Below are 133,800 nucleotides of genomic sequence, written 5' to 3' on the forward strand. Positions count from 1 at the left end.
ATGTGGCACAAGGATCTTTGAAAATATTTTATCCTAAAATATCCATGTGACACTCGGAATCATTTAAGATTGAGATTTAATTCTCTAATTATTTAAATACTTAGATGTTTGACTGTAATTAATAATTGAAACAATTATAATGTGTGTAAATGGAATGCATCAAATGTTGAAATAAAATGATGAAATAAAGATTTTTTTTAATTATTTAAATTTTTTATTTAACTTTATTGAATAGACATCCATTACATTATAACTCATGTTTCGTACATTTTCATTATGGCTAGCTAAGCCACCACATTTTGACACGGATTAGACAATAGAGTGAACGTGCCTACACTGTAAAAAAAAATAGTTGAGCCAACTTAAAATTTTAAGGCAACAAACTTCAGCAGATTTTTGAGTTTTCTCAACTCAAAAATTTGAGAATCTCCCACAAAAACAAGTTGAGCAAACTCAAAAATCTGCTGAAGCTGGTAAAAAATGTGTTTTTGAGTTCGCTCAACTTTTTTTTACAGTGTAGTCATTTCTGGACTGCTTACTGCTGCTTGGACCAGAATAACAGATGTTCAGTCTCAAGAGGAGACATTGGAACCAATGACAATAATTCCAATTATGAACTTATTATGGAAATAAAATACTTAAAGGTCTTGCAATTTTCCAGTTTTTTATTTTTCATTTACTTCAGATGTGCTTTAGTAGTTTAGCAGATTTAGTCACGCATGACAAAAAGTTATTAAAACATAATGTTTTAAAATATACTTTAGAGTAAAACCTTTAATTTGACATTATTACAAAGTGCACTTTTTAAAAGTGTACTTAAGTGTGTTAAGAGACACACCCAATAAAGTGTATTGGTTTTATTTAATTAATAATATATTCTCTCCAGTATAGTTTTTTATAAATATACTTTTAAGATTTCAAGTACACTACAAGTGCACATTCAGTACAATTAAGTGCACTTCTTTTTCACAAGGATATGTCTATGACACTGGCTAAAATGTTTTTGCTACGGTTTGTCGCAGTGTGTTGCAGGGTTGCCCTTTGTCAAAAATGTGTATACATCCAAAAAGGCTATATTTAGGTTTAAGTTTTGAAAAACAAATTACACCCATTTTGTTGCCATGGTTAACATATACCTTTTCTTGCACTATAAGAAGGAAAATAGTTAGCCACAGACCCACAGAAACCCTTCAAAACCTGTCAGTAACATATGGATAAAGAGCCCACACCCAAAAAGTCCCAAAAGTCAAGTGGAAACCATTTATGTGTGAAATTACCTCTTCCTCTGCGCTGCTGTCATAATGTATGCGTTATCTGAGGCGTGCTTGCGTTGTGCTCTGCTAGTGAACTCATGAACGCGCTTGCAGGAAGTGTCACGGAGGAGAAAAAAAAGTTGAATAAAGTCGATATTTTGTTTTTTTTGTGTGCACAAAAAGTGTTCTCGTCGCATCATAAAATTCAGATTGCACGTCTGATGGCAGATGGACTGTGTTGCTTCGTAGACAGATCAACACGGAAAGAAAGACAGACTGTGAGGTGTGGACAGATATCACGTACTGTTGGAATGGGAAGACGCTGCGCCAATTTGTAAAGGTTAATAAAGACTACAATGGACTTAAAATAAACTTTATGATATAAACACTCTGACTACTTACTATGAGCACAATCTGCATGAGAGTTGAGGTAATGGCCAATATCAGCAGTCGTAGAATGTAAAAGGCATAGAATTTTGTATGAGTACACTCATACAATGTCATATGAATTTGCTGACTTGGTAAATTGTATGAATTATTACTACTTCAACATGAGACTTTTCTGGGGGTTCTTGCTGATGGGACCGTGGGATATGTAAAGCAAAGTTTAAGAAATATCACATGCTGTGCAAAATGTAACTGTAGTAATGTTCAGTCAGGGTGCTCAGACCAACACAGACGTACCATTGGAAGTGTTTGCCTTTGAAGCTTTTGGTCTTCTCCGTAAACGCACAGTATGGCCAAATTCAAATCCCATGACAGGCCTTCCTTTGGTCTTCCCTTTCAGCTGAAACTAAGAGAAATATACACATGATGAGACAGTGTGTTAAAATTATCTGTGACCAAAATATTTGGAGCTTCGATTTCAAGTTCTCTGTTAATTCTAGCAGCTTTCTGACAGAATTGGTCAGAATTTGATTCTGAGTTTTAAAAATAGGCCATGATGAACCACAGAAAGAGAGAGAGCAAAACTATGTGTAAATGAATCATGGATTACAGCTTGGAAAAATAGGAACAGAAAAGCTGTGAGAGAGAGAGAGAGAGAGAGAGAACTACAAGAGATGGCTTCTTAAAAGAGCTGTTGGATTACAGGTTGTTGTGGAGTATGTGATCTGACAAGACAGAAAAAAATATTGAATTTATAATCACTTCACAAAAAGCATTGTGGTTACTGTGCTTTACAAATAGTATACAGTAAAAACACAGTTACTGTGGCAAAAGCATGGTAATTGTTGTTGTTTCTGTGCTTTAACTACAAATACCACATTAAAAATACAGTCACTGTGGTAAACCATGGTAAGTGCTGTGTTATACTGTGCTTTCAATACAAAGAGTAGACAGTAAACAGTAACTATGGTAAAATGACAAGTGCTGTGGTTACCATACGTACAAATAACACAGTAAAACTACATTTAAGGTGAAGCGTGGTATATGTTGTGGTTACTGTGCATCCTTTACGAATATTACCCACATGAATACTATAGTAATTTATAGTAAATACTATAGTGTTTTTGAACCACTATAGTAAAGTGTATTATATTGTATATATTATACACTGTAAAAAGTGATAAGTTGACTTAACTTAAAAAAATTGAGGAAACCTGTTGCCTTAAAATTTTTAAGTAAATGATAATTAAAAGAATAAGTTAAGTGAACTGTCAAGTTTTTTTTAATTATTATTTCCTTAATAATTTTAAGGCACCTTTAGTTTTTACTAAAGTAAACTGTGGTGTATTGTAGTATAATATACCCTATAGTTGTAGAACACTTAGTACAGTATTGGATAAAGTAATTTGTTTACATTACTGTAATTGTTATATTACCACAGAAATCATAGAATTACCACAACAAATTATTTAAAGTACTTTACTATAGTCTGGCTCAAAAACAGTATAGTATTTAGTATAAATTACTATAGTATTTTTTTCATGTAGGCATGGCTACAAATTAAACCAAAAAAAAAAACATGGTTGCTATAGTTAAACCATGGTAACCACAAATTAACCATGGTTTTGCTACACTAACCATAGTTTAACCATGGTATTTGTAATAAAACTGTTATTATACAAATGGTAATAAACACGCCCAAAAAAACAAAACAAAACAAACATTACTACTTTACTACAATAAAACCATGGTTAATTTTCGTAAGGGATTGACTACACATGACATGGTCGAGCGACAGTTACTATGGTAAAAAAAAAAAAATATGGCAAATGTGTGGACTGTTTAAATGATCCCTTTCCCACGACAGGCAAATATCAAATTAATAATTTCATTCATAAATACGATCGACTATTTTACCAGACGGCTGGAAACCTTGCCTGTATGCGTTTTGAAGTCATCTAAACCCATCTTTTAACGCACTATATCGCTGGTCTTTGGTCCGTGTGGAGTTGTTGGCGTTGTTGACGTCATTGCGTAATCGTGGCGCAGAATTGTGTCACAACATCATATCTCAGCAAAAATATATATTTTATATATGTTAATTTAGATTTGTTTTGCCGTTTACATTTTATTCTTTATCATTAGTTGAGTATCTAGATGTTTACTTACTGCACAGAAGGTGTTATGTTTCTTACATTCTTGCATAATTGAAATGTGGTCCATATTTTGCAAATTGAAGATCACCAACAAGATTTCCTGGACTGTATTATATATATGCAGTCAGGTTAACTGAGGTCAGTGGAGGAAACTAGAAAAAGAAATGATAGAAGAACTGTCCAATCAATGTATACCACAAAGATATACTGTTTAAATTGTGACAGGAATTGCACCAGGTATTACCTAAACAATAGAGTGAAAGTGCCTAGTCATTTCTGGATTGCATACTGCTGCTTAGACCAGAATAACAAATGTCAGATCTGAAAAGGGTTTATTGGAGAGAATAAGAACATTCCTCCCGAAGAAAAAAACTGTGAAGGATTTAGAGAGTTAAAAAAGCTTTATAACATCACATCACATCTTTTAAGTTATTTGATAGCTCTATAAAACCCCAAGCAAACCCCCATAAAATCAATTATAAAGGAAATCAATTTTCCAATTTTTTTTTTTTTTCAAAATAACTGGTGTCTGAAAGAGAAAGTTTATTACGTGTTGTGTGTGTGTGTGTGTGTTTTATTTTTCAATAAAACTTTATAATTATCAGCTGAATCATTAAAAAAAAAATCCTTAAAAACTCCAGTTTTATATGCAATTCTTCTGAGTTTTAGATATTGAGTAATCAAAGCAATTATAATGTGCATAAATGAAGTGCATCATATTACACTAATACACTAATATGTTTGGCCTTTTAACCTCTTCATTAAACAGAAATTCATAAGATTTAAGTAATGTTGTGCACAATTCCACAATGGCTAACTGCTAAGCCACAACTCTGACACAGATTGTCACCCAAACTTTTAGATTATTTTAATATTGTAAAGTGTTTAGAAACTTGTTTTACCCAGTCACTGTGAGTTTAATGTAACATTAATGTATTTACACTGAAATCACGATTACTGGAAACATTGCACAAACTCAAAATCTGATGTCAATGTTCCCAGGCAGGTGACAGAAAACAAACTGGCAAATTTAAACCTTTTAAATTTCATAAATGCAGTAAGAAACAAAAATGCACAACAGAGAGAAATAGTAAACACACTTCTGTGGAATTATTTGCATTTGTTCCATTTAGAAAATTATAGATGTTATTAGAGTGTAAAACAAAATTAGGCACAATTTCAACGGAAACCAGAGAGTATGAGTTTACATAGTTTACTTAGTGTCCTATTCAGCCAGTGGGCTTGTTTAACTTTTACTGAATGAGATCCATCAAGGTAAACAAAGCGTGAATTGTGAGATAAAAACATTTGTTTTGACTTCAGTGATCAATGAGCTAAATGGACAATCCCGACATTTCATAAGGTCATTTCCCAGTAAAGAGCCAATATGAAACTCTTCACCAAGTTAAAATGTCAGCTTTCTGTGTGTACCAAAATGAAACCTTCTTCATTTCCTTATGCATTGTGTTCACTGAGATATTAAATTAATCATTTGATACAATGCACGTTTTTACATTGTACTTATGTTTGAAAATACCGTCGTCCTGTAATTACATCTGTAATAAATTTCTGTAGTGACATCTAGAGTTACACTGTTGACCCTATCTCTACCCCTTAAACCTAACGATACCACCAAACCTGACCCTAACCTTATACCTGCACCCATGTCAATAGCAGCAGAAGTGTTTTGCAATTCAACATGAACAAAATAGATACATAAATGAATGATACATTAAATGAAAAAAAAAAAAAAGCCATTGCTGGAAACATTGTATCACATACTAAAAAGCTGAATGTTGATTTTCGTGGTTAGGTGACAGAAAACAACATGCACATTGACGATGGCAAATTTGATACACCATCAAATTTAAACTTTTTTTTTTTTCTCCAGAAATCCAGAAAAATACAATAACACACAATAGAGAGAAATGTTATGCACTTTCTACATTTGTGTGTTTTCACTCTTCTAAGAAAATGACCAGTAGTTGGTAGATCTTACTGGAGTCCTTAAACAAATTTTGGCACAATTTCAACTAAGATAAAGTGATACAGGAAGAACAGGAAGAGTTTACTTAGTCACCTGTGCTATCAAAACTTAAGCTTGGAAAACACCTTAAGAGGAATCTTTTCCTCATTCAAGTAAGCAAGATCTATAGGACTAGAAAATTGTCACCATGTGGACTGATTTGAGTGCAGTAAGTCATTCTGGCAAAAAAAAAAAAGACCATGATCATTCACCCAAAAAAAAAAGGAAAGTGGATTTGGGTAAATAGGGCCACAATAGTTTGTGATATTCTGTGTCCTGTAACAAATGTAATATATTGTTTACTTTAAATGTTTATTTTCATAATCAAACACACTTGTTAAGTGGATTTAAGGAAATTAGTTTAAATATGTATTGTAGCTATAGGGAGATACGTTGTGGATCAAGTTTGTGTGCGTCATTATTTTAAAAGTGTTCATATGTTGAATGACACTGGGAGGTTAGAAATACTCGCCCATCTCACTACAACACCAGTGTTTCCTTGCCTTTGGTGTCGGTATGTACTGTAATATTTATAGAGCTGCCTTTGGTTTTTTACATTTTATTCTTTATTATTTGTTGAGTAATTAATATATTTATTTACTGCATGGAAGATATCATAACAGTTTCTTACATTCTCACATTGTTTTTTGAATAGGTTAATAGCGTGATATTGGAATTTGAGGTAAGTGTTTATGTTATTCATATATTATAAAATAAATATTTGAATATATATATATATATATATATACAGTGGGGAAAAAGTATTTAGTCAGCCACCAATTGTGCAAGTTCTCTCACCTAAAAAGATGAGAGAGGCCTGTAATTTTCATCATAGGTATACCTCAACTATGAGAGACAAAATGAGGGGAAAAAATCCAGAAAATCACATTGTAGGATTTTTAAAGAATTAATTGGTAAATTCCTCTGTAAAATAAGTATTTGGTCACCTACAAACAAGCAAGATTTCTGGCTCTCACAGACCTGTAACTTCTTCTTTAAGAGGCTCCTCTGTCCTCCACTCGTTACCTGTATTAATGGCATCTGTTTGAACTCGTTATCAGTATAAAAGACACCTGTCCACAACCTCAAACAGTCCAACTCCAAACTCCACCATGGCCAAGACCAAAGAGCTGTCAAAGGACACCAGAAACAAAATTGTAGACCTGCACCAGGCTGGGAAGACTGAATCTGCAATAGGTAAGCAGCTTGGTGTGAAGAAATCAACTGTGGGAGCAATTATTAGAAAATGGAAGACATACAAGACCACTGATAATCTCCCTCGATCTGGGGCTCCACGCAAGATCTCGCCCCGTGGGGTCAAAATGATCACAAGAACTGTGAGCAAAAATCCCAGAACCACACGGGGGACCTAGTGAATGACCTGCAGAGAGCTGGGACCAAAGTAACAAAGGCTACCATCAGTAACACACTGCACCGCCAGACGTGTCCCCCTGCTTAATCCAGCACATGTCCGGCCCGTCTGAAGTTTGCTAGAGAGCATTTGGATGATCCAGAAGAGGATTGGGAGAATGTCATATGGTCAGATGAAACCAAAATATAACTTTTTGGTAAAAACTCAACTTGTCGTGTTTGGAGGAGAAAGAATGCTGAGTTGCATCCAAAGAACACCATACCTACTGTGAAGCATGGGGGTGGAAACATCATGCTTTGGGGCTGTTTTTCTGCAAAGGGACCAGGACGACTGACCCGTGTAAACGAAAGAATGAATGGGGCCATGTATCATGAGATTTTGAGTGAAAACCTCCTTCCATCAGCAAGGGCATTGAAGATTAAACATGGCTGGGACTTTCAGCATGACAATGATCCCAAACACACCGCCCGGGCAACGAAGGATTTCAAGGTCCTGGAGTGGCCTAGCCAGTCTCCAGATCTCAACCCCATCGAAAATCTTGAAAGTCTGTGTTGCCCAGCGACAGCCCCAAAACATTACTGCTCTAGAGGAGATCTGCATGGAGGAATGGGCCAAAATACCAGCAACAGTGTGTGAAAACCTTGTGAAGACTTACAGAAAACGTTTGACCTCTGTCATTGCCAACAAAGGGTATATAACAAAGTATTGAGATGAAATTTTGTTATTGACCAAATACTTATTTTCCACCATAATTTGCAAATAAATTCTTTAAAAATCCTACAATGTGATTTTCTGGATTTTTTTTCTCATTTTGTCTCTCATAGTTGAGGTATACCTATGATGAAAATTACAGGCCTCTCTCATCATTTTAAGTGGGAGAACTTGCACAATTGGTGGCTGACTAAATACTTTTTTGCCCCACTGTGTATATATATATATATATATATATATATACATATATAAGCTGTTATAGCAATTACAAAAATAAAAAGTGGTCACATGTGCTTGTTGATCTTGCAGAGAACTTGATCCATCATCATCTCTCATCCTCTTCATCATGCTGCTGCTGATGCTGTCTCTTCTCTCCGGTGGTTCGGCCAGAGTTGTGCAGAATTTTGAGAGTGGCTGTGGTCAATTTTTTGCAAATGGAAAATCACCTACAAGATTTCCTGATCCACAATACAGGCAGATCTGCCAAACTCTAAATAATGTTGATTATTATGCCACATTCTATGACACTCACAACAAGATCCCTGTGTACTCAGCCTACAGGTTTCAAGGGTTAATGGGCTGCACAAGACGAAACACGTGGTACATTGAACCTCAAGTAAGTGAAATATTACTTTACCAAAATAATTGTTACACATTGTACACTCTACATTAATACAAATTTTCAGCTAAATAGTACATTGTGACATGCATAGCAAACTAGGATATTATTTTATTATCAACTACAGAAAATGAGAATACCCCCTGATAATACTATAACAATAGTGGAGTGCTTTATAATGACAAGAAGTGTCTGTAGTGTAGTTAATTGCATCTGTGGAGTGCTGTAAGTCACATTGACATTTAAAACTTGACAAGAAACATTCTAAAAAAAAAAGACACTGCTTAATTCAGAAAATCACACACATAAACAGTTCATTTGATGAACAGAGAATTAAACACAGAGGAATGGATAAATGTTTACTAAAGAGAGATTGCTAGCATGTGTGTTGTGTGAAACATACAGGAAAAACTGAGTGATAAATGGATGTACATTTGTTTTGTTTTGTTTTTCTCCTTCTCTTATATCCAGTATATCTCAAGTGTATCTTTTCTCTTATGTTTAATATAATATTGCAGATTGATGATAATAATGGAGGACCAAACATGGAATTTTTCGACGGCTCTAAATATACATATACGTGGAGACCGTCAAGCTCTCAGTAAAGATTATGAGAACTCTGGCTATGACAGAGGTCATCTGGCACCAGTCTACCTGGCAAACTCAAAGAGCTGTGCTGAAGCCACCTTCACTCTCACCAATGCTGCTCCACAAAACAGTCATTTTAACAGGGTTATATGGTGGAATGAGGAAAGATCGATAGCACAATATCTGGAATTGACATGCAATTTAAAATATATTTACATTGTGACTGGGGTGGTACCAGGCACTAATTGCATAAACAGTAGAGTGAACTTGCCTAGTCATTTCTGGACTGCATACTGCTGCTTAGACCAGAATAACAAATGTTCAGACTCAGGAGGAGTTATTGGAACCAATGTAAATGACCCCATTATTTGCAAAATGAGTGTGGCTAATTTAGAGGCGGAGTTAAGAAAACTTTATGGAAGAGCATTTCAAGTGTTTCAATAATAAGAACAAAAGCAGACATGGGTTGCTTCAAAATAAAGCCACACTGAGCAATTACACTTTGCAAACATTTTTGAGGGGAGCCTATTTTGAGTGATGTTTTATTATAATTTCATTACAATTAATCACACTAATATTTCCTGTCGGAATTATAAAACAATAACAATTTCTAATACTTATAATACTCCAAACCTTGTGCTGAATGTCATAGCTGACTTGGTGGCAGACTTGTTTCAATTTTAAGTTGTTTCAACATTTGTTTCAATAAAAAGTTTGCACACATTTTTAGGGAATCTTTATTAAATTATATGTTGCATTTCTTAATCAATTAGAATGACAATTGTCTGTAAAATTATGAAAATGATTACTTTGTAAATATTATCATTATAATGTCTCAACTGTAAAACTATTAACCTCTAATAAAAATCATTAATACCACAAACCTCGTACTATACTTGCAAAAAAATATATATGTGCATTTGCACTTGATTACATATCCAGATTTTGTTATCTTATATGGTATCTGACACTATCGGACAACACTGTAAAAATAAAACTAAAAATGTTCTGGTAATTTTCTGCCAGGACATCATCCTTACAGACATTTACATTAACCCTAAAACACAATTCAACAAAGTGCAATGGCTGTAAGTAAGTAAGTAAATAAATAAATGAAATGTATTCCTTTTTCTTTTACAGAGAATCATATAAATTGCACCTAGCTGTCTGTGATGATTACAGGGGCTTTATATTTTAACCCACATCAACGGAGGAAAACAAACAAATAAGTGAGAATTATGAGTTTAGTTTAGTAAATCTGTAAAGATTTGATTATAATTGATTTTCTATGTTTGAACAGGTCTTGACTCTGAACTAGTCCTGGACATAGCTAGCCCAATTACTAAACAACCTGCAAACTTCAACAAAACCTACAAACATAAGCGTTCTCAAAATGACAACCTCCAAACTTTTTCTTTCCTTTTCACTCTTTTATTGACAGAAACGGTGTAAAAACGACAGTAAATGACAGAATGATGAGGGGGAAATGCTCCACAACTCATTCTCAACACAAGCACTGCAGCTTCCCAGGCTGCGACAATAGATGCTTTATTTGGCAAAGTTTGTAAAGATCCGTGGCATCAAATCTTTAGACACTTGGGGAACATTCACAAGTGTGTTTTTCCATTACACTGCTCTTTGTTTTTCTGTGTAAACTCCCTAGACAGATGTGTTTGACCTTTTAAAAACTGCGCTTTTCCTCATTCCACTGTCTGTGTCTTGCATTTGATCAAACAAAAACGTCTCTGTATGAACGGCAGATTTACCTGGCCATCACATCAAAAAGCAAACAGTCGGCTATATTGTTGATTTTAGTATATTGTTGATTGTGTCAGTCAAACATCACCATGTCTCAATGGGTGCTTTTTGGCCAGAATAAGACGTTTTGCGAATAATGAAACTATTCATTGCCTAACCTTAGTTTAAACAGGTGAAAGACGAGGGTAATAATCTAAAACAAGACACCAACACAACTATATTGACCAGTCATAATCTAGAACTACAAAGCATTTACAGTAAATTACAAATGGTGGCCATACATTTAAACATGACAGGAACAGTCATATATCAATTTAATTTACAAGGCGATGGTAATTCAGACAGTCTTGAATAACACATTTCATGTGAGCCAACATCCCTGATGAACAAATCAGCATATGTAGCTGCTCACCAAGATATGTTGTGTTTTGGATGCTGGTCCCCGCAATGAAATTCTAATATGCTGGTGTCCCAAACTGGGATTCTTCACTTTCTTAAACAGCAGACTTTCCTTGCATAAACCAGACTGGACCAGTATGCAAACTCTGGTCTAAGCTGGTGTTTTCAGCAGGGATAGTCTCTGGAAATGTTCTTTATTCTTACATTAACAACTACATTAACAAAACTGTGTACATGTGAGAGAGAGACACTCAGTGGCCAGGGATATAGCCCTGTAATGTGAGTGTGTTGTTGAGTTTCAGCGTGAGAGTCGAATGTGCCTGTGAGGTCAGGCTGTATGTTGAGTAAGACACTGCAGAGCCGAGCATCAGTCCCGCCATATATGATACAGTCATGGTGTTCCCTGTAAAAAAATATTGGAAAAAGAAATCGTGGAGAAAAATCACAATAAATTTTCAATATATCAATTGCTTCTTTTAGACAAAAATTAGATTAAATGGTAAGCAAAAGGAGAATTTTGATAGTCTACTACTTATCCAATTATTCTCATTAGAAATAATCCAATAATGAAAAGCTTCCAGAGATTTCAATATCAACTCAAATAGCCCAAAAACCCAAAACAACAACAAATAATTTGAGCTATGCCCTCCACATGAATTTTATCCCACTGAATTTTTCAGTACAGGGACTCAGGGAACTGCAAAAAAAAAAAGAATATATATATATATATATACAGTGCCTTGCGAAAGTATTCATACCCCTTCATTTTTTTCACGGTTTGTTATGTTGCTGCCTTATGTTAAACTGCTTTAAATGACTTTTTTTCCCACATCAATCTTCACTCCATACACCATACTGACAAAGCAAAAACAGAATTGTCACAACTTCGTAAATTTATTAAAAATAAAAAACTGAAATAAGTACATTGCATAAGTATTCATACCCTGAACTAAATATTTAGCTGAAGCACCTTTACAATCTCAAGTCTTTTTTTGTTTGACGCGACAAGCTTTGCTCATCAGCATTTGGCAATTATCTTCCATTCTTCTCCTCACCTCTTCACGTCTCAAGCTCTGTCAGGTTGGATGGGGGCAGATGCACATTTTCAGGTTTCTCCAGAAATATTTGACTGGGTTTAATCCCAGGCTGTGTCTGGGCCACTCAAGGACATTCACAGAGTTGTCTATAAGCCACTCTTGATGTGTGCTTAGGGTCACTGTCCTGTTGGAAGATGAACCACAGTCTGAGGTTCTGAATGCTCCGGACAGGGTTTTCATTAAAGCTATCTCAATATTTTGGTGCATTGAGCTTTTCTTCTACTCTGACGAGTCCCTCAGTCCCTGCCTCTGAAAAACAGCCCCACAGCATGAGGCTGCTACCAGCACACTTTACTTTTGGTACTCTGCAGGTGAATAACAGAGCTGCTTTCCTTCAAACATGATGCTTAGAATTGAGGTTCATCAGATCAGAGAATGCCGTTTCTCAGAGTCTGAGGGTCCTTTAGGTGCTTTTTTGCGAATTCCAAGTGTGTTTTCATGTGTCTTCACTGAGGAGAGGATTGAGTTTGGCCACATCGCCATGAAGCCCAGATCGGTGGAGTGTTGCAGTGATGTTTGTCCTTCTGTAGGTTTCTCTCATCAGTATATATGATCATCGAGCTCAACCACTCTAACCAAAGCCCTTCTCCATCAGTTGCTCAGTTTGGCCAGGAGTCCAGCTCTAGGAAGAGTCCTGGTTGTTTCAAACTTCTTCCATTAAGGGTAACAGAGACTACATTATTCTGTGAACCTTCAATGAAGCAGAATTTTTTTTCTGAACTCTTCCCCAGATGTGTGGCTTGACGCAAACCTGTTTCTGATCTCTACAGGCAGTTCTTTTGACCTCAGGGCTTGGTTTTTGCTCTGATATGCATTATCAGCTGTTAGACCTTTTATTAAGATGTGTGTGCCTTTCCAAATCATACCCATTCAATTGAATTAGCCACAGATTAACTTTACTTGAAGTGTAGTAACATCTACAAGCAATATGAATGCTCCCGAGCTAAATTTCAACTGTCCCAGTTTTTTATTTTTAATAAATTTGCAAAGATGTTAAAAACCTGTTTTTTGCTTTACAATTATGGTGTACGGAGAAACCGTACGTACGTGTATGTGGGGAAAAAAAGTCATTTAAAGCAGTTTAACATAAGGCAGCAACAAAACAAAACGTGAAAAGAATTAAGGGGTATAAATACTTTCATAAGGCACTGTATATATATATATATATATATATATATATATATATATTATATACATACACAGGGCCGTCTGCGCTTGAGGGGGCCCCGCAGCGAACGGACCAAGGGGGACCCCCACCCCACCCCCAGAGGTGTATCAAGCTGAACACCTCTGGTGTGACTTTAATGCAGATCTTGAGCCAAAACTCTTTACCAAACACCAATGACTTGTACATATGGGTACAGTCATTTTAGACACTTCCAAAACTGTGGCAACAAAGATGGAAACATAATTCATGTATTTAAAAATTGTATTTCCATCTCTGTTGCAACAGTTTTGGAAGTGTCTAAAATAACTGTGCCCATATGTACAAGTCATTGGTGTTTGGTAAAGAGTTTTTGGCTCAAGATCTGCATTTAAAGTCACACCAGAGGTGTTCAGCTTGGATTAGGACTTGGCTTTCTGCAGTCAAGTTCTTCCACACTGACTACATCAATCATTTCTTTTTTAACCTTGCCTTATACACAGAGGCATTGTCATGTTAGAATAGAAAAGGGTCTTGTCCAAACTGTTGCTTTAAAATTAGAAGCACACAATTCCCTAGAATATCATTATATGCTTAAACATTAAGATTTGTACTCATGGAAATGACCAAAGTAGTCAAACCTGTTCATTAGAAGGGGGTGACCCAATACTTTTGGCAATATAGTGTATATAAAAACAATCAAATAAAAAAAAGTGTAGGTGTCTATTTTAGATCAAAGTTATGTGTAACTGCCCTCTAGCGGTTGAAAAGTAAAACTGTCAGTTTCTTGCAGAGAATGGGCTCCAGCTCTGCTCTTCTAAGCCATACACGTCTACCTGTAGCTACAGGTGATCATCTTAGAATTTCACTAATCACGTTAAAACTCTCCCCTATGCAAATAAATATATAGATAAATAACAGAAAAGATGGATATCCGAATAATATGATACTACTACCACACTGTATGACACGTGAACCAGTAGCCAGACCTTATCTTTGTTTTTGCGGATATGACGTAAACGCGAATAACAAAGAAATGCAATTTCCCAGGAAATCAGTCCAGACAGCTCTAAAATATACAGCATCACTGTAGGCTTACTGTAGAGAATTGGGGTAAGATGAAAACATCTTTTTATGTACCCAAATTCTGTAGTAAATAATTTCTAAATACTTACACGGTGTAGCTTTAGTCTGTTTAAAAACATTTGATATATTATGTATTAGCATACGTTCTGTGCAAGCTATTGAAAGAAAAATGTGTCAATTACATGCTTTACATTGCATATCACACATTTATTTAGTTGTTTTGGTAATGAGGGACTTAAAATAAGGGGAAATATCTTAAACCCCATACAGCTTATTTACATTTGAAACAGTGTTGACTTTTGTGGTGATTGTGACAGAAAACATAGGCACAATTACTACAAAAAAACAAACAAACAAAAGAAAAACCCTACAAGGCTCACCAGAGCATTTGTTGAACTCATAACAGGTTAAATATGAAAAGAGGACCTTTGGGAAATTGACTTTAAATTAGAATTTCTGACAGTGTTACCAAAATATTAGGTATTTATTTCTGATCTGATAAGCTAAAAAAAGCATCAAAATGATTTGGCTTTCCTGTAGCCGTAATGACAGGGTTTCCTGTAGCTCAAATAGTAGAGCATGGTGCTAGCAATGCCAAGATCATGGGTTCGATTCCCAGGGAAAGCAAGAGCTGATAAAATGTAAAAACTGTAACTTGAATGCAATGTAAGTCGCTTTGGATAAAATTGTCTGATAAATGTAAATGTAAAATGATTTGTGTTTGTATTAAGAATTACATTCAGCATTAAATCTCCTGAGTAACAAATGTTTTGTCTAGATAATAACTTGTGTGTCAGCCATACTCACCTGCTATTTCTCGCTGCTGAAGTGGCACCTTGCCGGCCGCGTGTATCATTGGTACAGAGCCAAGGTATCCGTTGCTGATTCCCAGCATCAAGGACAGGCAGCAGGGCCAGGCTGGGTGCGCCAGCAGGGGGCGCTGCACGGGTGACACGCACATCACAAACAGGGGCAGGAAGAGAACACGCAAACACGAACAAACCAGCAGCTGCACACTACCCCACTCATACGGACACGCTGCCAAGATCTAAAGAGAGAAATAAAGAGCTTTGAACATTTGCCATTTTTAAATCATAATATATGCTTTATATATTTGATTTCACCTTGCCCACAAAGTCTGCCATGTTGAACAGAGCCATGGTGAGAATAGGCAGCCATTCTCCCAGTGTATCGTTGCGTAACTCTGACTCCAAACCAGGGAACAGACACAGGGTGATGAAATATGTCACCAAAATTGAGAGCATATAGGGCCAGATCACCCGGGCAACAGCACATCTTCGACCCAGCAGCTCTGCAAGAAAGTCATCATATGTTATGTCAAAAACACTTAAAATGTCCTAAAATTACCTGTTGATTGAACTTAAAGCAACAGTTCACCAAAAATGAAAATTTGCTTACCTTTTGGCCAGCCAAGATGTAAATGATTTTGTTTCTTCATCAGAACAGATTTGGAGAAATGTAGCATTGCATCACTTGCTCACCAATGGATGTGAATGGGTGCCGTCAGAATGAGAGTCCAAACAGCTGATTAAAACATCACAATAATCCACACAACTCCAGTCCATCAATTAATGTCTTAAGTGAAAAGCTGCATATTTGTAAGAAACAAGTAGATTATTGAGGTATTAACTTTGAACCGTCGCCTCTGAAAATATTTAGTCCATAATTGATAATAATCATAACTTATAATCATTGCTTGTAAACTGTGCTTGATCTGTGCATTTTTCTCTCCTGATTCTTTTCACTGGAGACAGCAGTATTATAGAGGACTCAAAGTTAAAAATGCCTTAATGATTGATTTGTTTCTTACAAACATGCAGCTTTTCACAGTATGTTAATTGATGGACTGGAGTTGTGTGGATTACTTGTGGATTATTGTGATGTTTTTATCAGCTCTTTGGACTCTCATTCTGACGGCACCCATTCACTGCAGAGGATCCATTGATCCAAGTGATATAATGCTAAATTTCTCCAAATTTTCTGATGAAAAAAACAAACTCATATACATCTTGGATGACCACAGGGTGAGTAAATTCTCAGTATATATTTTTTTATTTTTGTGTGAACTATAACTTTATTTTGTAGTATGTTCACTGAAGGGCTACAGGCGTTTGTGATTAAACCTATAGCTCACCCTTCACGCTCATCCAACTCCTTTTGGTGTCTGGTTTGGGCACATCAAATCTGACGTATATTCCGTCTCCATGGGAACCGCTACCCAGATTAACTGCATCAGATTCGTCAACTGTGCTTGACGCCACTCCATCCTAATTTGTGGAAAAGCCATGAGTCAATGTCAATTTTATCTTTGAGCAAATCATCCTAAACAATGGCTGTCTCAAAATCTGTTTGAGCTGTCTACTGCTTACAACAAATTACATTTGGGGGAAATTAAACATTTTATATTGATATGGAACCATTTTCTACCAAAATGTTTTAGAAATTAATAAAAAATATTAATAATAAACATTTGCCTTGGCTACCCTTGATAAAAAGTACACTTCAGCATATTTTTTTAAAACAGTACTTATTATGGAAATAAAATACTTAAAGGTCTTGCAATTTTCCAGTTTTTTATTTTTCATTTACTTCAGATGTGCTTTAGTAGTTTAGCAGATTTAGTCACGCATGACAAAAAGTTATTAAAACATAATGTTTTAAAATATACTTTAGAGTAAAACTTTAATTTGACATTATTACAAAGTGTACTTTTTAAAAGTGTACTTATGTGTGTTAAGAAACATACCCAATAAAATGTATTGGTTTTATTTAATTAATAATATATTCTCTCCAAGTATAGTTTTTTATAAATATACTTTTAAGATTTCAAGTACACTACAAGTGCACATTCAGTACAATTAAGTGCACTTCTTTTTCACAAGGATATGTCTATGATACTGGCTAAAATGTTTTTGCTACGGTTTGTCACAGTGTGTTGTGTCAGAAATGTGTATACATCCAAAAAGGCTATATTTAGGTAGGAAGCTTATTAAGTTTTGAAAAACAAATTACACCCATGGTTAACATATACCTTTTCTTGCACTATAAGAAGGAAAATAGTTAGCCACAGACCCACAGAAACCTTTCAAAACCTGTCAGTAACATATGGATAAAGAACCCACACCCAAAAAGTCCCATAAGTCAAGTGGAAACCATTTGTGTGAAATTACCTCTTCCTCTGCGCTGCTGTCATAATGTATCTGATAGCCACTGTGCTTTTTTGTCATAACATTATTAATCTGTCCTTTGAGCCAGCTGTGGCGAGCTCTGTCGGTGTGATAACGGACAAAATCTGTCCGTCGAACCACCACGTGCAACAGAAAACAGAGCGTCTCTATTGAGACAGAGAACAGGAAGAAGATGATGGTGTTGTTCTTCTCGTCTTCCACCAGCAGCTTTGTAAAAATGCGACTCAGAGAGACAATAACTCCTGCAGTGCCTGAAACAACCATAATCAACAGAAAAACAACATCAACTGTAATACAGACAAACATTGATTATGATGAATAAAAATTGGGTCAATTCATATTTTGGAGAAAAAAAAAATTCATATTACCATAATCCAAAAAATAAAAAATCTAAATTCTCATTACCGTAATGTAAAAATGCTATTTAAATTATATCTGTCTATCATTTATTAATAAAATTTAATAATAAAATAGTATTTTTAAAGAATCTGTATTTGTTGTACTGCCTTTAATTTTCACCCAAAAATTTAAATTTGCCCTCTATTCATAATATTGCTTTCTCCAGTGAAAAAATAGTGTCATCTGAATCAGGAGAGAAATATGCAACAATCAAGCACTGTTTAGAAGTGAAACAATCCAAAGCAGAATATGTTGGTGGATTTTGATGTGAAAAGACAACAGGGGATGGACTTTTCCACTGAAGAATGCGTTATTATGGATTATGATATTTTGGTCAGAAGTGACAGTTTAACGTTAAAATGCCTTGATGGATTTGTTTCTTACAAAAACACAGCTTTTGGATTCACAAGACATTAATTGATGGACTGGAGTGGTGTGGATTAACTTGTGATGTTTTTATCAGCTGTCTGGACTCTCATTCTGACGGCACCCATTCACTGCAAAGGATCCATTGATCCAAGTGATGTAATGCTAAATTTCTCAAAATTTTCTGATGAAGAAACAAACTCGTATACATCTTGGAAGGCCTTAGGATGAATCAGTTCTCAGTAAATTTTCATTTTTGTGTGAACTATAACTTTATTTTGTGGATACTTGTGGATTATTGTGATGTTTTTATCAGCTGTTTGTTCTCTCATTCTGACGGCACCCATTCACTGCAGAGGATCCATTGGTGAGCAAGTGATATAATGCAACATTTCTCCAAATCTGTTCTGAAGAAGAAATAAACTCATTTACATCTTAGAAGTTCTGTGGATAAGCACATTTTTAGCAAACTTTAATTTTTGAGTGAACTATTCCTTTAATTACTATATTAAAGGTGCAGTAGGACATCTTGGAAAATTCCAAGTTTAGCCTGAAAGCACTAAAAGCGAACGTCCCACCCTCCCTGCAAATCGCTGTCCAAAGCCACACCTCCTGAACGAGCATTTTGATTGGACGACCATTTCTTGGTCCTACGCCTTCCACAGAATATATACATACAGATAAATACATTCAGACCACTTAAAGGGATACTCCAACCCAAAATGAAAATTTTGTCATTAATCACTTACCCCCATGTCGTTCCAAACCCGTAAAAGCTTCATTCGTCTTCGAATGTAGGACTTGTACATTCTTGTAGGAAGTGTCATGCAGGAGCAAAAAAAGTTGAATAAAGTCGATATTTAGTTTTTTTTGCGCACAAAAAGTGTTCTAGTCGCATCATAAAATTCAGGTTGCACGTCTGATGGCAGATGGACTATTTTGATGACATCTTTCATACTTTTATGGACCTTGACAGTTCAATTTACTATGCAGTCAATGGGACAGTCACAAGCCTCCCGGTTTTCATCTAAAATATCTTAAATCCGAAGACGAATGAAGCTTTTACGGGTTTGGAACGACATGGGGTTAAGTGATTAATGACAAAATTTTCATTTTGGGGTGGAGTATCCCTTAACTTAATGATTGCTATTGGGATGTGAAAAGACTTTAAACCAGCATAACAAAAAAAATTTCTGAAGACAATCACCTATTGCACTTTTAATTACTATAAATTACTGAGAATCTTCCTTGATAACGATATGAATTTAAAAAGATGCATTACGGTAATGAGGGGGTACACTAATGTGAAGTAAATATTACATTTATTCTAATATAATGGCTATAATTTCAGTCATGTGGTGATGGAAGTTTGGCTCACTCTCTCCAGTCATCACGCCCTGTGTGTACCTCTTGGGCAGCATCCCAGTGTAACCATAGAAACTGGACTGCTGCACTGTAAAGGTCAAAAGGACAATATTTACACATCCTAAAAGCACAATGTAGGCCAATGAAAAAAGCATGATTGCTTGTATATATTCACCTGTGCATCCAAATGCAACAATGGCAATTGCAGCCAGAGTAAGGGCATAGGACTGCTGAGTGTCAAACAGCTCCAGCCAGACATCAAATACACTCATAAACACCAAAGGTCCCAATGCAAATAGATATCCTATTTATGCAACACAGGATATTTAGTGATTTTGCAATTGAAAAACAAGAATATGTGTGCGTATACACAGAAAATGGTGTGAAAGAGCTTGTGAATTTTATTATTATTTTGAGCTGGTTTTTGCATGTTCTCACCCACACAGATGCGAGTGTTTAAGCTCAGTCTCTCCACGAGTGCGTTGTTCACAATGACAGCACTGAGAGCCACCAGAATATATGTCAAACTCATGTCGAACACAATAGAGGTGCCTGACAATGGAAGAGAAGTATTTTGACTGGGCAATGCATAGTTGTCACTTATCCACCTACAGCTCTGTGAATTTAATTTAGTCTTTCCTGTGATGTGCGACAGGTTGGTTGCATCACACCTGTGAATTTGCGGTGAAGGTAGTCCACATCGGTGATGAAACTATTGTATGGCAGCAGAAAGCCGACACCAGCCAACAGCATGGCAAAGTAGATGCCATGGTAGCGATCATCAGGAATGGATTCCTCTGAGTCTGAAAATAAGACATGAGCTTATATGAATAGCAACCAGAATAACAGAGCAGCTAAGGCCTGTTATCTATAAATAAAAATCAACTCTTTTGTGTTGTGCATGATGGTGTTTTACGCTAATGCAGTGTTTCCCAAAATAGGATTTGCAAACCCCAGGGGGTTTGCAAGGAAACTGCATGGGGTTTGTGACTTGACAAAAAAGCAAATAATGCGAAAAATAAAATAAAAATTGATTATTTTAAAATTCAAACAATTGAAATAAAAGTTGCCAAAAAAGATTAAATATTTTTTATTGTTTATTATAAATATTACAAACCAGCACCAGAGAACCATGAATGTATGTGCTGTTGAATAATTGAAATATCAGAGGGAACTTTAAGTACATATTTGATGTCAAAGGGGTTCGGCTGACAAAAATGTTGGGAATCCCTGGGAATTTAATTGAATTTGGGGAAATTCAAGCATCATATCCACATCCATATCAATGATAACCTCATGCATGCATCATATACATCAACATATACGCACTCACCACATTTTGTAAGTGCAATTTAATGCATTATTACGTATGTGCAATTTTTTTTATGGCCCTGATTAGTATATTCGGTTTTTGCTTGATATTAACTGTGTTGTACATATCTGTAACTCACCCTGAGCACTGTGAGGTTTTATCCTACCCGTCTTCTCGTCTGGCAGCTGACTAAAGCTGAAATTCGTGATCACAGACTTCTCTCTACCCTGCCGATTCCTGCTCCACTCCTCGGAGTACATATCTGGGAAAAAATGTCAGAATTCACACATGGGAAAATTCATGCAGTCAAGAGGCAGATGAATTCATTGGGGTTGTCATGTATCATGTGCCATGTATGTAATATAACTAATAATAACAAACATAAATAATCACATAATAAATTTGTGTGCTAGTACAGAGAGGACTTACAAACGTTTTTCTCTATCAGATAATTAATTCATATTTCATGTTGCACATTATAATGTACAGATATCGAAATTCACTTGAATATTGACATACACCTAACCTGAGAAAAATTAACTGGAGTAAAATGTGTGACAACTTGCCCCGGTATCTCCACAATGCATATGCTGTGCAGGAAAATTCATTTCTTTTGTTTTATGCAACCAAGCATTGCAGTGGTTCTGTATTTGTTCCTACAACTGTTTTCCTTTGAAGCATCTGGGCACGAATGTGTTGTTTCTCTCCTTTCTCACCAGTTGACTTTGTACGCGCGCGGTTTAAATTTTACGGCATGATATGAAACACACCGAGTCAGTTTAGTCTCTAGGAGGTGATAAACGCGAGATTAACATTGACACGTCGAGGTCACCTGACAGATCCACCAAAGCTATTTTTAGAAATATGGAGCCTCAACGTCAAGCCTGTAGTGTAATTTTTACGGCGGGAAAATAAAATTGAGATACTATATCACATTGCTGTTGGAAAGACGGATCATTTGTCTTGTGGTTATTTGGCATGTCTCTATACATATTCGCAATTAAATGCAATCGACACGTACAGTATGATAATAACTGAACATCAATCAGAGCTGTCGCGCGCTCTCGTGAAAGCATAACAGGTCTCTTACCTGATGTGCCAATGTCATTCACTTCCTCACACGTGAATAATCTTTAATTACGATCCAGGGTCTCGTTTTCAAGCGATGTTATTTGAGGATGCTCGTTTTCTGCTCCTTCATTCCCTCTCGAGGCTCCCCGCCCTCCTGCGCAAGTCACGGAATCATCACGCGCGTAACAATTGATTACCGGGACTAGTTGCCACACTCTCTAAGCATGGGCTTCATTTCTATATTAACACATACTTTACAATCTTGGCCACAAAACATTATTGAACATTTCCACATTGCCCAGGAAAATAATATATATATATATGTGTGTGTTTTTATTCACAATTCAGTCCACACTGCATGTTTTCACAATGTATGGGGTAAGTTGTCACAATACAAACCTGCTCTTTATCATTGATTCGAGATGAATTTAATTAATTAATTAATTAACTAATTTAAAATGCATTTATTTGAAAGGTTACATTCTTAAAAATAACGGTTCTTTATTGTTATTTCCATGAAGAACCTATCAACCATGACAACTTTCCATTGTGCAAAAGGTTCTTAGTGGAAAAGGTTTCTTTAAGAGGTTTTCTACAGATGCCGCAGACCCCACATATGATCATCTTTGGGACCTCCATAAAATGTATAATGTATAAAGATCTAATTTATACTGAGGTATATTACAATTGTATAAATATTATAATATATTATATTGGAAAATATTGGTTTTATTTTATTTTTTCACTATAGTACTGTATTGTTGGATATATTTATTTACTTGTTTATTAGTTTATTTAAATTATACATACATACCTACATACACACACACACACACACACATATATATATATATATATATATATATATATACAGTATCTCACAGAAGTGAGTACACCCCTCACATTTTTGTAAATATTTTATTATATCTTTTCATGTGACAACACTGAAGAAATGACACTTTGCTACAATGTAAAGTAGTGAGTGTACAGCTTGTATAACAGTGTAAATTTGCTGTCCCCTCAAAATAACTCAACACACAGCCATTAATGTCTAAACCGCTGGCCACAAAAGTGAGTACACCCCTAAGTGAAAATGTCCAAATTGGGCCCAATTAGCCATTTTCTCTCCCCGGTGTCATGTGACTTGTTAGTGTTACAAGGTCTCAGGTGTGAATGGGGAGCAGGTGTGTTAAATTTGGTGTTATCGCTCTCACTCTCTCATACTGGTCACTGGAAGTTCAACATGGCACCTCATGGCAAAGAACTCTCTGAGGATCTGAAAAAAATAATTGTTTCTCTACATAAAGATGGCGTCGGCTATAAGAAGATTGCCAAGACCCTGAAACTGAGCTGCAGCACGGTGGCCAAGACCATACAGCGGTTTAACAGGACAGGTTCCAGAACAGGCCTCGCCATGGTCGACCAAAGAAGGTTGTGTTTGGGAAATAGACGTATGAGTGCTGCCAGCATTGCTGCAGAGGTTGAAGGGGTGGGGGGTCAGCCTGTCAGTGCTCAGACCATACTCCGCACACTGCATCAAATTGGTCTGCATGGCTGTCGTCCCAGAAGGAAGCCTCTTCTAAAGATGATGCACAAGAAAGCCCGCAAACAGTTTGCTGAAGATGAGCAGACTAAGGACATGGATTACTGGAACCATGTCCTGTGGTCTGATGAGACCAAGATAAACTTATTTGGTTCAGATGGTGTCAAGTGTGTGTGGCGGCAACCAGGTGAGGAGTACAAAGACAAGTGTGTCTTGCCTACAGTCAAGCATGGTGGTGGGAGTGTCATGGTCTGGGGCTGCATGAGTGCTGCCGGCACTGGGGAGCTACAGTTCATTGAAGGAACCATAAATGCCAACATGTACTGTGACATACTGAAGCAGAGCATGATCCCCTCCCTTCTATTCCAACATGATAACGACCCCAAACACACCTCCAACATCCACCAGCTCTGTGATGTCGTCATGGAGGAGTGGAAGAAGACTCCAGTAGCAACCTGTGAAGCTCTGGTGAACATGCCCAAGAAGGTTAAGGCAGTGCTGCAAAATAATCGTGGCCACACAAAATATTCACTTAGGGGTGTACCCACTTTTGTGGCCAGCGGTTTAGACATTAATGGCTGTGTGTTGAGTTATTTTGAGAGGACAGAAAATTTACACTGTTATACAAGCTGTACACTCACTACTTTACATTGAAAGTGTCATTTCTTCAGTGTTGTCACATGAAAAGATATAATAAAATATTTATAAAAATGTGAAGGGTGTACTCACTTCTGTGAGATACTGTATATATATATACAGTAGGTCTATATATATAAATGCATACATATACACACTCACACTACAGCAATCTTTGATCTTGTTATTATTATTATATATATATTTTTTTAATTAATTAATTAAACTTTATTTTTGTTTGTTTTCTGTAATCTTTCCATGGACCCCCTAGCACTCTTTTGCGGCCCCGTCAAGGTCCCCGAAGCCCAGTTTTGAAAACCCCTGATTTAGGTTATTAAAATTTTCTTCACTCTATGAAAAAATGGTTCCTTTAAGAACTGTTCACTGAATTGTTCTTTGGGGAACCAAAAACACTTCTTCTATGGCATCACTTTGATCTTGTGAAATCTTTATTTTTAAGAGTGAACTAGGTTTGAAATTCACATGCAAAACCACACTGCTAGAGAAAACACATTTGTGTAAATGGACTTTTGACAACTGAAGTTACTGAGATCCATGTGGCAAGCACTATTTAATGCAAATCATGACTGTAAAATAATTTCAGCTAACCATATGCAGGTTACCCACCACCAACTTGATACGGTGCATTTGCATTTCAAAGAAATTGTGTTAAACGGTTTTCTTTCCTTCAAAAAGTAACATTTCTCTTCTTTTGTCGTTTGAAGTTCTGTTTTCACATTCTGATTTCTTGCTCCGGGGCAGACCTCGGGAGATTTTGGAAGAAATGCAAAGCTGAACCCTTAAATTATCTATTACCCTCATTTAGGTCATATATTTATCATTCCAGTTAAAAAAATAATAATAATAAAATCAACAATAATGGTCAAAAGAAGCAGAATTTAAAAAGGAGATTAAAAATGTAAGAAGGCAAACACATATGCAGACATAAAAGCAATTTTGGATGCATTGAAAGATACTTTTAGAAACACGATTGTCTGTGAAAACAAGTGGGATTGTGTCTTTTATTCCTACATGCTCAACATGAAAGAACCACATACATAAAGTGTCATCTCCATGGAAACATTGTGTGTGAGATCTCTCAGGAGATGCTGAGGAAACAAAACCCTTCATCCTCATCTTCTCTGCAGTATGTGGGTGGGTGCGCTCAGCAGTCTTAGGGGGCTACACACAGTTAGCAATCCTGCATTGCAGTCTGTCATTGAAGATAAAGAGAGAGAAAACTACTGACACGATACACACATACACACAGCTCAGTATCTCACTATTACATTAGTCTTGTTTTGAAATGTACTTACATAAGCAGCAGTGGGGAAAGCCAGAGAAGTTAACCAGAAGTGAATTTAAATGTCATGAATAATCATTTCACATACTGCAGCAAAATGTCTCCATTTATACATGTCTCTGTACTTAAAATCCAAAATGTATATTTTTAAGAAATTGTACATGCAGATTATACTTATATAAACTGTGTACTTAAACAGAGTACACTTTCAAGACTTGTAATAATGTGACTTTTTTTTTTTTTACTTGGAAGTACATTTTTATCATTATGTTGTTGTTTTTTAACATTTGTTGTGCCTTAAAGGACTACACTTAATTTGATGTTGAATAACATAAAGCACATTTTAATTGGTTATAATTTTAACTGTAGGGTTATTTTATATTTCATTTTAGGTTAATATAGTTTAAATAAATGATTACATTTTATGTTCATCATTACAAATATGTTTAAATACATAACATACAAATTTCAATAGAAATTATGTTTAACATACATTTTAATTTATAAATTATAGGCCTTTAATTGATCATTTATATTAATTTATATATCAGAAATTATAAAGACATACTTAAGTGGGTCAGAAAAGCATTCTTACATTCAAATAATTGCATTTAATATAAATTTAAACTGCAGTATTTCATTCAACTGCAAATGTATTAAGTGTCCAAAATTAGATTATATTCTTGTAATTGTTTTTCTTATTCTTTATTATTTGTGTGAGAAGTATATGTTTTACAAGTTTAAAAGAACATCAGACAGCTATTCTTTTTAAATACTTTGTACACTCTCAGAAATAAAGGTACAAAAGCTGTCACTGGGGCGGTACCTTTTCAAAAGGTACACTTTTGTACCTATTAGGTTAAAATATGTACACTTTAAGTAATATGTACCTTTAAGGTACCAAAATGGACCCCTTAGGTACAAACATGTACCTTTTGAAAAGGTACCGCCCCAGTGACAGCTTTTGTACCTTTATTTAAGAGTGTATGTGGGGAGAAAGATTTATCAATTTTTTAATGAATTTTACATTTGAGGAATTAAATTTAGGGGATTTTTGAGATTATAAAGAATGAAAATACAGAGCAAAGATCTAAATGTGCCTTGATCGTCATGAGTTTTATTTTTACGGCAATTAACCTATCTTTTCACAAATATCTCACTCAAGATGATAAAAAGGGTCCAATATTGATACAGGAACATTGTGGGAATACAAATTTGTTTACCGGAATAGTCTCAGACACTATATGGCCTGAAATTATAGTGAAATTAGCCTATTTGTTTTACCTTCAGATTTGCCAATATAGGCAAGCTTTATTTTATTATTTTTATTAAAATGTGCAAACCGGCCTCACAATAACGCTTATAGAAACAAATTTATTTCGGAAGAGTGGGATTTTTCTTGCAAAGCTACATGTGTATCTAAAATCGCTTGTCATTATTGTCAAGTGAAGTTTATTCCAAAACATAATTTCAATGCTAGTCACTAGATGGCAGTTCTATGATAGCGGTGACATTGCTGCAGTTTCCTATCAGTCCTACTAATCAATCCCGCTCATCTTCATTTTTTTTATTTATTTCGTTAGATAAAATTGAGAATTGTTTAATTAAATTGTAAGATTAGATCAAAATTAGTCTTATTATAAAAGCTTATATATTATATTATATTAATAGAGTAAATAAATAACTCGATCATAAGATTATCTATTAGTAATGTCTTCCGGTAAGGCATCAATGGCGACTTCCAGTAGAAGCATCATGTGAGAAAGTCTAGCAACTGTTTCTACCGCATTTTATGTTTTGAAAGCGTGATATAAATTAACTAATTAGTTTTTAATTCAAGATTGATGGCCAAAATGTTGCGTTCTGCACTTCTGAGGGGTATTTTCACACGAAAATCCAGTGTTAATGCTATAAAGTGCGCTGCCGCATCCTCAAATGCGCGCAGATCAGCTGTCTGTCCTTCTGAGCTGCATCAAGGACCCTTGAGATTCTTTAGCGGATCAGCTACTTTAACAACTTCAAGATGGACTGACAGCAACAATACCAAGCCAAACGCGTCTGAGCATGTGCACGAGGAGGAAGATACAAGTGTTGTGTTTGGTGATTATTCCAGAAAGTTTTCCTCCAGACGAGCCTTCCGCAAAACATCCCCAGAGCAGCAGCTGGACCTGAAATACAGAGATGCGGATGAGGACGATGCGCCGCTGGTGGAAAAGTTCAAGTCCAAAACAGGTCGGAAAAATACGACATACTGGTATTTCCTCCAGTGCAAACGGCTCATCAAAGAGGACAAAGTACGTTGTCAAAAATATCTGTTTTAATAACAGTTAGCTTTACTGTGGCAGTACAATGATGCAGTGATGGGATTTATATCCCTTATATCAGTGCACTTATTGTATTCAATGTACTTCAGTCTTAAAAGTATATTAAAACTGTATTTGCAGAGTATTAATTAAAAGGCCACTTAAATGCACTTCAAGAGAGACAACACTTTTATCACAGTTTCTTAAAACTAAAGTACACTTAAAAAATTCGCGTCACATTGCAGTAGTGCCAAATTACCAGTTTTCACTTAAAGTATATTTAAAATCATTGTTTAATAATCTTTCGTTGAGATTTAAAGTACGCTTATTTTGCTGACTAACATACTGATGTTATGATTTAACTGTAGTGTGTTGTTCAATGTTACATTTAAAGTTACTATATTTTACTAAACCACAACTTTGTCATTACAAATGTATAATTGCAAATACATTAAAATACATAATTTACAAGTTTCAATACAAATTAATTTAAAATATATTTTAGTTTGCTATAAGTGCCTGTCATTACATTTGGCAGTACACTTTAACCATATTTCAAAGATAATGCAAGTAATTATGTAATAACATGAACATATGTGACCCTGGATGACAAAACCAGTCTTAAGTGTCAATTTTTTGAGATTGAGATTTATACATCATCTGAAAGCTGAATAAATAAGCTTTCCATTGATGTATGGTTTGTTAGGATCGGACAATATTTGGCCGAGATACAACTATTTGAAAATCTGGAATCTGAGGTTGCAAAAAAATCTAAATATTGAGAAAATCGCCTTTAAAATTGTCCAAATGAAGTTCTTAGCAATGCATATTACTAATCAAAAATGAAGTTTTGATATATTTACGGTAGGAAATTTACAAAATATCTTCATGGAACATGATCTTTACTTAATATCCTAATGATTTTTGGCATAAAAGAAAAATGGATAATTTTGACCCATACAATGTATTTTTGGCTATTGCTACAAATATACCCCAGCGACTTAAGACTGGTTTTGTGCTCCAGGGTCACATATGTAATTAAGTCCTACTTAAGTGGGTTGAAAAAAAAGCACGTTAATCTAATTACATTTAATATAAATTTAAACTAGAATACATTTTCACTTAATTAAAAAAATAAAATAAATATATATATATATATATATATAAATATATATATTTAGTTTACACTTAAGTATATACTGTACACACTTAAGTATGCACTTCTTAAAAGAATATTATTTTAGTAATAAGTACTCTATTGTGCTATTACCATTTTTTTTTTGTATACAAGTGCCATATAAATGCAAGTGTATATCAAAATATGTATCTCTGTTCCATATAAACCAATACATATTTTAATTAATTAAGTGATTTTTTTTGTGTGCGTGTAGCTGGCCGAGGCATTGGTTCTCTTTGAGGCTGATATGCTCAAAGGTGAGCGGTTACAACCTGAGGAGTACAATTACACTGTGCTCATCGGCGGATGTGGACGTGTCGGCTACCTAAAGAAAGCCTTCCAGCTCTACAATAATGTAAGATGACAATGCATTTTCACATGCCATTATTTATATTAGGTTCTGCTGGTAATGATGCATGAATGACACACTTGATCTTTGTATAACCCTGCTTGAATATTATCACTCAGATGAAGAAGCGAGGAATCGAGCCATCCGATGCTACATACACCGCGCTGTTCAACGCTTGTGCGGAGTCACCATGGAAACAGTCAGGGCTGGAACAGGCATTGAAGCTCAAGCAAGAGCTTCTCAAGAAGAACATCCCTCTCAGTGCCATTTCCCAGCATGCTTTTCTCAAAACAGTAGCTTTTGCTGGAGATCTGAAGTCGTGCTTTCACATTCTGCGGGTATTACTAATTTTGACATTATAGCTAATGTCAAAATACCCAGTGATGTGATGATTTATTGTATTTTTATGCTTTTTGCATTAACACCACAGTAACATCATTTGGTTTGTGTGTAAATGCATGTATAGGAGATGCTTCAAAATGGACAACCCATCACACAAGAGACATTTCATTATCTGCTGATGAGCTGTGTGAAGGACAAGCAGCATGGATTCAGACTGGCTTTACAGGTACACCTACTGACTAGAAACACATATTAATAGTGATGCACCAACATCAATTTAAAAAGTTCATTTAGCCAAAAACTGAAACCTAAAATAAAGTTTTGGTTAATAAAATTTGGACTCTTTATGTTGTGTTTCTAATGTGCTAAAATAAACCAGTCATAGTGAATTTCTTTGAAAGTCAACAAACTGCCTGTTGATATTTCATCTGAACAAATTTCACATATTGCTACACTTGCATCATTTTTGGTGACGTGCTAAGTAATATAGATATAAATTTCAGCAATTGAAAAAATTAGTTTTATTTGTTGATAATATTTGAAATAATATTTTTGAAATATTATTTCATTTTCAGCCAAAATATTTTCAGTTGCCAAAATGTATATCCATATTACTCACACGCAACATCTTTCTTACTTATTAGCAAAGTTCTTAAAGGGATCGTTAACCCAAAAATGAAACAATCTGCATGCATGTTTGAGTTTGCTTTTTTAACAAATGTAAATCTGTTCTCAAGACTTGATTCATATGAATTCATTTAATAATGCCTTGATGACTTTTTTGGATCTTTTAAATTTGGGTTACCTGGACTTTCAATGGAAGGACAGGAACCTCTCAGCTTTCATCAAGAAAAATATCTTAATTTTGTTTAGAAGATTAACATTATGGTTCTTATTTGTTTGAAATGACACGAGGGTGAGGGAATGGTGACAAATTTTCATTTTTGGGTGAACAATCCCTTGAAATATTTCTTTTATTGTCATTTGTTCTGTAGGTGTGGCACCAGATGCTTAGGATTGGAATAAAACCAGACACTCAGAATTACAACATACTCCTGCGGGTGGCACGGGATTGTGGGATAGGTGATCCTGGTTTGGCTTCTGAGCTACTACTGAAGAGAACAGAGGAAGTGACCCCAAAACTCACAAGTGGAAGGAAAAGCCGTATGACAAAAGTCAAAGAGGAGATGTCATGTCAGCCCTTAGATATGGATGCATTTGAGAGTGAGCTGTTTGTGGACACACACACACAGAGCCATGGACAAGCCAAAGAGACTGATTTCTGCAAAATAGACGCATCTCAAAATGAGACTCAAATGCTGCCTGTATCACCAAGTGGCCCTCTGACCTATCAGTCACAAAGTTCCCGTCTCCCAAACCTTCTGGACCCCAGCACTTGCCACTCAGGTGTGGTTGCCTTGGGACCTGTGAACAGTGCTTCGGATAGACTTGCTCTAATTGGAAACCTTGAAGGTTTTTTGGAAAAAATGGCCAAAGATGGACTGGAGCCCAGCATCAAAACCATCACATTATTGGCTGATGTCATGGAACCCAGCAGCCAATCAGTGCAGAGTTTGATTAATGTGGCCAAAAAGAGTGCTGTCACGCTGGATGAGACATTTTTTAACATTATGATCAGAAGGATGGCCAAAGCTAGAGACTTGGACGGGGCTAAGGTTAGAAATGCATTTAATCATCGGTTCATAAAGTTCCAGTAAGCTCCAGTTCCAGTTTGATTCCCAGGGAATCTCTGTGGACTGGACTTTCATTAGCCCTAATTAAATGAGCATAACTACACCACACACTAAAATTCATTATCATACTGATAAAGAAAGATCTGCATTAAGTATTGGTGATCACTAATAATGACAACAAAGAATGGGCAGATGAGCAGAGGCGCCATCATAGAGAAAAAGTGATTGTCTCAGTTAACATAGGACATGGGATCAGCGGATGTTAAACAGTTTAAGTGGTGAAAGCATCTGTCAAATGCATAAATAAATACAATTACATAAAGTGCCTGCCAAATGCATAAATGCAAATATGTAAAAATAATAACTGATTTCTTTCTTTTTAGGCTGTAAAAGCCCTTATGGTTAACAAAGGGCTGGTTGCAAATGCACAGACGTTCTGTAGTATTGCTCTGGCTTGCCGTAGACAAAAAGATGCAATACAGCTGCTTACTGAAATGGAGGTATGAAAACCAACCCTTTTATTATTCATTTTCACTATTAATATACTTACGGTTTCTTCTTATTACAATTATCAACTATTTCCAACTTTCTTCTAAATATTTGAAGGTGCTTTTTTTTTTTTTTACATCAATTCTTTTTTTTTTTTTCAGTCTTGTGGACTTGTGCCGAACACTCATGTTTACAGTGCCCTGATCAGCCAGGCAGTTAAGCGTTTGGACTATGCTTATCTGCAAGAACTACTTCAGCACATGCACAAACTGCAAGTGCCGCCCAATGACGTCATCATCAGACAGCTGGAGTTTGCAGCTCAGTATCCTTCTTCCTATGACAAGGTTAGAAACTGAAAATATGAGACAATCTCATATCAAGATTCAAGATTTGTATTTGTCACATACACAGTTATATACAGAATATAAAGTGAAATATAAAAGTGTAAGTATAAATAATAGATAAAATAGTAAGGTAAAAAGAAATAACGGAAGAAAAGTGAAATGTAATGAATTAATAAAATAACCTAAGAAATTTTAATTAAATTATAAGAAGTTTTGAGTGTAATTTAAATGATTATTTATTCACTTAATTTAAAAGCACATCTAGGTTCAGTAAAATCAAATGCATGTACTCTGTGAGTGTTTTTCATGTTATTGCGCTATGAGCAGGATTGTAATGGACTACTATGGATTAATTATGCCTTTTATCTTTCTTTCTTCAGTTAAAATCACGAAACATCTACCTGGACAAGATTGACGGCTTCCGTGGTTTTTACAAACAATGGCTGGAGTTCATGCCCGGCCAGGAAACACCACACCCCTGGGAAAAATATCAATCCCCAAAACCAGAAACAGAAAAAGATGGAGTCACCTCACAACATCAAGCTTCTGAATAAATCAAATTCCTGTATTTTGTAATGTTAAATTTGTGTGACACGGTTACTCGAGCTTAACTGTGACTTTCTGAGGCATATTTTGCATATGTCTTGTAACAAATGCTTTATATATATATATGTATGTATATTAAATGTTTGTATTTATTTTTGTGTCGTCTCATTCTTTAAGAAATAAAATTCCAAAATTACCAATTGATACAATGACACAAACCTTTATTTATGCTACACAAATCTGCGAATTAGCAAGATATTTCAGTTGGGTTTGCTTCCTACCTTTGAAAGGAAAAAAGGAAACATTAGACATCAGGTCGCTGTTGTTGTATTTTATCTGAATTACAATAAACAGCTGTAGAAGTAGTTATTAGAATGATATAAGACTAAATAATTACTTTAAAACTGCAAATCTAGGTAATTTCCGTCTGAACAGTATTTTCCATCAAACATGATTATAAAGCAGTTTGTTTATTTATTAAACTGCTAACAGAATGTGTAACATGTATGTCCCCTGGGAATGTTTGACCCTCAGAAAAGACTGAATTAAAGGTTATTTTTAAAAATACACCACCTGGTGGGCTTCCACAATTAGGAAGAATACAGGTGCAACTGTTCTTTAATTGTGGCCAATAGGTGTGGTGAAACTTACAAGAAATTGGAGTTGCATGATCACTGGTCAAGAGCTGATAAGAATGATGTATAAAAATTGAGACCTGATCACCAGAGACAGATCAGAAGAAACGGCTGTCATCTTGACTTTGTTGATTCGCTCAATAAAGTCTGGAACTCTGCCTCTTCATTCACAAGACAGAAAAGACTTTTCTCGCTACACTGTGTGACCCTGCATGTTTCACTTCAGCGGTTCTGTGAAAGAAATCAAAGCACAAGCTTGCCCTTAACACTTTGTAGTACAATTAAAAATGACTAATGTGATGTTTTGACATATATTTTTAAAAATAGACTAGTTGGCAGTTCTCCATCCTTACAAAGACAGCAAGTGAAATAACTGTAGCAAGTGTTTGAAGATGAGCCAGAAAGAACATCTGTAACTGACATGATTGGTTATGAACTGTGTAAGAGCGGAAGCTGCGACTGGGTTTATCAGAAGTTCAGCTGCTATCTCGGCTCTGCAGTCATCTGGAACTCTGTGACTTGAGTGATTTTTCCATGGCAGCCACCATTAAAGAGAAAACAAATAGTTTGGTAAATAATGTTGTGGAGAGAAGTCTTCCTTGTCTCCAGAATGCAGTATTCTGAAAGTCAAAATAAGACATTATTGAACAAAGCCGAGATGACAGTTGTCCCATCTGAATCTCCTCAGTTCAAACCTCCATGCATTTTTGTTATCAGTTGTTGACCAATTATCATATAGCTAAATTTTTCCAAGTTTCACCTTTCCTGCTTTCCACAAATAAATATCACTTTTTTCTAATAGTGGAGATTTGCTAGTTGACGTGTTTATGAAAATAGCCTTTTATTTAAACCTGGTGTATATATATTTAATATAACCACACAGCGGTTTAGATTTCTTTTGCTTCCACATCCTCATCACCCATCTGTTCTAGAGTGCAAATCATCTTTAAATCACAGTCACTGTAACATTGGCTCCAAGGCCTTCAAAAATGCTTCTGGCTTTAATAATAACCCAAACTACTTCTACATTTGTTTATTACACTTTGAACAAAAATATCCCAACACTTTTACAATTGTTTATTATTGCATGTTAGACAAAAACATTCCATCAATAATTGTGACAGATAAATGGCGGATGATTTTTTAAGAAATTGGGAAGCACCCAACTTTACGCTCATTGGTTATACAGGTTAAAGAAATGTATAAAAAGGGAGTTGCAAGTGTGATTGTTAAATGTGCTGCAGGTGTCTCGGCTTTGTTGTTTTGACCAATAAACTTGTTGACTTGAGAAATTCTTTTTAAAAAGAGAGAAGATTTTCTTCTACAACAGGAAAAGGATTTTCTCTGAACTGAGATGTGAAAATTTTCACTATAGTTGATGTGCATTTTGGTTGGATATATAGTATTGAATAGGTCTAAAAAAATTCTTAATTAAATTAAACATTAAATAAATTACTTTTTTGTAATGGTAGATATCTGCAGAGAGTCATTACATTTATTTTTATTTTTTTTATAAATACATTCCAAGATACTGTAGATATCACAGAAAGATAAATATTTTACTTAATCAGTGCTACTGGCTAATTGTTAAATTTTGCATAAAATGAAATGAATTATAATTGAACTCGGGAACAGCAGACAGTGTTGACACATTGGGTGGATTTGAATTTTATTGTGTGTGTCAAAACTGGTTTGGGCGGGGTGGATAAACTTTGGTCCAATTTGAGATCAGTTTTTGCGGTTTTCAAACATTTTTAGGCTAATTATTAATTACAAAACTAATCCCAAGTGTGCAGGATCAGATTTTAAACTTGAATAGTTTTAGAAATACAATTTAGCACCGGAAATAAGAAAAATTAGTTTGCACTAAAACAACTTCTGTAAGCTAATATATCACTGGACATGTACCGGACATGTATGTGTCTCCCTATATTGCGTGAAGATATTACATGTAATCCTTTATCCAAAAGCTGTTGTAGAAAATCTTCTCTCTTTGTCCAAAAAAATGGGCTCTAGTCAGGAAGTTCCAGATGCCAAAATCAGATTTTTATTGGGCGAGACAGCTAATCCACGATGCACAACATCTGACTACACTTCTCACACTTATATACAGTTCTTAACCAATGATCTTGTAGCAAGTGTGCTTTCCTGTTTTTTTGGAATCTCCCCATTATTCCCGGCAGTTATTTTGGTGTTTTATATATGTACCAGTCTCTTTAACTGCCTGAAGCTATTATACATGTATAAGCATGATTAAATTTTGACTGTGTATAAGTGTGAGATGCAAGAAAACTCTTCTGCATCTCGACTTAACAATAAAATCTGATTTTGGCATCTGGAACTTCTGGACTCAAGAGATTTTTTTGAACAAAGAGAGCACATTTTCTACAATAACTTGTATAGGATTAAGGAGTAAATGTAAGTGTTAAATTAAAAAGTGTAAATCTTCATGCAATAGCTACGTGTCTGGTACATGTCCGGTGACTTGTCATGAAAAAAATTCTAAATGTGTTAAATGTGAGACAGAGAGTGAAAAAACAGTCAAAAGGTTTGTATTTGGTCTTTTAATTCTTGCAAGAATGGCCAGTGCAACACACAGAAGCTCTGTAGTGAGAAAGACAGAAGGCAATTCAGTACAGTGTTTTTTTTTATGCTGATAAAGGCTGTCCAAGGATCGACTTTGACCTTCATCTTCTCAGATTAGTTCTAACCAGTCATAGCTATTCCTCTGTTCCTGTGCAAATGGACCATATGGAAAACTGAGAATATACAATATGGAAAATAGAATATAAAGAAAAATATAGAAATTTCCATAACTTTTGACAGTTCTTTTTTTTTTTTTTTTTTTTTTAAAGAGAGAGATTTTCTACAATTATATTAAGAAACCTTATATTAATAATAAAAATAAATAAATGAATAAATAATAATAATAATAATAATAGATATCATTCAAGATTTTGAGGATGAGCCAAAAAAAGGAGGAAAGGAGGAGACACCTGTGAATGAGGTCATTATGAACTGTATAAACCAGAGAGCTGCAGTTGAGATTGTCTAATGTTCTGCAGCCATCTCGGCTTTGTTGTCTTGACCTTAAAGTCTGGTTTGGATTGTTCTGTTCTGAGTTATAGCGCAACACAAAGGTAAGAGCATTTCATGTCAACCCAAAAAGTTTGCTGGTTGCACTAACGTTGCCTATTCTGATCACGCATACTGGCCAATTTTATCTGCACTTGAATTGGTTTGCTTTTGCTGTTGAAACTGAAAACGATGCATGTTGTGTTTCCGATGATGACTGCCTGGGTCTGTTAATTTCTTGACTGCTGTTAACAAATATTTGACATAGCCTCATATAGGCGGAGGGTGAACGAACTCCAGGTGAAAGTTAGTGTAAACTACGCACATCCAGTATAAAACTAGATGGGTGGCATGTCATAAAATATTTTTATATTAAACGTGATCACAATTTAATAAAAAGGATTGCAAGTTATAACGGTTTTATGTCGGTTGTTCAAAGAACGAATATATTATATACAGCAAGCCTGCAAAGAACATTCACATGATCAAAGAACATTATCACTGACTTTAAAACCACTTTAAATAAATCCCGTTATAATGAAGCTGTCTTAAATTTGTTGTGAGCGAGCGCACTGAACAAAACTAGTTTCAGCGATGACTGATCTAAACGCCTCTGATTGGCTACTGCGTTCAAAAGCTCAACACAGTCGTGTGTGATTGGTTGTAATGCTCAACGCTGTAAAAACGAGTATAAAGAAAACTGTGGAAAATCGAGCAGATTATTCAATGCCGCAATCGACACCTTTCATTACATTTTATTTTCACTTTTATTCGCGACATCTGTAATATATTTATTTTAATTGTGTTAAATCGTTGTCCAATTTGGTACCATTTTTGGCCCAAGGCCCCATTAACTTCTGAACCGTGTCCAGCACACGCTCCGCCTATGCATAGCTTATTTAATAGTCTTTTTCGGTTCTTTTTCTGTATTTGCCATGATTTGATGCGTTTTCCTGTTGTATTGTTCTCCTGTCTGGGAAGTTGATTCATATTTATAAATTTATGTTGTCACTATTTCGTTGTCATGTTATTTGATATGGCAATTTAATACTATCACATTCTTTTGGCAGTGAACGTTTTGAGGCGGAAGTTTCTTGGAGTGGGCGTGTTTTGGAGAGCTTTTGGGCTGGAAATCGTCGCTGACAACATTTCCGGTTTCGTCAGAGTTACGTGATCCAGCTAAAGCGCCAAACTTTGAACGCGCGCGTTCACCGACGGTTCATTCGATGAAACATGTAAGTTTTCTGACTGAGTAACAAAATAATTCAAACCAAATTAATTTGAAAGATTTTCATATGAAACGTACACAATGTCAGCGGAGTTAGTTTGGTATTAGAGGTCGTTTCTTCTCATTGTCAGGTTTTGTAGGACGGAGCACAACATACCTATAATCATTTTGAGCGATGAAGATGATGATGATGAAGGTGACTTTTTGAGTTCCCACAACGATTCCTCTGTGCTGATCGTTGAAAATGAGAGGAACGAAGCAGGTAATCTGCGTTATCTTTGTATTTAAACATGACAAGAACAAAACTAAATGTTACCACGGTGCACATTAACATGTACGTTACCATGAAAGAGCCACGTTTTTGGATCATATGTATCATATAGCAATACCATATTGTCTTTTAAATGTGCTATAGAAATGCCGTGTGTGTGTGTGACTGTGTGTGTGACTGTGGTAATAACATTTTTTTCCCCCTTCTTATATCATGGTAGTACCTCTTTAAAGTTCATCAGAGTACCATGGTGTACCATAAATACTATGGTGTATGAATATAGTAATCCTTCAGTAGCACTGTCATATCTCTGTTTCTCTTTGTTGATCTCAGATGTATCTAAACATATTGAAGAGTTGGATGAAGACTTGGCCATCACATACTCCCAAACTGCAACAGTGCTTCCACATGCAAGATATGACTGCACCCTGGCATTCTGGTCAGTAAAACAGTGCAGCCACTCGTGTGTAAAGGACTTGTGTTGTGTCTGTGAGTGTTTACATGCCTTTGTGTGCTTGCTTGTTCTAGTCGAGCAGAGCAGGACGTTTCAGGACCTCTACAAGATAATGCAAAGCATTGTGATCAGTGTTTCTGCTACATCTGTGACAAACTGGCATCCATGGTGAGTTCACTGGCTTCTAACCTAGGGTGTACGTTAGTGGAAACTTATATGCAAATGTCAGGTTGTTACGAGACAAAAGCTAATTATATTTTTGCATAGAAGAGGTGAATAATTTTTGGGACCATTAGGATGTTTTGTGAGTTACTTTAAAAATCAACAAAGAAACTTTTTGCTTACTGTTTCATGTATATTGTGAATTCAGCATACTTCTCTTTTGGCGTACTGTTTTTTGCATACTATTTATAGTAGGGAAGTATTTCATTTCGGACACCGTGCCAGTTGCAGCTTCCACTGTTAGGCAGTTTATCTTCTTGCTTTCTTTGTAAGGGTGACAGACTGCAAACTAGTGATGTATATCATTTTTAATTGTACCACAAAGTGACTGGTGCAATCTTGTGCTCTGATAGATTCTTATTATAAAGGAACTACTGAAATGAAAATGGAAATTCACTTGCAAAATTTAAAGTCAGCCCACACAATGGTAAGATTATCAAAAAAGATTGATATGGGGTTGTGATCCAGGGTAGTATCTCACAACTCAAACATGCCTCTGAGTCTGAGAGCTACAAAAATGAGCTTTAAAGTAAAACAGTATTAACATACTGTCATATGGCCTCCTTCATTTATTATATATGTACACTTTCCAGTTAAACTTTATCCACTTTGATCTTTCTCAACATCTCATAGTAGACTTATCTAAAATATGTGAATAATTTTTCATTGAAAACATTGTATCTGACTCCCTAGGCTCTCCCAGGGACTTCTGGCCTTGACTACAGAAAGAAGCATTGTTTACACAGCGTTTGCTGATTAAACTTGAAACATGAGAAAGAGAGAGAGACAGAAGGGACATAAAAAGAACAAAATATCGAAGTCTTCTACAAAGCGTGTGATAAAATGAAGGGGCCTGTGCTCATAAGTTATCTGAGGCCTTGCATTTGAGTGATTAACTTCTCCATTCTTAAAAATCTAACACTTACATGTACTGCATGACCTCTGTTGGGCAGCGACCTTCTCGAAACCTTTGTCCTCCTCCACTAATTCCTCTGTCATAAGCTTCATATATTGAGTAGCAATAAAGCTAAAGAGTATGTACAATAAAAATATTGATTTACACACTTGATTAATGCATATGGAAAAATCCAAATGAATCTTTCATGATAATTTATGTAAGAATCTGTAACTCCTGTAAAATTAGGTTTTAGTTGCGTGTAACCCTGATATTTTTAATTTTTTCCACCAAGCTAAGTTTTCCTAACATGCACATAGATTTACTTGAACTAATCTTTCCTGAAGACATTTTCTTCACATGGTGTGAGGTCTTGGTTTGTTGTATTTTGGCCATACTTGCTGATTTAATACATACCAGGCTAAAAACAAGCCCACATTTGTGTTTGTTTTTAACAGTGCGAGCTCTGGACCATTCCTGGGATTTGCCACTGTAATGCCCATAAGCGCAGCGTCTACTGGAAGGCCCTCCGTGACAAGAGTCTGATGGGATTTCTGCATGAGTTGAACTTCACCTTTGACCCACAGGATATGGATTCAGACCTACGACGTGCAGGTATGTTTTCTCACTTGACTAAACTGCAGATTTATTATCTCTTAGTCCGTTTGCCAGCTTAAATCTTTGAATCATTTGTGTTTATCTGGTAGAAACTTCACTGCAGAGATTTGCTGGTAGTTTGGCAATGAAGTATGCAACTTTTTTTTTGGGGTTTGAGACTTCCAACCATTCAGCGAGCTGTCGGTGCAGCTGTCACCGCAGCATTAACAGCACTACACAGAGTCAAACCATCGGATGTAAAGGATGCTATAAACATCACTTTAAGATGCTGGAGTATGAGTGAGTGGTTCTCCTTTTACATTATTTTCAAAAGTTGCCATTTGTATTTTGCTAGTTAAATTATCATGAAATTATTAAACTAAATTGTGGGAAAAAAAAAAAAAAAATTGGAAATTGTCAGTTTGTTTTATTTAAGTTATGCGGGTGGAATTGAGGAAATTGGTTTAAGGATTGTAATTTGGGTAGGAAATAAACATGTTTTAAATTATGGCAGCAAGATTTTACCTAAGTATGGTCAATTTTAGGTGTGTGCGATTATCATGATTTTTGAGCGTGGACTATTAAAATGTCTCCACAATCTGCTTTTGAAGAAATCCATCTCAATATACTGTATAACGTGACATGCATTCACATCAAATGTTAACTGTGGTAATGGTAGTGTTACACTAATGGGACACTGCACTTATTTTGCAGTCACAAGAGCACATTATTTGCGTGTGCTTAAGCCTTGCCAGTTAAACATTTCATTTGTGTGCTGTTCTGACACACGCTTTCTGAGCGAGTGCAGACTAAAAAGCCTGTCAAACAGCACCTGATTACTAGACCAAGTTATCTTTCACGTCTGATTGCGCTGGTACTGTCAAAAACACACAAGGTTCACATATAAACTAGGGCTGCCCCCTAATAGTCGACTAACCGTTAGTCGACGAGAAGCGGTTTGGTCGACCAAAATTTTATTAGTCGCAGAAAAAAAAAATCCACAGGAAGTGGTGAGGTCATGCAGTCCGTGACAGACAGGTCCTTAATGAGTAGTCTTTGTGGTAATTTAGTGAATCGGGCAGGACATCCAAACGCTCGCCTATCATTCATCGACCTCAAATATGGCTTTTCATCTGAAAGATATATGTAGTAGCAACTTTACATGGTCATTCAATCTAATGTTAACCTAGAAAAAGTGCGCTATTGAAGTGTCAGGACAGATGGAGGCACTGGTGTGCTCACTTACTCTTAAAATACTCCGTCATTTTTGCTCATACACATAAGAGTAATGCATCTTTTGAATCTGTAAAGACTGTTTATTTGTGTGCACTCACAATAACAACGAAATGTTGCGCTTTTGTAAAATAATGAAAGCAAACAGATGCTCTTTCTGCCGTCTGGTTATATTTTGTTACCTAAGGCTTTGCTTTTAAAATGGGGAAATTAGTTTGGCTGTACTGCTCAGACAACTTTCAAAATAGTAAAACCAACATGAAAAAGAATCATAAGATCGTGAATCACGATTTTCCTGAAAAAAAAAAAAAAAGAGAGAGAGATGATATTTTTACCATATCGCCCGCCTCTAATCAATAATAATAGTGATTCTTGCCAAATGCCACTAATTATATTTAACAAACTCTGTAATAAGTGCATAAAACCTGAGTGCTTGATATGCTAAAACTGTTCTTTATTGATTTTGCAGTTACACTGTTGTGTGTCAACATATCAAAATGTTTTTGAATGAAGCAAAGAAAGAGAATCCAAAGGCTTGTGTTGTGATGCTGCTAGGGGCTATTAAGCTTTTCGTCAACCACACGGCTCCTGGGTAATGTATTTTACGCCATTGCACATTCTGACCAGTCTTTACAATGTAATGTATAATTACAGCTCTTAGTGTGTTATATCTCCCTTGCAGAAATATACACGCTGCTAACACTGTATCTGAAACCGTGTCAATGCTCCTGTGGAGGTAATGCTGCAAACAAAAGTTCTTTTGTGTGTTTACTTGGGATTTGCGTTTTCTTAAACTGTGTTTGTCTTCCAGATTTATGACAAAGGTGTGGACGCTTTTAGTTGGCTTTGATTTTTCTGGCTCTTTTATAAAGCAGCTGGAGTCTTTCTACCAGAAGCTTCCTCTTCCTTCAAACTGCACATTGCCAAAAAGGTAACACTACAACATCACTTGCATTTGGAAAAGCTTCTTGAATTTCATCCAAAAAGGAAATTCTAATCATCATTGGCTCCCCTTATGTTGTTTCCTAGTTTAAAGAATTTGCTTGCTAATACACTAATTGTTCAGTTGTGACCTGCAATTGATTTTTTTAATTTGTATTTTTTGGCTGCAGTCTGAGTGTGCTACCTTGGGATGATTTCTTGCTCTCTGCTGTGATGAAAGGTCAAAACATCACCGGAGAGAGGCAGGCCAAAGGTCGAAGGCATCAAGTCTTGTGTGAACCTCTGGTCGTGATTCAAGCGAGAGTCTGTAAACTTCAACAGCAAAACAAGTAATGCTCCTTCCTTACTGAACGTTTTATGCTTTGTTTACTATTTATTAAAGTGCTCTTCATTTACTTAAATGATATGTGCAATAAATCATATAGGCCTGCAAAGAATCCGCACTCACAAAGCTCAGCAGTTGTTGAATTCAAATTTCGTTAATTCACAAAGTTCTGTGCTTATATAAAACAAAAGTATTTTTTCACTAGGAATAATTAAAAAAATATTTAAATGACCAATAATAGTTTACCAATATGTTTTATACATTCTACCCTATTTAAATCCATTCCAGAGATTTCCCCTTGTAAACAGCATAGAAAAATAGTTTTTTGGACTAGTGATTATTATTTGAGTTATTTTGTAAGTGTCACTGCTGTAGCTCTCGCTAACTCTAAAATTGTAATCTACCCTTAGATTATTAAAATTACCCTTAAAATTATAATCTACATGTTTGATAGGTACCGTGAGCTGGCTCGGTATCTCAAAGTTGTCAAAAGCATCAATAATCCCACGTGAGTTACAGCTGCATGTCATGAATATACATTGTGTTATATACTCCGATTATTATTACTATTTATGGCCCTATCTTTCATTGTATTTCTATCTGTCTGGGATTTAGGCTGCAGAGAATGAAAGACTTGGTTCCCCTCTACCTGTGCAAGGTAAATCGAAATAAAGCCATTTCCTTCATTGCTTTTTACATTAAAACTCTGCATTTTAACAATTCTACACTCCTTTTCAGGCATTTAAAAAATAGTTTACTCAAAAATGAAAATTTTGTTAATTTACTCACCCTCAGGGCATCCAAGAGGATGTAGAGGATTTCTTTTTTTTTTATTTCCATTGGAACTTGGAGATATTTAGCAGTCCAAACAGCTGATAAAAACATCACAGTAATCCACATCAGTCCAGCCCATCAATGAACCTCATATTAAGTGTAAAACTAGTAAAACAAAATGTTTTTAACTTTTAAACTGTTGTTTCCAGCTCTAAAGCTATCTCGTCTGATTCATGAGAGAAATATGAGAGATCGAGCATTATTTACAAGTGTAAACAGTCCAAAACCTTAATGGACTGATTAATGGACTGGAGTGGTGTGGATTACCTTTGGATTATTGTTAAACTTTTATTAGCTGTTTAGACTGCAGAAAATCCATTGATGTAATACTGAATTTCTCCAAATCTGTTGCGATTTTAAGAAGCAAACTCATCTACATTTTGGATGTCTTGAAGGTGAGTATGTTCTCAGCCAACTTTTAATTTTTGAGTAAACTATTGAAGTTATGACTCCCTGGAGTTTTCTAATTTATTGATGCAAGGGATTTGTGGCCAGTATGCAAGGACCTGTTTCCTAAAATATAGGGCCAGATTTACTATGAGCTTGTGCCAGTGCAAACCCTCATTCTGCGTTAAACTACTGTCAGGATTTACTAGAGAGACACAGTGGGAAATTAGCGTTGAAAAGGCGTGGACACTTTATTGAATATGCATTTGTAGGAGTTTCCCTTTCTATCGATAAATTTGTGGGAGAAGAGTATTTAAATGAATCACGTAACAAGATTTGCGCTTGTCAATTCACTGGTATTTGCAGCATTATTTATGGAATTGTGCTCTAACGCTAATTTGCCTAGTTTAATAAATCTGTCCCATAATCTTTATTAAAATTTATTTTATTTTCCTCTCAAAAAAAGAGGAAATGCAGTGGTTGTGGTCCCCAGGTTAAAAACTCCTTTGTGTGTTAAATTATGCACAATGTTTGTATATAATCAATCAATGGAAAAGTTAATGAAAGTGATGGTGAAAATGCCACTTTTTGAGTGTTATGTTTGTGTGTTTAGGATGGTGACTACAGTGGTGCAGTCTGCCACATGTTATCACTAATGCCTGGTGCCACGTGCCTCGCCTCCCGTCTCACACCTCAACAGTTCAGAGCTTATCTCAGAATTCTCACATCAGGCCACGCCCCTGATGTAGCACAAGAATTTGATGGAGGAAATGGCCATACGATCATACCTGATCCTTTACTGAGCACTAAGTGGACACCGATCGAAGGTAGAGAATTGACAGCACTCTTATCCTCTTGTCAGAAACATACACAGAAATAAAGTCTGATTCTGGCCAGTAGGATCAGATCATATGAGCTAATCACCATTGTGTTGCAAAGGCACTTACAGGAATAATTCGTTTTTTTAAACTAAATCATAGCACTTTCATTGTGAGTAAAATGTTAGAAACACTGACAACTCATAATACAGTTTATGTGCTAGGGGTGCAACAGATCGTAGATGATCCGTACGGACCAGACCCCACAGTTTGGTACGCATGTGATTCGTGGGTTAACTGTAAAGTTTAACCATCATGAAGTGAAAGTTTATCATTTGCAAGTTTTGTCTTGCCAATTTACCCATTCAAACAATTTCAAACCATTTAAGCAAAAGAGAACATACACGCTGTTTGTTTTTTACCGCTGTTTAAATACCCATTTTGGCAAGTATTCTTCTGGTAAACACAGTCGGTTATGTCTTAAGTGAACCGAAACAGCTGAGAAAGAAACAGTATGTGTGTCAGGATTAGGTACGTGCATTTGGTCTTAAAGAGACAGCAGCCTAAATACCTGCAGTGAAGGGCACTGTTGTGTTATTTTACAATTACATTCCTGCACCCGAATACTAGTGTTACTGACTTTATTAGTAACTTTGTTGTATTCATCTACGCTTGTAATTTGTGTAATCTTGTTTTATTACTGACTTTATTAGTTCAGCTAGTAGTTTTTGCTGTGGTATAGAAGTACTTAAAGTAAGCTTTCAGTAATAAAATAAAAAAACACTTGTTTTTGTTTTTTTGCTAACAATCCGTAATATGATCCGAACCGTGAGTTTTGTGATCCGTTGCACCACTATTATGTACGTTAAAGTAGTACGGTGTATTCAACTGGTTTGTTGAGGGATCAGGACTAACTTGGGGACCAATGTGACATCACACCCTCTGCTAACAAATAGGTATTGACATTTTTTTAATATCTTAATATTGTAGGGCTATTATTTAAAAAGTAGGAAAGCCAGAGAAACTTAAAAGGTCTGCCATCTTTGCTGATATCTACCCATGTAAGGAAAAACATGGCCATTTAATATTGAAATGCTGTTTGACATAAATATGCTTTTCATGTGTTTAATCCTATTCAATGAGAAATTCAGTTGTACGTTTGCACACTCGTTTCTCAGATCAGTAGTGAGTGCAGAAAGAACTTCAGGATTGAAAGTGCTGCTGATTTGCAGCTTGACAGTCACTGATCACGTAACTTTCAGATGAAAATTTTTTTTTTTTTTAATGAGCGGTGGCATTCAAATGTAATGCTTAATGTGCGATTTGTTTCTGTACTTTCATTGAAGGTTCAAATTCATTCAAGATGATGGAGGTACTGAAGTTTGCACTGAGGGTTCTGGACTGTAACAGCATTGTTTTTGCTGATGTAGGTAAAATGGTATATGATGTTATTTTATGTAACTTAATATTTCATGTGCAAATGCTCAGTTGAATTTTGTCTCATCTGAATTCAATACTTTTACCATACCATTTTATTTATATTTATCGCTGGCCATCAAAATATTTTTATTTGGTTTATTAACCAAGACATCAGTTTGTGTCAGTTCATGTATTTAGCATTTTCCTTTGCGTACTGAATGTGTGGCAAACAGCTCGGGTCATTGTGATACAGTATCAAACACCAGTTAGATGCTACCTATCATAAAATTGTGATTTTTTTTTTTTTTTTCTCCAACTCTTCATGTGTGTTGGCTTAGTACTCACTTGCAACTAGAGTGTGCAGTATGTGCTGTCAGTGTCTTTTCGAGGTGTGGCTGCTTTTATAATGGATGTCTCTGTGTTTTTAGTCAGAAACGTGGGTGTATCTGCTCAGCGTAGTCAGTTCCAATTTTACTACTCCAGATGGTGTTCCTGTTGGTGCATTTTATGCCGAGCCTGACGTCACTTATCAAACGGTGAGAGGAGTGTGTTTATTTAGTGTCTGTCTGGATGGGGAGAGGATTGGAAAACAAACAACTATCGGTCTCCATCATAACATCTCAGTATGTTTCTGCTCAGGTGACCAGAGATGCTGCCAGAGTAATTCTTGAGGAGCTGACGACGACTTCCCGTATACAGATCCCCAAAACTTTTGAGAGTGTGAGTTTTAATGATCTTTGCTTTTTTTTTTTTTTTTTTGTCTAAACCTTGGGTTTTTAATGACTAATATTTATGTGGGAAATGACAATATCCAGGGTTCGTATGGTCATGGAAAACCTGGCAAAGTCGTGGAATTATAAAATCGCAATTTCCAGGCCTAGAAAAGGTTTGGAAAAATAAATAAAACCAGAAAGTTTTGGAAAAGTCATGGAAATCTATTTAATAAATCTCTGTCTGATAGAATTGTTTAATCAGGTCCTGGATTATACGGGGTTGCGCATATATCGCATTAAAATGAGGGAAATTCCTGCAAACATTTATTTAATTTAGCATGTAGGTTAGTTGAGTTAATAAATCCACACGGACTGTCTCGAGTGATTCAGCTGTACCGCGTCTTCTCTCTTTGACTTTCTCTTAAAGCGGTTTCACATCGGTGCATCTTGTCTGCACTACAAGAGCTGCTGCATGCTGAAATACAACACTTTCGCTCGCGTTTCTGTACAGTTCACAATCGTCACTTGCCTAATCGGGTCATTGTTGCATCGTCACAAAAGTGTAGTATTTGCACGTCTTTTTAAGCCATTCGGTAGTTGGGCGCTCCAGAGGCAGCTTGTTTGTGCGCTTAGTCGCATCCAAAGCATGTGTATAAAGCTGAAATAGCTTCCAAAACTAAATTCAGGTCCTGAGTTTAACTGAATTAAACAAGTAACAATATTCAGTGATCTGATCTGTTCTGTGCGTGGAGTAATGTCTGGCACAATCACATCTTTTATTTATTACTAAAATAAATACAAAGCAAACTAGTAGCTTTAATAGTCATTCATTTTAGTTAACACATGCTATGGTAATTTGAATTTTGAATAATGCCTGTTATAATTCCAATATGTCTGTCTGTGTCATGTTTCATTTTGTTACAATGTCCTCATAGTTATTTTGGAATAAATGGAACATATACTTTATTAATAATTATTAATAAATTGAACAATAATTACATTTTTAATGTAAAAATACAAATAGGATTGTTTTGGTTCAAGCTGGGGTTTTTTCTTGATAGTGTTTACACCATTGCACGCCATAGGTGTGTGTGTATGTATATAATGATATAGGGTGGCCATATGTGCCATTTATATGGGACACGTCCTGGCCAGGATTTTTTATAGACCTAGAACATCCAAAGTAGTTTGACCAATAACATGCAGGCATTGTACACAATCAATTGTGGTGCGTGAGAAGGTGAGATCTACAGAAAACGATCAAAGCGATGCAATTCCGTGCATGTTAGGTGTTTGTTCGTTCGACTTGAAGCGGCGCCGCGCAGACCGATCATTATATATGAACCGCAAGAGCGATTCGAAAGCATAAGGAGCTGTCTGCTCTGCTCTCTATAGCTCTCGCGAATGTCGTACAATGATCGATCTGCACAGTGCAAACAGCCCATACCTGGATATTTTAGGCAATATAGAAATCCTGGCAAGAACGCATCTCTTAAAAATGGCACGTATGGTCACCCAAAATGCACAAACAAGTAATTTTATTTATTCCATAGTCTGTGAATACTGGAATGCTGGCAGGTATGCAGTAAAACCGTTTAATGCACAGGTAGTTCCAAGTCAGTTTAATCACTGTTCCATATTAATGCGCTGCTTTAATTGATGCACACTAACTCCAAGTATATATCGCTGCAGACTGCAGACCCCCAAGTGGGAGGGACTTATGTCGCAAGTAGGTTGGGACAGCTCCAAGTGGGAGGGTAGATTTAGGGTTGGGTTTGGTGTAGGGCATATTAATAAGGCCCAACCCATTTGGAGCTGGCTCTGACCTCTATTTATACCCATCTCCACTAACTCGCGCGTGCACACAGAGAGAGATCACAGATTGCACTGCACACAAACAAACACAAACTTGTCAACTCTGCCCCGTGATTTTTATTAATAAAATAGCCTAGATCAGGGGTCTCCAACCCTGCTCCTGGAGAGTTACCATCCTGACGATTTCAGCTCCAACCCCAATCAAACACACCTGAACCAGCTAATCAAGGTGTTCAGGGCTACTTGATAATTACAGACAGGTGTGTTGCAGCAGGGTTGGAACTGAAGTCTGCAGGGTTGGAGATCCCTGGCCTAGATACTAGATCGCTACATTATATTCCTCAGCAATGATGGTAAAATTGCTGTTTTTGAAGTAATATAGACACGCGACGCAGCACGCAGGTACACACAACTGTCCTCTCTCTCTCTCTTTTTGTTTCTATCTCTCGATTGATAATTAATTGAAATACATGCAAATCAATTAAATAAATGTGATCTTACCGCACTCTTTCATCTCTGTGTCTGATTTGAAGCGGGCAGAATGCTAGAGCTGACGTGCAGTAACTGACAAAAATAACTGTCATTTTTACACATTTGGTCAAATATTGCGCTGCAAAGAGCAATACTAGTTTTAACTTGTCTATAACTTGGCAAATGACTATTGAATAAGCGGGATAATCAATGGCTAGCCGTGCATTAAAGGATTTTAAATGCACTTCGCCTCAGGCTGTTCTTTACCTCCATGTCGTGCATTTAAAATCCTTTTAAAAAGCTTATATCCCTTACATAGCTTTTATTAAAAAAAATAAAAAATACACAGTCATATGAAATCCCCCCCACATTTTCAATTGTTTTTACTTCAGTGAAAGGTTGGGTTTTTGAATAAAAGATCTAAAGGATAAACAATGCAGGTTTATTTTTACAGGCTTCTTTGTTCTTTCTTATACAATGACTGTGTATATGTGCATTTATTTTGTTTCATTTTTACCCACGCTTCTGAATATGCCTGGTTAGATATTCAACCTTTTTGGTCTTTGGTGTTGCATGTAATGTTGATTTACTCTCTTCTCATTAGGGTTATCCTGACCAGGCTAGACTGCTGTTGGCCACTCAGGCTTTGGTACTGCGCATTTTCCACTCGCAGCTCAAGCCCATCCTCAGCATCATCATGTCTTTCAGGGTGCTTATTTTCTCTAGTTTTTGGTCAACGTGGGCAAGTTCAAACTTTCCGTTTACAGCTATACACAAATATAAGAAATGCTGAAGTGTTAGTATTGTATCATCTCATTTTAAATTCAGTAGTGCTGATTATGCACAGGCTCTTTTATGTAATTGTTTGTACGTTTGCCCTCAGTTCAACCGCTGGGTGCTCCGTTGGTTCTTCTGTAGTCTGCTGGTGAGGCCAGATGTGCTGCACTACCTCCTTTGCTGTCTTCTGGAGGAACTCTCTGATGAGCGATACCAGCTCCTACAGAGGTAAGGGTGTGTGTTTGCACACATTAACCAAAACAAAGAACTTCATGTTAAGCATGTACATGCTCTATATCTGTTACAGAAAATGGAGTGAAACCGAACATTCCCTGGTTGCGTACTTCCTCTGCATGTACTTCTGGGAAAACAGCGTGGTTCTGGAACTGAACACCTATCCCACCAATCGCTTGCTTGCCACTTGGAATGAGTAAGAAGCTGCAGTTCATCACTATAGTATAATCATAAGTCATGTAATTCATGCCCTTTATTACATAATCATCTAGATATCTCAAACATATTTTAGAAAAGAGTGTTATAGATGCATGAATATTAACAGGCGATTTCTAATATGATGTTTTGGATATTCCTGATTTGCATTGTCCAGAGGGATATCAAAAGAATGATTGGGGATAAAACAGAATTGCCACTGTAAAGCAATTTATCAAATGGATAATTTTGTTATAATTTAAGTACATAATATAAAAATGAATATGTCAGTGATTTGCGAATGCATTTTTTGATTTCAGATCGCACAAACCTTGGCAACTAAGCTTGAAACTGTATCTTGAGTGTAACGTAAGAATCTTTTCCATTAATTCATGTCTTGGTGTAATGTAAATTTACAAAAATATTTGATTTAAAGCTTAACTTGTGATTTAAAGTTGAGCTGCTCTTCTCTCTCTTGCAGGTGGCCAAACTTACTCCAGAAAAACTTAAAATCCTGCATCTAATCCAAAAGCAAGGAAAATAAGTCTGACCAACATCCTGTTTTAAAAACAAATTGTTTTAATGTACATACAGAGTGGATTTAATGTTTTCATAGATAAGTGGCATGACAGTTCAGTTTTTTTTTTTTCCCTCTTTGTCCAGGCTTTTGTTTTCCTACGTCTGGGAATTTACCGGTATTTTGCAATATTATGTGCAATTCCAGGACTATGATCAATATCTGGAGGATGTTAAATACAAATTGTGCAACAGAACAATATACAGCTTTTTCTGACCATCAGCCATGTTGTAAATAAATGAGTTTCAAATGCAACACTGATATAAAGCCGTTCAATTTTGCTTCATTGTAGATCATTTAAGGCTGTAAAGTAACATTTCTCTGGAATCTTTGCACGAGATTAGACCACAATATCACTGTAAATATTCACTTCAACGATATCACAGCATGCGGATAATGTAGATATACTGTTATTGCTGGGCAAAAGCAAATTTTCATTTGAAGGCGATAAAAGCTAAGCATAACTGCTGTATACAGCACAAATCATTGGCTAGTTTGTGTGAATGACACTTTCAGAGTTTGAAAATAGAGTTTGTGGTGTAGCTGAATCTGAGGCACCTGGGTGGAACCCCCATGAAGTTCAGTTTGATGAGTTCAGATAAATAATTTAGGATTTTCTTATCATCTCTGTGAATTTCAGAATGAAAACATTGTGCCCATGTACTTTCCCGAGGCCTTCTCGGTGAATGAAAACCTTGTGAAAATGTTAAAAGGAATGCCGTGGTGACCAGCTTGCTTTGCACACTTTGAGCAAACATGAAGTAGGTGTTTCCACGTTTAAAGTGGCTCCTTGGTTCCACCAGCGGGTTGAGAAGAGTACCACTGTAGGCTGGGCAGCGCAGTGTCTTTTGATCTACATCTAGAATGCTGAGGTATCGGCTGTAATGGCCCAGGCAGTGAGGCATATTTGTGTAAGTGAAACAGCACATCCTGAGTAAATATAAAAAAAAAAAAAAACAGTCAAGATGGCTTCATCTTAGCTAAACATCTATGTGCTTTTTATCTTAATGATAGTTGTTAAAATTGTACTCAACCCTGCACCTGAAGGTCTGCTTTATAAGTCATGAAATATTGACCTTCCATTCTCTGGATCCAAGCCTCTACTCCATTTTAACAGCAATTTATAGCACAACTTTAAAGGGATAGTTCACCCAAAATTGAGAATTCTGTCATTAATTACTCACCCTCATGTCGTTCCAAACCTGTAAGACCTTTGTTAATCTTTGGAACACAAATTAAGATATTTTTGATGAAATCTGAGCCGAGAGGTTTTTTTTTTTGGACTCCATAGACGGCAATGCAACTGACACATTCAAGTAGTAATGATATTGTTAAAATAATCCACGTGACATCAGTGGTTTAATCGTAATGTTATGAAGCTACGAGAATACTTTTTGTGCGCAGAGAAAACTAAAATAATGACTTTGTTTTGAATTTGTGCTCCAAAGGTCTTACGGGTTTGAAACAACATGAGGGTAAGTTTTTATTTTTGGGTGAACTATCCCTTTAAGTAAAGTTTTCAAAAACTCTTGGTGTACTACAGTTTCCAGACACCAATATTTTAATGATTCAGAAAAGATGAATCCCTATCTGGCCAACAAAGATTTCAGGTATGAAACTAAGTAGTATTACAGCCAACAATAAATGTATATTAGCACCATTCATGACTTAATTTTGTGATCTGAAATAGTGTTTTGACCCGGAAACTGACATGTCAGACTTAACCAGATATCTTCATGCGGTTTACCCACAAAATATATGTATGAACAGGCTAATCAAGAAATTTGGTTTCCATTTGAAAACAGGAAATCAAGTTTAAGATGCATAGTAAATGTTACCTGTTAAAGCCGATAAGTTTCCAGTTGAGCAGGTCAGTTAGCTGCAGCGGCGTTGAAGTCCAAGGTTGAATGCAGTCTCTGTATCTACTCAGATGTGGCATGTAAACGGACAGTGCTGTAACCAGCCTCCTCACTGCAGCCTCCTCGCTTCCTAGTACTACCAAAGTTCGGCCACTCAGAAGGCTAAACACTGCATGCACTGCGAAGGGAAACTGTCGCAAGAACTGTAATGCTGCTCGCCCTACTCTGCCACGTCTCCGTCTGGTCCCACCTTCTCTTTTATTCCTTGGAAGACAAGTAGGAAAAGTGCATTCAGAGGTTGTAGAGGCAGTGGTGCTCCGATAGCTGAAGCAGTCTGACAAATCATCAGGTACCATCCGGCAGGGCTCATCTAACAACAAGAGAGGGATTAATTCTGATGCATGACAAACATCTTGGGAGCTTGGCTGACCAAGGGTCAAAGTCAAAGCACAGTCAGGTGGGGTTAAGGTGACAGCAGGATAAAAATCTTGCGGCTCCTTTGTACAGGTGCCTCCATGATCTCCAGGGACTTCATTTCCCACACCGTAAACACACTCAACTTGTTTGTCCTCTTGTATGTCTTTCTCATCAGTCTCTTGCTCTGGGTTTTCCTCATCAATTGCATAAGGGTATGAAGCACGCAGGTCTTCTGGCAGGATTGATTCCGTTGTGCAAAGCACCTCAATGCTGTCTTCACTGCAAGTCCGTATGGTAGTTACCCTCCCTTGCCTTAGACCTTCCAGCACGGATGTAGTGGACAAAGGTGGAGGTCTTTGCATTGCTGTATCCATTAGCATATTTGAACCCTGGGATCTAAAGGACTTCTCCGTCCCTAAGACCTCAATACTATCTCCACTACTAATACTGGTCTTCATCAAAGCTGAAACACACATTTCAACATTTTCTTTGCAATCCGAAGCTGAAACTACACCCCCATTTTCCATTTCGGTCTCTACTGCGGAGGGTGTTAGGGGTCGGTTATCCTCAGCTGGGGTATTTACAGAGCTGGGTACAGCCGGAGATTGGCTAGATCCACCCAAGTCTAGTTTGATTGGCACCATTTCAACGCAGGAGACATACGACTCAAGACTGACAGGTTCACTTAGAATTGATGGTGCAGGAAGAAACGAGGGTTGTCGGACTAAGTGTTGACCAGCTATTCCAATCTGTAACCCCACATCCTCTTCCAAGTCACATGGATCCTCAAATAAGAAATTGGTAGATTTGAGGTTGCGGAGAAGATTGCGGCAGAGTTGTTGTGAGTAGAGATGGCAGGCATCTCCTCTGAATGTCCTCTCAATGGAGTTCAGTTGCTGTAGAGCCTGTTGGTGGAAGTAGTCATCACACAACTCCTCAAGAGTTTTCAGACGCTTGTCAAATCGGCAAGATGAAGAGTTAATCAGCTTCAGAGAATGCGAGGGTGTGTCCGTGCAAGGAAAAACATTACATTCTAGCACTGGCCCAGCAAGCTGACCGTGCCTTAAATCATCCAGGTCAAACTCGAAAGAATGAGGGAGGTCATCTGGCTCATAAGGAGAATATTCAGAGTCTCTAAGCTTCCTGGTTTGGTAGCAAGTGACCTGTTTTAGAAGGCTTTTGTATTCCTGAATGGATTTTTCTACACTGGCCAGTTCATCCCCTTTGTTAGGCATTGGGCAAGATCCTTTATCCTGCTTGTTCTTCCTTCTCCCTCCAAATTGTTCATGCGTTACACATGACCTATTCCCTTTTTCACACTCTACTTCTGCCTTTCTTGAAATCTCACATCTGTCTTTCACTTGTAATTTCATTTCATCTTTGTGAGATAGTGATTTCTCTTTCACTTTCACATCTAACATGGGTATACCATTCACCGTGCGCTCCCTTTCATTGGTGCACATTACAGATGCATTATTTAACTCTCTTTCTATTTCTCCAAGTAACACAACTCTCGTGTACTCCAAATCTCTGAGTTTTATCTCCAGTTCGTTTGCAAAGTTCTTCCTGTTGCCCGTTTTTAGACATTCGGAGACTTTGGAGAACTCTGCGGAAAGCTGCTGGAATTGCTGTATGATTTTATGCTCATCAGATGACACATAGGCAAGGCAGAGAGGTCGCACAAACCCTCGAGCCTCCAGGTCATAGAGCGTAAGGTGGTGCACATATGCAAATGCTCCTTCTCTAGAATCCCCTAAAACTACCTTTGAGTCTTCTACAAAGTTGAGTTTCAAAGAGCCACAACCTGCCGGGCCGGTGAGTGAGGTCTGATAGTCCACTGACATAATCCGAAGGGAGAAGTGGTTCAGATCAAATGTTCCACAAGCCTTGGTTTCAGGAGGAACCGTAAGCAAAGGCTGGGGCCCAACTTGCTCTGAAAACTCTGCTAAAAGGATAAAGTCCTTTGTAAAATTGGCTCCAGACGTCTTGGACCATGGCGTGGTGTCCCCAGTGTAGGGATACAAGGGAACAGACAGTTCCTCTGGAAGTACGGACGGGTCTTTGACTATTTCACTGAAATCTGTTTCTTTAGTGAAAGCCACCAAGTCTGGAGAACTAATCATGGTGGTAAAAAGTTTCAAACGAACCAAACAGGGGTGTAAAATGTATGGTGAAATTATACTTTAATTAAAGGACTGTTTCTCGAAACACTTCCACATTTAATTATGATTTTCATAATGTCTTCAGTTAAGGCTATTAACACCACAGATGACACCTATGTCCTGTTACACGAAATGTTAAACTTCATTTATCAAGCAGCATCTGATTTTATAGTTTATAGTTATAGATATATTTACATTCAAATTAAGTTTGTCCATTTTTCACAAATAAATAAGAAAGCATGAGTTTAGGTCAACCACTATATGTTGTGATTGCTGAAATCTATTCACAGGACAAATGGACCAGTGTGGAAAAATTTAAAGGATTTCACTGGTTTCAAATAAAATTTAAATAAAACTGCAACACATCCATTTGAAAGACTTACCCTTCTGTTTTTTAATATATATATATATAAGATTTAAGCATTGATAACCTATTATGTATTTGGCATACTGAAGTCTAAAATTGTATTTAATTGTGAAACTATAATTAAAAGCACTGAAATATTAATTACACACAATAATACTTAAGGAAACGTATCACTCACATACTTTACACCCCTGAAAGCTGCATCTTCACAGTGCTGTCAAAACAGTTGTCCTGATCCAGTGCAGGAGGTCTAGTTTTACTACGTATTTCCAGTAAACTGATCTATCGCCGCATTAAAAGAGAATAAGAACTACTTCAAAACCACAACAAGCATGAAATTATCAAATTCACACCGATTTAAAAATGACATGCCTGACGCACTACACAGACCGTGACAAACGCAATGTCATGAAAACTAAGAAAGTCAATTCAGAATAATACACGTATAAATAAATGAACTTGCCGGTGCTCGCTGGCGGATTCAAAATAATAATCCTTTACTCTTTTTTTTGATAAGTTAATGTATGTCGTTGTTTAGAAGTAAACAAACATTAAAGCGCTTTCCGGAGAGCAGTAACAGAAGCAGCTTTTGCCATAGTTAGCCATGTGACACCTCTCTGGTTGGGGGGTGATCATAACCAGCTCAATCTCTACTTGTTTCCGCCTCAAACCAATTCCTCAAAATAAGCGTGGAAAAAAATTAAATAAAAAAAAAGTGCACGCGCGTTATTCATTTTTTTTGGTCTCTCTTAAATGTCAACAGTCATCAGGCAATGACAATATTATTATTGGCATTTTTCTAAACGTATCAATAAAAATCAAATACATTTATTTTAGTAAACAAACTTTAATCGGCCAATCCTTTTACTGCCACTTTCTTACTAAAATTCATTTAAAAATTAAAGTATAATATTCTTAGGCTTACTTGCTTGTACAGAGTTCCTATTCTCTTTTCATTTTTGACCTTATTGTGACATTAAAAATCCCCCCTTTTTTTAAGGTCATTACATGACCTAAAGTGTTATTAGAAGTTAATTTTTTTCTGTCAAATGATCATTTACTGTTTATGGTATTTTTTGCAGAAACTTATTACATTTCTATAAAGTGGCCTGTTAACTGCTGGTTTATGCCATTTCATTTTTTATTTTACCTCTCATAAATCATGACTTGCCTTTATTGTATTTTCACATGATGGCAGCAAAATAAAAACTGAAAGAGGAACTATAGCATACAGAAACACTTTGAATGATAAAGCATGTAATTCATACTAATGGGCATAACAAGCAGAAGTAACACCACAAACAACTGAAAATTGTGAACAAGCTTTATTTAGACACGCATCCAATAGCAAACAAGAATTCATGTAAGAACTCACGTAGCCCTATCAGCTGTGTAGGATTGGTGTGCAATTTGATCCTACCAATATTTTTATTGTTCCTGCTATTTTTTAACCAAACTTGTTGGCAAGTTATCATAAGATGCATACAGGGAAACCCCTTTTTTATATATTAACTTTTTGTTTCATTATTTCTGTCTTTTCTAAAGCCATTAAAGCTGGTATTGACAAATAGAATAGAATAGAATGTGGGCAAAACAACACTTATAAAGGTTTAGACAACCCTCAATACACATTTGCCCTCAATCAAACACTCAGTAGGTTTGCTACTTTGTACGCAAGAACAACTGACAAAAATGTATAGAAAAATATTTTCAACAAATTCAGTGCATTACTGCTTTATTGTTTTAATACTGAGTATTTTCTCAATACATTGGCTGTGATTACCATTGCTCCAAAAAGCAAAATAGTAGAACATATACTCATGGTCAACTCAGAGCTCAGAACAGGCTACTAACAAAAGGAAATACATCTAAAGTCTAAACCATAATCTTTCTCGAACTAATTTAAAATCTAAACCCAAGCAAAATTTCTGACCAGGTAAGTGCTGCATAGTTAAATGAAGCTTCAAAACCCCCTTAAAGGAGTAGGTAAGTGGAAATACACATATAGGGGACAGTGAACAGAAACCTTATAGAAAAGATATGTAATTTTACATTCATTGTTTAAAGGTGCATTAATGCCAGTTGTTTTGATAAATGTGCTGCTCTGTGCGTATAGGAGGTATAGGAGAGTGAGTGAATCAGATCAGTAGAATCTCAGGTTCAGTTACAGCACAGTACAGCATGAAGCCCATCTCATCAATGTCGTCCTCAGTAAAGCCCTGAAACAGATTCACATTAGGTTTGAAGTAACTAGGCAAGATTCCCGTTTCCAGATATCCGATTAGCTCCGTGATCGCCTGAAGGAACCTATCAGCAAACGCTGATTCCGACCAATCGGTTTCTTTTTCACTCATGTGTAGAATGACATTGCTAATGTGGCTACCGTTGAGCTTGCGTAGCGAAGGGCAGTTGCGGCACACCGCCTTCAGCGTTTTTAGGCACTTCCTTCTGACCCCCGAGTCTGCTTTTTCAAGCGCTGCTAGTCTAGCCGTTTCGCTGGTGTATAGGCTCTGATACCAGACGTAGTCGAATGACCCGGTGATCTCTCGTTGCGCCGTAAGCGTCATCCCGCCAAGGCGCACTGTTGGCAACACTGTTATATAGAAGCGTTCTCCACTGTCATAACCGCTTTGGGTTAATCCTTGAATCTCCAGTTTGAGCTCAAGAGACCCAAGCACCGGTCGCACCTCGCACTCCAGGGTTCCGGTCAGCGATGGCCAGTTCATCGATTCCATCACCGTCTTGCCTAGTTGCTCAGAAACAAGCCGTGATGACAAGTATCCACCCAGCAAATGTCGGTCCCAGTAGCTCCGCCCCCTCGGGAAGTACTCAAGGTTTTCACGCCGAACCATGCAATACTGAGGGTGACCCAAAAATGTGTCCTCTCCGGCAATAGGCGTCCACAGACTGGGCTCCAACTGTATGGAACACATTTGTAGCAAATTTAAATACAGCCTCGAGAAAAATTTCAGGGCCAAGCACATTGTAAGGTCCAAAGATTCAATTAGTGATAGTTGTGATATTAAGGGTGGTCTGAATATGATCTAAACCAATTTTAGTCAACAAAATCGCAGAAATATTGTAGAAAGGACAATTAAAAATGTAAATTAATAACTAAATTAAAAAAGGACCTAGATGTTTTTATTTTTTTAAATACTGTAGAATATGATATACCGGTAATAATAATAAAAAAAAATTATACATATATAATTTTTATAGGTCCATAAATATTGGGACATCGACACAATTCTAACATTTTTGGCTCTATACACCACCACAATGGATTTCAAATGAAATGAACTGCTTTAACTGCAGACTGTCAGCTTTAATTTGAGGGTATTTACATCCAAATCAGGTGAACGGTGTAGGAATTACAACAGTTTGCATATGTGCCTCCCACTTGTTACGGGACCAAAAGTAATGGGACAGAATAATAATCATAAATCAAACTTTTTTACTTTTTAATACTTGGTTGCAAATCCTTTGCAGTCAATTACAGCCTGAAGTCTGGAACGCATAGACATCACTAGACGCTGGGTTTCATCCCTGGTGATGCTCTGCCAGGCCTCTACTGCAGGCCTCTAGTTCTGAAGCATTTGGCTGAATATGAGCAGATAATATTGCCCGAAACACTTCAGAAATCATCCTGCTGCTTTTGTCAGCAGTCACATCAATAAATACAAGAGAACCAGTTCCACTGGCAGCCATACATGCCCACGCCATGACACTACCACCACCATCTTCACTGATGAGGTGGTATGCTTAGGATCATGAGCAGTTCCTTTTCTTCTCCATACTCTTCTCTTCCCATCACTCTGGTACAAGTTGATCTTGGTCTCATCTGTCCATAGGATGTTGTTCCAGAACTGTGAAGGCTTTTTTAGATGTCGTTTGGCAAACTCTAATCTGGCCTTCCTGTTTTTGAGGCTCACCAATGGTTTACATCTTGTGGTGAACCCTCTGTATTCACTCTAGTGAAGTCTGCTCTTGATTGTTGACTTTGACACACATACACCTACCTCCTGGAGAGTGTTCTTGATCTGGCCAACTGTTGTGAAGGGTGTTTTCTTCACCAGGGAAAGAATTCCTCGGTCATCCACCACAGTTGTTTTCCGTGGTCTTCCGGGTCTTTTGGTGTTGCTGAGCTCACCGGTGCGTTCCTTCTCTTTAAGAATGTTCCAAACAGTTGTTTTGGCCACGCCTAATGTTTTTGCTATCTCTCTGATGGGTTTGTTTTGTTTTTTCAGCCTAATGATGGCTTGCTTCACTGATAGTGACAGCTCTTTGGATCTCATCTTGAGAGTTGACAGCAACAGATTCCAAATGCAAATAGCACACTTGAAATGAACTCTGGACCTTTTATCTGCTCATTGTAATTGGGATAATGAGGGAATAACACACACCTGGCCATGGAACAGCTGAGAAGCCAACTGTCCCATTACTTTTGGTCCTTTAACAAGTGGGAGGCACATATGCAAACTGTTGTAATTCCTACACCGTTCACCTGATTTGGATGTAAATACCCTCAAATTAAAGCTGACAGTCTGCAGTTAAAGCACATCTTGTTCGTTTCATTTGAAATCCATTGTGGTGGTGTATAGAGCCAAAAATGTTAGAATTGTGTCGATGTCCCAATATTTATGGACCTGACTGTGTGTATGTGTATGTGTATGTGTATGTGTATATGTATATGTATATGTATCCCCCCATATTATTATATTATAATAAATATTCAGTTTTCTGGCAACTCCCAGATAAGTAGATTATTATATTATATTATATACACTGAACCCAGGGAATAAACCATTTAATTTGATCATATTCAGACCTATGGTCCACCACTGACAAAGGTTTTTACAAAGAGTCACCAAAAACAATGTTCATTTAAAAATGGTGGAAAGGCATATGGAAGACCTACAAAATAATGTTTATTTGAATTTTAGTTTTTAATTTTTTATATTATAATTTATTTATATTGTTTTATAATATAATATCTGATGAAATCTGCATGACCCAGGAATTTTGAAGAACAAACAACATACATTATCTGTACTAAAACTTCAGGCTAGCTCTGAATATCATGCATCTCTATGGGTCTTTGAGATGTACAGGATAGCAACTATTGTATAGTCAGGACATTAAAAAATTTTTTTTTTTACACATGCAGGTAAACAAGTGGTCCACAAAGAATCTTGATACCTGTAGGGGCACGATCAGACAGGTGTGGTCAGCTTTAACCACTTGCAGGTCGTCAAGCAGTGACCCTGCCAGCGTCATGTCTCCCAGTGGCATGTCTGGGTGTTTGGAGTGCAGGAAGGCCTGGATCTCTGTGGCTATTTCTAACGCTCGCTGCTGTGCGACAGACACCTCCTCCACTGTCAGACACACTCGTGTTCTGTAGTACTGCTGCAGACGCTCCGCAAACGTCATCACACACAGATCCATGCGTTTCCGTCGCTGAGGTGGTTCAGTGTCACAGCGCTGGGGCTCAGGTGAGGGCAGGGGGATGGGTTGGGACAGCTCCGCTAAACACAAAAAAAGGGTTTCTACTGAAAATAGCATTCACAACCATAACATGACGAAACGGGATGTTCAGTGACAACAATGCCTAAATAAGACAATTTTCCCAAAATGGGACAATAATGTATATTCCATTCCATTAACTGAATTCTGAATTCTGGTTAACATTGACCAGCTTGAGAGTTCCGATGAAAAATCTTTTTTGTTTGTATTAGCATGCACTGATGAATTGTGCAGGATAAGATCCTAAATGGGGTTAGTTTTGATTTCTTGCTGCAACAAGTCTTCCAAATGAAGGTATTTCCCAAGTATGTACCTTTCTTGGTTGCGGCAGCAATCTGTTTCATGACCACTCCTTCTATACCCGTGTGCAGTAGTTTGGGGGAGGCACTGACCAAGCTTAACTCCTCCCAGCTCTCCGTCATCTTCTTGTCAGGCTTCTCATCAGGAGGCCTACCAGCACGTTCTATCAGCTACAACATCACAGGAAAAGGAGGAAGAGAAGATATACGAGACAAAAAAAATAAAATTAACAAGCAATTAAAATAAGCTCTAATAGAGTGTAACAGTTGGGTTCTAGTAGCAAAAATTCCACTTGTTTTACCAATAGGGGAACCGATTTTTAACGATAATTTATAAACAGACCTACTGTGAGCTACAAGGTTCACAGTAATCAGTAGCTGTTTCCATCCACCTATTTTTATGTGCATATATTCTAAAAACGCACATAAAAAAAAAAACTTGTGCGCACAATTGAGTAGGATAAACTTTTTATCTGATAAGAAAAAAAGCGCATAAACTACGATGGAAATACATTTACCGAATAAATTCCACCATGCACATCAAAAAAAGTAATGTGACTTTGCACGATGGGACGGGATAACTTGACTAACATGTGGACCGATCTCGTTGCACAGCATCTGAAATGTTGTTTTGGTCATTCGGAAAGTTTGTCAAAGTATTTCTGTATAATTGTCTTACACAACTGCATTCCCAAACAGCAGGCATCCACCTCCGAAAGCAATGACAGCATTTATTGTGTTTTGTCTGCTTGCTCTGAAGCGCAAGTAAATTATCATATATGAAAGTTATTATATTATGTGGCTTTTCCTACTTTTCTTAGTGATATATAGTGCCAGTTTATCACGAAGCGATGATTTTGTGAAGCACTAATGTACTTTTTAAAAAACTTTTTAAAAAATCTCTATGGGGTCAGTGCTGATAGTCTTGTGGGCAGCGTGCTGACATATGGTGCATTTGTGGTTCTGGTGTCCAGAGTTCGAATCCCACCTTCTGGACCTTTCCCGTTCCCACCCCCCATCTCTCTCTCCCACTCACTTCCTGTCATATCTCTACTGTCCTGTCAAGGAAAAACACCCCCAAAAAAACATCTCTACGGGAGAAGCAGTGCTGCTGACAATGTGGACAGGCACTGTTGACCTCTTTAAACAATATTGCATCGACCAATCAGAACTGTGTACAGTGTAATACGCTAAAATAATGAATTATCACCCGTTTCACAGCTAACGTGGCAATGCCCAGCACCGCAGCTCCGCCGACCCCAAGCACCAGCCGGGCATTGGACAACAGGAAGTCAATGACAGCAGCAATTCCATCTTCTCCTCGCCTTTTACCGGAATAATACATCACTTCCTCTGTGAGAGTGTCTGAAAATGTCAATAGAGAATTACATGACCATTTGACTTCACACGCACTTTCTCATATATCACGGGACATATATGATAATATATTCATGGTACTAAGAACACAATGTGTGTACCATAAATAGTAGTCATCAGTATCACAGTACTATAAATTAAAGAGTTATTATTGATTTAATCATCTGATACCATTAATGTACCATCACAGTATTCTGTCATGAAGGTTAAGACAGTTCTCACATGTGCTACGTGACAGACCAGGCGACTGAAGCCTCACCTGCCACTCTCTCTCTCTCAGAAATAGCTATGGATTTTCATGAACTCAGACCCAGGAGGGGGCTTTACCAGGTCTAATTTTAGACCCATGTGGCCTAGTAACTCTCCACTTATTCATATGATCATTTTGAGATCCTGACTTTGCGTGCAGTTTCCATCTGTGATCTACAGGTTACACTAGCAAGACATGGGTGAATACAGTATCTCATAAAAACCTTTTAGGCTTGGTATTTTTTATTCCAAAAGGATTTACAGATTAAGTTGCAGGCCAAGAACTACATTCCAAAGGTAATTTGCAAAAAGCACAGCATGTTCTTGGCCAGCTCACAGACGACAAACAAACAAACAAACAAACAAACAAAAACAAAAAACTACAATCTTTATTGTGACCCTGGACCACAAAACCATAAGTGTCATAAGTGTCAATTTTCCGAAATTGAGTTTTCTACATCATCTGAAAGATGAATAAATAAGCTTTCCATTGATGCATGGTTTGTTATGATAGGACAATATTTGGCCGAGATACAACTATTTGAAAATCTGGAATCTGAGGGTGCAAAAAAATCTAAATACTGAGAAAATCACCTTTAAAGTTGTCTAAATGAAGTTCTCAGCAATGCATATTACTCATCAAAAATTAAGTTTTGATATATTTACGGTAGGAAATTCACTAAATATCTTCATGGAATATGATCTTTACTTAATGCCCTAATGATTTTTGGCATAAAAGAAAAATGGATCATTTTGACCCATACAATGGCTATTGCTAAAAATATACACCAGCGACTTAAGACTGGTTTTGTGGTCCAGGGTCACAGGTTATTGGATAAAAAAAAACAACTACACATTAAGTTAGTACACATTAAATGACAGGAGGCCTGCGTACAGATAGGCTTTAAAACCTAGATAACATTAATTGTGTTTTCAGATAAGACAGCTAATGTATGCAAAACGGTTTAACACTATCAGTGGTTTATATCTGTCACGTTTACAGACGTGCTATTTAACACGTATAACAACACATGGCGTTTTTCCTTGCTAAATATTACATTGAACCATATATAACCACCAAATATTCGAACAATTAATTCCTGTAGTTCAAAAGCGTTAAACTAAACCGAATCAAACCATAGTGCTTCGCTTTGTTATTAGCGTTTGCTAACTTCACCAGCTGTCGACGCAGAAAACGAACACGCTTATTAATGTTACACAACTAACAGTTTATAGTCCTAATCACGAGTTAAACAGCTAACTTACCTTTATAAGCTAGTGTCAATTCAGAGCCATTAGAGTAGAGTATCAAATTGAGTAGTTTTGTGTAGCACACACTCGTCCTCTCACCTATAACAAACACCTCATACGTCACGATCTCGCGGACCAATGAGATGACAGTATCTCCATACGTCACAATTTCACGGTGAATGTATTCCTATGGATTTTCGATGCATGGACAAAAATGAAAAAGCATATCTTTTATAACTATTAATTTAACGGGGCGGCTACATAATGTACGTTTTTTTCATAAATTATTTTGAAAATACCATAAATGGTATCGTTGCGCGTTATATATTTCCTTATACTGTCTGTGACACTTAGTTATTTTATTGCTTGTGTAATGCAAACGTGGTCACATTTTCTTAAAAATATAATAAATCTGTTTCATTTGTATGGCGAGGCAAAGCACCCTAAATAAAATAATTTGTACATTAGTACTTGATTGTATTTTGTGCTAATAAAAATATATCCCATATCATCCAGTTTATTTAATAAAAGCGTTACATTTTTATTACTAATTTATTTATATGTAAACTAGATTATATATCATTTATTAAAATTATAGCTTCGTTATGAGTGCATTGGTTAATACATTTGGTGCTGTTTTATCACCCTTCTATGAACTGTAAACAGTAATGTCCCCCACAAGATTTATATGTAAAACAATAACTAGCCACAAGCAACGTTGTAATCGACCTATTATAGTTTTCAATAAAAAAATCTGGTGGAGAATTCTCTTATACCATCTAGTGGACAGTCACCACTCTTTCCACTTACAACCAGTGCTTAAAGAAATAACCTGTGGGACATTTATTGGGTAAACAGTGGGTACATTGAGGTAAATAGTTTATCCAACAATTCAAAATGGCATAGTGGCAAAGAAATCCAGCCACACTAAATATTTACATTTTTATTTCTGAACTGAATAAAACAGTGCATAGCGTAAACTATAAATTTAAGACTTGGAGCAAAAATGTAAACTTTTTTTTTTTTTTTTTTTACTTGTGTTAAAACAAATGTAGACAGAAAATGATGTTCCTATTCCATATTAATGGACAACGCAAACTGAACTAAAGAAAAATGAACTTTCTTAAAAAGTAACATGTAATAAAAGGAGTTTTAGAAAAGACTGAATAAGATTGTTTTGGTATTTAAAAGTTAGCTACAAAATACAACAGATATGAATAATCTCAATTTCAATAGAACCAGAAAAATAAAGAACGAACATAGAATCTTCCAAGAACACACAGAACATCTCCCTTTAATCTTTTATGCAGTCTAATCTACTCCATTTGATTTAAACAAAAATAGTCTCATCTGTCAGCCTTTTAAATACAAAGTATATATAGAGTCTCATGTAGTCAAATGCACTTTTCTGTTGAACACCTGCAACGGGAAACACACTTTATCATCTTTCTTCTACATTTTCTTCACTTCCATTCAAATAAATTAATAAAACACAAACTGTTGCCATTATGAGTCTTATACAGGTCTCAAATGTCAGCTGTAACGTTGGCATGAATCAATTCTTTCCTTCAGAAATAAAGAGCCAAAACAAATACACCATAGTTGTCAAATCAGAAGTTGTTATAATGGCAACACCACTCTTAAATAGGGGAGAAAAAGAAATAAGCATTGAGAACGGAAAGAACAACATTCTAATGAAGAGATGACTAATGTAACTTTTTATCCCATTTTAGAAACTAATATTGTGCATGTCAAGCATATCAAAGATTCTAGGCCTTAGATCAGATCTTGTACTGATAAGCACTGATAAGCCACTGTATGCAAATCAAATAAACTTTAGTCAGTCTATCAGCATGAACAAAAGTTGCCTTTTATTTTCCCTCTCGCTTTTTCTGACTTAAAAACAGTTTGATTGCCAGAATGTATCCAACAAAACTCTTAAAGCCAAAAAATAAAATCAATCAACCATGTTTATGTTTAAAGGAGCAGTTCTCAAAAATCCAATGCAAATTTTTATTTGATAGTTATGTGAACGTATGTATGCATGACACTGGCACATGAAGTTAACTGGTGCAAACTGATGAATTATGACTGAATTCAACTAGTCAGCTTACATGTCTTTTTATTCCATACATTTCCTTTAAACACACAGAACAAAATATAGTGGATCTTAATGATATGTCTGAATAGATAGATAAAGCCTCTTAATAAGTAAAGCAGCCGCTGCCTAATGTCCTTGAATCCACCCACACGGGAAGCATCTCTTTTACTGAGTCACTCTGTTGGCTTCCGGTCCCCTCGAGCAAACGCAACGGTGTCTGAGGAGATTAGCATTGAGTCCTGACTGCGTCTCAGTGACGTCTCATTTTGACTCGTCGAGCGGGTGCGTGGTCAGGTGTGTATCGTGAGCCCGGCTCTCTCTCGTCAGCTCTCCTCCATGAATTCTCTGAACTGTCTCCGTCGTGACGTCTCTGTCGGGAAGAGAGGGAACGCCTCTGCAGCTCTTTGTCCATCTCTAAAACACGAGGCCTGTAAGAGAAAAGAGCAAAACGCTTTTAGCAAACTGTATGTGTGGATTGCAGCCACTTTGTGGGTCTTAAAGGGGACAACAGATGCAAAATTCACTTTTACATGGTGTTTGAACATAAATGTGTATTGGCAAAGTGTCTACAAAATCCACCCAGTGCTTTTTTTTTTATCCCCATAAATAAGCCCTTTCTCAGATCAAGCGGTTTACAGATTCTTGGCAGCGTGATGTAGTTTTGGCAGGCCCCTCCCACGATTGTTGATTGACACTGGCGTTTTATCACAGATCCGCCCTGAGAGACCTGTCAACAGTCTGCCATTAGCTAGGTTTCCATCCAAAGTTGCGAATTTAACTTATGCGCAAAATTGAAATATCGCATAAAACATTGCGAATCCAACGAATCAGAGAACAAGAGAGTCACTTCCTGGTAAACTGGCACTATATATCATTAAGAAAAGTAGAAGAAGCCACTGAATATAATCATTTTCATATGTAATAAATTTGAGCTAGCTTTCCTGTAGCTCAAATAGTAGAGCATGGCGCTAGCAAAGCCAAGATCATGGGTTGATTCCCAGGGAAAGCAAGAGCTGATAAAAGTGTAGAAACTGTAACTTGAATGCAATGTAAGTCACTTTGGATAAAAGTGTCTGCTAAATGCATAAATGTAAATTACTTGCACCTCAGAGCAAGCAGACGAAACAAAATGTGGTCATTGCTTTTGGAGGTGGACGCCTGCTGTTTGGGAACACAGTCATGTAACAGTTCTGGGAGGAAATTATACAGAAATACTTTGATGACAGACTTTGCTCGGGCATTTCAAAATGACCATAACATTTCAGATTTTGCCGTCCCATAGCGCAAAGTCACATGACTTTTTTGATGCGCATGGAGGAATTTACTCAGCAAGTGCGTTTCCATCTCCCATTATTTGCACAAGTCAAAAACTACCTCAAGCTAGCTTAAAAACGTTTTTGTAAATTAAGGGATTTTTATTAAAAATTTGGCATTTCCATCACTCATTTCTGATGAGATACTTCAAAATGCGCATAAAAACAATGTGATGGAAACATTGCTATTGTTTTGACGCTGGAGCAGGTGTAGACAAGAATGTCTCCCGAGCGATTGAGGCGTTTTGTTGTTAGATGTAATGAACATAGCAGTCGTCATTTACTCCCGACATCTGAGCCGCTGAAGACGCAGTGGATTACTTTTGCTTTTGAAGGGAATGCGCCCCGCAAACTATCTAAATGCATTTATGTTCGCGCACATCATGTGATCCAGCTTCACCCACAGAAGCGAATAAAGCTGCAGTACGTAACTTTTGGCACTCTAGTGCTTAATAAACAGAACTGCGTGCGTCTTGCGGAAGAATATTGTATCTGGAGCTACTTCTCTCTGTTTATGTCTATGACGAATCACGCAGGTACTGGGCTACTCCGCAGTAGTACCTACCCAAACCAGTCCGAATATAAACACTTATTATAGGTGTACCATAGTGATTCCGTACAAGCCAAAAACAAGGTTTGGATAATGGATTCATGGTGTACTTGTTTATTAAATAAATTTAGCAAATTTTAAAAAAAAAAAAAACCTTTAGCTTTAATAATGTGCTAGTTAGCAAGTTCCACGACAAATGCGGCTAAAGTTTACAGTCTCAGAGAGCGGCTCGTCACCCCACAGAAGAGAGGGGAGGGGTGAGCAGAGCTCATTAGCATTTTTAAAGGGACATGCACTGAAATAGCTTGCTGTGATTAGAGCTGTTTTTGAGAAGGAAAAACGGGTGTTGTTTTACACTACCATTGAGAAATTTTAACTAAAGTATGTTATAGATTTTCAAGAAGACCCTAAAGAATCATATCAACTTGTGGAAAATGGGCATCTGATGTCCGCTTTAAAGGACCAGTTCAAGCAGAAATAGAAATTCTGTCATCATTTACTCACCCTCATGCTGTTCCAAACATGTATGCTGTTACTTTTTTCCATGGAACACAAAAAGGATCTTAACGCAGCTCTATTTTTAATGACAGTTCATAGTGACCCCAGCATAAAGGTTCTGCTGACTGATAAGACAGTACTAGAAATACTCAACACTCTTAATCAAAAAAATTGGGTGTCAGCAGATGTCAATTGTTTTTAAAATAAGTCTCTAACGCTTACTAGGGATGCATTTATTTGATCAAAAATACAGTAAAATCAATATTATTAAATTTTCTGACTTCTGACAATTTTTTTTGCTTCTGACTTTTAGCCTGCAAGTATGTTTTCTTAGAATTTGCCAGACTATTCAAACGCGAGTTTTGAGCCATGTAGAGTAGTGCTCATTGTTTGTCGTTTCTCCGATCACAAATGCAGACATGGTAATGTAAAAAGACAGTATAAGTCATTATAATCAGTAATTGTGTCCCCACTGGATGCAACAAATGCCTCGTTTATAATGTTTTTTTTTTGTTTTTGTGTCGTCGTGCTGGGACACGGCATCACAATACGGTGAGGGGCGTAACATTTCCGTCACACGCTTGAGGTATTCGGCCAATCAGAGCACGCCTCGCTTCTCAGAACGATGAGCTTTATAAAAATCGGCACGTTTCAGAAAGGCGGAGCATAGAGGAGCAACAATAATGTACAGTATTGGAAAATAATGTGTTTTTTGAACCTTAAACCGCATAAACACATTGCATTACACCAAATACACAAAATAATGTCATATGACCCCTTTAATATTTTTTAGGTAAACTGTGCTCCATTTTTCCCAAAATGCTTTGATGAATAAAGAGTTCAAAACAACAGCATTTATTTAAAACAGAAATATTAACTGCCAATTTTGATCACTTTAATGCATCCTTGCTGAATAAAATGAATAATTTGATAAATAATAAGGATTAATAAGATAATACAGAGACTGAGTATAATGGTCATGTGATCTCAAGATGGCAGAACAGCTTTTTCACACTGGTCTTTACCTCATACTAGTGTACATCATTTTAAACATTTATCATATCTGCAGTAGTTGTAAAACTATTTTAGGTAAATAAATGAACTTTGTTTCACCTTGAATATTATAAACTAGGTTTTTCTAATTTATGAAGAAAATCTGAAGAAACTGTAGAAATTCCGGCCAGATTGCTGGAAGAAGTCCCTGTTCAATTCTCCTCAACAAGCCAGGCTATTTTAGCTATTATGTCTACACCACAAACAGAGTGGGGTGAGTTACATACCAAAGATTACTTAACAGTGCGATAAAACAAAAGGTAGTGACAGATCTGTATTGTGATGTACATCAGAGTGAAATCAAAAAAGAAAAAATATGTAGGGTGTGGACTTGTTGATTTGATAGAAGCAGATCTGAATGTGATATGAAAGACTTCACAAGTACCTGTGTGCAGCATCTGGGTCGGCCTTGCGGTGTGAGCGTTTGGCTTTGAGTATGTGTCGTCTCTCAGAAGAGTGGATGGATGGGCTCAGTGAAGAGCTCAAACGAGGGGCATCTGGCCTCGTTCTACAATAAAGCAAGAGCGGATATCAGAACAGCGCACACCCCCACATATGCCTCAAGACCTTTCAAGAACAACTCTGACTCAAGAGCAGAGAACTCACTTTCTCAGAATGATGACAGCTCTCCTCTCCTTGATGTCCTGTGGGCGGATGCAGTGCGTGATGTCATCGGCTGCATAGCCACTAAAACCAATCAAAGCAGTGAGCATGAGAAAAAACTATATTATTACATTTTAGCACAATTACAAAGTACAAAATAATATGTTTTTAGATAATAGCTTATAATGAAATGCTAATAAATCATAAAATAAAAAGAATGAAATATTTTACTAAATGGGTTAAAGGGCTACAGCTGAAAAAAAGGGAAGAGGATGGTAAAAACATGGTTTTTAGACTATACCAAGATGGTTTTCTTTTTTTCAAGAGAAAAAAAAAAGATTGTTACAGACTGTTTCCACCCCGGCCACTCCTTGTTTAACCTTTTGCCATCAGGAAGGTGTGTCAGGTAAATCAAAGCACGGACTTCCAGATTTATGAACAGTTTTCATCCTAAGGCCATCCATGCTCTCAATCAACACACAATGTCTCATTTGCTATAGTTCACAACGAGCACCATCTCATTTATGCATTTATTTATGGAATTGTGCAATATATACCACACGCATCAGTGCAATTCTATTTATTGTTTGTGTATGTACTTATGCTAGTATGAGTGGTATGTTGTGTTGGAGAGCATATGAAATTTCGTTGCGTTTTAAATGCAATGACAATAAAGGCAATTCAATTCAATGGTAATGCCTTAAATTATTATGGCAGTATCATGTATTTTGAAATATACCATGGTACTGAAATTTATGTACAATATTATTTGCATGATATTTCCAATAACACCATGGCATGAACACGGGGTTATCACAGTTAAATAAAACCATAAAACAACATTTTTGTTACTTAAAATTAAGCGTTAAGTGAAATAAAATATTAAAAGTTATTTCAGCTAGTTTCCAAGGTAACATTTCTTATATTTATTTAGTTTAACTCTGTGTACTAAAACTACTAGAATTGAATAGAAAACTACAAAGACATTTAAACAACAAAATTACTACAACTTTAAAATGAAAACGGAAAATATAAAAACTGAAACTGATCCCCAAAATTGATAAATAATAGAATCTCAGTGATACTAAAATAATACTTGAACCATAGCACGTAAAATAATATGATAACATCATGGTACCATTTTTTTGTGCCACATTTATCTTTTGAAGTACCATGTAAACACCATAGTATATGAATATAATAGAATACAGGGCACCATAGCATAAATCATTGTCAAGGTATCATTGCTATACCATATCACGCATACAACTCAACTTGCGAAACTGTACCAGAACGTACTTTGATGGGATTTTGGGTATTGTACCCTGGTACAGTATTGCACCAGGGTACATTTCAAAATACCATAGTATTACTCTTACTGTAAAGCCACTTTTTTTTTTCTTTTTTTTAGTTAGGATATATACACATGCTGTTTAAAAGAATCCCATAGAAACGGCATGTTCTGGAAATGAGCTGACACAAAGCAGTGTCCGCACCAGTACCGACCTGAGGACGGTGACGCTCCCGCGCGTGACGGGCAGGTAGAGCACCGGCTCGGACACACGGATGGGCTTGAACTGGAACTTGCAGCCGAAGCAGAGCGCGCTGTCGCTGAAGAACGACACCGACACGATCGGCCGCTCGAAGATGTGAATGGGGTCCACGTGGGACACGATGCAGCCCCCGGGCTGATAGTCATTGATCACGGCGCTATTAACGAAGCCCTCCGGTATGACGCCGTGCGTCACGAGGCGATCGATGACCAGCTCGTGCACCCACTCCGGTATCTCGTCCACCTCGCCTCTGGAGTACAGCCGCTCCTGCCCAGGCCCGCGCTTCTCCAGCTGCGAGCCGTAAGTGTAGCCCTCGCCGAAAAAGTACTTGTTCCGCAGCGGCGCCCGGTCCACCGTGTGCTCCCGGTAGAGCCCCTTGTCTCCCTTGGCGACCACCTCGTCTATCTTGGCCTCGATGCGCACGCACTCCTCCTGCGTGAAGATATTCGCTTGCTTAACGCTGCTCTTGACTTTCTGCGCCTCCGCGTCGCGCCGCTCCTCGTCGTCATCCGACTCGCGGTATTTGCGCTTCTCTCCGTTACTGTGCTCGAAAACTTTGTCCCTGTGTGGCGTCATCGACTTCAGCTTCTCCCGCAGATCCGTAAAACCGGCCATTTTCATGAGCAAAGTCCGAAAAACTGCGGCAGAAACGTTGTTTGACCTGAATTCGCCTCAGGTCCCCATGTTATAATGTTAGTGTCGGTCACTGAAGTCGTGCGCGACGTGACCGAAGGCCCGGTGCCGCCTGCTTCCTCTTCCCTCAGTTCTGCAAATTAAACCAACCAAAGTTTCCACTGCCCCATTCCACGAGCAACCCGACCGAATCGGTAACGCAAAGCAGTGAGTGGGCTGTCAATCACAGGCGGTGTTTTCCTGCGTTCAGTGCCATAACATTAGCATCTAGCACAGCTACGCCAACACTAGCTTCCAGTGGACACACAGGCTCACTGCTGCATGTTGTTTAAAACGCACGCACGCCTTCTGCTCGCTGCAACCGCCGTGCTGATCAGCCTATTTTAACGTATCCGAGAAATAGTAGTTATTATGCTGCTGAAAGAATGCACAAAGCCGTGGAGAGCAGAGAAACTCGTGGAACCAAAACTGTTTGGCGAGCTGCGCATGCGCGTAGGCACGAGGGTCTGGTCAAGTGACAGCCAATGAGCGACGCGATCAGCTGTCAGCAAAACCCCTGCGGTTATAAAAAGCAATTTTATGAAAGTATCGCGATCTTTACAAATTATCATAACGAATTTATTATTATTGAAACAAACCTTTTTTTTTTTTTTTTTTTGTAGGAACACAGAGAGTAGACAGGACAATACGGACTCAAACGTGCCTACCTGGGTCTTCATGAGTTTTTACATTATTTTTACATTACTGCAACTTACATTATTGCAATTAATACTATTGCATAGAAAAGGTGTAATCTGGTATATATATATATATTTTAATTTATTTATTGCATTTCCCATATGCTAAATCCCTGATTATTTGTGTATTTATTTATTTAAATTCATTTTTAGGCATGGTAAATGTCATGTTCACTTTTGTTTTAATTTGATTAACTACTCTGATTTTTGTCATCAAAAAGGTTGTGTAACAATAATTGATGTGCAAAATTTGAGAGATCATGATGTGCCATGCCTCAGATCCGAAGGGGTTTCTTAGTAATCTCATTTTTTAGAATGAAAACAACAAAATTGAAAAACAAGCGGCTTATGCAGTTAACAATTTTCTGTATTTTAATCATATTCATTAATTAGATCTTAGATCTCAGAGGTGATATTCATATTCCAGTTTCTCCAAAATACTGTGAAAGTTATAGACAATCACAGTAGGCAAATTTATTAACTTTGGTTTCAATCAATACATTTATTAAGAAAATTGTAGAAAAAAATAATACAAATATAATGACCTTGGTCTCATATGTTACCTAATAACTAAATATACAAAGTTTGACTGTGAAAAAATGTCATTACATTACTTTGAAAACCACCATTTCATTGTCTGTCTGTGTGAGAGAATGTGATTGAGAAAAAAATTACATTCATGCTGTTCTCCTGAGTAACATCTCTCTTCATTCAAACTTATATGTGCTTGTGGTAAACGTTTAATATAAAAACATTTCAATACTTTCACATCTACAGTACCAAAGGACAATTTTGCATAATAATAATAATCCATCTGTATAAATATTATGCATTTAATACAAAAATAATGCTTTTTTATTCATTGTGAACAAATACACATGATTAGTGCAAACGTTGCATTGAGAGGTTTGGTTTAGTCACGACGAGAGAATCAGTAAATGGAAAATAACCTGATTATAGAGAATAAACATACAGAAAGCATAGTATTTGTTCGCATACAGACTGTGTATCTGTATATGGTTTTGTTACAGCATGGTGATTTCACTGGGTGGCAGCGTCAGCCTCTTCTCTCGGACAGAGAGCATATTCTCAATGTGCATGGCGATAACCCGACACAGCTCCAGACCCTACAAACAACATATATGCTCATGAATCACTCATTCATACATTTACACAGTTCTCATGGTGTTGAATGTGTGTTACCTGTTCCAGCTGTAACTGTGTGACTCTGTGGTTGGTTAAGTCCCCTATCAGGATGTCTACATAAGGGTAACTGGATCCAGCGCTGGGCCGCTGTGTGTGAGCAGACTGAATCAGCTTCAGCTGGAACTTCACCTGCACCTCCTGCCATCAGAAAATCAATTTGGAAAACTGAAAACATTACAGGGTTTCTGCAGGTTTTATGAAGGTAAATTTAAGACTTTTAAAGATTGTTTTAAGACCCATTGAAGATAATTTAAGGTATAAATCAAAGGGGATACAATACGTCAATATGTTCTCTATGTGTAAATGTCTGAGGAGTTGTATTGTCAGTATTAGCAGCACTTCAAAGCTGGAAAATACAACTTTTAACTAACCAATCTCTATTACTTTTCAATTCATTTTACACACACACACACACACACACACACACACACAAAACTCAGCTTAACTAGAATATGCAATTAACTTTTACAGTTCTTCCTCTGTACCCCAAAACAAAAACAATATATATATATATATATATATATATATATAATTTAAAAAAAAGGACATATATCTGCCAATGGGTTTTAATTCAGTTCTTGTTTTAAGCATAAACTCACTTAATTTTGTTCAGTGTCTCAAAAACAAGACTTCAAGTCTTCATTTTGCATCCCAAGTAAATGTATCTTGATTTAAGAATGCTTAGATACTTGTATTGGAAAACAAGACAAAAAAGGAAGATATTCATTTTTTGCAATGTATGCAACATTTAATGCCTTTCTGCTCCAATTTAAGACCTTTTAAGGTCTTATTTTGTGGAGGGGCATGACACTTTTTAAGACCTATAGAAACCCTGCATTACTGTTAGAAGTATGTGTGTTTGCGATACGCACATGAGTGTCTTTGTGCAGGAAGTGCAGTCCGTTCTGATTGACAGAGAGGATGCACGGTGCAGAGATGGTGCTGTTGCTGCTGCTTTGGATGTAAAAGAAGGACGATCCAAACATGGGAAATGCACACACCAAACCTGAAGTACACACACAAACACAATTCAACAAACCTTGCTTTTAATCATGGTAATACTTGATTACAAAATGTTAAAATCTGAATGAGGGTGTTTGAGAATAAAATACCCAGGAACTGGGATCTGGCCTGGTGAGGGTTCAGGCTTTGGACGGCATGTACATGTTGGGCAACCAGTTGCATCCACTGCTGAGGCCCCTGTCTGCCAAAGATCTCAACTGGGATGTATTCTGTCAACTCATGACTACAGAAAGAACATTTTTTGAGTCAATATGCTGACATTGAATAGATGTGAAAAGTTTTTTTAACTAGAAACATCCCAAAGGAAAATAGTGCCTAGAGTTGTCCTTTTCATAGGGCAGGATTTCAACTTTGTATCAGATGTTACTTAAAAATTCTTCAGAAAATAAACTACTGTTCAAAAGTTTGGGGGCAGTTAAGATTTTTGTTTGAAAGAAGTTATTACTTTTTTTTCAGCTAAGATGTATTAAATTGATAAAAAGTGACAGTAAAGGAATTTATAGGTATAACGGCTGTGTTTAAAATCTTTTTATTATTACCTTTTTATTCATCAAAGAATCATGAAAAATATATATCACAGTTTCCACAAAAACATTAAGCAGCACAACTGTTTTTAAAATTGATAATAATAAGAAGAAGAGTTTCTTGAGCAGCAAATCAGCATATGTGATCCTGGACCACAAGACCAGTCTTAAGTCGCTGGGGTATATTTGTAGCAATAGCCAAAAATACATTGTATGGGTCAAAATTATAGATTTTCCTTTTATGCCAAAAATCATTAGTATATTAAGTAAAGATCATATTCCATGAAGATATTTTGTAAATTTACTACTGTAAATATATAAAAACGTCATTTTTGATCAATATTTAGATTTTTTTGCACCCTCAGATTCCAGATTTTCAAATAGTTGTATCTCGGCCATATATTATCTGATCCTAACAAACCATACATCAATGGAAAGCTTATTTATTCAGCTTTCAGGTGCAAACACGCAAAATCTCAATTTTCGAAAAATTTACACTTAAGACTGGTTTTGTGGTCCAGGGTCACATATTAGAATGATTTCTGAAGGATCACGTGACACTGAAGACTGGAGTAACGATGCTGAAAATTCAGCTTTGCATCACAGAAATAAATTACATTTTACAATATATTCAATTAGAAAACATTTTTTTTTTAAATTGCAATAATATTTCAGAATTTTACTGTTTTTACTGTAAATTAGATCAATTGCTGACATACAATAAAATGCCGATTACATATCTCAGATAACTTGAATTTGAGAAATGTTTGAGTTGATACTGAAAATTTCTTCAGTTATTGATGCTGATTATCCTGTAATACATTTTTCTACAGTTTTTGCAGATTCTCATTCTGATTTCCAAATATTACTTATAGGGTGTAAATTAGGTCAAATTATATGAATATGTAAAAGTACATAAAGAATGAAGGATGTCTAAAATTGAAACATACATAGTAGGCGTGTAAAGACTGTCTTTGGCTCTGTGTTGAAGAGCAGCAAGTTTGGCAAACTGGTTAAACTGCTGTTCACTGATCTTTCCCTGAGGTACGACATTCAACAGACCCTTCAGGTAGTCTGGCAGAACCTGTGCAAATACAAACACATAATTATGAAGCAACAATATAGGTTTAGATACATTATAATTAAGATATAATTGTGCTATGGATTGTGTATGTGTTATGTATATATTACTGTCACACAAAAATGTGCTCCAGTAAATTATTTTATTCAAAAATTTGGTGTCAGTAAGATTTTCTAAATGTTTTTAAAACATTAAACTCACCAAGGCTGCATTTATTTGATTAAAAATACAGTAAAATTGTGAAATATTAATACAATTTAAAAGAACTGTTCTCTATTTGAATATATTTTAAAATTTAATTTATTCATTTGATGCAAAGCTGAATTTTCAGCATCATTTCTCCAGTCTTCAGTGTCACATGATCCTTCAGAAATCATACTAATATGCTGATTTGCTGCTCAAGAAAGATTTCTTATTATTATCAATGCTGAAAACAGTTTATTTTTTCAGGATTTAATTGAAATAAAAATCTTTTGTAACATCATAAATGTCTTCACTGTCAATGCAATGCATCCTTGGTAAATAACAGAAGGAATTTCTCACCTAAAAAATCATACTGACACCAAATGTTAATGAATGGTAATGTATATGTAATGTATTTTCTTAACATTGTGTCCTGACAAGATGCAATTCCAGGAAGTTTTTATTCTGTCAGTATGTACATGGAGAAGATGGGATTTCTGGTTTGATGTTTTAGTGCATTGTATCTGGTTAGGACACATGTGAGTAATGGCATGTGATAGGACAGACATGTCTTGCCTGGTTATAGTGCATGGTGACACAGAGCTCGTTGTCGAACTTGAGCGGATGGGCCCAGATGACTCGTCTGAACCAGAAGCTGTAGTTGGGATCAATTTGCTCCGCCTCTGTTGCGATGTCTAATATGTACTCTCTCTTATTGAGGGGCCGCACATTCTGACCTGGATTACATCACCAAAAATATGAGTGAATAAATCTGGTAGGGTATGTTCGGAATGGCATACTGTTGTTCTCGAAGCATTTTATTTTATTATTTTTATTGATTTATATTGTGAAAAGTACAAAATTTATGATCTACTTATCCTACATTTGCTAGAATAAACATATATATATGCAATGCTCTCGAGTTGATCTTTCATTTCTAGTGTGACTAATGAACCAGATGTAAAAGCAGCTGTAACTTTTTAATGTGGCCTTGTTGACTTATTATTTGGTCTAATAAAAGTTAACAATAGCCGAATTAAACATGCAATATAAGGTCATGAAATAATAAAAATTGAAACTTTTTTTGTATGCTGTGCATACTGCATAATAGATTCCCCACCCCCATTTTTTGCATTATTTAGTGTACAGTTCGCTAGTATTCCATTCCAAACATAGCCTTAATACCCATTCACACAACTATAACAATGAGGAATAATAAAAACATTGACAGCCAATCAGAACCCATGCTGCTTTAAAGAGTGTGAGCATTAAAGTGGCAGACGACAAAACTGCAGTGCATGCTTATAATGAACAGAACATTATTATGTGTTGGTGTTGATGCTAACACAGTATACACTACCAGTCAAAAGCTTTTGTAACATTATACACTATACCCAGAGGTGGGTAGAGTACCCAAAAACTGTACTCAAGTAAAAGTAAAAGTACTTGAAGAAATATTTACTCAAGTAAAAGTAAAAGTAATAGTCTGAATAGTTACTTGAGTAAGAGTAAAAAAGTATCGGATAAAAAAACTACTCAAGTAGTTAGTTACTAGTTACTTTGGATCATATACTGAATATAATCTATTTTTATTTAGATATATAGATATTTAGATACATTTTTATACACACGCACACACACACACTGCCGTTCAAAATACCTTTAATTTTTTTTTAATGTAATTTATTTCAGTGATGCAAATCAGAATTTTTATCAGCCTGATTTATTATCAATGCTGTTCTTTTTTAGCTTTCTATTCATAAAAGAATCCTGAACAAACAGGTTCCAAAAAATATTAAGCAGCAAAACTGTTTCCTGTTGAAAAAAACAGCATATGCTGGTTAGGTATGTTTTGAAGCATGGGATGCTGGTTTGAACTGATTTAAGCTGGTCCAACCAGCTCAAGACCAGCACATGACCAGCACAAACCAGCATCCCAGCTTCAAAACATACCTAACCAGCATATGCTGTTTTTTTGTTTTTGTTTTTTTTCAACAACACTGGTAATAAAACAATATATTTGAATGATTTCTGAAGGATCATATTACACCGAAAACTGGAGTAACAGCTGATACAAATTCTGATTTGCATCACTGAGTTAAATTAAATTAAAAGTTTAATTATGTATTATAAATGTATATAACCTCTGACACGGAGAAGAGTAAAATCTCCTCACATGACCGCTACAGAACATCTGAACATAACGAAACAAATGCACATTGACGGATCTTCTTCCGTCTGTTCCGCAAAATGTAAACAAATGTAGCCTTTATTTCTGCAAGCGTAAATATTGTGAAAATTTCCATATTAATTGTGTCTAGGCAAGGCATTCCTCCTGGAACTAACGCGGGTTTGGCGGGTGTTTATTTCATACTCCGTCACAGCTTATTTAATGAATCAAATATACATTGTATTTAATGTGTAAGGTACATGTACAACAAACTGTAATGTCATAGTGGTATCGTGAACTGTAATCGAATCTATACCTGTGGAACCGACAGCACACGCGTTCATCTAATAAAGATCTTCATAGCTAGTAAACCATAGCCTTTGCAGATTTGCTTTCAACTGACTGTTGATCCAGAGCCACGTCTTCAACGCTCTTGATGTTACAACTCTGAGTGAGAACTGCCTCAGACGACTCAGCGCGCGGCAGGAACTGAACGAATCATTCAAACTGATTCGCGAACCGATTCATTGGTCTGCCAACTGGTTTGATCAAGCCTTCGAATAGAATTGACTCAAAAGAATGAATCATTCGCGAACGGGCAACGCTCATTGCCCAGAAAAAAAAGTAGATGGCGCGCTTGGAATAAACTGAAGGATTTTTAACTTGTATGCATTAAGATAAAGTAACGAGAGGAGCGTCGCCCACAGTAACGAAGTAAAAGTACCGTTTTTTCACTAAAAATGTACTTGAGTAAGAGTAAAAGTACCCATTTTTAAATATACTCTAAAAGTATTAGTTACCCAAAAAATGTACTCAAGTAAATGTAACGAAGTAAATGTAACTCGTTACTACCCACCTCTGACTATACCAATCAAAAGCTTGGCGTCAGTATAATTTTATTTTTATTTTTTTGGGGGGGGGGAAGAAATGATAGAAATTAATACTTTTATGTAGCAAGGATGCTTTAAGTTGATCAAAAGTGATGATAAAGACATTTCTAATGTTACAAAAGATTTATATTTTAGACCAATGCTGTTCTTCTCTTCTATTCATCAAAGAAATCTGAAACAATTCTACTCAGCTGTTTTTTTGTGCAACAAATCAGAATATTAGAATGATCTCATGTGACTGGAGTAATGATGCTAAAAATTCAGCTCTGAATCACAGGAATAAATTACATTTTAAAATATATTCAAATAGAAAACAGTTATTTTAAATAGTAAAAATATTTCAAAATGTTACTGTTTTTGCTGTACTTTGGATGAAATAAATGCAGGCTTGGTGAGACTTCTTTAAAAAACAGAAAAAAATCTTACTGTTCAAAAACTTCTGACTGGTAGTGCAGTTATCGTTATTGTTATCTTTATAGTTTATACCTCTGTTGATCACTATGAAAACTGTGTACTCCTCCATTGCCTCCAGCCTTTGTAACGCCATCTCATAACACAACTCCTCTATGACATCCAGTGCAACCTGCACACAAAGCAACTTCAACTTCTATCTCAACTTACAAATATAAATCACATGCAATAAAAGATATAAACTGCCACACAAGAAAAGAGACATACTGAGCAGGTTTTGATCTTCAAATGTCTCTCAATTCCTCCAGGAAACAGAAACAACTGTCGCTTTGAGCTTCGGCCAGCCTGAAAACACATACATCAACATAAGTAAACTGTAATTTATATCACATACACTAATGAAGGAAAGACTGGGGTTGGTATGATTTTTTTATGTTTTTGAAAGAAATCTCCAAGGTAGATACAGTGAAAAGAGTATAATGTGAAATATTATTACAATTTATAAGAACTTTTCTATTTGAATAAATTTGACAATTTATTCTTGTGATGCAAAGAGGAATTTTAAGCATCTAGACTCCAGACTATAGTCACACGATCCTTTAGAAATCATACTAATATGCTGATTGACAGCTCAAGAAATATTTCTTATTATTATCAATGTTGAAAATAGTTTTGCTCCTTAATGTTTTTGTGGATACCATGATACAATTTTTTTTTTTTTTTAGGATTCTTCGATCAATAGAAAGTTCAAATCATTGCTTCAAATTGCATCAAATCATATGGACCCCAAATTTGTGAAAAGTAAGTTGTTGTGTGAATGTGTGTAACAGGGGTGTGGAGGTATGTACGGTCTTGTGTTTATGTGTATTTATTGACCATTATAGCTTTGAGCTCCATACTACTGGGGTAAACACTCCTGCCACCAAACTGAAAGGTCCTTCTCAGGTTCTGCTCACAAGCTTTAGCAATTCCTGTAGATTACACATTAAATAATATTAAACCATTGTGCCTCATAAAAATAGTGTTTTAATTTGGAGATTAACATATGTTAAATGTGTACATGTGATGTATAATTACCATGAAAAAGCACTTCTGGACTTCTGCAGACGTCTCGTAGGAACTTGAGTAAGAATGGTTTGAGCACTTCAGAGCAGCGGTAAAATGCTGTCAGAATGTAGAGTAACCGCCAGCCCTTTTGACAGCTGTCACTGCAATACAACACAATCAAACACTCGCAGCTTAACACAGAGTCCTATCAAACAAGTAAAAAATAATAATAAAGAAGTGTGTATCTCACGGTTTAGAGCTGGTACTGGCTGTGATCTGTTTGAGGACTTGACAATACGCCTCATCCTTCATCAGTCCATATTCCCCCGTTAACTACAAAAACAATGATGTATTTTAGTCAAATTAAAGCGAAAAGTAAAATAAATAAATGAATAAATAAACACAACAGTACAGCTGGTCACATGGATGAGAGGCTGTGCTTTACCTTAAGGAAGGTGCAAACCACAAACTGCTCTGATTGGCCCCTGAGAGGATGATCTCCCATGAACTTCATTATGGCTACACTCAAAACAAAAACAAAGAGATATGATGCATAAAAAAATAAATAAATAAAGCAGATAGAGTGGCTGTGATATATCTCTCATCTCACCTAGGAAAATTTCAGAAGCAACCCGGTTCATGTTGGGGTCAGTGAAGTCTATAAGGGACTCTAGGATAGGGTTCTGGAGAAAACAAGAGATCAAAAGTTTTATATGGATGTTTATGTGTATTATTTTCTATGCATATGTATATGTATACTTCATTCAAATGTTATGCACTTATGCTCACTAAGGCTGCATTTATTTAATCAAAAATACAGTAAAAACAGAAATGTTTTGAAATACTACCACAATTTAAATATTTTACTATATTTCAAAATGTAATTTATTCCTGTAATGAAAAACTGAATTTTCAGCATCAGCACTAGTCTTCAGTGATCCTTCAGAAAACATGCTGATTTGGTGCTCAAGAAACATTTCTTAGTATTATCGATGTTGAAAATAGTTTTTGCTGTTTAATATTTTTTGTGAAAAACCTGCTACATTTTTTTCAAGCTTTCTTAATGAATAGAAAATTCAAAAGAACAGTATTTATTTGAAATAGAAATCACTGTAAATGTCTCTTATTGTCACTTTTCTGCTAAATATAATTACTAATTTCTTGAAAAAAAGACCCCAAAGCTTTGAACAGATGTGTAAGTGCATATGTATTTACATGTATTAATATGTTTATGTATGCATAGTGGGCACAGTACCTTGCTGAATTTCACCATCTCCGCAGGGTCTTTATTTCCTTTACCTTTTTTGGACTTATCTCTAAACGAATCACTAGTCACATAAAAAATTGCAACATTTAGATTTAGTCCTGTGTCAGATTTCGAAAAAAAAAAAAAGGACGAATATAATAGTGGTTAACATAAATTTTACCTCTTGCTTCCATCTGACTTTCTGAAATGTTTTCTGGCAAACTCCACCATGTTGTACTGGCTGTCCAAAAGAACATTCCCCTCAGCTTCAGAGTCACCAAAATCCCTGAATCCGTCAGACTAACAATCACAAAACAGATGCATTAACAAGTATCTAATATTAGTAATATACTTTCAGACCAATAACAGTCTTAAAAAACAGAAAATTCACAATTTTTATTTTCAAAGATTAATAAAGGTTTAATTTCAGCACTTTTATTGTCACCACATTTGCAATCATTATATAACATGACATAATATATTGAGATTATATCAGCCATCAAACACCTTGTCATAGAGATACAGAGAGTATATGGAATGACACTGCAGGGGTGTAGAATTAGGGAGGGACACAAGGGACGTGTCCCTACCAATATCCAGCGACTACCAAACTGTCCCTAGCAATAATTTTGATCAAACAATTAAATATATGTATATGTTTTTGTCATTTCAGAAGCATATGAAAGGTCATATCATTGACATATACCTAAGAAGTTAAAGTAAATACGTTAGAAAACTGCGCACTTTCAAGGACACGCATTTAATACATGGGAGGAATGTAGTCGCACAGCGGACGAGAAGCACAGCGCAGCATTTAGAACAACTCACAGGATTGCACCCAATTCAAGAAAGCAGTCTAAAACAGTAATATAAAAGTTCACTTCAGGAATTAACAAAGGTGCATTGATGGGTTTGTTGGCCTTATGTCCCCACCAATGTCAAAAGCAAACCTACGCCCTTGTGACACTGTGTATATATATACCTCTAGTGATGGGTCCAGCTCATGTGCAGCCGCAGTGGAGGCCACAGCGAGAGCGATAGCTCCTGATGCTGCCACTCGGCCCTGTCTGTCTCTCGGCTCGTCTCTCCTCTCTGCTGGGAGACTCAGGAAATCAGGAGCAGCTACAGGAACCACGCAATCCATGGGGAACGCTCCACTCCGACCTTGCACTGCCCCGTACCTCCAGCCTAGAAAAACATTCATATCTAATGATTTGTCCTGCTTACACTGTCATTTTTTTTTTTTTGTAATTAAAACAGATTATTGGAGTACATTTGAAAAGAAAATACCATCTAATTAGTCTTTCGAATAAAAAATGTCAGACTTATTACACAGTTAAATGTTTCTTATTGTTTCTTTGTAATATTTTGTGAAATTTACTAGCAATTTCTGATTGAAAAGTGTACAGCAGCTTATTATTTCTGTATTTCGCTTTTTATCAACATTAAAAAATAAATGCATGGATTTAATAAATATCTAATTTCATTATATTACAAAATATCTCTAATTTCAAGTGTAGTTCCACAATTTAAAGTGTCCTATAAACAAAAATGTTGTATGTTAAATGTCGAACCAAAATCTGGTGTGCCTCTCTTCAGCTCCTCGAGGTAAATAACCTTTCTCTTCACCACGCAGCCGTAACTCTGACCTGAAACACAAACACACATGCACACTATGAAAATGTCACAGTTCTCCTCTAAAATGCACACACAGCGGATTATGCATCGCTGTGATCATGCACTGTACGGCCCCCCTCACAGATCTCCTGGAGTATCAAGGACAAGTCTTCCCAAGGTTAACTGCAGCTCATCTGATGAATGCAAATATTATGAGCTCCATTCTAGAGATTTTCCTGCAGAGTCATTTCGTTTACTGACTTAAAATGAAACAAAATCAATGTATACAGAAAAGTTTGGGGTCTCAGATCTCTTATGCTCACCGAAGCTGAATTGATTTGATCAAAAAGTTGCAATTTTAAATAACTTTTCTATTTTAAATTTTTTTAAATATAACTTATTCCTGTAATGAAAAAGCTGAATTTTCAACATCATTACTCCAGTCTTCAGAGTCACACAATCCTTCAGAAATCACACTAATATGCTGATTTGCTGTTTAAAAACTTTAAAAAAAAATTAATTATTATTAATGTTGAAAACAGTTGAGCTACTTAATATGTTTGTGGAAACCGTGATACATTTTTATAGGATTCGAAGAATAGAAAGTTTATTATTTGAAAAATAAATCTTTTGTAACACTGTAAATGTCTTTACTGTTACTTTTAATCAATTTAATGTATCCTTGCTAATTAAAAATATTAATTACTGTAAAAACATACTGACCCCAAACTTTTTAACTTTAGCGCTCTTAAACTCTAGGACTAGTTGGACTCCACAATGTCTTGTATTTGGGTGTCAATATTTCCCGCACTACAAACTTTCATGCATGGCATCACTGATTGTGGGAAAGATCTACAGATTTGAATGTGTGTATGCGAGTGCACTTCTTCTCACCTTCCTCTAACCCATCCATGGCCTGAAGACGAATGATATCTGCTTTATGGAAGCTGAGAAGAGCTCTGTCCTCTGTGATGAAGTTTCTCTCTGCTACAACATACTCAGAATCCTGAGGAAGAAGTCAGAAGTATGACATTGCATGTTTAGAATCAGAGCCTTTGACAGTGTAAAGGCACCATAAGAAATGATGAGAAGAGAAATCAAAGCCCGTTCTGTACCTTCTTAAGATGAGAGATGAAGAGATCAATCATATGTTTGATCTGCGGTGCTTTGGCCGAGAACAGGATCAATTTCTCATTCATAAGATTAAACTCCAGCATGTTTTGAGAGGGGATGGTCACAAACAGGATGTCTGTGTAGCTGTGGGAGAGCAGGAGAGTTTAGATGCTTTAGAAGGTGTACTGCTGACAGATGGTTAAATGGCTGGAAGGATGACGCACCTGTACGGTCGGAGCACTCGGAAGTAGTCTGGAGCTGCAGTGCTGCTTTTTACTGTCTTGAGAAGTTTGATACCAGAGTGAGACACTGCCAACACCTGCACTCCAGTACCCACACTGCCCTGCAAACACACAAACTGGTGACATATCGGCCCACTGCATTCACACTAACAGTCTGCCAGGAAACAGAACTCACAGAGGCAGGAAACAAGCGAGAAAAATAAATCTCCCATGACTCCCTGGCAGCTGTAATCACAGCTTTCTTCACACTTTCATCCTGAACATCTGTGTTCGGCTCGATGCCATATTGTGCTATGAAACAAACACATGATCAGTATAGTCATCATCATCATAAATGGTAAACTGAACAAGCTGTCTTGGAAAATAATTTCACATTGAACAAATTTCATTGTAAATGAATTCCTTCCTCACCAAACAAGGATTTCATCTTCTGCCTCTCCTCTTTAGTAATGCGAACACAGGCTTCTGTGAAAGTGTCATTAACAATCTGAAAAACACAATTTAAATACAAGAAATAATACTTATTTCGCAAGGATCCATAACAATTAATCAAAAGTGATAATGAAGAAATTTATAATATTTCTATTTCAAATAAATGCTGTTCTTTTGAACATTCTATTTATCAAAAAAATCCTGAAAAAAGAACACCACAACTATTTTCAACATTGATAAGAAATGTTTCTTGAGCAGCAAATCATCTTATTATAATGATTTCTGAAGGATCATGTGACACTGAAGTAACGATGCTGGAAATTCAGCTTTGCATCACATGAATAAATTTCATTTTAAAACATGTTTAAATATAAAAATGTGAATAATATTAATATTATAAGTTGTAATAATATTTCACAACATTACTGTTTTTTTTTTTTTACAGTACTTTTGATAATATAATTGTACCCTGAGCATAAGAGACTTCTTTCAAAAACAGTAAAAAAAATCTTACCAATACCACAATTTTGAACAGTATTGTATATTCTAAAATTATTTTTTATATACAGTATAACAAAAAATATTTCAATATTGTATTTCTACAAATTCTATTTTAGTTTTACTCAGTACTGGAGTTTATTTAGTACTTTGTGGAGTATCTCTCACCTGTTTGAATATGAGGTCCAGCACTAGAGGATGGTTCCAAGTGTCTTTAGGATAGAAGACCTACAGCAATTTGTACAGCAGCGTTAGTTCTTAAACTGTGCTGTGTTCATGATGATCCACAAAATGATGAAGCACACACTCATAAACAAATGATGGATTAAACACGCACCTCCTTCCTGAGGTATATCTTCCAGGGAACGTTTGTGTAGGTGTAATGCTCCTCTGTGCTGCTCCTGTGCAGCTGTGTTTGGATGCTCTCAGATTCCACTGGAAGATCTCTGGACACTGGTGTGTGAGAAAGATGGTTGAGGACAAATGCATTATATATGTATGTTTCTGTCCAAATGTTTGGATAATTTTTATTGTATTTGAGCATCTCTTATGCTCACCAAGTCTACATTTATTTGATCAAAAATACAGTAAAAACAGTAAAATTGTGAACTAATTTAATAACTGTTTACTATTTTGAATATATTGTAAAATGTAATTTATTCCTGTGATGCAAAACAAAATTTTCAGCATCATTACTCAAGTCCTCAAGTGTCACATGATCCTTCAGAAATCATTCTAATATGCTGATTTGATGCTCAAGAAACAGTTATTATTATTCTCAACGCTGAAAACAGCTGTGCTGCTTAATATTTATGTGGAAACCGTGACATTTTCTTTTTTTAACCGTGACATTTTCTTTGATTAATAGAAAGTTAAAAAGAAACATTTATATGAAATATCCTTGCTGAATAAAAGTATTAATTTCTTATTGATCCCAAACTTCTGAACAGTAGTTTATCTCTTACAAAAAGTAATGTCACAGTGTTACAGTGATGGTATCAAATGGTTATACTATGATACTCTGATATATACCATGGCACTGTATCATTACCATAGTTACAACAGTATTTACAAGGTACTTCACAGAATACCATGGTAGTCTTCAAAAAATACATCATACTACCATGGTGTTTTTGTAAGTTATGTGTCTGTGAGTTGATTACCTGGTGGAGGTAAAGTTAGAGGTGCCTCTGGTGCTTTCTTCTTACTGCTTTTAGTTGGTTTGAGGCCTCCATCTCTGGACACAGCAGCTGGAGTGGGAGCCTTTCTCTACACAAACGGTTATTACACACATAGCGAGATAAAATATTTAATAAAAGTTTGCAAAGACGAACATTTTGTGCACAATACGACCAGGAATGTGTATAAAGGCCCATTTTAATTTAATGTTGACATTAAGTCCTTGTAATTAATACATTTAAATACATTTTTAAACATGACAAAAACATGATGAGATTTAAATGCGGCTCTACGGAGAGTTTGGACCAAGCGCCCCCTTGTGGAGTATAACTTTATGTCCGATCACAAAGGATTAATTATTGGTAACTAGCAATGTTTAATCGCTCAAAAATGGTTTAATTTGTTAGTACAGAAGTGATAGAGATAGACATACCTGTGGAGGAGGTGGATTGTCCCTCTGTGTTTTTAGGATCTGCATTGCCTCATCATGTGGGTTCATCTTCTTCACAAAACCTTTACCTTCTCGCCTGTCATCAAACACATGCCATTGGAGTTAATAAGAATGTAAATAAAATCATCTGATGAATGAAACATAGGCACAAATAGTATACACAGGTAACACACCTCTGTATCTGCTGCACAGGTTCTGGGGACGGTGTTTGATATTGCTTAATGATATCTTTAATGTTGTGGCTGGGAATGATGTGCTCAGAGTTAGAGACCGAATATTTCACCACCTCTGTGGCAGGAGCTGGAGCAGAACGCATGGGACTCGTGATGGCAACAGGTGCTGAGAGAGAAAGAAAAAAAAAGGGTTGGAATATGCAAAAGTTATGTAAAATGCATATGTTTCAATTGTTGGCCATAATTAGTTTTGAATACACAGAGATATGATTGAATATAATGACACACCATGTCTTTTGGCAGGCCTGCTGTCAAGTTTAATTGGTGCAGCGGGGGCTTGTTTCTTCCCTAATGTCCCATTAGATGAAACAGCCTGAAATGAAGTTAGTGAAAGGTAATAAATCATCATCAAAGCAAACAACAAAGCTGTTTTTATATTAAAACATACTCAGCAGTTAAACAGATGCACAGACTGGATTAATATAAGTGAATAAAAAATTAACTATAGGCAATCAAAATGCAATTAGAAGCACTTTAGTTGCAGACTAATATGAAAATGACTAATAATTATAAGAATCAATAAAAGCAAACAAATTCATCAACCTTCTAATATACAACACAACAAACAGCATTTAATTGCACAAACTGATTTTACACAATTGTAAGTTTATACACTACTGTTTAAAAGTTTGTCTGCACAATGTTTTTTAAAAGTTCTCTTATGTTCACCAATGCTTCATTTATTTGATCTAAAATGCAGTAAAAAGAGTAAAATTGTGAAATATTTTTGCAATTTAAAATAGCTGCTTTCAATTTTAATATATTTTAAAATGTAATTTATCCTTGTGATGGCAAAGCTGAATTTTCAGCATCATTACACCAGTCTTCAGTGTCATGATCCTTCAGAAATCATTCTAATTTGCTAATTTCTTATTATTATCTTTTCTTTTTATTATTAATGTTGAAAACAGTTTTGCTGCTTAATATTTTTGTGGAAAACTTGATTTATTTGCACCCCTTTTGTCACAATTTAATGCTTATACAGATAATATATATATATATATATATATATATATATATATTAAATTCTATTCCATTTATCAATTAATACGTTATGTGAAAAATCAATAAGGAACATAATAAGCAATTTGTGAAAAGAGTCAACAACATTGCTAGTATACAATGTCAAGTATAAACTAAATTTACAGTATAAACTATTAGATTATTTCTAATACTTGGGCACCTTTGTGGTGGTGGTGCTCCGTGGCTGTGGTGTTGGGGGGCTGCTCTTCTTCTCCTGGAGCTCCTGTTGCTTGTCTAAGGTGCTGGGGGTGGTGTTGATCGAGGTGGAGGGGATGGTGGGGTGGGGGGTCACCGGGGGGCTCGTGTACATGGACAGGGGAAGTTGGGCATAAGGGCTGGGGGGGAGGTTTGCGTAGGGGCTGGGAGGGACGGCGGGTACGGGCTGGGCGGCAGAGTGCTGTAGGGAGTGGGTGGAGGGCTGGTTGGGGGGCTGGTGAGGGGAGACATTGGTGGACTGGACACTGGACTGGTCACCATAGCCATCGCCTGCATGGTCATCTGCTGAGCCTGAGGATGTCAAGAGAGTCGACAGACGCAGGGTGACGCAAAGTGCTTTTGTTGTAGTCTTAGCTTTTGTCTCTTGGTGAAATTGTGTTTTTTATTTTGTAAATATTTTGTCAAGTTTTATTATGTCAGCCATTGTATTAATTGCAGTCTGATTGTCAAAGCATATAATTTTACAAAAAAACATTTATTTGACATATTAAAATGTCACCAAATATGTAAGCAAACATTAAGCAAGTGAAATTAATAATAAATAAAAAGAAAGAAAATAAAAATGAAAATATAAAATAAAAAACTAAACCAGTTAGTATCACTGATGTGCTATTATAGCTTTTGTTGATATATTTTCTGTTTTCACTTCAACTTTATTCGAATTTTAAGTAACTATGTGGTGTGTTTTTGTTAGTTTTACAATATATACGTATATATATATATATATATATATATATATATATATATATACACACACACACAGTATATATATATATATATATATATATATTCTTAAATATGTCTATATTGTTTTTTATTTTTTTTTTAGTAGTCTTAGTTAATTTAGTTTTGGTCAACTAGCTGAAATTAAAATGATTTTTTTTTTTTTTTTTTTTTTTTTAATATTTTAATCTATTTAAATTAATGTTTATTTTAAAAATGTTTTATGGTTTAATATTTAGTTAACAGTAATAACCCTAAACTAAACTGAATAAAAAAAAGCTGTTTGGTTATAAAGCCATTAAATAAAGACTTTATTACCATAATGACTGCTTGCTGGTTGATGATGGTTTGTTGCTGTTGGGCCAGAACAGTTTGCTGGGGGTCTGACAGGCAGAATTAAAAGACATAATAATGAATACTTGTCCATCACTTCATTTCAATCCCTGTAAAGCTGAAGCATTTTAATTAGAAATACCTGGCCCTGGGGGCACCGCTGGCATACTGGGCATTACTGAAGCACCTGGTATGGGTGGCAGAACTCTCACTGCTACAGAATACAGAGAGCAGAAAAATATTACACATACACAGCCATCAAACCATTAATATGTCTGTGGGCATTCATAATTCAAGTCCAGCTCAAAATATCAGCATAGCTTGTCATCAGGTTAGGATGCTGGTGTGCTGGTGTGCCTTCCAGGCTTCTTAAGTTTAATAGCTGCTTGACCAGATTCATTAGTCAAGTCAAATTTATTTGTATAATGCTTTTCACAATACACAGTCTCAAAATAGCTTTACAGAAAAACATGGAATAATTCACCCAAAAATGAAAATTTGTTTGTTTCTTCATTGCAACAGATTTGGAGAAATCATTACATTACAACATTGCAGTGAATAGGTGCCATCAGAATGAGAGTCCAAACAGCTGATTAAAAACATCACAGTGAGTAATCCACACAACTTCAGTCCATCAATTAACGTTTTGTGAAATGAAAAGCTGTGTTTCCATCATTAAGATGGTTTTAAGTTTAAACTGTTGCTTCTAGCTAAAATAAGTGTCCTCTATCCATAATATTGCTTTTTCTAGTGAAAAAGTCGCCTTGCCTGAATCAGGAGAGAAATATTCACAGATCAAACATCCAAAACAGTTTTAAACAAATATTTTGGTGGACCAGCAAAGAAATCCCTGCTTGTTTAAGCTGGACTTTTCAGCAGAGAGCATTAAATGAGTGTATGAACCTCCAGGCTGAAGAGCGGGTGAGATATTGACCCTAGCAGGAGCCTGTGCTTCATCGCCACCTACACCTCCACCACCCTTCATCCTACCAGACAAAACGGATGCATCAAGGTCCTACATGAAAAAGAAAAATCCAGTTAGTTTCTGACAACATGCTTAAATGTACAAAAGCAAAAAAAAAAAAAAACAACAACAAAAAAACTTTAATAACATAATAATGCATAGTATAATGCAAGGTAGCATTAGTGGCTCCAACCATACAGAGGAGTGAGTCAGTTCATGCTTTTATTAAACTGTTTATAATCTATTCCTGTAACAGATATTAGTGAAATCTAATTAATATAACTTTTATGTGCCGTTTACAGCATGACTTTGGGTCTCTGTCTCTCTCTCTGTGTGGGATAAGCCTCATTAAAAAATTACAGCCTCATTTGCTTACTTATTTCCTAGTGCTGTGTGTAAAACGATCATAGGAAGCCCAGCCAAATACACACACAAACTCACAATCAACATTCACATAAATGAGACTCTGTGAATTACAGCAAGACTGTAAAGCAATCTTCCATACTCTCACTCTCTCTTATTCACATTTGTGTGTGTGAGGTAATCAGGTGACACCGTACCCCAGTTCCATCAGACAGAACTGGGTCAAAAAGGCTGTCCAAATACCGGTCCATCCCTCTCTGAGTGCCATCATAGGGTGGTTCTGAGTCTGACAAAGACAGAAAAAAGACAGAATAGAGAGAGAAAGTGAAAAAAATGAAGGACCAAATGGGAATGTGAACAGGAATTCATATTTGTGACCTTGGACCACAAAACCAGTCATAAGGGTCAATTTTTCAAAATTGAGATTTATACATCATCTGATATATTTGGCCGAGATACAACTATTTGTTGAAAATTTGGAATCTGATTGCGCAAACAAATCAAAATACTGATAAAATCGCCTTTAAAGTTGTCCAAATTAAGTTCTTAGCAATGCATATTACTAATCAAAAATTAAGTTTTGATATATTTACAGTAAGAAATTTACAAAATATCTTCATGGAACATGATCTTTACTTAATGTCCTAATGATTTTTGGCATAAAAGAAAAATCTATAATTTTGACCCATACAATGTATTTTTGGCTATTTCTACAAATATACCCCAGCGACGTGAGACTGGTTTTGTGGTCCAGGGTCACATTTAATAATGTAAAAAGCAGCATCTTTCTACTGTATTCCAGTAAAATTATTTAAATATGCTTTAAACATAATAAATTTACATAAGAAGCAAATAAATCCCATACGATATACTACTGTTTAAAAGTATCAGCAGACACTTTAAACTGATCAAAAGTCACAGTAAAGACATTCATAATATTACAAAACATTTCTATTTCAAATAAATACCGTTCTTTTCAACATTCTATTGGACCAACAAACTCTAAGGGTCAGAGAAAAATGGTAATCAAAAAAAGAAAGGACTCAAAAATCTCATCAAACCAAGTGAAGACAGGTACACAAGTAGAACAAACTACTGCCCCCCAAAAAGTTAATAATGATCAATGACCTGTTCATTCACCTCTGCAAGACCCCATTAAACCTGTATAATGTCACCTCTCCTCAGGACACGCACACAGAGAGGTTACAAGAACACTATCGGGGTTAGTTTAGTTGTATGTAATCTAGCCATTCTGTGTGTATCTGATTCTACTTTACATGCAGGGCTGTAGATCTGCTACTACTGATTAAAGCAAGCGCTGTAGTTTAGTGTTTCTTGAGGTTATGCTCGGTTATTCACTGGCGGGCCAATAAGCCTACCAGTGCAATAACAATCGCCGGCCAATCAGATTGGGAAGGGTCAACGGCATCTTCCACTTAGGGACTGATGCATGTTGCTCTTCTTTCAAAAGGCTGAAAAGGCTACCCAGATTGTAGTGGCCTTCAGAAATTGGTAGACTGTTGGTTGCAATGGCGCTCGTTCTGTTGACATATGAGAGCGGTCCATCCTCATCCTCTTCAAATCCACTGCCAAAGAGACTTCTGCATATAAACATATGTATTAAATGTTATGACAAGAAAGCACTACAATGGAAACATGCCTGAGAATGACTAAATATTCTGCGTACATGCTCGCGTTAGGTCGTGCTTTGCTGGGGTCTTCAGTAGAGATGATGAAGTATGTTTTCTGTTTGGGGAAGTCTGGCAGCAGCTCCAGGTCACACACCAGATCCAGAACGTAATCGTGACCCTCTAACTCCACCCACTGCGCCGGCTCCTTCATCAGAACCGACCAACCCCATCGGCTCTCAGTGGACACGCCCCTGCAGGACAACCAATACCATGATTATAAGTCTATTATGTTTATAAACTACACAGTTTTCTGTGAAATCTGTCAATTCAAATCTGAGACTGCCTGTGACTTTCAGCAACTAGCGTTGACTTATCCAGACTGTGAATCTATGCAAAAGTTTTGTGATGTATTCCAGCCCTAAGATGCTGTGTTTTCAAGTAAATCTCTGAAAATTCAGCAGGAAAAAAATCACCGGTGTTGTAGTATGTCTCCAGCAAGTCCCTCTCCATTTGTCCAGGAATGGACAGGACACAGGAAAGACACACCTACAAAGAAATAATCAAATAATATTGGCTCGAATCAAATAAACACAAGTCTCTCTGATATTGTTGTCTCTAGATACAGCTCGGGTTCATCCTTAGGTCTAAATCTATGCTTTTTGCTTTTTGCTTTTTATGGTCTTCCAGGTAAAAAGCACAAATCTGATTGCTTAGAAAAGTAACAGCATACCATTTATCAACTTAAACAGACTTGAGGATCCACATTTGCCATAACATACAGATAAAAGACAAATTGGGATACACTCTTACCATCCCAGATGTATACTACTTTCTTTCTTTGGATGAACAAAAACAAACATTTCTAGAAAACCAATCCATCTCTGTGAGTCCATATAATGTAAGTAAGTGAGTTTCGAAATGTTGGCACGTCAAAAATCATAACTGCAATCTATAAGATCCCAGTGGAAAAGCTAATGTCACTAGAGCTACAATGAGTAACTGATGTGTTGCCTTCCTAAAAGGAAAGCTGACAAATATTTGTTGAAGCAAATATTTTGTAAATATTCAATTTTCACTGACCAGTTTGTAAAATGTAAACAGAAGCACATTCATAAGAAGCAAATAAGAAGCATGGGAAGCATATAGTAGCAAATCTACAGTAAATGCTTCTTATTTGCTTCTTATGAATATACTTCTATTTATATACTGTATATATATATATATATATATATATATATGTGTGTATATATATGCTTTATGGAGCCTCAGTCCATGCACTTGCATAATGGCATGAGAGTAAGTAAATGATGAGAGAATGTTCATTTTTGGGTGAACTATCCCTGAAATATTTCTCATTTTTTATTTAACACTTCATGATCAACACACAGGGAAAATCTCCATTAAGGGGTCATTAATAGCTTTAGCTAATAATGGTTATGTAATTGTAAGAGAGTTGATGGGTGGAAACAGTAGTCAAGATAATGCAGACTGACCATCTTATCTGTACCAGCGCGCGCACACACACACACACACATTCCACACACACACACACACACACACACACACACACACACTATCATATATCGACTAATCTGCTCCAGCCCAAACAAGCGAGGACAGAGAGACAGTGTAACTGGATGAGAAGAGGAGTGAAATAAAGCAGAGACAGAGAGTGCGAGCGAGATTAGATGAAAGAGGAGAGGCTGAAAGAAAGACATAGCGAATGACAGAAGAAGAGATTAAAGAGATGAGAAGAAAGAATGGACAGATGACACCATCCCTGATTTGCATCCTGACCTGATAATAACATGCATTATTTGACACAGACAGAAGAGAGGGAAAGGAAATTGAGGGGAAAGATTTTCATTTTTGGGTTAAGAACAATTTCTTTAACCATGCTGTTTTGTTCAATAGCCATGGCACACATTTATTCTCTTCTTTTTGTCATACATGTAAGAGCAAATTATCAGGATCTTACCATCAAAACAGTGCACCTGGAGCACCATGTGTGCTTTCTTGCGGGTGGCAGTCCACTCTAGCAGGGATAGAGGGTATGTTCGAGACGCTTCGGGGACTAGGTAGGATTTCTGCATGGCTTGGATGAGTTTGTGTTGGCACAATGCCTTAAAGCCATTCAGAGCATAGTCTGACACAAATCTAATAGAGGCAGAGGGAGAGACAGTTCACTAACTGATTTGTCACTAAAGCTCGCATTGGAACAAGACTTACACTACTGCATTGTTAGTACTCATTTCATTCATAACTGAAATTGTGTGAAATGGATTGAGGTCAGTAACATAATATATATATATTTATATATTATTAATTTAATAATAAAATATTCTGATTTGGTTTTTGAGCACCAAATCAGCATATTAGAATGATTTCTGAATGATTGTGTGACACGGAAAACTGGAGAAATTCAGTATTGCAATCACAAGAATAAATTACATTTGTTTTTTTTTTGATCAAATAAATGCAGTCATGGTAAGAATAACAGACTTCCTTCGAAAACTTGTAAAACATGTTGCCAACCCCAAACATTTGAACAGTAGTGTATGTGTTTGTATGCGTATTCTCTCACTTTAGCAGATATTTCTCCATCTTCTCAGACGGGGCAAAGGAACTCAAACAGGCGGCCATCAACAACCATCCTCTCTCTGCATTTCTGGTGTTTTCATTCTGCCACACCTGATTGGCTATCTGTGCTAGGATCTCATCTCTGACTGGTGGAGTGGCAAGGCCTCTCTGAATGATGTAATTTCCAAACAGGTTCTCTTGAGCTCCATTCAGGTTTGGATCTCCCATGAAACGCAAAATCTATCAAATACAGATATGAAAATTCAACAACAAAACTGCAGAGACGTGCTGAAAATGAGACTGGGTTTAGGGTTAATGTAATGTTACCAGTATAAACACATCAAAAGCATCCTGTTTCAGATCATCTTCTAGTCGGGTCAGTGAGTTCTCCAGCGGAGCTGTTAGCATCCCAAACTGCAATTCCTACACACAAATTAGACAAAATTTACTGCATTATGTCATTAATGTGAGTGAATTGGGAGTATTATGCATGTGTGTGTGTTTGTGTCTGTGTGTGTGTGTGTGTGTGTTAGCAGGAAGGACACTGACCCTGAAATGTGTGCGTATATATTTGGTCATCAAATAGTTGTTGATGTCCAGTGGAAGAGTAAGCTGGGGGTCTGTTTGTATTCTTGGAGCCTGAACCAGAGCCAAGCAGTCTGAATGACGCTCCCTACCAGCTAACAAGATAAAAAAATGGGAAAACATAGGTTTAATATTATTCATTATTTATTATTTTTGCATGATGTTGGTGTATCAAATGTGATTTTCAAACGTGATTCCCCCATAAACAATGAGGAATGTGACATGTTGTGACAAAACTGTAACATCACAAACTTGATAGCTTTATTGACTATAATAGGAGGAATGTAAAATGGTTGGTACTGCATTGGTAGGTAGTGCTATTTTATTATTAATGAGATACTATAATAGTTTTTATTATTATTAGTTTGGATTAGAATTTTTATATTTTGTGTTTTCATTTGAATTGAGATTTTGTTGGTTATTTTTTTATTAAATGTGCTGGGCAAAAATTATACTATGTGGCAAAGTTTGAAGGTTTTTAACAAAGCTTGAGTAATAATAATGGTAATTTTTGCTTGACTTAGCAAATACCATAAGTAATACGGAAAAGAGCTTTTCACACACTGGGAAATTGTGAATAACCTGCTGTGGCCTGTAACAATCCTCCCAACTCTGCAGGAATAACCAGCTGAGTCACATTTACCACCTCCCTGCTTATTCGCTCCTACAGAGGAAACACATTACAAAAACTCGTTAGGAAAAGTGGAAAATGTTTAAGTGGCTGGGTATTCAAAGTCTGAAATTTGAGTTCTGTCAGCTTAAAAGTTTAAGATTTTAAAATATGAACTTGTTAATACTGCAAAGAGACACCAGGGTGATAAAATAAACATAACTGGTCCTTATCTAATAATGAGCACTAACTGTTCTTTTACCTGTTCAATCCTTCTCCTCTCCTCCTCTGCTCTTCTCGCTAAGAGGAGGTTGACCTGTAACAAAACAAAGAGCCAGCATTAAAAAATTGAAATACCTGAATCTGAACTCAAATTAATTAATTACTTATTTTTAATTGCAGTACACAGTTAGTGAAGTAACTGTTCATTATGAGGTAACGTACCCTGATGTATCTTTTGCGGCTGACAATAAGTCGGACCATTGCACGGTGCTTGATCAGGTTTATACGCATTCGCAGAAACCGCCGCCTATAAGGCACAAAGACAGTTAGAGCCAAAGTTTCAGTCATTTCAATGACATTTAGCTTTCAGTTTTGTTGATCTTATTGTAACATTTAGCTTTTTTTTCTACAAAAATATTTCTCCTTGCAGGAAAAAAGGTTATAAGGTGGTAAAATAAAGCTTTGGAACATGGAACAACTAAATGCTGGATTTTCAAAAGTATGTGAAATATTCAAAGTTCGCGGCATAGAATCTTTCAAATATGTCCGAGAGTTCTACACACTGTTATTGTGGCGACATTTCCATGCCCCGAAACGTGATGCTGAACGAAACGAACTGTGATTGGTTGTTTGACATGTCAGTCAAACGGCCTCATGGGCAGGCCTTGGCCAATGAAAGCTGCCATGGATTCCAGACCTTCAGCTATCTTCAAGATCAGTCTGAAGGTCTGGCTACGCGAGACTCAATTAAGGTGGTCTACCATTACTAACAAGGTTGTCCAAGATGATCAGGTCTGCCAGATTGACTTCATCCTTACCAGTTGATCAAGCACCTAAACTATGTTTAGGCCAACTAGAAACCTTGTGAAAGCAGCTACAATCAAAAGCTAGTGCGAAGTAGATTTTCCCGTAGGGTTCAAATTCCTGAACTGCACAATATCACCTGGATTCATAGTCAGTATTGGATTCTCTAGCTGTAAATCATATTGCAAAGTTAACCACAAACATTTGTATTTGCAAAAGATATGGCATTGAAGAGTTAGAAGCAGTAGGTAGTTTACCTGGCCAGGAAGCCCTTGCAGTGAGCCTGAAGTTTTGTCATGTCCGCACGGAACTTGAGGAAATTCTTCCGGACAAAATACATCCGTACATAACGCTGAAGGGTCAATGCAGCTACATGCATCATACGATCACGTTTACTCTCCAATAACTGATGCACATTCTCCTTTAGAAAGAGCTGGGAGTAAAAACAAAAAACCATTAATATTCTCATTTAGGTTTTATTTGTATATTTTGTGTTTTAATTTTAATTTTAGTAAAAGGTTTAGTAATTGTTTTGTTATGTCGATATAGTTTTAGTTTTGAATTTTTTAAAAGAAACTTTTAATTTTCAATATTTCAACTTTTTACTTCAACTTTTCAATTTTTGATATTTCAATATTTCAACAATATTTCAAAATAAAAATTAGTAATGTGGCTTTGACAAGTCCGTGTACATTGCGTTCATTCATTTTTTGATTAAATATTGAAAACCGAAACATGAGAAAACGGCACCATTTTCATTTTTCGTTTTTTCAAAAAAATGAAAAAACAAGAAATCGCCTTGATTTTCCGTTTTTACATTCAGGGTTAGAAAATGGATAAACAGCTTGAATGTTCGATTTCCATGTGTGGAAGGGAATGAAATGCCCCTTTTCACTGATTGGTCATGCCAAAAATGAAACGGTGCCGTCATGATGTCGTCTTCAGTATTACTGTGTAACAGAAGTAGAGTCCTCCGCTGTTAAAGCGTTTACAACTCCTGCATGTCATCTCTCTCTCATTAAACAACCAGACTAACAAATGAATGGGTTTACTTCTGTGTAGGCATAGATTCTCTATGGCAATTATTAGGTGCTTATTGCAGAAATATGTATGTACCTTGGATCTGCAGCCACGTTACCCTTTTAGTCTATTTCTTTGGCGCACCGCACATTTTATTTAGCTGTCCAGTTATCAAAATCTGTGTGGCAAAGCTGACTATAATGACTACACAGAAGTAAGCCCTGTCTAGGCGCTACCCCAGTATGGTTTGTGTCAAGCCATTTGTTAGTCTGGTTGTTTAATGAGTGGGAGATGAAGGCAGGACTTGCAATAAACACTTTTATTCTGTTGCACAAAACTGAAGACGACATGATGACGTCACCATTTGATCCTTGCTTGACCAATCAGTGGAAAGGGGCGTTTCATTTCCGCCCACACGTGGAAATTGAACATTCAAGCTGTTTATCCATTTTCAACCCCTGAATGTAAAAACGGCAAATCAAGGTGATTTCTTGTTTTTTCTTTTTTTGGAAAAAACGAAAATGAAAATGGTGCCGTTTTCTCATGTTTCTTTTTTTAATTTTAAATCAAAAAACTAATGAACGTAATGTACACGGACCTTGACAACTATAATATTTTTTTTATATTTTATTTTATTTCACTTAATGTTTATTTTTATTTCAAATTATTACGTTTTTATGGTTGTAGCTTTAAATAACCCTGCATTCCACAATTTAAAATTATGTTTTATTTATTTTTAAAGGCAGAATTTTGGTGTCTTTAGGGGCTGTTCACACAGAACACATTTTTCCATTCTAATGCTACTTTTCCATTGTTTTTCTATGTAAATGCGTTTACAACCTGCCGCGTTTTTGAGACGCTGTGTCAAGTTAAAAAAATTTCAACTTTTACACGCAGCGCAGATCATCAATGTCAGTTATAAAACAGTGGGCCAATCAGAAGACCCCGGGGGCGGGGCAAGCATTGCAAGATTTTGTTTATAGTAGCAAGTTGGCATGCAAACTATTTATTTGACAGCAACATGGCGGAGGAGGCATTCTTTTTAAAAAAACATTCCTGAGTACTCTTGCCTCATATTTTTAGATGCAAAGACACATTTTAGAAGTATTTTCTTTATTGTTTATTGTGTTTTATTGTCATTCTGCTTACCTTTGACACACCCACTTGATAATCTCCTTTGTTGATTGGGCAGAGCTTCATTAACATAATGATACAGTTATCTCCATCTGGAGGTGGCGGCTTCTTCATTCCTAGCAGGGCTTTGTACCTGGAAACACATTGGCAGAGATAATTTATTCTAACATGCTATACACTGGCACATGAAGCCATTTATGGCACTAGACTAGATTACACACAGTACCGCACTGCATTCATAAGTAACAAGCACCAGCTGTTGAGTAGGATACCTGTTTAAGAATTTATGGAACGGCACTCTGATTGGATAGCCCTCTTTCCTGATGCGGATTGTGTCCAAGATTCCTGAATATCTGAGCTGAGTAGCAACCAACTCAGGGTCAAATATACCAGGTTCCTGAATGGACATGCAAATACATTTAATTCTTTTATGCATTAGGGTGGAAACAGAAACTCATATATAAACTCATACATATAGCAAAAACTGTGCTCAAATACTTAAAAACTGTGCACCAGTAATAGTGATGCTTGCCTAATGTCTTCTCATACCTTGTTATTATTTGGCTTTATGCAGCGCACAAAAAATGGGTTGCACCTGAACAAAGTGAGAAAAACAGGATATTTAACTGGCTAAAAAAACACAATCAGAAGAAACAACAAATAAATGTATGCATGTGTATGTGCTGATATGAGTTTGTAATACTGTATAACTCTATGCGTGCTTGAGTGTTTAAGACCTCTCCATCTTGTCTAGAAGCTCCTGTAGTGATTGCTGGAACTTGGCGGCCACAGTAGAGGGCTGATATCTCCGAGTCATTGTGCTGTTCCTATTCATTGCTCCTTTCTGCTGATTCAGCATCTCAGCATGCTTTATGAAGAGATTGGACACTATCTAGAAAACACACCCACATATGCATATTAGAAAAATACACTCAGATTCATGCTGCAGCTTTTCATAAAATACACCTAGTATGCACATGAAGAAATTGTGGCTTCTTTTTCTCAGCATCTTGTTTTTTTTTTAATTCCTGTAGAAAAGCAAAAATAGCCTATGCTCCTGCACACACACGCACGCACACACGCACGCACACACACACACACGCATGTCTGGTTTGCTATCCTTGTGGGGACTCTCCATAGGCGTAATGCTTTTTCTACTGTACAGACCGTATACTCTATTGCCCTACACTAACCCTACACCTAAACCTACCCCTTAAAGGAAACTTTCTTCATTTTTAGATTTTCAAAAAACTTCATTCTGTGTGATTTATTAGCTTGTTTACCCGTGGGGACCTCAATTTAGGTCCCCACCATGACACAAGTCCCCATGAGTCTGTGTGTATTCAGGTTTAAGTCCCCACCTGAATAGAAAAACAGGTACACACACACAAACAAACAGACATGCACAGATGCATATATTGACTCACTCGGTTCTGGCTCTGCATAAAAAGATCCAATACTTCTTGCCGAACCTGATCATAGTTCTTATCCAGGAATTTATGGACCTAAAATCAGTACAACCCTTTGTGAGATTCTGTTTTCACAAGCTGTTATCATTAAAGCCTCAGTTACAAATGGTAAATTCATTAAAAGTTACTTAATTCATAGGCCTCTGACTTTTGGCATTAATTGTGTAATTAAAATGCTGCATATGCAATTAGTATGTCTGTTACCTGGTAAGTTACACGACCGGCATAGTGATAGACAGTGAACTCTGGCAGTGGCATTTTTGGCTTGGAGTAAAGGGGGTTGTTTCCATGATGATAGTGGCACTTCTGAAGGAAGGTGTTGTCAGTGGCCTGTCAGCAAATGTTTGTTATAACATGTAGTTAATATACTTTTTTTTTCATTTATCCCCATTCAACATTAAAATTTAATTGTGCAACCTGTGGAAAGCAGCTCTGGTCATCAAGGATGCGGAGTATCCCATGGGGCTTTGCAGCAATAAGGTCTATGCATGCCTGGTTGTCAGTGAAGGTCAGTTCTTTCCAGTTGATTTGCTCTCGAATGTACTCTTCCTATAGAGACATGCAGAAAGAGAGTGTGTAATTTAATGTTTGAAATCAATATTTCACAGAAATCATAGTATGTTTGGGGTCAGTAAGATAAAAAAAAAAAAAAAGAAAATAAATTAATCATTTTATTCAGAACTGATGCATTCAACTGATCAAAACTGACAGCAAAGACATTTATAATGACATGAAAGATTATAAAAGAAATAAATTACGCAGCACAACAGTTTTCATTATTGATGATAATAAGAAAGGTTCTTGAGTACCAAATCAGCATATTAGAATGATTTCTGAAGGATCATGTGACACTGAAGACTGAAGAGTAATATTGCTGAAAATTAAGCTTTGCATCACAGGAATAAATTTTAATTTAAAAATATATTAAGATAGAAACAGCTATTGTAAATTCTAATACTTTACAACATTACTGTATTTTTATTTATTTACTTTACAAATAAATGCAGCCTCGATGAGCACAAGAGACACTAAAACATCTTAAGACCCCAAACCTTTGAACAGTATTGTGCATATTAATTCTCACCTGTTCCTGTTTGAAAATGATTTTGCTGAAGAAGAACTGCAGGCTCTCATTAGCATAGTTGATACAGAGCTGCTCAAAGCTGTTGAATGTCAAGCTCTGGACAACACGTATCAAGATAACATGGAGATATATGCAATTAATCATGATACTTCTGCTCATCTCAAGGGTAAATATTATTTTGTATATTTAGAAGGGTCTAAATTCCAAAAAATAAAAAACTGCACACTTAACCTTAAAGGTAATAAATGTGACAAACATGTGTTTGTATGTGTGTTCAGGAGTGTCACTGTATACCTCAAACCCGTATATATCCAGTAAAGATATGGACAGCGCTTCGTTCCTGGGGTAGACCCGCCCATTGATACGTTCTGTCAGCCATTGAAAGAGCAAAGAATAAAGGATCTTGGCAACTGCATCTCTGTAATTGGAGTGGAGAAAAACATACTTGAAGTGCAATGAAAACAATATTGCAAATAACTAGAAAATGTGTTTTGTAATGTGTACCTGGCATCCACAGCACTTTCTACTGAGAGGGGAGTGTATATCTTCTCTCTCATTGCTACCTGTGACAAAACCAAATAACACACCGTTTAGGTACTGTATATGTTTAAATAAAAATGTAATCTTATGAACATAAAAGAAAGCACAAAAGCCAAATTATGTGTGATCCATTGACACATTTTACGCCGCGTAAGCCATATTTTTGTGGTACTTTATGCTAATTCACTGGGCACTTTGCTTTACTTTGCACAGTATTTTAAAATAGATCTTTTGATTATATTTCTAGAAATATCTAAATTTCATGACTCATCATGCCCGGAAGTCAGGGAACAGGCCTGGATACAATTTCACCCTCACACACACACTATGTCACTCACACAGTCACAGTCAGCGTATGCAATTGATACAGTGTTATGTGACAGCTGATCTAAGTAAGTGGTGGTGTAAACACAAACCTGTGAGCTCTGGATAACAGAGCTTTACTTATTAAATGAGCAAGATGCTCAACATGACACAAACCACAAACACACTGGCAATCGCACTGTATTCATGTAACACTTCACATGTAAAGCAAACATTAAAAAAAAATGTTTTAAATGTGTTAGAAATAACAAAATGTGTTTGGGTGTATTTAAAAAAAAATAAAAAATTACAGACACTGAAATGTTCAATTTTCTATAAATACAAAATATGTGAATAACACTATAGTAATACAACTGACCTGACTTTATCTAGTCTGTTCTCACTAACCTTCATTGATCTTTGTGTGATGTAATGTTAAGGTATCCAGGCAGTGAGTGAGCTATTAGGTGTTAAGATTACTCAAACCCTGAGCAATCCCTGATTAGATTACTGTGGTTTCCACAGAGCTGAACTCAGAATAATTAAATTAGGTTACTGGCACTCATTAACAGCAACCTGCTTACATGTCATTACAATGTCTCCTTTTCTCTCACCCTTTTTCTCTTTCTTTCTGCCCCAGGTGTTCACAAATATATCAGAAGATTGGCTAGAGGTCAGTGCATATGCAAGGTGGACAATGTGAGTCTGAGACTGGTCTCCACATCAAATCTGTTATATTTAAAAATAAAAGTGGCCCAAAATACTGCATGATGTTGTTCAGTGCACATTATGGATGTATGTACCGTCACTTTGAAGGTGATGGCTTTTTGCAGACCCTCTGGGGAAATCTGCAACAGATCGGCTACTGCACGAATCTCCTGAGTGCTCACCACACCAGCTGTTTCCTGCATTTCTGTCTGAGACAGAGAATCCAAAGCACACGGTCCACAAGATTGATTAAATTGCTCATGTAAGTGTGCTATATTTGCAGAAAACTACTGAAGGACCTTTTCAAATGTTTAAGTGTACAATACCTCCACTCTATGGAAAAAGACATTGCCCAAGTGCAGTATGGATGACAGCACTCTGAATATGCTGCTCTGGTCTTCAGGACTGAAGTGGAGAATGTCCATGGCACTCTGTAGCCTCCTGAAGTCCTCCCCGTCATCCTTCCCCGTGATCTCACAGTTACCACCCTAACGTGACACGATACCATGAACATAATTATACAAAATTACAAATAATGATGACAATAAAACCGCCAGTAGGTGGCAGCAAATCCCTGTTTAAAAAAATTATTTATTGAATCATTCAAATCAAACGATTCGTTCAAAATGGCTGAAACAAGTGAGACCATCTGAATGAACCTTCGAATCACTGGCTCACTCGATTCGATCAAAAACTGATTCATTCAAGGAACGAAACACTGTGTTGCTCTGCACCGTTGAATAAAATTAACAGCACATTTGCAGTTTGCACATGTGCTGATGTTCAGAAAAGTACATTGCTTGAATTATAAGGGCATTCTAAATGCATTCTAATAGGCTTCATCGCGCAGTGAATGCTTTTGGACTCTCAAAACGTGTTTGGTTTTTGCAAAGTCGGTGATTCGGTAATGTCTGCTCTTCTATCATCTCTCAACACCTCATAGTCACACATACAGCACAATAACATTATGTCAGTGGAATGTCTTTAAATTCTAATCAAGGAAAAATCATACCTTTCTGTTGTGTTCTTTTTAAAGAACTTTAAAAGTTGGGCTTGAACCATTTTGCGCGAAAAATTATTTGTATTGATGTCTATGGTGTGTCTTGGTAAAGGCCTTTATTTACCTGGTTCAGGTAGTAGTAGGTTTCAGCCTCCTGTAGGTAGAAGGCCCGTTTCGTGTGTGTAGGAAGTCCAGCCAGCATCTCATAAAAGATGTGGTAGTTTCTCTCATCTTTGGCCTGCAGACACAATACAGATTAGGTCCCAAATGTCAGTAATTAATACATGGCTCATTAGCCTTTTCCCAGTTAAATTGGCAAGAAACAACAGACCTGAAAAACGATCCTGGACTTCTCCAGTAGATACTGCGAGGTTATGGCACCACTGATCACCCCTCTGATACCAACGACAATACATACAGATTGGTCAAGTGTATGAACTTTCCTTGGCCTTCTCAATTCTCTTTCCATCTGCTTCCTCTCTTTAACTTTCAGAGGTTAAATAACAACCTCACTGCCCTACTTTCACATAAGGTCAGATCTAGTTCCCTTGTTGTCTCTCAAGAAACAGTTTCAGGCTTGAGAGACATTAAAGAGTTAGAAAGGCACATAACAATGGACTTGTAACGTAATGTAACATTCAAACACTCTATTTTAAATAGCTATAAACATAAGAACATAAGCAATATGCAACAGAAATAAATACTCACTCCTCCAAAAAGACTTCCACAAATTTTCCAAAGCGACTGGAGTTATCATTTCGGACTGTCTTAGCATTTCCAAACGACTCCAACAGAGGAGTTGCCTCAAGAATCTGGATATTAAGAAATTGAAACTTACTTCCAAAAGTATTCAGTAATATTTACTAGGTTAGAGATTTAGGTTATCAACAAAATGTTTACCTCAATCTGTATAGAGAAAAGCATTAAATAGAAAAACAAAAATACAGATTATACATTCATTAACAAACACTGCATAAATGTACACAGATTCAAACAAAATGTTGTTCCAGAAATGTACTCTAATTCTATAATTAGCAAGTATTGTGGTTTATGACATGCTTACAATATAAATAAAAATCAACATCATTTGTTGGACCTGGAACAACTTGCCTACCAATGACACATAATTCTAACCCTATGCCTAACAATGTTATTTTTGTATTATTCATCTACTATTATAGTATTTATTAATAGTTCATTAATAATTAATTATGTTGTCAATATTTAAATGAACATTTATTTTTATATTTTTAGTTTTTGTTTAATTTTAGTTTAAATTATTTTGTTATGTGCTTTTTCTATTTAGCTTTATTTTTTGTCAGTTTTAGTCATTTTTAGTTCAATTTAATTTCTTTAATTTCAATTAGTTGCCAAGGCAATATTTTTCAGCTTCATTTTAAACTATTTTAGTTTTAATGGTTACATTTTATTTTGAGTCTACTTTAGACATTCTACTAAGTAACTTTGCAACTACATGTCAACTTACCCTCATTAGAGTATTAATAATCTGTTACGGTTAAGGTCAGTAGAATAAGTTGACAATAGAATGTCTAAAGTGGACTATTAAAATAACTTTTAGTTAAAAATAACAATACTGATCCCTAACACAAATGCTAACTCTAACCATTGACGATGCCAACATATAGTGCCGAGTTTGAGTCCTGATCCCATCTCCCTCTCTCTCCCACTTTGCTTCTAGCCAAACTTTACTGTCCTATCAAAATAAAGGCAAAAATGACAAAAAAAATAAAAATAAAAAAATAAAATCTGAATCTGACAAAAAGAATGTTGTCCATGCCCCAACTCCATCCCTTTCCTTATCCCTAAAATTTAATGTGGAATGTTGGAATGTTGTTCTAGGACAAACAAGGACAGTGACCCAGGAACATGTCCCATCTACCAAAATGTATATGAGTGATCCTTGTCTATGAACAAAACTCAGTGTTTAATTTGTTTTCTATATACACTTACCTGTTGTGTAATGTTCCTCTCATGGTGAATAGCAGTGAGGTACCTCAGAACCAGTTTGGTTGCCTCTGTCTTTCCAGAACCACTTTCCCCACTACAATACAAACACTTCACTAATACAACATTACATAGACATACAATATATCCACATCCTCTACAAATGACACACTCACATACTTTCATCTGACCTGATAATGATGCACTGGTTTCGCTTGATGTCCATCATTGTAGTGTAGGCAATGTTTGCAATGGCAAAGAGATGACTAGAAACAAACGTGTATAAGAAGGCAGGTTTACATACTGTACATTTCTGGCAATAAAAGTATTGTAAAACGATGAAAGAAAAAATCTTCATCTTAATTTTCTTCCTGCTTCTTTGTTAGACTTTTATATTATGCCAATAGCCATATCACCCTGCAGCCCAAGACTGGTTGCCCACTGTGTACAGCAATACACAATAAAGTGCTATACATTATAAATGCTTCATTCATTCATTCATTCATTCACTTTTAATTAACACTACTGTTAAAAATTTGGGGTTGATAAGGCAAGACTGCATTTATTTGATTAAAAATACAATAAATTGTGTAATATAAGATTTTATATAATATTTAAAATGGCATAACACTGTAAAAATACAGTAATTTTGTGAAACATAATTACAATTTAAAAACAATTTTAATTTATTCCTGTGATGCAAAGCTGAATTTTTTTAGCAGCCATTACTCCAGTCTTCAGTGTCACATGATCCTTCAGAAATCATTCTAATATGCTGATTTGGTGCTCAAGAAATATTTCTTATTATTATCAATGTTTATGTTTTTTGAGAATGAGTGCATATCATCTGCCTAACTGGGTAAGTTTCTAAAAAAACATAAATTTGTGGTAAAATATGGACTGTAACAAACGATATAGGAAACTTTTTTTTTTTTAAATATAAAAAAATGTTTGTTTAGGAATTGTTGTGATTGTTCAGACTCACGGTGGGTTATCTCCCAAGCCATGGCCCTCGTACTGCAGAACCACATCTGTGCCATAGATGTTAAATAGTTGGTATGGATTCACAGAGACCAAAATACTGCCAATGTATGTCTGCTTAGAAGATAAGAGAGAAATTAATAATGTAGTTAGATTCACAAGAGATTTAAATTATAATGGTGAAGGTCTATACATGCTATTGAGAAAAACATTTTTAAAACAACTTTGTTCAAACATAAATCTGCTTATTGGCCTGTCCAGTGTAGTATTTTTGTGTAAAATGACAAATAATGTTAAAGAAAATGTTTCCTTTTTTTTTCTTTTTTTTTTAAACTTTATTAGAAAGTGTTTTGCAGAGATAATGGGCTGTGTGGTCACTGATAGCACATGTACATGAGCATGTCTGATTTGTGCATATTCTTCTACATTATGACATAATTTAGCAGATGTGCAAATTTAAATTGTATGTGAATCCAAAATTTACCATATCTTTGTACTAGGGGTGTCAACGTTAACGCGGTAACGCATGTGATTAATCAAAAAATTTTAGCGCGTTGATATTTTTTTTAACGCAGATTAATCGTTTGATAAAGTTTGACCCCAACTTCTTCCCGTCATCGCAGCGTGGAAGGTTATCTATCATTGTGTGATGAAGGTACAGCACCAGTGTTGCCAGGGTAATGGCACAAGTGGGCTATTTTGAAAATACAGTCGCGGGAAAAATTACAGAGCCGTGGTTTGCGGTTTTTTGGGCTACTTTTATAATGTACCGCGACCGCCCAAAGTGTATATAGACAAATAGTAATTAAAATAGATCCTTTTACTAATGTGTATTATACTTGGAATGTATACCTGACGACTTAAGAACAGAGAGGTGGTTGTAACATCACAAACAAGGTGAGTTTCAGCAGAGCATACATATTAAGGCTTTTACACAGCAGAAATAAACATGACAACAGCCACTATAGATTATATTAGATAATAAACACACGATTAGGATAGGATATGGTCTGTATGTGATTTTTTTTAGATGAATGTGTACATCTGAAATGCTAATTTGTGCAGCGATATAAAAGGCTATAAATAGCATATTTTAACAACAGTACATGACCAATTTCCACATGTGATCGTAAAAGGAAGTTATTACAAACACTCGATGGTGGTTTGAAGTCAGTTCTGAGTAAAAGTGTACTATTAATCTCATAAATTGTCTTATGAAGCATAATGCTAATATTAGCTCTAATGCAGAGCAGAACAACTTTTCTTTATAATGCATTTTGTCATAATACTTCACGTAAGGTTGCAAGAAAATGTTTTGTTGTATTTATTTAGAAATACTTTTGATAATAGTTGGGTAAATGTATACTGGGATTGAAGCGATGTGGCTTGGTAAACGTTTTATTGCCAGTATAAAGGCTGATAATGGCTGAATAAAAACAAAAGAATAATGATAAAAGAATAATAAGGATTATGTCTTGTACCTGGTGGAAGTGTGAAAGGTTCTGTTTCCTTAAATTAGTTTGTCATGCATTTCTTTTTCAACACATTTATAGGTAAATCCTAGTATTTTAAATTTGTGATTAATCATGATTAATCACAGTCCACTACTGTGATTAACGCGATAAAATTTTTTAATCGATTGACAGCACTACTTTGTACACATTAGAACTAGCAGACATCTTTGAGATGCGTGTGTATGCTTACTGCAATATGATCGCGAGACTCACATAGACAAGCGCTTGATCAAAGCGAGTCTTCAGGTTTATCAATACTGCTGCCTCAGTAAACTCTCTGGAAAAAATAGAGGAAGAATGATTTATTTCATATCTAATAATCATCTTTACATTTGCATATGTATATTTATGCTGACATACTCCATTTGTGTCATGTCCTCAGCTCCATCCCCTTCCCTTTTCACCCTGTAGCTGACAGTAGGCAGGCTTCTTATAGAATACATCTGTTGAAAAATGCAACATATATGCAAACTGAGAACATTCAAAGAAATCTGAGAAGATATTTTCAGCTCATGCAATTACATTAGAGAATATATCTGATGAATTAGTTCAAGTTGTCTTTTCTAGGGCCTGCTCTACAATAATACAGAGATGATTATCACTGGTCAGCAAGGTAACCTGAGATCAGGTATAATCAGCCTTGTAAATCTCATCTGACATCCGATGTAGTTGCAGACTGCAGCTAAAACCTGATGAAGATAGGTGAGCTTGGCTGGGCCTTTTGTTAAGGCTCAAAGGATAACAGACTTGTTAAATCTGACAACTGCATCACTGTCTACCTGACAGCATTATTCAGTATTAAGCTTAGTGAAATTAAACCTGATTATTTATAATTCCTTCCTAATATAAACATTCATATATATATTTAGCGAAATGTATAAAAAACCACAAGCAAAAATCATGAATTTATTGAGAAGATAAAAAAAAAAAAAAAAGCATTTTCTCTAGGGCAGGAAAAATACACTGTATTTGTAACTTCTGTTCCCATTTGTTAAATAAATAAGTCAACAATTAATGTTAGCTTTATATCTGAAAGCGATTTACCTTATCATACCACTGTCCTTTTGGCTCCCCTTCACGATCTGGTACCCACTGCAGCTCTGTTTCCCCTGGTCTAAGACCAGCTGGTGGTGGAGTAGGAAATTCCATCATTTTCTCATCTCGGTACATAGACCATTTAATGAGGTTCTGTACTGTGTCATGAGGCAAGACTCTTTCTGCAGCCCAATGGTCCTCGGCAGTTTGCCCCTCTCTGTCATTCTGAGCCCAGTGATCTTCTGGACCTGGACCTTTTCGCTGTGGTGGAACTACAGCATAACGGCCATCTGGTCCAATAACCACCTGCCCAGAGGATGTCAAATAGTTGGAGATACCTGAAGGTAGTTGATAAGAGGCTTTCTTCAGGTCAGCATTCTTTAGAGCATCCATTAAATGTGGCGAAGTGGGGACATCAAATCCTTGAGCGAGGACTGATCCATCAGGTAATCTGTATGTGGCCTGGCGGAGATTTTGATTTAGAAGTGCCTGTGATAAATTTGGACTTTTATGTCTTCGAGGATCTGCTGAAATAATAGATCCATCCGATAACTGGTATGTGGCCTTACGAACATTTTCATTCTGCAAGGCAATTGAGAGGTTTGGACTCCTTGGTTTATACAAAGCTTGTGAAATAACAGATCCATCTGGAAGCCTATAAGAGACATTTTTCAAATCTTCATTTCTCAGTACGGAGGAGAGAGTTGGGGTTGTAGGTTTATAACTTGCATCAGCACTTATTATGGAACCATCAGGTAACCTGTAGGTAGCACTGCGAATATCCCGATTCTGAAGTGCGCTTGCCAAATTTGGAGACTTAGGTTGATAAGCTGGACCAGTTATAACTGAGCCATCAGGTAAACGATAACTGGCATTTTTCATTTGTTGGTTTTGAAGTGCCTGTGATAAATTTGGGGAAGTAGATGTGGGCTGCCCATAGTCCGTTGTTATTAATGTGCCATCTGGCAATCTGTAAGTTGCATTTCGAATGTTTTGGTTCTGCAGTGCACTGGACAGATTTGGAGATGTTGGTTCCATTTGCTGATCAGCCATTATTATTGTCCCATCTGGCAGTCTATATGATGCCTTCCTAATGTTCTGATTCTGAAGTGCATGTGACAGTTTTGGTGAGGTTGACTGTTGTTGTCCTGCTGTTACAAGAGTTCCATCTGGAAGTCTATAAGTAGCATTCCTCAGATTTGGATTCTGCAAGGCACTGGACAGGTTTGGAGAAGAAGGTTGCTGTAAATGAGAGTCTGAGTATATTATCGATCCATCTGGAAGTCTATAAGAGGCATTTCTTATGTTTTGGTTCTGCAAAGCATTTGAGAGGTTTGGTGAGAAAGATTGTTGCTGTCGTGGGTCTACTATGGACCCAGCAGGAAGTCTATATGAAGCATTCTGGAGCTGAGAATTTCCAATTGCATCTGCAAGCACTGGAGAAGACTGTACATTTGCTACCTGATTACCATATACTAATGACCCATCAGGCAAGCGGTAAGTGGCACCACGGACTTGGGGGTTGTGCAATGCATCAGACAGAAAAGGAGATTTCCTAGGATCCTGCCTATAACCTGGCACAGTTGTATAAGGGGAGACCATTCCCTGGACAGGTGCTCGGTATGACGCTTTACGAATATTTTGGTTCTGCAAAGCCGTTGAAAGAGCTGGAGATCCCCTTGGACCATAGCCAGGGGGAACACGGGATCCCCTGCGACGTAAATGTGTTCGGTAAGAAGCATTGCGGACATTTGAATTTTGAAGAGCATTGGAAAGAAGGGGGCCAGCACCTGGCTCTTCAATGTAATCATAGCCTGTCTCTACCTGAGCATAGGGTGAATGTGGCCTTTGAAGAGATGATCGGTATGAAGCATGGCGAAGCTGTGGATTGTGAATTGCACTGGAGAGCAAAGGTGATACTGGCTGACCTGGAACTTGTTCAAATGCTTCCATTTGAGGAACATACGGGGAAGAAATAGGTGGTTGTTCAAGGATCTCACCAAACTGAGCCACTTCAGGAACATAAGGTGAACCTGGTCTTTGCAGGGGCGAAATGTAAGAAGCTTCTCGGAGCTGAGCATTTTGTAAGGCATTTGACAAAAATGGAGACGCCATCTGTTCTGTATGCTGACCCAGTACAACCATTTCAGGATTATATGGTGAGGGTACTGATTGCAATTGGGAGACATGCATAGCATTGCTTAGATTAGGGGTTTGCAGGGAAAGGGAGGGAACTGGTGAAGGTGGATGACCAGGAACCTGTGGAACATTAATGATCTCAGGAGCATAAGGCGACATGGGCTGTTGGAAGGGTGAAATATAGGATGCATTACTGACAATTTGGTTTTGGAGGGCACTTGTAAGCATTGGTGACTGAGGAACACCAATAAAATGATCAAATTCTACAGGGATTGGCTCTGCGCCAACAGGCAAAGGAGATGCAAATGAAGATTCATACATCGGAGGACCAGAAAGCACAGAAGTAGGCAGAGCCCTAGGGGAAGTGGGACGCATAGGTAATGGGGAGCCATGTTTAATAGATGGATGAGGAGAGCCTGGTCTGGAGAGATGTCTAACGGAAGGCTGAGGTGATGGAGGGGGCATGTGTTTTTGAGAAAGTTGTGGTGAAGGGGGCATCATGCCAGGTGCACGCCTCAGTGACTGCCTGGCCATGAGTGGACGGCCACGACCAATGGGTCTCTGTGGGTTTCTCATTGGACCAGGTGTTCCTGGAAGATTGAAGCGACTTTGTTCCCTTATGCCCATCCCAGTGTGTTGACCTGAGAGTTGTGGGGAAGCTGTGAAGTCCTGTGGCATCACGGACCTGTTACTACGTATGGATGGTCTAAATGGCCGTACATTTTGTGTTGGAGTTCCAGAATAACCCCCTCTGCCAGGATATGGTTTCACAGCTCCCATGGGGATGTTTGGACGGCCCCTTCCTCGCAGTCGACCTCCAAGGGACCCAAAAGGTGGAGAATCCTTCATAAGGCGAGTGGACCTGCGGGAAAGGGTAGGAGAGGGGGATCTATGTTGCAGTGGTGGTTGTTGGGAGTCTGGTTCTACAGTAAAACTTCTTCGAGAGGGAGTAGGTGATACTCTTTGAGGCATTAATGGAGACTGTGGTCTGTGAAGGTCCCTCTTCTGAACATTGGCCATGGCTCGCATACCCTGAGGAGAAGATGGAGGACTCATTCGTGGAGATGGGGAAGCTTGAAATTTCTTGGCACCAAATGGACGATGAACTTGTGAGGGTGAGGAGGGTGGACTGGGTCTCCTAATTGAGGCACGAGGAGACTGTGGTGGGCTCCGCCTCCGAATAGATGCACGAGGTGAAGCTGGAGGACTGGTATAGAGAGAGGGAGCTCGTGAGGGCATACGGCCAGGCACTGGCTGGGGAGATGGTGGTGCCTCTCTAAAGGATGCCTGAGGCTGCAAGCGTCTAGGGACTGTTGGTGAAGCAGGTGGACCTTCTCTAAATGGAACCTGAGGCTGCAAACGTCTAGGGACTGTTGGTGAAGCGGGTGGATATTCTCTAAACGAACGTCTAGAAAGTGTTGGAGAAACAGGTGGGCTCATTTTGCGTCCAATTGGAGATGGAGGGTGTTGAACATGACTTATTGGAGAGGACATACCTCTGGCTAGTCTTGGGGATGGAGGTGCTCCCATGCCTCCAATGCCACGCAGAGAGGGCTGTGGGGATGGGCTTCTTCTCATAGGGAGTGGAGCAGCAGGATGCATGGATAGCTGCGGGGAGGCATGGGGGCTCGGTCTGCGTATAGGTACGGGGGAACGCCTAACTTCCATTATTGGCTCTCCAAAACTTGACATAGGTTCCATGGGTGCCATGGGTGACATAGGCTTATGGAGAGGGTAGGCCATCCCTGCTATAGACCTCCTGCTTGGTGTGGGAGATGGTGGAAATCCACCAGCTTGAGCCATATGTGACATATGTTGATTGACAAATCCCTGGGGATTATTTGCTTGCTTAATTAGCATGGCTGTTGGTGTGGGCACTTGATGCATTGTGGGATGAAACATTTCTTGAGGATAAACTGTCTGCGAAAAACCATCATCCATTGAGGCTCCAGGCATATATGGATAATTTTCATATTGTATGTCTGACATTTCCTCAAAATCATATTGTGGAGGCAAAGGAGGAAGCTCAACATCAATCCTTTCTTTACCAAAAAGCTTGACCTGGGGTCTTGGGAGTCTGAACTCCAGGTCTCCGTGAAGGGGCATAGATTCCATCGAGAAATCTCCATAGTTCTCACCGTACATTCCATAAGCTTCTTCACCTTCCATAATATCTTGCATTGGATAACTATATGGATCATACATATTGTAGGAAGATTGCAGATTTGGGTCAACATCTATTTCACTGTAGTTAACCTGATAGTCCTGAAAATAAAGATCCTCATAAGCATCCCCATAAGCATCCATATATGGATCATCTGAAATTTCAACTTCATATGGGTCACTATAGAAGCCCTGAGGGTCATCATAATATCCAAACTGAGTTTGGGCATATGGATTCATTTCATTCCCATACAGATCATAGCTGTTCTCCATTGGATACTGATTATCATCATAGTACTCCATGCCATCATCGAAATAAGGATCCAGTGGATACTGTTGACTATAGTAGCCCACTTCCTGTGGGTAATTGCCCATCTGTTCCTGAGCTCCATAAGGATCACCGTAGTCTATACCATCATCATAATATTCACCCTCATCCTGAATGGCTGCGTGTGGGTCATAGTATCCATCCTGCAACTCATAATAGCCTTGATCATGTGATTGCATGTCATAATAGTTATTTGGTTCTTCATATTGTGTGTATTGCTGTGGAAATGAAGAATGTCCCTGAACATGGGCATACTGTTCACTATACCTGTTAGAGCGCCTCTGGATTGACTCTCTGTGGAATGCACCCCTATCCGTTCTGCTCTGGTTATTATAATCATATCCTCCAGTGTCATCTTCATATCCATAATTGTGATAACCTGGAGGAGCTCGGATGCTAGCTTGGCGACTGCCAGCAGGAAATGGATATTTTTTGTTGTTTTTCCGGCCCCAGTCTTCACGGTCCCTTCCACTCTGACGCCCCTTAATGGAGAGGAACCTCTTGGTCAGCCAGTTTGTTGCCCCAGCAATCTTACCTAATAATTGCCCCCTATTTTTAAAACCAGTCCCATCCCCTGAATTCTTTTTTCCAAAAAGCCCTTTAAAAAATCCTGGCTTCTTCTCTGCTTCTTTAGAATTTCCACCTAATTTGATAAGCATATAGGTTGGCTTTGGTCCTGACGGCTCTTTTTTCTCCTTCTCTTTTTTCTTTTTCTTGCTGTTTTTGAAACGCATCATGAACTTTGGAGCATTCCTCAAGAGAGACTTTCTCCTTTTTTTCCTAAGCAAGCGATTCTTCCTTTTGCCAAGTCCAAGAAACAGCTTTGAAGTGCTCTTAAGACGCTTCTTTGAGCTCTTCCTCTTCTTAAATCCAGAGAACCTCATAAAGAGTTTTGAGGTGTTTTTGAGTCCTCTTTTCTTTTTGTCTTCAGGTGGTGGCTTAGATGAAGACTCTTCCTTCTTTTTTGCTTTCTTCTTCTTTCCATCTTCCTCAGCTTTAGATTTATGATGATCTTTTGATTTCTTCTTTGCTTTGTGATCCTCCTCTTCACTTTCCTCCTCATCTTCATCATCCTCATCTTCATCATCCTCATCTTCATCAGAATCAGGCTGTCTATATTTGGACTTTCCCTTTGCAGCTTTACCTTTAGCATCTTTTCCACCACGCTTTCTCTTGTCTCCATCTGACTCTTCATCCTCATCCTCATCCTCATCGCTCAAGTCTTCATCCATCAACTCAGCATCTGAACCCTCCTCAGATTCAATAACTTCTTTCTTTCCCTTACCTTTATCCTTTCCCTTCTTACCATCATCTTTCCCTTTACTTTTTGGCGGCTCTTCTTTTCCCTTCTTTTTATCATCCTTTCCTGCCTTTTTGTCATCTTTCCCACCCTTCTTGTCATCTTTTGCTCCTTTTTTGTCATCTTTTCCTTTCTTTTCTTCTTCCTTTGGTTTACTTTTTTCTGGCTCCGGTTTTCCTCCTTTCTTGGCTACTGCTTTTAAATCTTTTTTGCCTGGCATTTTATCCTTCTAAAACCATGCTAGTCTACTGCCTTTCTGTCAAAAGACAAATAAAAATATAATTAAACACAATCTCAATGAACACACACACACACACACATACAAAAGAAACAATTCAAGAACAGAATTGCTTTTTACAAGTTACATTATACTCTTATAAATTATACCACTACAATTTTTTCTTTTACAAAACCAACATTATTCTATTATTCTAGATCTTAATAAACACTATATATATATATATATATATATATATTTTTTTTTTCGAAATTCTACATAATTAATGATTAAGACAAAATAGTCTTACCTGTAGGTGATTCTCTTCTCAGTACTGTCATAGATGAATTCTACACAGAGAGCATATAAATCTCTGTTCACATGGTTCCACAGGCCACACCAGATGTGATCTAGAAGAAGGATCCCTCTTGCAGATGTTCTTAGATAGAGATCCTTTGTTGAGGTGCCTCTGTGTGTTTCTATAACCTTACACTCACCCACACACTCCTCTTTTCTTCTTCTGTTGATCATCAAGATAGAGAGTAAAACCTACCTGTACTTCTCAGCAAAAGAACCAACAGAAACCAACAGATAATTCCAACACATGCAGTCATCAACTATGATATGCCATCCATGACTCAGACAAGGGCTGTGTGTCTGTGTAAGTGAGAGGATGTGTCTCAGGTTTTTAGTTCTGTTGCAGCGCTGTAGAAGGAACCTTAATTTGTCAGCTCTACTTGCCTTGGTGTAACTTAAGCTTGGGTCTCATTCCAGCATAAATAATGTAAGCACAGAGGCCTGTTACTACACAAGCTTGCACACACACACACACACATGTTGGTATTTGTGGTTTATGGGGACTCTCCATAGGCGTAATGGTTTTTATACCGTACAAACTGTATGTGCTATTGCCCTACACCAACCCTACACCTAGCCCTACCCCTTACAGGAAACTGTGCATTTTTAGATTTTCAAAAAAACCCCCACCATTTAGTAAGTTTTTAAGCCTTTAATTATGGGGACATAGGCAGTGTCCTCATAAACCATCTTCTAATTGTAATACCCCATGTCATTAAACAAATTTGTGTCCCCGTAAACCACAAATACCAACCCCCCCTACACACACGTACAGACACACACCCAAATCTATGGTGGTGAATGCTTGCATGAATGCAAGGGTGTACTGAGGTGTGATGCGCTACACTTCCTCAATATTTGAAGAAAATAGCACAAACTTAACAAAATTTGGTTACATTTGTTTAATCTAAATTTACCTTTAATAATGGTTAAGTTCACAATGACACTGACTTGTAAACAAAATAAACTGTTCAAATACTATATATATATATATATATATATATATAAACTGTGTATGTATGTACAGTCATGGCCAAAAATATTGGCACCCTTGGTAAATATGAACAAAGAAGGCTGTGAAAATTAATCTGCATTGTTAATCCTTTTGATCTTTTATTGAAAAAAATTCACAAAAATCTAACATTTCATTGGATAATAAGAATTTAAAATGGGGGGAAATATCATTATGAAATAAATTTTTTCTCAAATATACATTGGACACAATTAATGGCACCCCTAGAAATTCTTATGAGTAAAATATCTCTGAAGTATATTCACATTCATATTCACAATTTTGAGCACTCCAGGGTGATTATGAACATGAAATTATCCAGCCCTGGCTTCCTGTTTCACAGAAATATAAATAGGAGCGAAAACAAAGCCCAAATTCCAAATTAATCACCCATCACAATGAGAAAAACCAAATAATATATTTCTGATGTGCAGCAAAAGATAATTGAGCTTCACAAATTAGTGAAGTGGCTTTAAGAAAAGAGCTAGAGCAGTGAAAATTCCCATTTCCACCATCAGGGCAATAATTAAGAATTTCCAATCAACATAAAATGTTAGGACACTGCCTGGAAGAGAACGTGTGTCTATATCGTCCTAATGGACGGTGAGAAGGAGAGTTTGAGTGGCTAAAGACTCTCCAAGGACCACAGCTGGAGAATTGCAGAAAATAGTTGAGTCTCGGGGTCATAAAACCATTTTTAAAAAAAGTGAAACAGCACCTACATCACCACATGTTGTTTGGGAGAGTTTCAAGAAAAATTCTCCTCGCTCATCCAAAAACAAACTCCAGCATATTCAGTTATCAGACATGACTGGAACTTCAAATGGGACTGGCTTCTATGGTCAGATGAAACTAAAAAATGAGCTTTTTAGCAGCAAACACTCCAGATGGGTTTGGTGAACACAGGGATAAAAAGTACCCCATGTGTACAATGAAATATACTGCTGTATTGTTGATGTTGTGGGCCTATATTTCTGCTGGAGGTCCTGGACATCTTGTTTAGACACATGGCATCATGGATTCTATCAAGTACCAACAGATAAAAAATCAACAAGTGACTGACTCTGTTAGAAATCTTATAATGGGCCATGTTCGGATCTTCCAACCAGGGGCGCCGTAAGACATCCATCAATTAGTGATGAAAAAAATTGCCGCGCTGGTGGAAACAACACTAGACCGTGCTGCGACTTTGAAGAGCGGCTCTACGGTGTTTAGAGTCCCGCAGCAGCAGAGAGCGCGCGCCGTCAGCGCAGCTGAAGAGTTCTGAGTTCAAATACATGCAATAGGCTGAAGCTTGCTGCGAAGCCCCAGCAAAAGTAATTACCATGAATGTGTCAGGGGAAAATAGTAAGGAGATATTTGAATTATTTACTAATAAACTAGTGTTTTCTGTGTCAGTGTCGCAAAGATGAAGATGATGATCCTGACTCTCTCCTCATTAGACGCGCCACGGATTATAATGAAAGAGTTTTTGTTTTCGATTTGATTTATTTCGTTAAGTAGTAATTTAAAGCTTTCTATAGATATATTTATCATGTCTGTGAGGCATGTATTGACTTTCGGTCAAAAATTTTTGTGAAGCGCTCCTGTTCAAGACGAGATGGCGCATCATTGTTTTCTTTATTTTATTATTTTATAAAAAGTTTTTTTTAATATTGTGAGTGCACACAAATAAAAGTAGACCCTTTACAATTCCGAATGATGTATTACTCTTACCTTTATGAGCAAAAATTACGGCGTAAGTTGTTTCCATTGAAAACAATGCAATTGATTGCGCTGGCGCCTCCACATCCTGCGCTTTAACTTCCACTCTCCGCACAAACTACTGGATGCAGCGCACATTTATCTAGGTTTAATGTTTAAACATTGTTATATGCTTGAACTGTTTTAGTATATCTATAGATTGTATTTTAGGCAAGTCGTGATTATTTGAGAAGGCTAAATTCATCAAACATACGCTATGATCAGCCTGCCAGTCTGCCGCTGCTGCTTGGTCTTTACTTTAAGAAAAAATAAACTTAAAGTAAGGGGGCCCAGGATCCGTAGCGGCGCCCTGCTTCCAACCATACAATAATCCAAACACAAACCTAAAAAACAACACAAAAATGGGTCACAGAGCACAAAACCAAGCTTCTGCTGGCCATTCCAGTCCTCTGACCTGAACCCTATAGAAAATGAGTGGCGTGAACTGAAGAGAAGAAGCACCAACATGGAGCTGGGAATCTAAAGGGTCTGGAGTGATTCTGGATGAAGGAATGGTCTCTGATCTCGTCAGGTGTTCTCTAACCTCATCAGGCATTATAGGAGAAAATTTATAGCTGTTAAACTGGCAAATGGAGGTTTCAAAAAGTATTGAATAAAAGGGTGCCGTTAATTGTGGCCAATGTGTATTAGAGAAAAATATTTATTTCATAATGATATTTCCCCCCATTTTAAATTCTTATTATCCAATGAAAGGTTAGATTTTTGTGATTTTTTTAATAAAAGATCAAAAGGATTAACAATGCAGATTAATTTTCACAGCCTTCTTTGATCATATTTACCAAGGGTGCCGATATTTTTGGCCATGACTGTATGTATGTATATATATATATATATATATATATATATATATATATATATATATATATATATATACATATACATACATACATAAACAGTTTATTTTATTTACAAGTAGTCAAAGTCATTGTGCACTTAACCATTATTAAAGGTAAATTTATATATGTATAGATGCCTAAGATTTACTTACGATCCTCATACATTGTCAGAATTGCTATAATTATTCCTCATTTGAAGTTAATTCACTTTCAGTCTTATATACAGCTTCTTGTGCATTGAAAAGTAATGACTCGTTGATTTATAGGTTACTAATTAGCAGTAGCTGAATATTTCATACATGATCACTAACAATCAAAGTGTCACTGGAGCACTCGCACAGGAGTAATTACAAATATTGACGTAAGGTTGTAACCATAGAAGTGACCAGGTCAGTGCCAAGAACTGGTGTTACCTGGCATCTAAGATCTACTTAAAAACTGGAGTCCACACTGACACTCTAATTTCAGTAATTAAAAATGTAGTGGCTTCGTCCCCAATTGGAGTAAGTGCAAAGGCGAATAATGATAATTGTCTTAAATGAGGATATGGGTGTTTATGAGGGTGTGTGTACAATGAAGGCCAAACCGTTCGGTTCCTTCGGTGACCCACTGACACCTATGAGACAGACAGACAGACAGAGACAGAGAGAGAGAGAGAGAGAGAGAGAGAGCAGAATGCAGGGCAGAATTAGGCCAGTTCCCTCTACTAATGCACATTGAGAAACGAGCCATCAAATTTTGGAAACACCTAAAAATGAGCGACCCCAACTCTTACCATTTTAAAGCCCTTAAAAACCATGAAGTGAACCCTGAAAAAAGTCCCCTGATTCAGATGCTCCTGAAGCTGCAAAAACAGACTAACATGACTAACAACACCCAGCATCAGGACACTGAAATATTAATCCACAAAACTCGGCCCAACCAAATTATTAAAACACAAAAAGAAAATTATCTAACCTATTGGAAAGAAACAACAGAAAAACAAAGTAAACTTGAATGTTACTTGGCCCTAAACAGAGAGTACACCACTGCAGAATATCTGAGTACAGTGAAAGACTGTAAACTAAGAAGACAAATGACGAGGTACAGACTGAGCAACCATACTCTCACTATAGAGACGGGCAGATATCGCCAGCACTGGTTGCCCAGAGAGAGCCGCATCTGCCCACACTGTAATCATGGGGAAGTGGAGACAGAGCAACACTTCCTCACCAGCTGCCCTAACTATCAAGACATTAGAAAGAAATTTTATCCCAAATTTGAAACACTTTGCTCTGACTTCAAAATGTTAAACAAAAAAACACAACTTCAATATTTATTAGGGGAAAAACAAGATTGTATCCTACTAGCAGCAAGATACATTGATACCTGTCACAAAAAGAGGGAGGAGTCAACAAATGAGTGATGCGTCCACACACACACACACACACACACACACACACACACTCACAACATTGAATTTTAAATTGTTCATGGAATTCTAAAATGTTGATTTGTTCTACTTTTTAAATGTATCTACATGCATGTTTTTGTTGCATATATATCTGTTCTAGATTCAATGTAAACACTACGCTTTGGCAATACATTGTAACAATTGTCATGCCAATAAAGCACATATTGAATTGAATTGAATTGAAATTGAGAGAGAGAGAGGGAGAGAGATTAATGCAAGTTGCATTGTAAATGCAAATGCAAGTTAACTCCATGGTCAATAAATTCTTAAAATTAAAGGCATATTTAAAGGCATTTAAAAAAACAACAACCTAAAATTGCAACTTCATAAGTATGTCAAGAAGTATCATTATGACTTGCATGCCTAGGAAACATACTGAACTGTAGTGAACATATCAAATCAATGTAAGTTAATACTAAAATCCTGAGAGATTATTAAATATATGCTAGCGCAATCTACATTCATTTTTACCGTGACTGAACTGACTTCATACCTTCATTAAAAATCACGCCTGACACCAATTATTTAAAAGTCAATGCAAAAAGATCTACAATGCAAAAATTGCTCAGAAAATTTAAGTTGGTTCTAAAGAATCCAATGAATACAATATAAAACAATTCACACATTTAGAAGTCACTTAGTGGTTGAGGGCACCATACCTTTAAGTAATCACTATGCTGTAAAATTGAAATGTTTTTCAGTATGTTATACTGCCACCATATGGAGTATTATGGTAAATGCGCAGAAAGGAGTAATGTGAGTCACAAACCACAATCATTTGTTACTCTCATATTTAAAATTGTAGTATATTTTACTTCATCAAAGAATATAGAGTCTCAACTGCAAACACCACACCTGATTTTTTTTAGTCATTTGAAATTCTATTCATCAAGTCATAGCTTTCATATAGGCAAATTATAATTATTTAAAAAAATAATAATAATAATTTCTTATACGTTAACATCCATGCATCCATCTACTCTCTAAACTATTCTCGTTTGACTTGTAGGTTGTAGGGGATGCTGAAGCCTATCCAAGCATTAAAATCTATTTTTTCTATACTATTCTATATTTTTATGTGATCCATTACTGCTGATCTATAGCTACTGAGAATTATGAATGTGTAAAAATGACTGATGACTATGCACAATTAAAATGACATAAGGACGTTATTGAAATTCATAATTTATTCAGGCTATTATTGTTATCATTTTCTATAGGATAAAAGTCATAGCCCGCAGGTGAAAAAATGGAAGATAAAGTGATCTGATCTAGACTGTCAACTGTTAGGAAAAAGCTTTTGAACCTTAAACACTATTTACTTCAGTTTTTATTTTTAGTAATTGGCTTTTTATATTCATAAAATATTTGCTGTAAATAATTGTATTTTCTATTAAATGTTAAATTTGCTTTATAAAAATTAGTTGACTAAAAATTCATCTGCAGAAACGATAAGGCGTCAAGTATTGCAAATTTGACCAAACCTCATCTATGTTAGGCAGCTGGTGACAAATCAGCAACAAATATGCAGTACAAAGCAGAAAATGCATAAAAAATAAAGTAAGATCAGTGAAATGGCATGGTTTACCTAGATTAACCATAGTTTACCAATGGCATTTCAACTACGCTTTTACTACAATAAAACTGTGGTTAATTTTCATTGAATGTTTTGTACTGGTCAACTAGTTTTCTGTCACATACAATGCGAGAGCCACAGACTCAGTACTTCACACATTCTTGTGCTTTTTAAGTTGTCATGTGCGGTTACAGTAAGTTAACTCAGGAACACACTGATCCTGATGTGTCTTCTACCGGTGCTGCTTCAATTGTTTTGTTGCCTGTGCACAGCCACAAATGTGTCCCCAACAACAATCTTGTTAAACCCGCTTTTAGTTAATTAAGGTTTAAGTCTAATGGACTTGTTTGTAAAATGTCAAGTAGACTTCCCGGTGTTACGAAAGTCGCCATCTTTTATCCACTTTCGCTGTGAAGCTGTCACTTTAACATCGAATCCTACTTAGCTAATTTATACTGTTGAGTTAAAAGGAAATTTGAGAGTCACATTTGTTACTTGGTAAATGCGGTTATGAAACTAATTAAACACTGACTTCGAGTTGTTGCCATTTACCGGCGTAGGAAACGGATACTGTAGGGTTGCCAGGGTTTCACAACAAAACCCGCCCCAAAACAAGCCCAAAGGTACCAGGGCCTATTATTTCGAGGGGGGGGTCCCCCAGTTAAATACGCCTTTTTTTTGGCGGGGTTTCCCTAGTATAATTCGCATGTCAGGGGATAAATATCACCTTTTGGGGGTCGCCTCAACCCCGCGGACATGGAAAACAACCGCGGTAACAATTTAAGTAGCCCATTTCCACGGGGAAACCGCGGACTTGGCAACACTGGAACACTGCCTGAGGCAATGAATCTTCTTTTGTGAACTCAACTGATTTAAAAGATTCGAGTCGCTGAGATGAATCAAAGGCGCGCGCTCGACTCTGGGTGTGCACGACAGGGCAGACGGTAGTGCACGCGCTCAGCTCTCCTCTCCTCTTCCGCAGAGTATCGCACAGCAGCAGCAAGCAGCAGTCAGCAGCGCCTCTGGGAGGATGGATGGAGCGGGCTCGTTTGGAGCGGGCCGAGCCGGTTCGGCCTTTGATCCGATTGCGTTCATCAAACAACCACAGACAATCCTAAGAGTCCTGGCATGGGTAAGAACAGCAGCCTTTTATGAAATATGACTGACATGATGATGCATTGCTATTACTGTTTCCCTTTTAGTGGTCGAGCGATTATTTTAACAAGGTTGATTTTCCATAACGCGTTGTATATGTTTTTATTTTTGTATATCTTCATTGCTTTCATTCGCGTCTGTAATCGTTTAATGTAATGATTGGGTGTTATAGGATGCTGTCTTCTTTAGGTGGACGCACGTCAGATGTTGCTGTGGTAGTGACGCACGCATTGCGTGCGCGCAGATTTAAAACTGCTTTAGTGCCACTGGTTGCAATGTTTGGGTCATTCTTAAAATATGGCGATGAATATATGACTTTAATAATAATAATAATAATAATAAACTACAGTGATATTTAACAGATTTGAGATATTTAAAAAACCTTATAAAAATATTTATTCTTTTATCATTTTCTAGCATTATAGTTTAGAGAAAGAGACTGTGCACAGATTTCCCTACCAAAAATAATTGATTTACCCATATGAATGTCATGTTCTCACTTGGTTTATTTACATGCCATTGGTGTATAATATATTGATTTAAGTCTGATCAATAGTGCTTTTTGTGGATTTGTCTGTGCTGTTGTAACTGGTGTTACAACCCTTGCTTCATTTGTGCATTACAATTACAAAATTAATAACAAAAAAGTCAGGTTTTATGATTAGTAATGTGCTAATAAATATGCATACTTAAACTTAAACATTTTGTCATAAAGTCAGCATTATTATGAGAAAATACCTTTTTTTTTTCTCCATATGCAAATGGAACACCAGAGGTTTAGGTTATTGAAATATACTATGTTTTAGAAACAAAATAACAAAATATTAATGTCAGATCTCCTTAAACATTGTATTTTTTTACTGTAGTAACTAACTGTATTATAGGATAATAACCATACTGTTCTGTCTTAAAACTTTCAAAGCCAATTGTCTTTCTCAGAAATGACAAAGTGAGCTTGAACTATAAATGAACTTACTGTATTAACTTCACGGATGACTGATATGTTCATAAATTCACACCAATTACCAGATCTGTGCCTAAGGGCAGAGGAAAATTGTGTTTTGACTTCTAAAAAGCCTCCATACACTTTAAAATGTTTTAATTAACTGATTTATTCAAGGTATATTATTTAATATGACTGAATCGACCTGAGTACATTAGGTCACACCGACAAAAGAGGGTCAGATGTAGAGCTTTGAGGCATGTTTAGAGGCATGTTGAATGTTGCTTCTTCCTTTTTACACAATGTTTTATCTAGCCAGCCAATAACCAAAGCAGCTGTAGCAGTTTCTATGATGACTATGTGATGTGATGTATGCGTCAGTTTATTGGGTTTCATTGCCAAAATTAGCACATGGCACCACAATAACTGAGCATTGCTACTGATTTTCTCTTACTCCAACAAACACTACACTACACAACATGTGCACTTTTTGGTGATCTCTTGTCTGTTTGAGTGGGTGTGGACCGTGTGGTTGTGCGTGATCTGTTGCATTAGTGTGAATTAGCCACATTTTCTCCCTAAGGTGTAAATGAAATTCTTTCCTGGTAAATGCATAACACGGCATCAGCAAAAGAATGACGTGTCACTTCCATTTAGCATGCATAATATAAGAGAAGAAAAGCGTCACTTAGAAGCCTTCTGAGAATGCAAATATTTTAATGGGTTTTATTAATTTAACACCAACCAGGGATGAAGTTTATATAGCCTACCTATATTGCTGTGACTCATGTCTTTTTTTCGCTGTCTCTCTCCAGATCTTCTCCATGGTGGTCTTTGCTTCAATAATAAATGAGGGCTATGTGAATATGGGCAGTGAGCGACTGCACTGTGTCTTTAATAAGAACGCAGACGCCTGTAACTATGGCATTACTATAGGAATTGTGGCTTTCTTAGCCTGCGTCTTCTTCCTAGCCCTGGACGTCTACTTCCCCCAGATCAGCAGTATTAAAGATAGAAAGAGAGCAGTGCTGTTGGAGATGGTTTTTTCAGGTAAAAATATTCAGTCATGAATCATTGTGATTTTGTGAATGACGACAATTAGTTTATTCTGATGCAGTCACAATTATATCCAGTCAGTGATTTTCATTTACTTGTGCATTTATGACCACTGATGACCATTCAAATGTTAATCTGAAATATTCATAGTTTATTCATTTTTTTATTATATTTTTACTCTATATCTTCACAAAGAGTGAGAAATATCTAGTACAGGCTGTGTCATAGCAATGAAAAGCTTCATTATTAACTGGCTGGGGAAATATAATTTTTCAGTGTTATTGTAGTATAATTGAGATACTATAATAGTTTTTGTTAATATTTTGAATTAGTTTTTATTCTTATATTTTCCATTTTTGTTTTAATTTTAGTCAAATTTTCAGTAACTTGTTTCATTTTTATGTCAACATAGTTTTATTAAATTTGATTTCAGTTTTAGTTATTTTAGTACATGAAGTTAAACTAAATTAAAATGAGAAATGTTGCCTTGCCAAATAACTGAAATAACTAATTAAAAAAAAATATATATTTTATTTGATTTCAGTTAGCCTTTATTTTATTTGAAGTAACAAATATGTTACAAATATGCTATATAAGGTTTTAGTTTTAGTATATAATATAGTATATATATATATATATATATATATAGTATATAAGGTTCACTATAATAATTCTGATTTGTTCTATAGGCCTAATTGCTGAAATTGTCAATATGTTTGTATGATAATAAAATGTAGTGTAGCTGAAAAAAAAAAAAAAAAATCATTTTTTGAAGACTATATTTGTAATTTCCACCCCAAACATTTTCCACTGTCCTCTCTTTAGGATTCTGGACGTTCCTTTGGTTTGTAGGATTCTGCTTTTTGGCCAGTCAGTGGAGTCATACTTCCCCTAAGGAGCTGCCGCTGGAGCAGGCGTCAGACGCAGCACGAGCAGCTATTGCCTTCTCTTTCTTCTCCATCCTTACCTGGGTAAGACACTCCATCTTATACATACAGTACACCATCACAGTTACTTTCATATCTGACCGCCAGCATTGGTTTTTGTGTTCCAGGCGTATCTATGTCTGCTAGCAGTGCACAAGTTTAAAAACACTGCCTTTATGGAGGATAAACAGAGGCTTTTGTCCAAACAGCCTACCAGTCTCTCAGTAGTGTAGATGTAGATTTCATGTACTACTCCTAAGTACACACTAAACTATTCTAGTCTGACAGTAGAACAAAGTGCTATTAGTATGGTTAATACACTCAGAAAAAAGGTACAAATCTATCACTGGGGCAATTCAAAAGGTTTACACTTTAGGTTCTAATATGTGACCCTAAAATCAGTCTTAAGTCGCTGGGGTATATTTGTAGCAATAGCCAAAAATTGAATCTCAAAATTATCGATTTTTCTTTTAAGCCAAAAATCATTAGTATATTATGTAAAGATCATATTGCATGAAGATATTTTGTAAATTTACTACTGTAAATATATTAAAACGTTGTTTTTGATTAGCAATATGCATTGCTAAGAATTCATTTGGACAATTTTAAAAGCAATTTTCTCAATATTTAGATTTTTTTGCACCCTCAGATTCCAGATTTTCAAATAGTTGTATCTCGGCCAAATATTGTCAAATATCATCAATGGAAAGCTTATTTATTCAGCTTTCAGATGATGTATAAATCTCAATTTAAAAAAAAATGACACTTAAGACTGGTTTTGTGGTCCAGGGTCACATATGTACTTTTAAAGTACTAATATTTATCTTTAATGGAGTAATATGTACCATTTAGGGGTAAATAAGCTACAAAGGTATACCTTTTAGCTTTTGTACCTTAGGGTCTCCACCCCAGTGACAGCTTTGTATTTTTGTTTCTTTTGAGAGTGTACAGTGTGTGCACTTTATAATAACCTAGATTTATAACAAACATTATAAATCTCTGAAGCTTAAAAGCACAAGAAGCCATCACAATTAACCAGCCAATATTTTAAGATTTTCTCAAATAATAACTGTGCCCAATTGGCCAATTATTAGAAGTGGTCAATGTTTTAAAAAGCGATTTTAATAATATAGCATAAATTGTGACCCTGAACCACAAAACCAGTCTTTTTGTTGCATATTTTTGTAGGTATATTTGTAGCAATAGCCAAAAATTATGCCAAAAATCATTAGGACATTAAGTAAAGATCATGTTCCATGAAGATATTTCGTAAATTTACTACTGTAAATATATCAAAACGTAATTTTTGATTAGTAATATGCATTGCTAAGAACTTCATTTGGACAACTTTAAAGGTGATTTTCTCAATATTTTGATTTTTTTGCACCCTCAGATTCCAGATTTTCAAATAATTGTATCTTGACCAAATATTGTCTGATCCTAACAAACCATACATCAATGGAAAACATATTTATTCAGCTTTCAGATGATGTATAGATCTCAATTTCGAAAAATTGACCCTTATGACTGGTTTTGTGGTCCAGGGTCACAGTTAAAAGTGTTAATTTTTTGATAGAATTTGCTTTCAATAATTGATTATACTTTTGAAAATATACACTACTGTTTAAAATGTTGAGGTCAGCAAGAGTTTTTTAAAAGTTATTACACTTTCCACGAAATATTAAGCAGCACAATGATTGTTGAAGGGTCATGTGACACTGAAGACTGGAGTAATGGTTGCTGAAAATTCAGCTTTGCATCATAAAAATAAATGACATTTTAAAATAAATTCAAAGATTTTAAATTGTAATTTTTGTTTTCACAATTATACTGTCATTTTACAACTTTAGTGTGTTTTTATCCAATAAATATGAGCATAAGAGACTTTTTTTCAAAAACATTAAAAAATCTTACTGACCCCAACATTTTGAACAATAGTGTAAATGTGCACAGACATTTGGCCACTGTATACAGTAGATGTATTACTATAGCATGTATTATGACAAATTATGATTGCTATAAAACTGAAAGAATGCAAAAAATATTTTGCATTAACCTACCTCAAGTGTTTTTTTAAATTGGAAGCAAAATATTTTAGTCAGAGTAGTTTTCACTTTACAAAAACTCCATAAAAACATGTCCTGGGTGAAAATAGACACAAGACGCAAACACAGGCATTCACATAACATTACATATATTGCGTACTCTGATTAAAGTCACGTTTTCCGTCACAATTATAAGAATGAACTTATACTTCTAGATCAAGTAGTCAAAAATATTCTTCTTGTGTGTTTACACCGAAACTTGGTTAACTCAAGCATTCCAACTAACTCTTGCTGATACCTCATAAGTGTGATTGTCTTTCTCACTAACATGCTAATCAGACTAATATGCATAATCCTGGTTATCCTGACTAGGCGGGCCTAACGGTGTGCGCCGTTCAGAGGTTCCTGCTCGGCACTGACATGACACTGTTCACCACTGAGCAAACGGCCGCCCAGCCGCCCAAGCAGCCGTACCCCTCCAACGACGTGATTGGTCAGACCACCATCCCCGTCAACGCTTACCAGAGTCCACCGCTCATCGAAACCGTGGAGACCCGCCCCCCTGGATACAAGATCCCACCTGCATTTTAATCCACAACCAATCAGAAGGCAAGGAATATAGCAGTGCTAAAGGACAGAGTATAGACTGCCGTCAATGTTAGCTAAATGTATCGTATCGTATCGCGTTTTAGTAACGGGGTGGCGAGGGGATGATGCTCACCTTCTGTAGTCCGCACTATAATACAGTCTGATGATGTATAGTCTCACTTTAACCGGAGCAAAGATGGATGTTTTGGGTTGATTGTGATTGCCTAACCAAATGTTTTACATTCGGCTACAAATAATTGTCAAAATCACCATGTGCTATTTATTTAGCGTTTTATTATTATTGTTTAATTAAAGAAATGAAAAATAATTAAAGGTGCACTAAGTATTGGCTGTTGCATCATTTAAAATCAAAAGTTTTTGGTGAGTAAATAATGACAGAATTTAATAACTTTAATTCTGGTAATTCAGAAAAAGCTTATCTAAATGATGACTGTTTTGAAATAAAAAATTAAAAAAAATTGAAATAAAATCGATTAAGGGGTTTTAGACCACTAATATGAGTGGAGTCAAATTTCATATCCAAAATTTACAACGTATTTTACAAAAGTACAGGGTAAAACTTTTATCCAATTGCAAAAGTTACTTGGTGCACCTTTAAGTATAACAAAAGGATAGCTTATATTATATTATATTTTTGTGTTTCTGATTATCAAATGATACAGTCTTGGCACAGCTGATTGACAGAAGTACCAAACGATACATCAGTCAACGTCTACTGCAGTTAAATCAGTTCTGTCCACGTCATTTGTGTCAAAATCTGTTTTTGTTGAGAGAGAATTAGCAAATGTGTTTATAAGTACTTACAGTATGTCACTATTAAGAGAGAGAGAGAGAGATAATGAGAAATGGTGAAGAGAGTGAGCAAATGAGTGTGTGCGTGTGTGTTTGCTGATGGACTCTAGTAGCAGTCAGAGACATTCCGGATGAGATAACTGAGATTACCGGAACAGATTGTTTACTTTAACAAGCATACTTGTGCATATATGTGTGTGTGTGTGTGTGTGTGTTTAAGTGTGGGTGGGAATGCGTGTGCTTGCTCTAATTCCGTCTAATTGCATGATATGGTAAAATGCCACAAATTCCCACTGAAGCAGAGATGCAATTGTTATATTTTGTTAATGGAAGAAGTTAAGTGGTTATTAAAGTCTTTAAGATTACATATACAGTACCATGAGGTCCTGAATAAAGATGAACCAGTACAGTGAAGCAGACTGCTGGATGATGCTATTTTGTGTGCTGGGATTCCAAAATGACAAAACCATATTTCACAGAAAAAATATAATAAGTTTTGGAATAACATGATGGTGAGTAAATAATGACATAATTTTCATTTTTGGGTGAACTGTCACTTTAATTCTTAGGTAATTCTGAGAGAAGGTGAAAAACTGTAAACTAATTTATGACTGTGGCTCGTGCTGTTATAACAATAACATTCTTTCATATATATATATATATATATATATATATATATATAAACATTCACTAATTGAAATAAAGCTGAAATAAGATATTACATGAAACAGTAATTTGATGCAATTTTAAGAACTAAAATCACAAACTATAACTGAAATGCAAATAAATGAATACTATATAATATACAAATAACAAAAGCCTTAATCAAAATTACTTAAATGAAAACTGAAAATATAAAAATAAAAGTTAGTTAAGAATATGAATAAATACAAATTAATTAATAAATATTAATTATAAAATAATATAGTTTTGGTTAAAACTGAAATCTTAAAAGCTAAAATAAAAATGATACTAAAATAACAAGTTTTGTTACAAAAGATAAAATAATAATATGTGATACCATTTATGATACAATGTTTACAATGTTTGGTGAAGCCTTTGCTGTGTAT

General features: G+C 36.5%; 9 protein-coding genes and 1 pseudogene across 15 annotated transcripts in view; 4 read left to right on the top strand and 6 right to left on the bottom strand.

The window, feature by feature from the left end:
• The first annotated feature begins 6,259 nt into the window (after positions 1-6,259).
• LOC131544032 (endonuclease domain-containing 1 protein-like) lies at positions 6,260-10,087 on the top strand (annotated as a pseudogene).
• A 447-nt stretch (positions 10,088-10,534) lies between these two features.
• slc29a4b (asolute carrier family 29 member 4b) lies at positions 10,535-22,489 on the bottom strand. The gene is made up of 11 exons (XM_058774087.1): positions 22,338-22,489; positions 21,387-21,509; positions 20,607-20,738; positions 20,374-20,487; positions 20,111-20,239; positions 19,949-20,023; positions 17,788-18,056; positions 16,752-16,884; positions 15,721-15,908; positions 15,404-15,644; positions 10,535-11,672 (listed from the first exon to the last, which is right to left on the bottom strand). The coding sequence occupies exons 2-11, from the start codon at positions 21,505-21,507 to the stop codon at positions 11,521-11,523; spliced, it is 1,554 nt and encodes a 517-aa protein (XP_058630070.1). The 5' UTR covers positions 21,508-21,509; positions 22,338-22,489; the 3' UTR covers positions 10,535-11,520.
• A 5,037-nt stretch (positions 22,490-27,526) lies between these two features.
• On the top strand, positions 27,527-33,187 carry ptcd1 (pentatricopeptide repeat domain 1). 2 transcript variants are annotated; one of them, XM_058776076.1, is made up of 8 exons: positions 27,527-28,094; positions 29,495-29,635; positions 29,749-29,967; positions 30,096-30,197; positions 30,967-31,647; positions 32,049-32,165; positions 32,316-32,498; positions 32,879-33,187. In XM_058776076.1, the coding sequence occupies exons 1-8, from the start codon at positions 27,645-27,647 to the stop codon at positions 33,050-33,052; spliced, it is 2,067 nt and encodes a 688-aa protein (XP_058632059.1). In that variant the 5' UTR covers positions 27,527-27,644; the 3' UTR covers positions 33,053-33,187. The 2 variants fall into 2 exon arrangements, with proteins under 2 accessions (XP_058632059.1, XP_058632063.1); XM_058776080.1 differs by having other exon boundaries at positions 27,832-28,032.
• Positions 33,188-36,670: 3,483 nt separating this feature from the next.
• Positions 36,671-51,442, top strand: zgc:112980 (uncharacterized protein LOC503706 homolog). Of its 2 annotated transcripts, XM_058784631.1 has the most exons (22): positions 36,671-36,819; positions 37,825-37,989; positions 38,114-38,244; positions 38,587-38,692; positions 38,782-38,875; positions 40,283-40,439; positions 40,532-40,721; positions 42,124-42,246; positions 42,337-42,390; positions 42,466-42,585; positions 42,767-42,925; positions 43,376-43,429; positions 43,537-43,579; positions 44,756-44,969; positions 46,307-46,386; positions 46,808-46,915; positions 47,019-47,099; positions 49,983-50,087; positions 50,262-50,383; positions 50,463-50,585; positions 50,905-50,953; positions 51,066-51,442. In XM_058784631.1, coding segments are annotated over exons 2-22 (2,178 nt in total). In that variant the 5' UTR covers positions 36,671-36,819; positions 37,825-37,987; the 3' UTR covers positions 51,129-51,442. The 2 variants fall into 2 exon arrangements, with proteins under 2 accessions (XP_058640614.1, XP_058640623.1); XM_058784640.1 differs by lacking the exon at positions 36,671-36,819 and having other exon boundaries at positions 37,819-37,989.
• Positions 51,443-51,587: 145 nt separating this feature from the next.
• On the bottom strand, positions 51,588-56,569 carry smcr8b (Smith-Magenis syndrome chromosome region, candidate 8b). The gene is made up of 2 exons (XM_058784620.1): positions 53,000-56,569; positions 51,588-52,091 (listed from the first exon to the last, which is right to left on the bottom strand). The coding sequence occupies exons 1-2, from the start codon at positions 55,558-55,560 to the stop codon at positions 51,674-51,676; spliced, it is 2,979 nt and encodes a 992-aa protein (XP_058640603.1). The 5' UTR covers positions 55,561-56,569; the 3' UTR covers positions 51,588-51,673.
• A 707-nt stretch (positions 56,570-57,276) lies between these two features.
• Positions 57,277-64,833, bottom strand: mief2 (mitochondrial elongation factor 2). Of its 3 annotated transcripts, none has more exons than XM_058791709.1 (5): positions 64,681-64,833; positions 62,999-63,153; positions 61,803-61,959; positions 61,166-61,491; positions 57,277-58,884 (listed from the first exon to the last, which is right to left on the bottom strand). In XM_058791709.1, exons 2-5 carry the CDS (start codon positions 63,131-63,133, stop codon positions 58,105-58,107), a joined length of 1,398 nt encoding a protein of 465 aa, XP_058647692.1. In that variant the 5' UTR covers positions 63,134-63,153; positions 64,681-64,833; the 3' UTR covers positions 57,277-58,104. The 3 variants fall into 3 exon arrangements, with proteins under 3 accessions (XP_058647692.1, XP_058647707.1, XP_058647702.1); XM_058791724.1 differs by having other exon boundaries at positions 64,765-64,826; XM_058791719.1 differs by lacking the exon at positions 64,681-64,833 and adding an exon at positions 63,425-63,562.
• Positions 64,834-66,664: 1,831 nt separating this feature from the next.
• alkbh5 (alkB homolog 5, RNA demethylase) lies at positions 66,665-73,497 on the bottom strand. Its single transcript, XM_058788917.1, has 4 exons — positions 72,290-73,497; positions 70,787-70,867; positions 70,566-70,688; positions 66,665-67,194 (listed from the first exon to the last, which is right to left on the bottom strand). Exons 1-4 carry the CDS (start codon positions 72,955-72,957, stop codon positions 67,017-67,019), a joined length of 1,050 nt encoding a protein of 349 aa, XP_058644900.1. The 5' UTR covers positions 72,958-73,497; the 3' UTR covers positions 66,665-67,016.
• Positions 73,498-74,037: 540 nt separating this feature from the next.
• On the bottom strand, positions 74,038-118,576 carry myo15ab (myosin XVAb). The gene is given in 68 exon segments (XM_058781976.1): positions 74,038-74,833; positions 74,910-75,050; positions 75,785-75,918; positions 76,025-76,158; positions 77,410-77,543; positions 78,300-78,460; positions 81,270-81,366; positions 81,462-81,539; positions 82,071-82,165; positions 82,272-82,402; positions 82,492-82,574; positions 82,687-82,760; positions 82,852-82,924; positions 83,497-83,569; positions 83,669-83,787; positions 84,434-84,675; positions 85,062-85,136; positions 85,999-86,110; positions 86,220-86,361; positions 86,442-86,560; positions 86,635-86,750; positions 86,871-86,946; positions 87,558-87,617; positions 87,727-87,842; positions 88,553-88,658; positions 89,002-89,095; positions 89,193-89,358; positions 89,481-89,565; positions 90,436-90,675; positions 90,678-90,782; positions 91,533-91,597; positions 91,690-91,761; positions 92,451-92,562; positions 93,072-93,160; positions 94,360-94,475; positions 94,562-94,756; positions 94,979-95,051; positions 96,484-96,662; positions 97,090-97,325; positions 97,413-97,508; positions 97,635-97,765; positions 98,253-98,334; positions 98,543-98,596; positions 98,725-98,809; positions 99,564-99,739; positions 101,476-101,593; positions 101,733-101,857; positions 102,010-102,055; positions 102,198-102,352; positions 102,888-102,965; positions 103,134-103,259; positions 103,347-103,478; positions 104,014-104,109; positions 104,308-104,431; positions 104,518-104,576; positions 105,660-105,773; positions 105,891-106,052; positions 106,689-106,802; positions 106,896-106,959; positions 107,273-107,376; positions 108,530-108,626; positions 108,721-108,795; positions 109,515-109,624; positions 111,238-111,301; positions 111,385-111,467; positions 112,069-113,982; positions 114,070-118,245; positions 118,517-118,576. Coding segments are annotated over 67 exon segments (13,344 nt in total). The 5' UTR covers positions 118,210-118,245; positions 118,517-118,576; the 3' UTR covers positions 74,038-74,731.
• Positions 118,577-125,966: 7,390 nt separating this feature from the next.
• Positions 125,967-133,241, top strand: syngr3b (synaptogyrin 3b). The gene is made up of 4 exons (XM_058770567.1): positions 125,967-126,336; positions 128,118-128,352; positions 129,184-129,329; positions 131,702-133,241. Exons 1-4 carry the CDS (start codon positions 126,235-126,237, stop codon positions 131,918-131,920), a joined length of 702 nt encoding a protein of 233 aa, XP_058626550.1. The 5' UTR covers positions 125,967-126,234; the 3' UTR covers positions 131,921-133,241.
• A 333-nt stretch (positions 133,242-133,574) lies between these two features.
• The window catches only part of cacna1hb (calcium channel, voltage-dependent, T type, alpha 1H subunit b), a 117,530-nt gene continuing 117,304 nt past the window's right edge, over positions 133,575-133,800 (bottom strand). For all 3 annotated transcript variants that reach the window (XM_058770543.1, XM_058770550.1, XM_058770561.1), the window contains one exon: positions 133,575-133,800. This exon is cut by the window's right edge and continues 5,510 nt beyond it. The gene's annotated coding sequence lies outside the window, so the exon portion shown is untranslated.

The sequence above is a fragment of the Onychostoma macrolepis genome, chromosome 01 (assembly GCF_012432095.1).
Source record: "Onychostoma macrolepis isolate SWU-2019 chromosome 01, ASM1243209v1, whole genome shotgun sequence".
In the NCBI taxonomy this organism is placed as follows: Eukaryota; Metazoa; Chordata; class Actinopteri; order Cypriniformes; family Cyprinidae; genus Onychostoma; species Onychostoma macrolepis.

Excerpts from the sequence above, each read along its gene's own strand:
- ptcd1 (XM_058776076.1), top strand. The coding sequence starts at position 27,645 with ATGGCCAAAATGTTGCGTTCTGCACTTCTGAGGGGTATTTTCACACGA. Across the intron at positions 28,095-29,494 it reads GGCTCATCAAAGAGGACAAA|CTGGCCGAGGCATTGGTTCT; the intron begins GTACGTTGTCAA and ends GTGTGCGTGTAG. Across the intron at positions 30,198-30,966 it reads GATTCAGACTGGCTTTACAG|GTGTGGCACCAGATGCTTAG; the intron begins GTACACCTACTG and ends TTTGTTCTGTAG.
- syngr3b (XM_058770567.1), top strand. The coding sequence starts at position 126,235 with ATGGATGGAGCGGGCTCGTTTGGAGCGGGCCGAGCCGGTTCGGCCTTT. Across the intron at positions 128,353-129,183 it reads GTTGGAGATGGTTTTTTCAG|GATTCTGGACGTTCCTTTGG; the intron begins GTAAAAATATTC and ends TCCTCTCTTTAG. Across the intron at positions 129,330-131,701 it reads TCTTCTCCATCCTTACCTGG|GCGGGCCTAACGGTGTGCGC; the intron begins GTAAGACACTCC and ends TATCCTGACTAG.
- slc29a4b (XM_058774087.1), bottom strand. The coding sequence starts at position 21,507 with ATGTACTCCGAGGAGTGGAGCAGGAATCGGCAGGGTAGAGAGAAGTCT. Across the intron at positions 20,240-20,373 it reads AAACACTCGCATCTGTGTGG|GATATCTATTTGCATTGGGA; the intron begins GTGAGAACATGC and ends TTGCATAAATAG. Across the intron at positions 11,673-15,403 it reads TCAGCAGCGAGAAATAGCAG|GGAACACCATGACTGTATCA; the intron begins GTGAGTATGGCT and ends ATTTTTTTACAG.
- alkbh5 (XM_058788917.1), bottom strand. The coding sequence starts at position 72,957 with ATGAAAATGGCCGGTTTTACGGATCTGCGGGAGAAGCTGAAGTCGATG. Across the intron at positions 70,689-70,786 it reads GCTGTCATCATTCTGAGAAA|AACGAGGCCAGATGCCCCTC; the intron begins GTGAGTTCTCTG and ends GCTTTATTGTAG. Across the intron at positions 67,195-70,565 it reads GACCCAGATGCTGCACACAG|GCCTCGTGTTTTAGAGATGG; the intron begins GTACTTGTGAAG and ends TTTCTCTTACAG.
- mief2 (XM_058791709.1), bottom strand. The coding sequence starts at position 63,133 with ATGTATTATTCCGGTAAAAGGCGAGGAGAAGATGGAATTGCTGCTGTC. Across the intron at positions 61,492-61,802 it reads TGCTGCCGCAACCAAGAAAG|CGGAGCTGTCCCAACCCATC; the intron begins GTACATACTTGG and ends TTTTGTGTTTAG. Across the intron at positions 58,885-61,165 it reads GTCTGATCGTGCCCCTACAG|TTGGAGCCCAGTCTGTGGAC; the intron begins GTATCAAGATTC and ends TGTTCCATACAG.
- smcr8b (XM_058784620.1), bottom strand. The coding sequence starts at position 55,560 with ATGATTAGTTCTCCAGACTTGGTGGCTTTCACTAAAGAAACAGATTTC. Across the intron at positions 52,092-52,999 it reads AAACTTATCGGCTTTAACAG|GATGTGCTGTTTCACTTACA; the intron begins GTAACATTTACT and ends ATATTTACTCAG.
- zgc:112980 (XM_058784631.1), top strand. Across the intron at positions 38,693-38,781 it reads GACTGCACCCTGGCATTCTG|TCGAGCAGAGCAGGACGTTT; the intron begins GTCAGTAAAACA and ends TGCTTGTTCTAG. Across the intron at positions 40,440-40,531 it reads TTCAGACCTACGACGTGCAG|AAACTTCACTGCAGAGATTT; the intron begins GTATGTTTTCTC and ends TTTATCTGGTAG.